Genomic DNA, 109,205 nt, shown 5'->3' with positions numbered 1-109,205 from the left:
GGAGTGATGGCCCACCAGGCTGGCCACCCAGGTCCCCCTCCTCCAGTAAATAGTTAGCCCCCCTCCTCCTCCTGTAAATAGTTTGTGGTTATATCATGAATAGGAGGCACTAAGCACACCTTTTTGTAGTGGATGATATAACCATTTATTTTCCCACCACCTGGAGTGCTGCGTGCTCAGTGGGGGTGGGGTGTGTGTGGGAAGTGGGAGACCATGTGTGGGAGGTGCAATGTGTGGTGCACAGGGTGGGGGGGGAGTGTGCAGTGGACCCCCTGGGGGTGGCTATGGCAGTGCTCACTGGAGAGCCTCTAGGATGTGGCCCCCTTCGTGGTGGGCCTGGCAGCTAGGGGCATTGGCCAGCTAGGGGTAGCCCATGCTGGACTCGGCTGCCCCCACTGCCCCAGATGAAGGCCTTCCTTTGCTCTCCACAATATTATGTAAAGTGCATCAGGTGCCCACCTCCTGGGGACATTGAGAACACCCACCTCCAGGCATGCCAGGAGGCAGCGTCACCACCCTTTCAACTGGCCAAAGGTTCACTCAACCACTTTGTGGGTGTGGTCGAGCTGGGTGTTAAACCACTCCTGGCTGGGGCTGGGGTGGCCCATATAGGGCTGCACAAGCCAGAGCTGGAGCAGATATGTGGCATCAGTCACCAGGCAGAGGGGCACCATGTATCTCCCATTGGGATCTACCTCTGGGGGAAGTAGCACTCTGCCTCTAGCCAGCGGCACAGGCCCGAGTTCTGGAACACCCACGGACCTCGGGTGCAGACAGCCAGCCCACATGGATGTCCTGGAACCGGCACCGGCTGGCCACCATGGCCTGCAGATAACAAAGTGGTACCCTTTTTGATTTATGTACTGTGGTCCAGGGTGCGGATGGGTATATAGGTCCCATTGAGGGCCCCCAAGCAATTTGGGAACCCAAGTGCCGTGAAGCCCATGATGGCAGTGTCCAGATCCCTGATGTGGACCACCCTTTGGAGGATCATGGCATTGAGGGCACACACCACCTGCGGGGGCGGGGAGCATACGCACCAGTGAGGGGGTGTGGGGTTTGCCAGGCCCCACCATGGCCTTACCGTGGGCCCACCATGGCACAGGCTCCCCCCACAGTGGGTGCATGCCCTGGCCTCCTTATCTCCATCACGACTGCCCCAACTGTGGCCTTGCCCACACTGAACTGGTGTCCCATGGATCGGTTGCTGTCTGTAGTGGCCAGCTTCTAGACAGTTATTGAGACCCTCTTCTCCACAGGGAGGGCGCGCTGCATCCAGGTGTCCTGGTGTGTCAGGGAAGGGGACAGCCACCGGCAGAGCTCCAGGAACATCTGCCACCACATCCGGAAATTCTGGAGCCACCGGTCGCTGCCCCACTCCCCCATGACCAGGAGCTTCCACCACTCTGAGCTGGTGGGGTAGCTCAAGAGCTGGCAGAGCACCATGGTCTGGGGCATCCCCGGCTGCCCCTGGGGGGGTTCCCCTAACAGGAGCTGCAGGGCGGCCACCGCTGCTGTGGCCAGCAGGGCAACCACTCCGCTGATGGCAGCCAGCAGAGTGTCTCAAGGAGCTGCTGTTCCATGGCTCTCCCTGCAGGCACTGCGTCTGTGGGGCTTGTGGCAGTGCCACAGGCCTTGTGCTGTGCAGGTCGAGGGTATTTGGGTGGGACTCTTGAAAGGAGCAGCTGGCTGCGGCCCCAGAAGGGCTTCTCCACCGTGTGACCCTGTCTGCGGCTTTTCCTGGTCCTTTCTTTTGAAAGAGGGCGTGGGTGAGTGTAGGCGATCTCTTTCAATGGCCTGGATGGCCCCTTTTGAAAGGAGGGTTAGCCCTTTAAACGGCACTCATCGACGGCGCCGGCCCCGGCCCGCGAGTGCACGCTCCCCTTCAAAAGGTGCCCTTTCGAAAAAGTGCTCTCGTGTAGACATAGCTTTTGTGTGTAGCCGACTTATTTCGAACTAAGATATTTCAAAATAGCTGTTTCAAAATATCTTATTTCAAAATAACTGAAATGTACATGTAGACTTAGTGAGCTGTCATAGGCACGTGAAATTACCTCAGATAGATCACCGTTAGCTGCACGTTCATAGCTGAGGCTAGAATTTGGCCTTGTGCATACAAAGATCCACCACTAAAAGGCAACCTCCTCTAAAGAGGAGCTCAGCAGCCATTTTGTTTTCATCCATCTTTGCATGAAGATGCCATGTGTGGAAGCAGAAGAGAACAGCTGTTCTAATGGCATTTCAGGTCTGACTTATGGGGAGAGAGGGAGTTCATGTCAATATTTCCATCTAGTTGTCAGATCGATAAAGTTTATTTGGTTCACAAAAGCAGCAAACTGCTGGATGCTTATCCTACTCAAAGTTGGGAGCCTTTGGTGATATCCCCCCTCATCACAGGCTCAAATCAGATAAAAAATACTTTTTTGCTCTATGCAATATGTGCAATTTCCCCAGTTAGGAGGCCTGATATGACTGGCAGTATCCCTGAGCACTGTACTGAAATGGGCAGTCAGAGCTGGATTTTTGACATTGACAGGTCCCTCCTTTGTGTGATCTACGAGGCCTTATCGCCCATAATTTTACCTGTCTTTGCTCCTGAGCTGCTGGAACATTTTTTGAAATATGACAAGCTGGCTTTTGAGAACTAAGATGCCAAATTAGAGAGGGGCTCAGGGCCAAAGCAGATGCAGTGGAAACACAGGGGATAGGATTTATTAGGGGCCCTTTTTTCACTGGCTTTTTTAAAAATATGTAGCCTTCCAAGACAGAGAATTCTGCACCATGTCACATGAACAGCAGTATCATGCAATCAGGCCAAGGCAGCTTTCATTGTGATTAAACCCTAGAGTGGGAATCGGGTGATCAGGTCTTTATCCTCATCTCTTTCACCACTGTTACTGTCATAGGCACTGGAACTTGGGGTGTAGGGGGTGCGTAGCAGTTTCCATTATATAGAGGGTCTTCAGTTTGGTTCTGTGGCTCTCACCACCCCCACTATATGAATTATATTAGCCTCTCTGCTTACTATGTAAGCTTGAGCAATTCACTTCCTGTGCTGGGCCTCAGTTTTGCCTCATAAGTTCAGAGGTCAGGTATTCAGACTGACTGACCCTGAAATATGTTTCAGCAAAGAGGAGGCATTGGATTTGGTTGGTATGTGATAGTAATACAACTCTGGTGGGCTTTGGGAGTAGATAAGAATGTTATTTTACTGTACTCAGGCTGTTCTCAATTTCATTGGCCAAACATTGAAAAAAGATCAGAAAAGGGCAACCAAAATTATTAGGGATTTGGAATGGCTGCCTGATGAGGAGAAATTAAAAAGGCTGGGGCTTTAAAGCTTAGTAAAGAGGAGACTAAGGGGTGATATGGTGTATGTCTATAAAATCATGACTAGTGTTGATAAACTCAACAAGGAAAAGTTATTTACTGGTTCCCATAACACAAGAATTGGGCGTCATCAAATGAAATTAATAGGTAGCAGGTTCTAAATGAGCAAAGTATTTCTTCACACAACACAGAGCCAGCTTATGGAACTCCTTGCCAGAAGTTATTGTGAAGTCCAGGACTTCAACAGGTTTCATAAAAGAGCTAGATCATTTCGCGGAGGATCAGCCTATCAATGGCTATTAGCCAGCATGGGTAGGAATGGTGTTCCTAGCCTCTGTTTGTCAGACGCTGGGAATGGGTGATGGGAGAGGGATCACTTGATTACCTCTTCTGTTCATTCCTCAGGGACACCTGGTATTGACCCTGGTTGGAAGACAGAATACAGGGTTAGATGGACCTTTGGTCTGACCCAGTATGGCCGTTCTTTTGTTCTCATTTGTCCATCACCATTCATAATCCTTCTTCATTTTCTCCCTGTCACTAGTAGCCTGGTTGGTTGGTCATTGGTGAGAACATGGGCTTCTATTCCCTCAGTTCTTGTAAATGATTACCCACAATCAGGTTGCAGAAGCAGAACTGATATAAGCTCAACAGGAATCATTTTCATTTCGGCATGATAAACCCCCCTTGTACTTAGACTGCTTGACGCTGAGCCATGCATAATCTTTACATTAATTGTACCATTACAGTTTAATTGCTGCAATTACTGTACACATCGCTTTCCCACAAACCATCGTCATTACATGGCCTTCCAGTTCAAGTAAACATGATCACTCTTGTTGCCAGCTCCCTGCCCAGCAGTGGCAATGGTTTCCCATTCCCCAGCCAGAAATGCACACCTGTCCCAGGAACAAATAGTGTATCATGTTATCCATTGCAGTGTACCCATGTAATGAAAGACTTCAGTGAGGTAGCAGGGTTTGGTTAAGCATAAGAACACAAGATGCTGGGCTTGATTCTGTGTTTTGTGTTGCTTTTTATGTTCATAGTGAATGCAAAGTGCCTGTGAAATGCTACCATTTGATCTGGTCATATTTCTGTCTTCCTTCGCTCTGATGTAAATGGCTATACAAGATATAGCAAGGCGGAGAACTGAGCTCCCAGATCTTATATTTTAAAACATGTACAGCCTTTTGTTCTTAAGGACTCCAAACAGCTACACAAAGGTGACCGAGAGACTATTACATCCAGCCATCAACTACCAGGTAATCATAACAGCACACAGCAATTGCGCATGGTGACTTAGTACAGTGGAGGGAGGAGTACAGGTGGTAGGTAGAATGTGATATACTTAAGAATTTGAGAGAGCAGCTGTAGGTGAACTACTCCTCGGAACAAGACCTTTTAATGATTGCTATTGGTCAGGAGTGTGGACTGGTGTTCTAGCCATTAAGATGATATGCTGAGGCTCTGGCTGAGTGGTGGCTTGGAAAGAAGATTTACACATATTAAGTCACTACTTCTGTTCCCGTGCCAGTGGTTCCCAAACTTTCCACTAGAGCGGGTCCCAATCTCCCCCTGCCAAGCCATTCGCAGGCCCCCATCAAAGTCAATTCTAGTCACTATGTACACTTCATTAAATGAAAGAGGAAACCTCAGTATAGATTTTTGGACAGCAATTAATAAGATTATTAGAAGATACTTAATTTAAAATAATTGATTGTAACTTTGCAATTTATTTAAAACTTATTTTCTGTGATCATTTTCATGCGTCTTTTTTTTTTCATGGAACCCCTGGAATACTCTTATGCACCCCCATGGGACTGTGGTCTCCAGGCTGAAAAACCACTATGCCATCTAGGTGATCTTTAGAAATCTGCTATCTGCAAACACACCTCTGAACCCACCACTGGGTCCATCCTAGTGGATCCACGTGGCTCTGACTGCAGTATCTGACTTTGATTTAGTGAGAGCCGATGGGATTGCAGTACGAGGGGCCAAGTTTAGTCCTGGTACAAGAATTCACAACTCTTTTGAGGTGCACCTTCTTACAGTGAGGCTGAACTTATCTCTGATGTTATGGCTGCAGGCCTCAAGACTTCCTGATTTGGCTTCAAGAGTTGAAATCTTCAAGCTCAGCATTGCAATGTGGTAAGCTTTTGCAATGAACTCAACTCTCTGTTAGATACTGTCAGCCCACCAAGCTATTGATCCTGCTGTCAGAACACCCAGTGAAAAATTTGGATCAAGACACACTGTTGACGGTGCAGCTAAGGATGAAACACTTCCTTTCTGCAGAGGAATGAGCTCAGTGTATTGAAGTAATCAACCTTCCGGTAAACTGGCTGGCTCTAAGATTTCATAACTTAAAACAACAGAAAGAAACCAATTTCTTTCCTCCAACCAGGTAATTTTCAGTTGTTTTTTCTTTTTTATGGATCAGCTAGTTTCCAGTTGCCTAAAACATTCAGCCTGAGTCTCTTTCTCTGCTAGCCCAATCAGCACACACCTATCCAATAACAGCACCATCAATAACCATGATTTAACTGCATAACATCCATCAGGCAACAAACCTTGTCATTTACTAGCAGCAGGAGATCATTATCCAGTGGCAATGTTCTTTATTCCACTGACATTATCTCTGGAGTAACTGTCAGAAACCCAGCTGGCTGGCTAGAGCTGATTTTGCCCTGGATACTAAAAATTATTTAAATTTTTTTTTAATCTTTTTTTTCCTAATTCTCAGTGTTAAGCTTTGTGCAGTGATGAAGTTGTGCGTGTGGGGCTGGTGATTTCCTTATGTTAGCAATTGCTCCATTGGGAGGTTTTATTGCTTTTGTTCCGATCATTTAAGTTTGCTTACCCAAACAAAAGTAATTCAGATGACATCACTGCTTATCAGTGGGCCAGTGGGAGCAGTGATAGGGTGGCATTACCAAGGCTCAGCTGCATGGGTCTAAACCAATCTATAGTGCTGGAAAGCTGCCGTGGGAGAGGCTCATTCTTTGCATGTTTGCTTTGAAGTGTTTAAGAAGCAAGCCAGCAATTATGAAACATGGGTTAGGGTCATTTAAGTCATCCAATGATGAACATTTATGCCACGTATTACTAGCTCTTTAAAAGGTGCTGTTCTGCGCCAGTGGACACCTGCTGAATAGATAATTGTAAAACAAACTCTATACTCCAGTTGACACCCTTTCTAATTACATCTCACCTTCATTAGGCTATTAAAGTGATAAATGCAGGTAATTACACCAATCCCAGTGAAAACGCTCTGTCTGTGACATGCAGTGACTGCAGCATGAGTTATTTGCTGAGGAGCTGGGCAGAGCTCCACTGGCACGGGGAGGATGTGCAGACACACACACAGAGCCAGAAAAGCTGAGCCCAGCTGATCAGAATGCAGATGACTGTAAATTTCATATCCAGTCTGAAACATTTCTGCTGGAATGGCTCAGTCCCCTGAGAGTGAGTGGCAGACTCTCTTCATTTTAATTAGGTCCGCATGGAAACAAGGGGATTTGGAGTGTGCTTGGGAGGCAGGTTTGGTTTGAAGCATAAAAAGAAATTCAGAAATTGCAGTTTACTTTTGAAGCATCCTGAGAGGCAGCTTAGAGGGGTAAAAGGGCATTTCTAGAGACACCTAAGAGATGGGTATTTAACACGGGGTGTGCCCACGAAGGGGCAGGGCATGTCATACTCTGTTTGCAGACTTGCTGGCTATTGGGTGTATCAGACCTGGGACATCTGTGTGACCATCTCCCTAGAGCAGATGTCCTGAAGTGTCTGTGAGTCCTAATACTGCTACTGCTAGTGAAGGTAGAGGCATTTTGCTTTTGAGATAGGCTTTACCACCTTCTAATATTAGTGGACATCGGATCAGTCTCTTGAAGCGGAAGGTCCTGAACTCCCTTGCAGTGCTGACTTTGAAATTCTCTGCCGCCAGGGGACTTCATAATTTTGTAGCATTGAAGGCTAGACAGAGCCAATAGATCGTATATTATAGTCCAACCCTCCAGTATGTCATACACACTCAATTTTCACCCAGCTACCAGTGCACCAAGCCCAATAACTTGTGTTCGACTCATGCATAATCTATTGTTAGTTTGCAATTAATGCGGCTTGGACAGCTGGAATCAGTGCCAGGCTGCCCAATGAATGACCTTTCATTGGGGCCATGTCAGTTTAGAACTCCAGCTTTCAATCTCTCTGCTTGTTTTTCACCTCAGAGTGAATTTCATTTCAAAATCTCAGCAAATTGTCCTTTTTTATTGCTGCATATCTGATTCCTCTGTTTTGCTTTTCTTTAAAAAACTACATGAATGAGTTAGTTTCTGCAACCAGTTACAAAACTCCTCCTAGAGAATGCCCTGCTGATAGCCTATAAACCCTAATATTACCACAGATAATGGAATCTCCATAGGGAACTTTGGGTTTGAAGTGGAAAGTCCTGAACTGGACTGAGCCATATTTGTGGTAACACAGTAACCAACCCCTCTCTCTAACATGGAGAATCTAGGAGCAAACCAGAATAATGGCTGAAATGGAAAGGTGTCTGAGAAAGAGCTACATCACCTGCTGATGGCTAGTATCCTCGTATTGCAAAGAACTGGGATCTTATCTGAAGATGCCATTTTGTCAAAGAAACAAGATCCAGGTGTAATAAAGATGAATGAAGACTTGACGTGGAACAATTTCACCTCTTGTTATCCTGGGTGACCTACCTGTGAACAGATTAAAATATTCTCAGATTATTAGGTACCTGGCATTATTTGCTGAATACAAGCAACTGCTATTTCCTGGTCTATAGGTATTTTCTTTTTTTAGTTCATGAGCTACTCACTGCAACTATGCAAAATGCAAAATTTCGGCAGTGGTGATTAGGTTGGCTGAATGAATTAGGGCACATGATGCATCTCCTTGATTGATGGAGTGCGGCTCTTTAAAGTTTGTGTAGTATTAAACAAACTTACAAGGCACTAAAACCCACATGGTTCAGGGTCTATCCCAACAATCTGGGATGAAGAAAAAATCCTCTATGAGCTGGTTGTTGCAAAATGTTTATATGGAGTTTCTTGGGCTTTTCTTGTTTCTGAAGCATTTGTTGTTAACTGTCTCAGAAAGGACCACCGATCTGACTTAGTGTGCTAAGTCTTAATGGGCTTCATCATCTCATACTTTTGATATGACAAGTTACAATTACATATTGACTCTCCAACTATTTTACAATGCTTGCTTACGATTTGCTGTGTCTGCAGACATCCATGCCAGGAAATTTATTTGTGAGCAGGGTCATGGAAAGCCACCACAAAAGCAGCCCGAAGACAGCCAAAGTGAATCCATTGCAAAAGGCATAGAAACTTCTTGAAGGAAGTACTCTCTTGACCCCTCAGTCTTCAGTGCTGGCTTTTGGGTCATGAGTGAAGTAAAGTCTTGGGAGGACTCCAAGTCCTGTTGTCTCTTGACAATTTACATTTGTTTGGCTTCTCTACTGTGGCACAAATTGACAATCAGAACCCTGGATTCATGCGAGGTTAGAATTTGGTGAAACCACAGACCCAATTTTGACACAGCTCACGTGGGCATAACTGCCTTTTGTCTGTGGAGAACAAGGAGTGACTAGATCGGTTGCAGGGGCCTTGCAGGGGTTTTTACATGACTCAATCCTGGGACACGTTAGTAGAGCAGTGTAAGCGAAGCAGTGGGGCCAACAGCCACCCTGGGCCTGGGGGAACGATGCGGGGGGGGCAGCTCTGTGCCCCCACAAGGGGTGGTGCTAGGCCAGAAAGGGCAGGGTGGGGCCTAGGCCAGCCAGACCTTAGTGCTGCTCAGACCATGGCGCTGGGCCCTCCTTGCCTCAGAGCCATGCAGAGTGGCAGAGAAGCACTACTGCAACATTTCAAAGGGGCCTGGAGTGCTGACCACGGCTGCTGTCGAAGTAGCTTCGGCTACACTTCTGGGCTCCTTTGAAACACCTAGTCCCTGTACAACTGCTCCCTCTGCCCCCCCAACCCCCACCAGTGGGCCTGAAACCAAAGTAGAAATAAGGCTAAAACCCAGGGTTTCAATTTGTGCTGGCGAGACTCGATGTGCAGTAAGTGCCACATGAACATGAAAATACAATCCTCTTCTGGGCACCAGAGGTCAGTTTCCATTACTTTCGAAATATGCCAGACGCAGTGTGTTCTTGACTCCCCGGGGGTCTGGTTTGTCGACTTGACGTGCCACGTATCAGGGAGCTCACAAGAGATAATAGCAGGCAGGTGAAGCGATGGCTAGAATTGAATCCCAGGGAAAGATTAAGGCTGTTGAGCAGTTGTACGTATTTGCTTTCAACAAATTTAGACCAGTCCTTGGCTTTGGTGAGTGGATTTATGGGGGTACAAAATACAGGGCCGAAGGAAAGGAGGGACAGGCCTAGGATGGAGGAGGGTGGCAAAAAAAGGTGGCTCTGTCTCAAAAAGTGGGTTGCATTGCAGGGGGTGGAGGCTTCTCTGTATTGGTTAGGAATGGAGGGAAGCTGGTGCTGCCAGACCAGCTGGGAGCACAACTGAGATGACAGGGTGAGAGGGAAGAATGGCTATCAGACGCAAAAGAGCATCGGGACAGCTACCTGCCTCCAGCACACAATGAATTAGTGTCAGAACTGACATATGCAGCTGAAAGACCAGACTCAGACACGAACAGCAGGATTATGCATGTACTAATGTGGCCCTTGCATCAGGCCTGTTGAGAAAAGATAGTAGGGCACAAAAAAAAAACAACTCTTTAGGACCCTTTGCCAAACTTCTCCATTACTATGCAACCACTGACTATCTGACTTGATTGGTGTCAGCCTGACCCTTCTTCTCTGCCTCCGTGATACAGTCACACAACATTCCATGCTGGCATATGTCAGTCTCTTTCAGATATCTGAGCCTTTGTGAGGAAAGACGCTTTATAAATGCGAGAGATTACTTTTAATGAGACAGGAATGTATGGACAAAGCTGGCCCTCTCTCAATAGGTGGCTCACCTTCCACAGAGTACTGTGCTTTCGAACACTTTGGTTTTCAGCTTTTTGGAAATGCATCTATTATCACTGCTCCACTTACACAGCCTTTTGGCAACAGAAGATGGAAAGGATGCTCTGGTTTCTCTGGCTATGCCTACACTAGAGGGTTTTGTTGACGATATGGCATTTTGTCAACAAAACCTGGGATTGTCCCGATTCCCAGGGAGTTCTGTCAACAGTAAATCAACAGAATGCAGCACTTTTGTCCATGGTCTTATCCCACTCCCCATGAGGAATAATGCCTCTGTCACCAGAGATCTGTCAACAGAAAGCTGGTCTAGACATTCTGGGTGGGGGGCAGGGCACTCCGCCAACAGACATGGCTTCCAAGACACCAGGCAGCCCTGTCTGCTGTGCTTTCAGCTGGCCATTTTGTAAAGACAGCGGCTGGACTTGACAGTTTGGCTGTGATCTGTCAACAGAAGTTATGTCGGAAGATATCTTCCAACAAAATCTTCTGGCAACAAATCGCTGTAATCAGCCATTCAGCAAGGTAGAGGGCTGTTCTGGAACAGTCACACATGAGGTTTTCTTCTCCAGGACAAAATCACTAGCTATCATGTATGGATATACTGGGGACCAGGAATAGGATATAAACTCTTTCATCTCTTGGAGTGAATCATTTGTAAAAAATATTGGACAATTTTCAGCAATTTCTGCCTGTGACATTTGCCTCATCTGCATTCTCACCTTTTTCTGTTGCTTGATAAGTTCAGAAAATGACTTTGTCAATAGCTCATTCATGCTTAGTTGAATGGCTTTTGCACTCTCTCAGAACCAGGTCACAATTGTGCTAGGTACCACACAAATACGTTGGGAGACAAGATTCTTGCTCCGAAGTGCTTGGAAAGACAGTCCTTCCCCTGGCTTCAACAGCCTTTGGATAAGATCTAAGATCATTCATCAGATATACATTCGGCAACCAAGGAGCTCTTCAGACTGAGCTTTTAGGTCACAGGGCATATTTAATGTTCATTGACTGGACAGGAATAACTCTGTCATGCTTCTGCAGCAAACTTTTACAATCTTGACAATTTTCAACTTAATATTGTCCAATATTTCTTTGCAGCTTTCTCTTTTTTGTGAGTAGTCCTAGCAGAAAATTCCTTTGTGGGAAGCAAATGCAAGAGAGATACAAGCCCAGTTCAAGTAAATTCAACAAAAGCTCAAATGAATATTAGCAAGAAACCTTTAGATTATATTCAACAGTCTCTGGGTGTTGGCTTGAATCTTGGGGCTTGTTTACACTTGCAATTTTTTTCACAAACAAAAAAGCCCTTGTGTGTTCACACTGCCATGCACAAAACGTCAAGATAAGACTCCCTTCAAAGCCCAGCTACTTGAACTGAAGCTTTTTGTTGACCCGCTCCCCTTTCAAGGTCGAAAAGGAATGCGTGTGAGCAAAGTACACCTATTATCTGCTTATGTGAAGGCACTTTTTGCAACGCTGTGGCTGTGAGCTGTGGCTGTAAATGAGAATGCTCCGTTTTTCAGTGCTGTGGCTCTGGGAATGCAATTTTTTCACTTTGGAGATTCATAGAACACTAGAACTGTAAGGAACCTCGAGAGGTCACTAAGTAAAGTCCTCTGACCTCACGGCAGGACCAAGCACCGTCTGGACCAGTGTTTCCGAACCTTTTCCAGACTGGGACCCATTTTGGCAATTCAGGAAGACTTGGCAACGTAAGGCAATTGAAAAATGGTAGGGGACAGGGAGGGAAGCAGTGACATAACTAACTAATTTTGCACCTGAGGCAAGAATATAAAATTGCACCTCCTCGCGTTTATCTATTCCTAGTATTTCATAGAAGAAGAGAAAATACATTAATAATAAAATACCACTACTTTTATTATAGTTAACTATTATTGTATTATAGTTGATCTGAGGTGTGGTGGAGGAAAGATTCTCATCCACAAGCTGCTCTCCCCCAATCTCCCAGCTTACACCCCACACGCAGTGGCTGGAGGGGCTGCGTGAGACACACTCAGGGGCTGGGGGGAGATAGAAACAAAAAAAAATGAAAACTGACAAATCAGCTACGTAGAACAGAAGAGGGAGCAAAAGGGGAGAAGGGAGGAGGGGTGTGAGGAAAATTTACTGAAAGAGTCTCTTAAGTGGTTTGCCTGGGATGGCTACGAATATCAAAGGTGGAGGAACTGTCTTTGTAATGTGTAATTGCTTCTCTATTGCTGGAGAGAGCTGCTGGAAGAGGCAGTCTTAAGGAGCCGCAAATGGCTTCTTTAGGAGCTGCTGGCGACCCTTAATAAATCTAATTACGACCCATAGGTTGGGAATCCCTGGTCTAGACAATCCTCTGATAGATGCCTATCTAACCATCTCTTAAATATCTTCAGTGGTGAAAATTCCACAGTCTCCCTAAGGTAGTTTATTCCAATGTTTAACCACCCTGACAGTTAGGAAGTTTTTCCTAATGTCCAACCTAAACCTCCCTTGCTGCAGTTTAAGCCCATTGCTCCCTGTCCTATCCTCAGAGGCCAAAGTGGACATTTTTTCTCCCTCTTCCTTCTAATCCTCTTTTAGGTACTTGAAAAACGCTATCATTTCCCTTCTCAGTCTTCTTTTTTCTAAACTAAACAAGCCCAGTTCTTTCAGTCTTCCTTGATAGCTCATGTTTTGTAGACCTTTAATGATTCTTACTGCTCTTGTCTGGACCTTCTCCAATTTCTCCACATCTGTCTTGAAATGCGGTGCCAAGAATTGGACACAATGCTCCAACTGAGGCCTAATGAGTGCTGAGTAAAGCAGGAGAATGACTTCCTGTTTCTTTCTCTCCGATGTCTCAAGTGTATCAATGAAAAGACAAGCTGTGTGGACACCTCCGTGCCCATGCCCACATGTCAAAAGTCAGTGCTTTTTTGGTGCTGGTATATGGTGGGAGCGCGAGAAACCGTTTGAGTCCTGGCTCCTCTTTTACAAAAAAAGCACTGGAAAAAGTCATTGACATCTGATTGTGGTGTGATGTGTCAAAAGAATGGGAAGGAGCCAGCATCATCACAAAATCATTACAGCTCCCATCTTTGTTGTTAGCTCTAGTAAAGAGATTAAGATGTGAATAAGCCATGGAGAATGAACTGTTTGCCTTTCCTTAGTCATACTTTCATACATATCCAAGAAGCTAGAGGTGAAACACACTGAGTGTTCCTGAGTTGTGGATGAAAATCAGGCCCCTACGCTCCCCATCTGCCAATCTGGCAGTTTGCACAAGTTTGACATTTAATAAAATAAACAAACAAAAAGGAATCCTGAAGAAACAAGTCTTGTTTTGTTTTCTAAAGGATGATCACTTGGTGTGGGGTTTTTCCCACTTCCTGTAACAACTGTGCTCATTAACACACCTCACAGAGATTTATTAAGCTAGTTTACTTTGTAAAGAAACAATTAAAGAGTAACAGCTCTGTGACCCATCTGTGCTTTTTCTATACGCAGTGGTTAAAACACAATACAATGTTTTAGTCATGGATCATTTTGACATGAAGTAGGTGTCTACTGCTTATATTAAAGTAGCTCCTAGAGGCCCCAGTCAGGGATCAAAATCTTATTGTGCTAGATACAGTGCACAAATAATAAACAGGCAACACTGTCTCAAGGAGATTACAGATGCAGGAGCTTTGATTAAACTATTTTCTACTTCTGTCTTTGTTTTTGCTCCCTCTCTCCTTGCAGGAAAGTGAAAATGCAGCTGGTCAGTATAAAACCACAGCTCCTGCTGCCTTTTGTGGGTGAGTTGTGATGTTCTCCGCTGCTCACAGTTAACAGGAAGAGTTAAGGGAGCAGAAAGCTCTTATCAGAGAGGCTGTAGGCAGTTCTTTGTTCCTGGAATCTGATCCATTACACACTGCAGTATTTCCTTCCCAATACCACTCCCTGTCACTCACACCAACGCGCTTCTGGTCAAACGCATTACAGTTTCATTCTTCAGCTAATGGCCGTGGAGGTTTGGTTTGACTACTCTAATGAAGATGGTAATTGGAATTCTGAGATAGGAGAGTAATTGCTTAGTCTTCATTTCAAGACAGTGAGGGAGAGCATCTTATTCTCCTTCGCGTATAGACATAGAAGTTTGCCTTGTGCAGTAGGCAAAGCCTCTTAGGCTCTGATTCCACTGTAACAGGCAAGGCATTACGTTACAGCTAGAGAGAGCCATAGGCTGTTGGTTAATAAAGTGTCCACCTATATCCTTGCTTCTCAGAGGTGCAGCCCGCCCCTTTTGATTGTCCACTCTGGGTGAATGCAAGCTCCTGTCTTAATTATAGTGTCATGTAAGCATCATTTTTACTTGACTTATTCCTACAGTGAATCTGCTTGCCTTTCTTGTGCTTACTGCCATAAGTCTTCCACTTTCCTCTTTCCAGCTTATCCGGGCTCACAGAAATGATATGCTGTGGGAAACACTGGGAACTTTCTCTTTTCCAATGGATGTGTTATGAGGGAAATGGCTGTTTTTTCACCAGCCTCTTGCTCCCTCTCAAAACCTGCTTGGCGTAGCATACCTCTCCTCAGTCAGGTTAACGTTCTGGAAAGAAGGACCCCGATAAATTTTTCAAGCCACCCATGTCAACTTTTTGGCTTCGTCATATTTTCCCCCCTCCCAAAATGTTAGTGCTGCAAACATGACAGGCTAGGGCAGGCACAATCATGTTGTCTGCCAGCTTATCTTTGCGATCACTCTATTTACCGCCCCACACAGCACCTCCAAATTCTACTTACTTATGTATAGGGCAACAACCTTTCTGTGTCTGTTGCTCAGTCTGGCCTGTCTTGGTGCACCTTACCACTTCCCACTCTCTCTCCTTGTCTTCAGATAAATACATTACAGCAGGGGTCAGCAACCTTTCTGAGACAGAGTGCAGAAATTTGACCTTCTGACCTCCCTGTACAGTCCCAGTGCCAGTGATACTTTTTAAAGTCACTAAGACTATGTCTGCTTGGCACCCTAAACTTGCAATTAGCTATGCAACTTGGGCTACACAAATTGTATAGCTTATTTCAAGTAGATTTCAAATAGGATGTTTCAGCAAGTCTAAAGAACGTCATGTGCCAAAATAAAGCCCTATTTCAAGGAATCCCTGTACCCCTCATGTGAAGAGGTGTAGAGGGATGCTGGAAGAGCGTGCATGTTATCTCAAAAACTATTTCAACACAATGGGCACACTGCATAGATTCGGGCAGCTATTTTGAGATACTGTTGTTTCCCAAAATAGCACCCATCATCCAGACTTAGCCTAATAGTCCTACTTACTACAACTTCATTAATACATTAAGATGCAGAGCTTTACTGTTTAGGTGGTGGTTGGTAGCATTAGCTGGTCTTCTGTTAATCTACAGGTGAAATGGCTTTGAGCAAGCTCCTAGCTGCCTGGAGGAGGAGGGACTGGGCTGAGCTCCCACCTTGTGTGCCAGTAACTCACATACCACTCTTGGCACCTGTGCCAGGGGTTGATGACTCCTGCATAACAGTGATAGAAGGGCTCTCTGAGATCATTCAGGCCAGTGATACTCAGGCTGAGGCTAGGGAGCCACAAGCAACTTTTTAATGTGGCTTCTGTAGCTCTCTGCAGCACATCATATTAAAAATGTGTGAATTAATTATTAAGCAGTCTGGAGGCTTTTATTATGTTATTAACCAATTGAAATTGGTAAAATAATAGTCATTTTGCTTTGAGAATTGTATTCCTGTTTGAACTAAGGCATATGCTTTAGAAAACCACCACTCATGATTTAAAAGCAGCCAGTGATTGAAAATCCACAACAGCTTCCTGACACATCAGCATTGACTTTCAGGTTTCCATTGTTTTGCTGGATGAACTTACTTGCAAAACCTTTTGTGGTAGATCATTAGCTCCACACCTCCCCTCTGAACACGGGAATGATTCAGTTTCTATACAGCCCTGTTCCCCATAAACATACTGTTTTTAGACTAGTTCATAAGTATAGCTGGTAATTTATAATCAGAAAATCCTGATTTATTGAAAGCAAAATTGTTCACAGAAGAATTGGTTTTGACAAATTTCCTATTTTGGAAAAAAATAAGAAAAGTTTCACAATAGCTAAAATGTTCCATTTGCCATTTTAAAAAGATTCAATTTTTTATTCAAGGCAACTTTTCATTTACATTTTTAACTTGTAGTGAAAAGTGGGAGGGGAGTCAATGTTTCAATTGATCCAATTAAAAATGGGGAAAATTTTATTTTGCAAAATTTACAAATATTTGATTTCAGGATGGGAAAATCATTTTGAAAACTCAGATTCTTGCAGGATGGGAGAGCCATTTCCTAGCCAGCTCTGTTTGTAAGCACCTCATGCAATGTCACAGTGACTGCTGTATGCTTGATTATGGAAGGATAAAAGTTGATTCAACATTTTCTCCAATGGAGAAATCAGTGATATCCTGTATAACCTGCAGTCACACTAGTAAGGAAGAATGTATTGACAGTCTAGGTTAAGGATAATGAGTCTCCTTAATCCATTGTAAGTAAAAGCAACCAGGAAAAAACAGAATTAGGCAAAATAGCTGTGAGGAGGGTCAACAATGTTGCGTAGGGGCTATATGCCATGTCGGTGCTGAAGTTCCATTCTCTCTGCAGGCATAGAACCCAAGCTGGTTGGTTCATCTCTCTTCTGAAGTATTTAATACCATAGATACAGTACCAATATTTCTAGTATCAAAGTAGTGATAGCAGACAGAGATACAGTGTTTTCAAAATTCACCATACAATATTAAGAGTCAAGGAAACCAGCATTAGAACTTGCCTGAAATTGCTCATGTGTGCAACCTGAGAAACTGTGTTGCATATGAAAAGCCACAAGAACAGAAACCCTCCACAATCATAAGAGAGTGAAGAACTGGCATTGCAGCAGGACTGAGCGATATAACAGCATGCACCAACAGGCTGGAAAATCAAAGTCAATACACTTCTTTTCACTGGCACAGCGCGGACATGAGTTGATTTATTTACCACTGCCATAGGGTCTCACACAGTGGACAGCTGGTTCCTTTGCGCTTTGTTTCCCAGAATTTACGGGTTGAGGAATAAGGCCTTGTGCACCCTGGGTTTTCAGCTACTGATCTAGCAGGAGCCAGAAGAAACCTGCACTGCAGTGGAGGAAATATTGTCTGTGCTAAGGTACAGCTAAGCCACATGCTGCTTTTGGTGGCACATAGAATAAGTACTGCACAGCCCCGTTTCTCCACTCGCACAGCTATAAACTACAGTGTAACCACTAAGGCCTGGTTTAGGCAAATAGAGTCAAGACATGTCAGAAAAGTGGGGCTATATCTGTGAGGACACAACCTTTCTATGCCCCCAAGCCATGCCTCCTCATCTACACTGCTGCCGCCCCACTGCTGAATCACTGATATATGCAGTGGCACGCCGCAGTGTGGATGCCACCTGTTTTTTGCTGCGGTGAAGAAGGAATGGGTACCCTGTGTGCTTCTGGCACTGGTGTGTAGTACAGGTGTAGCCCAGGAGTCTGCAGTGCTGCTTCTTCAACAATGGCCGACATCCCAGCACAGAAAGTGCCTTAATTTAGAGCACTGGAGATTTAGTTCCTGTCCCACAGGTCTTCCTGGTTTTAAGTCTCTGCAAGATAGGTTCGGTGCTGGCCATAAAAACACAGACAGGTGTGCGCTCTTTTAACTGAGCCTGGTGCGTGATATGCCATTATGAATAGAAAGGTGCCATAGAGAGTGGGCAACAAGGGACAATGGAGACATTTGGATGGGGAGGTGAAACAGACCTGGACAGATTCAGGAAGTTCTGAGGGGTGCCGAAACACTTGTCTCAACTAATAAAGTCCCTAGGCAAAGCCTTACTCGGTATTTGCTTGTGAAGAGTTTAACTTTTCCCTCCCTCTAGTGAAGTATCACAGATCCTGAGTCACATTGTGCTCCTACGTACATGGACGCTGGCACCTCTGTTAATGCTAGTAGTGTTGCCCAAATGCCACCCTGACAAGAATTTGTCCCTGGTGGTAACTGCTGTGTTCCGCTCCCCCCCCCGACGCCTCGTTTCAGTTAAGAGAGCAAGCCTGAAGGCAAAGCTATCCTCCAAGTCCTCTAGATTGAAAGTTCATATCTATAAACTGACTATAACCAGCTGTCGCTATTTACTCAAACTACCCCGGCTTGTTGGCAGGTATTCATACAACCAGGGTTTTCTGATTCACTGAGGTAAGTGGCCCATTAGCCTACCTGCCTGTGAGGGAGACGAATGGCTGTCCAGGTGGAGAAAGAGGATGGAGAGTGTGGGCTGACCACTTCTGAAAGAGGAATTTTAGTAGCAACGAAACTTACGTTCTACCAGAGTTAAGCTCTCTGCTGCTGAAGGGGCTCAGTTTGGGCTCTGCACAGCTTGTCTGTGAGTGGTTTGGGAGAAATCATTGTTGGATTCTAATTTGTCCCATGTAAACAATGCTTATCCAGTTGTTATAAATACTTGTCTCTGAAGCTATATTAACACTTCTAACTGTAGCCGGCCAGGCAAAAACCCTGTTGCCTTTTTCAAACACAGGCAGAGAACATTAGTGTTGAGCAAATAGCGACTTTGTTCTCCCCAGTAGTAACACCTGCAACAGTGAATGGGAGCAGAACTTGGTCCGACAGTCGTCCCATCAAAGTCGTTGGAGTAACTATAATCCTTGCTAGTGCAGCAGAACATTCTGCAGTTTAACAGGAGAACTCTGATCTGGGGATGCTCATGGAGCGGGTGTTAGCCGCTGGCCAGGTAATGTGCGGTGAGGTACCAACTATGCCCTTGTTACCATCCGAGTCGTTAACTGCTAGAGTGCAGGGCTCCGTTGCAGTGGGCAGTCTGGGCCAGACTGATGGATGACCCAGGGTCCTAAACACCCGAGTCTTTTACTGCTAGAGCAGGGAGCTCCTAGCACTCTCACCTATTGCCAGGCTGTGGTAACCAAACAGTTAAAGTTCTTTTTATTGTGCCGGCTGTGTTGCAATGACAGAGAGCAACAGCAGTCAGGCTTAGATCTTAACTAGTTACAGGTTTATTAAGCTACAGTTATAAGCGTGCGGTTACAAAAGGCTATTGTCTACTTCTTATATGCTAGCAGAGTACAGGTGTTAACAGGTTACATTACAATTCAATACCATGATGTCTTAATGCAACAGCATCTACCTATAGAGCTCTAATTCTTTAACTGTGCACACCAAAAGGAGACCGTAATATGGGTACATCTTACCCTCCTTAATATGGGTATATCTCACCCTCCTTGCGTCTCTCGATACCAGCGTAGCCAAGCCAGGATCGGTCACTCAATTCCGCGGAAAGACAAATACGAGGTTGGGCGTCCCCAGTTGCGGACCTCTGGAGGCAATCACCTGACCTGACCAGCAGGTGGTTGGTGGGAATGCACTCAGAGTCAGAGTGCTGCTGGGCCCATCTTTATACCCCTTGTGTCACGTATCATCTTTCTTATCTATGGTGCCAGATCGTACTGGTCTGTCTTTTGTGACGCCAGTTTTTACAAGGGCAATTCTTACTTAATTTGCACTTGTAAGACAGGAGATAAAGAATTTGGGAGTACAGGACATTCTTTTACAAGGGCGGAGATTTCTCTTCTGGGATGGCTGTGTGGGTGCATCAAATCCATTAATGCCAGCCAAGGGCAGTTCTCTGAGGCCCTTCATTAATGGTTAGCCTGCTAGCCCTCTATCTGTGTTTTCTGTTTCTCAGGGTCACAGTGAGCCAGCACATCTGGGCCCCTTTAGGAAGGCATCAAAGACTGTGCTGTTTAACTGCTGTTCAGTGCCCTGTGTGCTCTGAGGCACCTTAGAGGGGAGGCAAAAGCTGGTCTGTAGTGAGGAGATTTTGTCTGGCTACAGTGGGATAGCATGGTTACTAGGCTTGCTGCATTTGTGCTTTTACATAACTTGAGGCAGAACCCTGCCATGTTCCCACTGCCAGACCAGACCCTGGGCTTACACTACGTGATGGGTCAGTGGTGCTGTCCCAGTCAGTCTGCAGGAGTTTGAACATCCCTTTGGGAGTCTGTGACTAGTGCTAGTTAGAGGTTCTGTCTAATTTTTTTCCATCCGTGGGTGGAATAAATATTATTATGTGCACCAAGGCATGTGTGGATGTACACTGCCCATAGGAACACATGCTGTCTACCGTGGGCACTCTGCTAATCAGCTGAGCAGCACCTGAATCTCTCGCTCAGCTGCCAGAGAACTCTGGTGACCAAAAAGCCTTCTCAGAACCAAAGGATTGTTTGCTTTCATGGGAGGATCAAGGCACTGTGAGAAAACAAGATTAAAAATCACAATCTCCGTACAGGTCTTTCTGACCGAAAGCCTGGCTCAGCCATCCCTTGATGTTAACCTATCTCCTTCAGGTGCCCCAGCATTGCCTTTATCTAAGTGAGGTTTGCCCAAACAAACTCTCCCTCGCTTTATATTGATATACTCCCTTTGTTCTTCTGAATTCCTGCGCTGTGGTCCTTCTAGATGAAACCTGTTCTGCAGGCTGGATGGGAAATTGGATCAGAGTCAATTGTTTGCTAAGGGATGGCTCATCTGGAGCCATTCTTTTCTTTCCTTTCCAGCTTGTTTTTCCTTATGGCTCAATATAGGGTAAACAGGACCATTAAACATGCAGAAATTGTTACGTGGCTTCTGGCATCGACCTTTCATCAGGCTAAACAGAGCTGGTGCCAAGCCTGCTGTATTACTGCCCCGGCAGCCACGTAGATGAATCCATCCCCAGGTTGACTCACAGCTTCACCTCCACCAAGACAACCTGAAGACCTGTGTGTCCTACCTGTTTAGCTAGTTACAAGCTGGATCTAATCTTCAGGGGTGTGTACATACATTGAGGCTGTAGCTATCATGCCCTTTTTATGGGCTAGTCTCCCCTTTCTTGAAACAGGCTAAGCGTTTCTCTGTTTGGCCTGGAAACAGGACTCAACCCCATAGATCAGCTCAGGAGACTCATAGATTCCACTGGCTTGTAAAGAGTCAATGAGCTGGTAAAAACCAGGCTCTCTTACAAGCCACAACACCCCCACTCTGTCTCCAGAACAGCTCCTAGCACATGGGACACAGTCAGACCTTGGAAAGGTGCTTCATTCCACAGCAGGTCTCTTTTGTTCAAGGCAGTCTGCCCTCCAGTAGCCCAGAAGATGGACAGCCTTCGGGCGCGTTGGATCCCCCACTGACTGCACATGCCCCAGTATCACAAAAATTGCCTTCTAAGCCCTGGGAATGTAGCATTGTGGATGCAAAGGAAAATGAAACATGAGTCTATTTTGTATTTACATTTCTAGTTGTATTATTCTCAGGGGAAGCTGGGAGTAGCAGAAGAAGCCCTGATGAGACCTACCAGAAGCAGATGAAAGACTGCACTTCGCTGGCTCTCATTTGAATGGCTGTTTTTACAAGCAGGAAGGCTCAGAACTTTAAATCACTGCTCCGGGTAGTTCTTAGGCCTTAGGGAGGGCCCAGCACCATGGCCAAGGAAGTGCTGAGGAATGGCTGTCCTCAGCCCCCTGCCCTTTGCCTGAGCCCTTGTCCCCAACAAGCCTAATGCAGGCCAGTTAAAATGGATTACTCATGGCCAGCTTTGTGGTTCTGACCCACAGCGTGAGAACCATTGGAATAAAAGGTAAGCAGTAATGGGGCCAACAGCTACCAGGGGCTTGGGAACATGGTACATGGGAGGGTGTAGCTCAGGGCCTCTGGTGGAAGGGATGGAGCCAAAGGAAGTCAGCCCTTTGTATCGCCTGGAGCATGGTGCTGCCCTCTACCCACCAGCCGTCAGACCTGCACAGAGCAGCGGAGTGATGCTCCCACAGCCTTTCAAAGGAGCCTGGAGCTCCCAGCTGTCACTGTGGCTACCCCAGCTGCGGTGGCAGCTGGGAGCTCCAGTCCCTTCGAAATTACTGGCCTCTATGCAGTTGTCTCCATCCCTCCCTGGCGACCAATCAGCAGAGCTGGTCAGTTTCCTGTCTCTTGTGAGTGGCATGGAGCTGGGAGCCAGGCTGCAGCTCCCCACTGCTCACAGGCACGGGGAAATTGACCAGTGCAGCAGATCTGGTCAGTCTCCTGTCGCCTGTGGGAGCTGGTGCCTGGCTTCCACCTCCCCTCTGCTCACAGGAGACGGGCAGGGCTGGTCAGTTTCCTGACTCCCCTGAGTGGCGGGCAGCCGGGAGCCAGGCACCAGTTACCACCCTGAGTCGCATTAAATCAAGATACGCACACTCCAGCTGCATATATCTCGGGGTGCTACTGTATTGCCCAGCTCATTATAAGTGGGCAGAAATGGCATTTTCAGGTAAAAGTACAGGGCTTGTCATGCTTGATGTAGGCTGCTGGCCCATCAAATCCATCTTCGTCCCTAGCGGAACCCCCAAACCAGCCAACCATAAAATCTAAATGCAAGCTGAATGCAGGGGCGGGGCGGGGGGTGGGGTGGGAGATGTCCATGTGGTGTGTATTCCTATCTGGCCTTTGCAGTATTGACTGCACATCCTGAGCATATTTCCCAGCCCCTTTCCTTATAAAATAACACACCAGACATCTCTAGTACCATCCACCTAAGGATCTCAAGGTGCTTTACTAAGGTCCTTGAATTAATTCTCCTGACACTTCTTGGATGTAGGCATCTTACATGGGCAATCTAAGACCACAGAGAGGCTGAGGGACCCACCCACAGTGATTCAGCAGCAAAGCTGGGAGTCAAACCCAGAACTTTTAACCCTAACTACTAGATTGCTGAGCCAGTTCCTGAGGACCTTACTCCATATGTACATAGACTGTACTTAATAAAAACTTCTATCTGGCCAAATTCTGGGGTGCTCAGTACCTGTTAACATCAGTGGGAGTTGCAGGGTCTCACCAGCTCTCAGCTTTTGGCCCCACTGATGTCAATAGGAATAATATCTGAATGATGGTTGAGTAATTGATCCTTGTTTGTTTTTTTTTAAATAACCCAGAGACAATAGCTGACAAAATGGGAATGACAATGTGTTTGAACTTCTAAGATCTCAAAACGCTTTTCAGCTATTAATGAATTCATTCACACCACACCCCTCTGAGGTAGATTACTATAGCTTGAACCTCTCTTATCCAGCACCTTCAGGACCTGACCTGAGTTCGGTAAGAGAATTTTCTGAAAGAGGGAAAGTCATATTCTGCCAGCCCCCAGCCCCGCCAGCTGGATCCGCAATGACCGCAGGTACTGGCAGCCAGGTCCCAGCTTCTGGCTGCTCCTGGGTCCCAGCAGCCACCATCCGCCCGTACTTCCTGCTGCCCACAGATCCCAGCAGCCTGTGGCTGATTGCAGCTACCAGCCCCAGCTTCCTGTCCCAGCAGCCAGTGGCTGACAGCAGGCACAGGCTACTAGGACTTGGGTGTCAGCAGGGAATAGGGGCTGGCAGCTGACAGCAGGCACAGGCTGCCAGTACCCACGGGCTGCCAGATGAGGGAAGTTGCTGGATAAGAGAATTCCAGTTAAGTGAGGTAGATCCTGTAGTAGTAACACAATTTTGCAAAAGAAGAAACTGAATCACAGAGATGTTCAAGTGACTTGGCCAAGGTCACACAGCAAATCAATGGCAGAACAGAACTCAGGTGTCTTGATTCACAGTCTTTTAAGAAAAGTAGGTAGTCAGTCATGTCTGACGATGACGTCTTGAGCTTGCACAGGCTCATCAGTTGTGGACTCGCATGTGGCTGAGGAGTCCAAGCTTTGACCAGAATTGTCCTGGCTCTGTTGGTGCGGCTGCTGCTGTTGCTTTCTTTTTCTCACGAGCATCAATGAGGTGTACGCGTCGCTGCTCTTCAAGGTTGTCATACGCGTGTCGGACCAGAGCACGCCAGCCTGTTTAGTCTTCTGCATGCTGCTCTTGCTGATCTGGTTTTAAACCAGCATGACCAATGTTGGCCTTCATGCAGTCTTTATACCTCTTGCGAGGCCTAACTTGATTCCTTTTGCCCTGGGAGAGTTCACCATAGAGGAGTTGCTTAGGGATTCTTGACTCCTTCATTCGTATGACATGCCCTGTCCAGTGAAGCTGGCCTTTCAGAATCACGGCTTTGATGCTCGTGGTTCCTGCTCTGTTCAGGACTTCCAGGTTCATAACTCTGTCCTGCCATCGAATGTGCACTATTGACCTCAGGCTGCGTGTGTGGAAGTGCTCTAGCAGTTTTATATGTTTTCTGTACAAGGTCCAGGTTTCACAGCCATACAGGAGACTGGTCAGGACTACAGCCTCGTACACTTTCAGTTTAGCGGACTGTCGGATATAGTGCTGATACAACACTCGCACTGTCAGACGTCCTAGTACACGGTCTTGTACTTATCAGCCATTAGCCAAGTCATTTCATGGATTTCCTGTAAACATCACAGCTGCTTAATAGTCCAAATAATCCACTTACTCATTAACACAACTAAATCTTTGCTTCCTGGGTTTGAGAACTTTTAAGCCACTGTGAAAATGGACACATCAATGCAGCCCTTCGCAGGAAAGCTGACAGTCACAGAATGGTGTCATGCTTCAATAACTGAAATCCCCTGCCAGGCAGCTGATGGTGGTTTCTAATCAACTTTGCAATGAATATTTCTTAAATCACTGTTAATCCACCATTTAAGCAGAGATATTTGTTCCAGACAATGAATCACAGTACCCGGAGGGGAATATACCTGCCATTTCCCCAGAAAGCTGGTGATTAACAGAGCACACGTGTTGTCAGAGGAGCTGGCAGCCATGGTACTTATCGCATCAGAGTGCTTTGCTTGAAATGAAAGGAACTTTCCTCCCTGTTTTTGGTGCAATCGGCTTTTATTTATGTGGGACAAGGGCAAAACTGTTCTTCAAGGAAAACTGAGCCTCTTTTCTGCTCTCGGTTAAATTTTGTTAGTCTTACATAGACGTGCTGATCACTGAAATCACTGATCACTGGAAAGCAGGACTCAGATACAGAATTATTCTCCCCTCCCACACCCCGTTCACAAAGTAAGAAGTTGTCATGATGGAATTTTTAGAGGAACACCGGCCCTCTGTATAACCTACACCACTGTTTCTCAGTCAGGGGTCCAGGTACCCTTTGGGGTACGTTGATCAACTCATCTAGATATTCACCTAGTTCTACAACAGGCCACATAAAAAAACACCAGTAAAGTCAGTGCAATCTAAAAGCTCTTTCAGGAAATGGCTTTTTCTACTGCTTCATATGCCTTATGCTGAAATGTAAGTACTACATTTCCATTGCAATTCATGTATTTGCTAATAAGATGGTCGAAAGTCTGCAAGTTTGCAGTAGTAGTCTTCTGTCATATTTTTGCAGGGTTTTGTAAGTAGTTTTGAAGTGAGGTGTAACTTGGTGGTATGTGAAACAAATCTGACTCCTGAAAGCAGAACAGTAATCTGGAAAGGTTGAATAGCACTTGCTTGAAGACCTCAGATTGCCTTAGGACCATGTTTCCCAACCAGTGGTACACATACGCCCAGAGGTATGTGAGAAATGTCTGGGGGTACTTATAATTTTTTTTGTAAAAGGGGTACTTTATAAAAAAAGGTTGAGAAACACTGGCCTAGACCTGAACTAAATGTTGTTTGAAGAGGCTGAAATATTTGCTTGATGTACTTTTCCCCTCTGTCAGTGGTGCTGGGATAATGTGTGTGTGTGTGTGTGTGTGTGTGTGTGTGTGTGTGTGTGTGTGTGTGTGTGTGGAATGGACATGGGGGAGGCTGAGAACCATTTAACCAAGCTGTAAACCTTGTACATGATGGAAACCATTTCAAGCCACGGTCTGAGGCGGCCACCCCCACATCCCTTGTTCTTGCACCTACGCCTTCTCTTCCTCATTTTCTCACTGTTCTGTGCTTTGGGATCCTTGCCCACCCAGAATCAAGAGGAAGGGATTTCCAGGCCTACTTCTTCAGGTAGTTTTGGATTGGTTTGGGATCAGGATCTGAAATCTGGGGTGACTGTTTCCAGGTCAAACCACAAAGCTGAACATCCTGAGCAACTCATGAACATCACCTGTCACTACAAAGAAGCTCTTGCCAAAGTGATTAAACTTGTAGCCTTGTTATGAGAGGTGGAAATTACACTATGGCTGTGTATCAACGGGCAATTGCATGACAAAACTTTTGTTGTTCAAAGGAAGTAAACTCCTTCTGTCTTCCTCCCCCCAGAGGAAAAAAAAGACAAAGGTTTTCCTGTAGCAAGTACAGGCGAGAACAGTGAGTTGTTGCATAGTGTGTACGGGGAGGAGGTGATTGAAAGCCATTTAATCAAGCTGTAAACACTGTATGTGATGGAAAGTGCTTGAAGAAAGGGGGTACTGCAGCCACCTCAGCACTACTAGTTCACCACATGGTTGTTGTCAAAAGAGTCAACATCCTGCGGCTACAATGCCGTACCTTTAGCAACACAGCTGTGTCAGCACGGCTGTGTCACTAAAAGTTGTGTAGCATAGGCAAAGCTTTAGAGATGGGGTCAGGGCAAAGGTCTGCATTTAAAGCCCTTTGTCTTGAGTGTCTATATTTTTCTTTCTTTCTTCCAGCCTCTGCATAACTTCTTCGGAATGGTGCAATGGTTTGAAAGGCAGAATGTTTATTCCACTGAGAACTAGAGAGTCAGCTGCTGCAGCCAGGAAGCTCCTTCCCCGGAAAGCTGTTTGGATTTTTGCAGCACAATAAGGAGTCACTTCTTGTTAGGGCTTGATATATAAAGTCAAATCACATGTTGCTTTTGAAAATCTTGGCCTGCAATCTTAATCTTAACCTCAGGCTGTATTATATATAGCTACACATAACTAGATATATATTACAGAGAGAGAGAACACAAGAGACAGAGCCTTGGTTAAGATTAAAACAGCAAGCCAAGATTTTCATAAGTGACATGATTTGTCTGGCTCAGTTTTGGGGTGCCTATTTTAAGATGCCTTCAGGGAGCCTTATTTTCAGTGCTGAACATGTTTTGCCTTAAAGGGCCTGATTTTTAGATGTCTCAAGCTGGGTTCCCCAAAAATGGATGCAATTGCTGGGATCATTTTAAACAATGGCTTCAGGCAGTGTTCAAACGGGGCCCAGCCCCAGAAAGCCTTACTTCTTTGCCTAATCCTTTCTGCTCTAGCAGCACAATAGAAAGTGAATTGAACTCTTCCACTGAGCGAGACAATGTGGAATTTGACCAGTGGTTATGCAAAGGATTTAGATGCTATACATAAACAAATATTGGCCTGAAACACCTGCTTCTTATCTTACAGGTGGAAGAATGACACTTAACCTTAGATTTCACACTTTGTGGTTGGATAGTTCCTCCTCTCCTACTCCTGCAATAATGACTTATGCATTTCCTGCTGGAGCCAAGAGGACAACAAATTACATGAAAGCTTGCAGCAGTCAACAAACCCTGCTCTGTGGCAACAAAAACCACAGGAGACCAACAACTACCGAGTACAGGAGAGCCAATAGGCTTACTGTGGAGGTCATAGAAGGCATGTGTACTATAGCCCTGCTGCACCTGTACCAGGGACTGACATTCACCTTGGCAGTGTTTACTCAAGGTAGTAGAGTTCTCATATAAAGGAGCACGGGAACAAAACTGAAGCACACATCTATCACCTTGTCACAGGAGACATTACAGGTAAAACCTCACTTTTCTGTTCTACTTATTTAAAGATTAATCAGAACTACTGGTACTGGGAAAGCATCAAAGACCCATTGGAAGGGATCTGACATAGGGAGATGGGCTGGGATTCTAATTTAGTCCTTGAGCTATAGTGTTCTCTGGAGGATTTCCTTCTATGGCTCCAAAGTGAGAGGGAGTGAGTGGTGTTTTTAAGGAAGGAAGATGGGATTGCTTTCCTTTGAACAACGTCTCTGTGAAATGGTAAATTATCTGAAGCACTCAGAAGTGGAGATCCTAAACTCAGGATGACTGCACACAGCTAATATATGCTCTAGTGAAATGAGGCAGATAAAACGTAACCAGCGACATCCTATATTGTGTATGCAAAATGAAAGAAGCTTGACTGTGTCAGTAGTATATGAGAATTTCTCATGGACAGCTAAGAATTAGAAGGCCATGTTATATGTAAGGCAAGGTAACCTCTGCTTGACTTACAGTGTTGTTGAGGAGTTTCTCTCATGGCCAGCGGTGGTATTGGCTTTCACACAGAGCACCTGGGAGGCAATATAGTGCATCTATCCAGTGATTAATAAAGTAATGCTTTTGTACCTTACAGGAGCATTGCGAAGCTAATTCGTTCGTGAATTAACAAATAGTCCTGTGATACCTTGGAGACTAACACATTTATGTGGTCACGAGCTTTTGTCCACTTCGTAGGATGAAAACCCTGGAGTCTGTTTTTCCTCTCCATTTTTCATCTGGGGAAGTGAGTTTTGTCCATGACAGTTCATGACCAAATAAATGTATTAGCCTCTAAGGTGCCACAGGACTGCTTTTTATTTTTGCCACTACAGATAAACCCAGCTACCCCTCTGAGACTAATTCATTCATGTTTATAAAGGGATTTGAGATCCTTGTAGAACAGGGTGTAAAAAGGAAAAAAAAAAGGACTTTGCCTGCTATTGCATAATACAGTCTGTAGTTAAGGTTAAATTTGTAGATACACGGGGAAGAGGAGGGAGAAGTGGGCAGGAGCTGTTGATTTGCCAGCATTCTCACAACCTGCAAGGCTAAGTTCAGTTGTTTTTTTCCTAAGAGAGACAGACCCAATTGGGCTAACATCTGGTGGACGTGTTTTTAAAAGATGGATTAGGAAAACGTTCTGAAGGGCCATAAAAGAGGCTGAAGAGTTCAAACAGGAAGCAGAAACAGTGTGTTTCTTCTTGCTTGCTGGCTTGTTTCTACTTTGGACTCAGTGGAAAGCTGCAGCAAAAAGCTGTAATATTGCACCAAAAATGAGATTAGAACAACAAGAAGGTTGCAAAGCCAAGTACTCCGAAGGTAGGAAATGCCGGAATGGAGGGCAGCTTTAACTCCGTGTCCTTGCGCGTATGTGGTACGAGGCAGTCTTTAATGTTGGGATCACTAAGGCAGGAGTTCTGGTTTATCCCTCTGGCTAGGTTTTGTCTTTTCCTGCGATGAAGGGGTGGGGACAATCTACTGTGGTCCCCGAAGAATGATGTCTGGAAGGGCCACCCTTTGCCTCTTCCAAACACAGAAGCTGGTTTGATGCCCACAGTGAAATTCCTCCTTGGGCAGGGGTCCAGCACAGGGCACCGCTCAAGTCTCACACAAACCCAGAGTCACCCCTGCCCTGTGCCTTGTGTAGTCTTCACATTAGTGGACAGCGATTTTCAGAAGCTGCCAGATCAGAATGGTGTCATTTTGTACCCACTCTGTACGGGTGTAAATAACTCCACCCCTGCAAGGCAGTAGGCAATCAGGCTCTAATTAAAGTTAAGGGGAACTGCGCCACTGACGTCAGTGGGTGCACTTTTGAATCCTGCCAACTTAAGTGGAACTGAAATGGCTCCTGGGCCTGTCAGGTGAATTTCCGCCAGACAGAGCAATATCTTGCATGTCTGTGCAGATGCATATCCAAACATGATTCCTGCAAAGCTGAGGAAGTTGTTCTGCAGGAGGAGGTAGTTTAACTGTCTTATCTTCTTCAAGCCAGTTGCTAAATTATTCCCAGTGTGTTAAACAATGTAATTAAACACATACAGGCAGGCTAAAAACTCTTGTTCTCCATCAGAAGAGGGAGAGAGCATGCGTCAGCCCCAGCCTTCAAGCTCTGTTAGTTTTAATTTGAGTTGTGGAATTAGTAATCAGTTTGGCTGGAACACTGTTGCAGGAAATAGATCTTAGCATGCACAAAGCCCAGGTAGCGTTTCAAATGTATTTGTTAAAGAGAAACCATTCCCCGTCGTGTTATGGTACATTCTGTGGGATTTATTGCCACTGTGCTGAAAGATGCGAGCCAAAAAGGAATGTTCTCTTTTTATGTCAGCTAGGCCTATTTCTGAACTTCATCTGATATCTTCTACATGGAATTGCTTTATACCCTTAAGACAAGACAAGACAAGACATTCCATGTCTTTCCAAGTGATTGTTAAAAGTTCCAAGAACCCTGGTACAAGGCCCAAAGGGACTTTCAACATCCACAAGAAGAATAAGACTCTAAAACACACGGGGAAGCTATATTAGGCATTTCAGTGAATATGGATTGTTTTTTATATACCCATGTAAAATATTATTAACAAAACCAGAAGCCATGCTCTTACCTGAACAGCAGAGCTTCTGCTCTCTTTGGGCAGTGTTTGGAGGTGAATTAAACCAATAGAGATGAGCAAGACACAAGAAATAATTCTGCTCTACTCTGTACTGCTCAACTGGAGTAGTGTCCAGTTTTGGGTACCACATTTTAGGAAAGATGCAGAGCAATTGGAGGAGGTCCAGAGGACAGCAACTAAAATGATTGAAGAGCTGGAAAATATGACCTATGAGAGATTAAAAGAATTGGGTTTATTTACTTTGAAAAAGAGAAGGAAGAGAGGGGACAGGGTAGCAGCTGTCAAGTACCTAAAGGGTGTTCCAAGGAGGAGGGAGAAAATGTATTTTTAGCCTTTAATGAAGGACAAGAAGCAATGGTCTTAAACTGATGCAAGGGAGATTTAGATTGGATATAGAGAAAAAATTCCTAACTGCCAGGGTGGTGAAGTATTGGAATAAATTGCCTAGGGTCATTGTAGAATCTCCATCACTGGAGATATTTAAGAACAAACTGGATAAATATTTAACAAGGATGATAATGATGGTGCTTAGTCCTGCTGTGAGGGCAGAGGGCTGGACTTGATGACCTCTAGAGGTTCCTTCTAGTTCTATATTCTACAATCATTTGATAATAGAGGTCTCTTCATTTATCAAGGAAGGCATAACAAGCTCCAGTGCTTGGGAGCTGAAGCCAGACAAACCTGAATTACAAGTAAGACAGACTTTTAACAGTCAGGGTAATTAGCCATTGGAACAATTTACCAAGTGAGCTGGTGGCGGCTTTTCTGTCACCTGAAGTCCTTTGCATCAATACCGAAAGCCTTTCTAAAATATCTTGTGCAGCTCAAACAAAAGCAGCAGTCGTTGGGCAGGAGTGGGGAGGCCGTGCGGCCTGTGTTCCACAGGGTATCAGATCTGATAATCTCAGTGATCCCCTTTCACGTCACAGTCTATGAATCCTTCAGCCAGCATGAGCAGTGGGCTTCAACACAAAAGGTTGTGACTGAAGGTGCTGACATGGAAGTTGAGTGGTTTGTCCTGTCAGGGATAGTACTCAAAGGAACAGTCCATATTTTTGGAGAGGGGTGAACTGGTTCAGATAAAATGAGAACTATGCTGAGATTTAAATCTGCCTTGGAAATGTGTGGCTTGGAATAACTATACCCTTCAGAGCCTTTGAGTGTGTCTACACTCAGAACTAACTTCAAAGTTAATTTCGAAGTTAGGCACTACTTCGAAGTAGACTGCAGAGTCTACACACATTTTCCCTTGTTTCAAAGTTAACTTCAAAGTAAGGGAGCCCAACTTCAGAGTCCTTACTCCATTCCTAGGAATGGACAGTGCCCTACTTTGAAGTTTAACTGTGTGTAGACACTCAACTTCAAAGTCTGCAGTTGTACTTCGAAGTTATTTTTGTTGTGTAGACACGGCCTTTATGAAGTAAGGGGTTCTTAGTAGGCTTTATTTCTTGGCTTGAGCATTCTTGCAATAACAGAATACCCTGTGTGACAGTGTGTGTGTGAATGTGCCCATTTGCAGCTTTGGGAAGCATGCAAGACTGATACCAACAAGAAGCTTCATGCTCTGCTTTTGTGCAAAGTCAGGAACAAATTGCTCGGTAAAACTCTGGGTCTCCAGCAAACCTGGAGAACTTCTCCCCCTCCTCCTCTCATGGCCAGTCAGGAACAGGGCTGGAAAATTAAGCAGAAACCAGGGAGTATACTTGTCTGTCTGAGGTCCCATATTTGTGGATTCAGGGTGATAATACAGACTTTTCTTCTGACTTGGCCCCCCGCTCTTCTCTACCATTCCCGGCTATTGGTGATACATTTGTGAGCTGTTCTGCTGTGCTCTGTGGCAGTCCTAAGAGGTCCACAGGAAGGGTCACTTCTACTTGAATCTTCCTCAGCAGCAGTGCTCAGTGTTCTGTCAGCCAAGAAATAGACAGGGCTTCTGTGTAGCATCAGGACAAGTCATTTGCATGCATCTGGCATTCAACAGCAGCCAATGAGAAGTCTCACCCAGCACTGTCAGGAAGAGCCTTTCCCAGATGATAGATGCTTATTTTGTAGCAGAAAAAGGGATTTCTAGCTGATAGACCGAAATATCAGAACAGACCCAAATCTGGGCAGGGCAGTAGGTTTCCAAATCCAGATATGACTCTAAACTTCACAGCTAAAACCCTAACTCAACTTAATTCCCCATCAGAATCAATGGATCTATATCCCCCAGACTTGGGAAAGTGTGTATGAAATCTAGGGCTGGATTTTTTTCCTCCTTGTTATTTGAGATCCTGTGCTAAAGACACAGACATCCTGAGTCTTTCCACTAACATCAGTAGACTTTGAAGCAGACCCTGAGGCAGGGCAGTGGTGGGGAGAAGGGGAATTTCTCTCTCAGCTGGACAGTGCCACATGCATCTGAGTGCGGGCTAAGCAACCAAGCATTTAAAAGTAAACCAAAAGAACTCAAAAAATGAAAGTAAAACCATGCCATGCACAAAAGTCACCAACAGTGGAAAGTGGTTTTTGGGCCCATTACAAAGCAATGGTCTTTGGGCTACCATTGGGCTACCATTCACCTCATGTAACACCTTCCCAACAGCGATATGCCCTTCTCCACCTTGATGTCCAGAGCCCTACTTCCCACACCACAGGCTCTTTATACCACCTCTAACTCAGTAGTAATTCGGAGTTTCATGGATGCTTTGCTCTGGAAGACTGAGAACTAGATTGGAAGCAATGGAAGTGCTGGTTCAAGATAAAAACTAGGTGGGATTGTACTGCTTCCCTTTCCCCAGGCGTTTCTAGAGTGTGGAAGGGTTTTGTCATGACTACCTCTTCCAGATGCTGGAGTAACTGCTCCTCTCTGCGCATTCTCCCTCTCCCTGGAGAATGGTGTCCTGGTTTGCGTCCCACCAGCTGTGCGTTTGGAGGGCAGCATTTCAGATGTGGCCATTAATGGTGACTGACCCTCTTTTTCTTCTCCATGGGACACAGACATGCTGCCTGTCCCTGGAGACCGGTACCAGCAGCTACAGCAAGGCTGGCAAACCCAGGAGAGGACTGGAAGCCTTCAGAGCCCTCAGAAATTTAACAACCAGGACTTCACCCACCTGCGAGCTTACTGCCTGAGCCGAGGCCTGCTGTTCGTAGACGACACCTTCCCAGCCGATGTCAGTTCCATCGGTCCCAATCTGCTCTCAGAAGACAAGCTGAGCCGCATACAATGGAAACGACCAACCGTGAGTTCCCTCCTCATGGCTTCCAATAACAATGCTGGTTCCCTGGGTGAATGGCTGCTGGCTACATCCCTGTGTGGAGGGCTTTGTCCAGCTCTGCTGACCCAAGGGAAGCACTGGGAAGCATCATTTCTTATGTATGGACCCCGGCTCCCAGGCCTGTGGTGGTGGGGGAGGGCTGGTGTTTCATGTGCACTAGAGGGTGAGGCGGAGTGAAAGGTGCATGCTGCTTCATGGGCAGGGACAAAGCAGGATAATGAGCCAGTGAGCTTAGGGACTGAGACTGCAGCCAGCCCTTCTGAAGGGGCACTAAGGGATGTGTCCTGGCCTATGTCCCATCACCTGTCCAGTGGTCTGCCACAGCCTCGCCCTTAGTTTGAACCACTTCATTCCAAATACTTGTTCCAAGTGATCAGTCGGTGATCTGCCATCCTTTCAATTTCTACCCCAGCCTCTTCCCTGCCCTGAAGACCTCCCTGTGTTTTTCAGTTAGTAGAAGTCAAGATAAATCACTTAAGTAGAAGTTTTCATTTCTTTTGGGGTTTTTCTTGTATATTGGATCAGATCCTCAACTGATGTGGCCCCATCAACCTCAGCTGAACTGCTCTGGATTCTGTCAGTTGAGATCTGGCCCATTCTCTCCGCTGTCGAGCACATACTCAGATCGTGCTCCATCATTCCCTAAAATCTGGAGGGAAAGCCTTACAATCCATCCTAGTTCTGCAAAGTTGGGGAGGGTGAGGGCACATTCTGGTTCCACCTCTACCAACCTCATCGGGCCGACTGCAGGGCTTGGTGTCAGTCAGACCTTCCCACTTTTTTCCTAACCTAGATAGCTCTGCACTCAGCCTCCCTTCAAACAGTGATGCAAGTAAACAAAAGTTCTTACCGGTACAGGAATGATTCTATGATTCTACGATTCTAGGAACGGGGTGGGCAAACCAGGTAAAGGGACATCACATGACCTCCCCATGTGACTCCACACCACCCCCAGCCTGAGACTCCCCCACACTCTTTTCCCTCTCTTTCCCATCCCACATTCCTTGGGAGCTGGTGTGGAGATGTTAGGGGCAGTACGAGGAGTGCTGACAGTTCTGCTCCTTTCCCCACAGTCCCTCCCGGTCCCACCCCTCCACAGAGCCCCTGATTCTCTATATATGGGGCGGGGGGGCAAGGCTGGAAGTTCTCCTCCTTTCCTCACTGGGAGGGGCAACGGAGAAAGAAGCAGAATGCCCACAGCTCCTCCGGCTGCTGTAGCTCCACCAGTCCTGTACACAGAGACACAGCAACAGTGGAGGGGCAGGGTATGGCTGGGCAAGGAGTCTTTCTCCTGCACGCCATGCTGGCTAAAATACCTTGCTGGTACATCGTACCAGACCTGCCCAGCCCACTGGCCCCACTGCCTTCAGGCCTGCAGGTGGGTCATGGAGTTTCCAGTGAGGGGTCTGAAACGGGCAACATGTCTTTTTCTGGTGGCTAGAATCACAAACCACAGAAATGAAAAGAACCTGTTTCCCACTTCTGTCCCCATGCTAGTGTCTTGCTTAGCCCTTTGGTCCATTTTCTATTGGTTTGTCCAGACTACTGTTAAAAACCCCTGGGCATTGGGACATTACCTCTTCCTTCGGCAGGACTATGGTACAGTTGAACACATCATTCAGCCACTGAGTATAGCTGCACCCACATGCAGCAAATTTCCCCTCACTATATTTTCTCAATAGCTTTCGTTAGCTCTCCCTGAACATCTAAAGTCTGGTTAGAAATCTGACTCTGAATTAAAATAGCACCTTGGTCCTATTCATCTCTCCTCAGTCTGTGTCTTCTGAGTCATAGAGTGTCTGATTATTTAAGTGGCAGATAATTTTTACTTCTGTTGGTGATCCTGATCCAATGCAGCAGCTGAGGAGCGAGCTGCCTTCTATTTTACCCTGTTTCATCATCAAGAGAATTGCCAATTACATTCAGTGTCTGGAATCTTTATATCTCTGTTAATGTGCAAAGCAGAAAGGAAACAGCTTGATTTTCAGACACTGCTGTCAGGCAGCAGTGACAGTCAGAGGCAACTTGTTTTGACGTGTAAAATGAACCAATTTGATCCTAGAGTCCTTGAGGGGAATACATTGGGAGAACCAAGATGTCACTCGTGGGCAGTGGGTGAAGGCCAGGCTTGAGGAGGGAAGCCTCAGCCCTGTCCCTACCGTGCTCACCAGAGCCCAGCCCCTATTGCGGCTGCTGGCCCCAGTTCTGTACCCCCAGTTCCTTCCGTTATGGTGCTACTCCCTCACCCAAGGCGATCGCATCTCATCCCCACAGTGCTAGGCAGGCACACAGCCTCAAATGCCCCGCTTCCCACTCTCAGAGCATTGGGCGGCCATAGTTGTCCTGCAGCCCTGGGAGCAGCTGGGCAGCCCTGTGACTCTGGGCCCGGGCAGTTGCACTGCAGCATCAGCTTTCCCAGGTGGCGAGAGCACTGGTTGGTGGGGAAGCCACACTGCAGATGGAGCCCCAGCCTTCCAGCCACCCTGTATTTTTGGCCTTTGCCTGTATTACTCCTGCCCGTGGTGTTGCTTTTCTTGTTTGTATAGTACCAGCTGCACTTCAAGGCTACGTCTACACGTGCAGCCAACATCGAAATAGCTTATTTCGATGTTGCGACATCGAAATAGGCTATTTCGATGAATAACGTCTACACGTCCTCCAGGGCCGGCAACGTCGATGTTCAACTTCGACGTTGCTCAGCCCAACATCGAAATAGGCGCAGCGAGGGAACGTCTACACGTCAAAGTAGCATACATCGAAATAGGAATGCCAGGCACAGCTGCAGACAGGGTCACAGGGCGGACTCAACAGCCAGCCGCTCCCTTAAAGGACCCCTCCCAGACACAGTTGCACTAAACAACACAAGATCCACAGAGCTGACAACTGGTTGCAGACCCTGTGCCTGCAGCATAGATCCCCAGCTGCCGCAGAAGCAGCCAGAAGCCCTGGGCTAAGGGCTGCTGCCCACGGTGACCATAGAGCCCCGCAGGGGCTGGAGAGAGAGCATCTCTCAACCCCCCAGCTGATGGCCGCCATGGAGGACCCAGCAATTTCGACATTGCGGGACGCGGATCGTCTACATGGTCCCTACTTCGACGTTGAACGTCGAAGTAGGGCGCTATTCCTATCTCCTCATGAGGTTAGCGACTTCGACGTCTCGCTGCCTAACGTTGAAGTTAACTTCGAAATAGCGCCCGATGCGTGTAGACGCGACGGGTGCTATTTCGAAGTTGGTGCCGCTACTTCGAAGTAGCGTGCACGTGTAGACGCAGCTCAAGAGTGGCAGTGCGGATTAAGGCCCATGTTTTCAGACCCAGTTGCTGATTTTGTGCCCACAGAAAGGTGCGTGCTCTTATTTGCACCTTCACAATTGTACACACGCCTGTTCCACATGTGCAGTTTCAAGCATTGTTATTGTAGCTGAGGTGCTCATACTAAAATAGGCTGCAATCCTGTGGAAAAAAATGTCTGTGATTACAAGCTTACAAATGGCTTCATAATTACAGCTGGATAAAAAATTGTGGACAAATATATCGTTTACCAAAAAGCCGTTTCAGACAGAACCAAATTTTTAACCAATTTGTGCTGAATTCAGCAAATAGCAGTGGGTGAAAAAAAACTAAATAGATATAAATGCTAAAAAGTCGGACTATATAATTTGTAATAATTTTTTAAAATGAAACTGTTGGGTGGTTCTTTACTTTCAAGCCCTTTTTCATTTTTTTAAATTTGTCAAACTTGAATTGAAAAGAAATGGGTCCTTCTGACAAAATCATTTTGGGTCCATCAAAGCATTTTTTGTCAACTCTAAATTAATTTGGGGGGAGGCGTTCATTTTGTCAAGAACCTGCCCCTCCCAAATTACTTCACATTAACTCAAAACAATATTTTATTTTATTTTGTTCAGGCAGCAAAATGAATGTTCAGTTATTTGCACAGCTCTAATCACAACGCATATGCACAAAGGGGCTAAATAAGGATTGCACAGACAGCATTAATTCTGGCATTTTTCTGAGATGAGTGCTCGACTTTGCCCCCTTAAAAACATTCTTTCAATGTGTGTATAAAAGCACTATATTTCAGTAGTGCCAGCATGCTGCAACAGAGATCAGGATCCTACTGTTCTAGGCACTGCACAAATACTTTACTACAGTCCATCCTGATTCAGATGCATACACAGTCTGAGGCCAGACAACATGTGGGAAGGATAGAAGACTAGAATGAGAGTTAGGGGTTCTCTTCCTGGCTCTGCAACTGACCTGCTGGGTTTCCCTGAGCAAGACACTTCTTTTCTCCATGCTTCAGGTTCCCTTCCCTGAGACACCCTATCAGCTGACACATCCATTTTAAATTATCCTTTTTATCTAATGCCTATGAATCACCCAAGTTAATATTGACGGCCACCCATCTCTCTCTGCCACCCACCCAGCCTGGCCTGGCACACACACATGCTGCGCCCTATCCTATCTCACTGTAGGGCCACATTCTAATGCCCTAACTCTGCCCTTCTGTCCTGAACAGTGGAACAGCTCATGGAGTCACATCCTACTCGGCCTGAGCTAATCTGATGGTTGGAGATCTCTTTTGGGGCAGCGATCATCTGTAAGTGTGTTTGCATGCCTAGCACAGGCAGACTCTGACTCTGAATGTGTCAGTTGCAGAGCCAGGAAGAGAACCCCTGACTCTCAGTCTAGTCTTCTATCCACTGAAGCCTGCAGCCTCACTACTAGTGGGAAGCATGAAAAGCCCACTCAGTGTTCCCGTTTGCCTAAAATAACAGCTCCATTACATGGAAATAGCATTTCCCCCCTGAGATTGTTTCACATAAGTGGCGTCTTTGCCTATTTAAGCTGACTAAATCAGACTGAGACTTCAGACTGAATTAAATTCTGGAGTTGGGGAAGCCACTTGATAGACTAGCTTGCACTCAGAAGTTTTGCCTGAATAGCTGTACTGGCAAATCTTTCCTACTATAGATTAAGTCATACTGGGATACGTGTTTTGCAGGTGTAGCTTATTCCTCTAGCCTACGCTGCCTGCCATAAAGAAAAATAGGGCACAGCCAGAAAGTTCATGTAGGGGAACCTAGATCTAGAGCTGAATAAAAGTGAAGAGTAGGTGATATATTAAATGTCTCTGTACTAGTGGGTTGCACATCTCACTGACCTCTTTGCTTTTTAAGTAGGAGTATAATCTATTAAGTGAATGCCCACACCCAACACCAGTGCAGGATTTAAGACCTCTTCCAAGTGCTGGAGCTGTGCTCTGAGACAACCTTACAGATACGGTTGATATGTTATCATTGGACTTTGATTAATAACAATGCTATGCTTAGTTTATTGGTTTGCTTTTTTCTACCAAACAATTCTTCCCTGGCTACATGACTGCTCTCTAGGCTTATTCCAAGATAGCAATTCATAGTAGCCCTTTATTATTCTTTGTACTATTTTGTGTGCATGGCACTTCATAAACATAGAATAGACAAGGCTTCCTACTCCATGGAGTGTACAATCTCTGGGCCATTTACAGGGTGCAAATTCAGAGTAACTCTAAAAGCAATGAGCTGACTCTGGATTAACATCCTTGTAGCTAAGGGCAGAATTTGGCCCTCAGTCAATAGGTTCCTTTCCACTGACTCCAAGGGCTTTGGCTCAAGCCCTGAAACCAGCAGTGCAATGAACTACAACAGAGGTTGATGGGAAGTTGGGTGAGAAGTAGAAAGGAAAGAAGTAACAGTAAACAAAGGAAAGGTTTTACTGACTGTAGGGGAGTCTAAAATGCTCTGGAGGAGTTGAGGAATGCCTTTTTTCCACTATTCTTCCACAGGTCCTTTGGATGCATTTGCATAGGAGGCAGATCTGTGTTCCCCTCTTTTGCACTCCTGCTGACTCTTTGCATGGTGTTTGTGTCTGGAGTTATTTTCTTGTTAACTTCTGGCTTATTGTCCTAACAATGGGACTACAGCTGCCCATGAGGAGATACCAAGTTTAGCCTATAAAACCCTGGTGTGAGAAGCTGCTGTTCAGCAGGCCATGATTTTATCTGCATTGAGGACTTTGGGAGGCAAAGTAAAACTCGGGTGAAATGCAAAGATAAGGCGCAGAGGATGGACATTGCTGCTTAAAAGTACCACAAGAAATATCAGTGGAGTTACTGTAGAAGCGTGGATCCAAACATGCCTATAGCCCTATTTCAAATGCCAACCTACCACTCATCCAATTCACGTACCTTATTAGTTTTCTTTAAAAATCTGTCTGTAGCTTTGGTGTTTCTCATGCTGGTGGATTGTGATGTCTGTGTGGTTTGCTGGGAAATAACTGTCTGCCTTGCCCCGTTTTACACTAATCCCCCTAAAGCCATATTGATTAGCAAGTGGTAACGGCTTGAGTTCCTTTGTTGTTTTCCTGGTGGGCACACTGCTCAGCATCCAGTAACTTACCCTGCTGACATTTATGGCCTGATTGTCAAAGAACCTCAGCGCTCCCTGAGCTTCTGGTGTGCAGGGTCCCCTGGAAAATCTGCTCCCTTTAATTAGAGGCTTGAGCCAGTCAGTGAGAAGGTTGCCACCAACTTGCATGAAAACTGAATTCAACGTTTGGCGCCTGAATAGGAGCTGAGCCATTTTGAAAATCTGGGCCCTTAGACCTCAATAAAATAGATCAGCCAAAGACTGCAGTGGTTGCTCCTCATTTTGCCCACTGCCAACATGGAGAATAACATATCTGAAGAAAAAAGCAGTCCAATAGCACTTTAAAGACTAACAAATAATTTATTAGGTGGTGAGCTTTCGTGGGACAGACCCATTTCTTTCAGACCATAGCCATACCAGAACAGACTCAATATTTAAGGCACAGAGAACCAAAAATAGTAATATCGAGTCTGTTCTGGTATGACTATGGTCTGAAGAAATGGGTCTGTCCCATGAAAGCTCATCACCTAATAAATTATTTTGTTAGCCTTTAAAGTGCTACTGGACTGCTTTTTTGTTTTGATAGTATATAGACTAGCACGGCTATCTCTCTGTTACTGTATCTGAAGAAATAGGTCTTTCCCATAAAAGCTCATCACCTAATAAATAAGGTTAGTCTTTAAGGTGGTACAGGACGGCTTTCTTTGTTTTGGTGAAGATAGAATAACATGGCTTCCTCTCTTAGAACACTCACAACTGAGCACGTAACTTGGGCTGTTTTCACACTGGGTTAGTCTTTGTGTGGAGAGAATTACTGGTTGCCTCTAAGCAAGAAGCATCCCTAATGAGTCAGCTGAATTCTCACTCGAGAGCCAAATACTTTGCCATCTCAGAGGGCTGCACTGAAATCTGTTGCTAAGTCCAAAAGGTGAGTTGCAGTGTGAATTGCCATAATGTGCTAATAGCCTCTCTAGTCTTTTCATGGGGTTTCTGGCTCTGGTGTTAGTGTCAGGTCTGCTATTGTATTCTCCCACAATATTCAGTCCATTTCACTGGAGCAGTTTCCTACCCTTACTGAGATCTGTTTATTTATTTAACTTGCTGGTATGTGATGTACAAGCAATGATCTGTCACAAATCCACAGCTGCCAAGACTCCACTATTAGGACTATGCTGCCACTTCCCAGCTACTCATGGCAAAACTGGGGGAAGGAGGAATAATACAGTGATGAATTATTAACTAATGGTTATTTTTTATTCTGGTTCTTGGTCTTCCCATGGTGCGTTGGGGCCCCATTGTGCTAGGTGCTATAGAAACATGGGCTCAGAGTGACAGTTCCCTCTGTGAAAGGTTTACAATGCAAACGGACAAAGCTTGGGAGAGAGTTGGAGACACAAAGAAAAGAATTTGCCCAAGCTCATGCAGCAGGCCGGTAGCATAGCTGGAAATAGAGCCCTGGTTTTGTGGTGCCCAGACACACAAGTATGGGCAACCCAAGAGGACTAATTGACAGACTCGTGAATGGGAGGAGGACACCTGCATCATTCCGAGACCCTGCCAGGAGTCTCACTACTGGGGGATCCTTTACAGGAGCTTGAAGCATCAGTACTGGTGCCACGTACCGTTCATTGGCTGGTCAGGGCTGCACCGCACCATCTCCCCACAGAGGGATTTGGATGGGTGCGTTCAGTTCCTAAGAAAACATTTCAGGAAGTTAACTCTTCCCACCAGAGTTCAACTCGCTCAGCCCTGTGAGTCACATCAGATGTTAGGCTCATGTTTGTGCGGAAGGTTGTCAAGTTGAATGTGTAGGAGGGAACACCCAGCCCAGCTTAAAGAAGAGCTGCTAAAATTATTTTTCTAACCCCAGCTGTCAAATATTTTACACCTCTTATATTTTGTTGCTTGTGCAGGCATGTGCATTTGCTTCTGCATTTAGGATTAAATGCCGCTTCCGAACATAGTTACTCAACAGGCACATATAACAAGAGTCACATGTCTAGAAGACTCAGATATTTGAATGAGCATCTTCCTACCATAAATACTAAGGTCCCAGGGAATTATTTCTTTAATCCTAAAACAAATATACAGATGGGGAGTGGTACAGGCTCGCCATTAATTCCTGTCCTTGATTTGTTTCTCTTGTAAGCACAGCCTGGTTATGTCTCACGATGCAGTCCATGGTCAGCCTCCACGTCAGACTGCCCTCAGTTTTGTTTGCATTATTTTCCTGGACATCCTGGCATCTGTGTGTCTTCTGCTGGGTCCCCACTATCATAAACTTTTGAAGTGTAGCTAATCCTGGACCATGAGTTCGTATCCTGATTCTCCCTCTAAATCTATGGTAAAATGAGCTGCCTTTATACCTTCAGTCATTCAAAAACCTCTCTTTTCTTCAGTCTCTGGCCTTATTCTGTCTCTTTCATGTAAAGCAGCTGGTTCCAGCCCATACAGTAATACCGTTAATATGCTAGTTGGATAAATTTTCACTTTGATACCATATATAATATTTTTTCTCAGTCCATAATTTTGCCAGTTTCTGTGCAGCACTTGTAATTAAGGCACACCATCTTTTAACCTCATCCTTCATCGAGCTGTCAGCAACAATCAAGCTTTCTAGATGCACATAAGATTTTACTTGGTCTACAGCTTTCCCATGCCTTTTCTTCAATCTTTGATGGATTGCCCCTTTTCCAAGTTGTAACTACTTTGTCTTATTTGCATTTGCTGTATGTTCAAGTAGACTGCTACCTTGGAAAACTGAAATGCAAAGAGTATCCTCATAATTCAGAAGCTCTGACAGTGGTATGATACTGTTTGCCTAAGCTAATAATCTTAACCCTAGCCTATCCCATGTTATGTTCTGCAATCTGTCTAACATTCTTAGTGAAAATCAAGGGTCATTCCATGCCTCCTTGTCTTGCACTGAACTTTGAGTTTGGAATTAAACAGGATAAAAAAATTAGGCATGCAGGGCTGAATTCAGAGGCTTTTACTCTTTAATGATCCAGTCAGAGCTCTTAGTGAATTCAGAGAAGCTTTTGCATGAGTGAGACTAGAATAAAAAAAGCTCAGCAGTTTAGTCTGAAAAATCATGCACAACTCTGGATGCCTTGCCAGTGGTCTCAGCTTTCTGAAGCCCTCTCTGCAGACACATGTACCTGCCTCCCCTTTTCCCTTTACTGATCCCGAGTCCCCATACCTTTGGTTACTACATTGGAAGGTGTAAAGTTCTCCTCCTCTGCAGGGCTAGCACCCACTCCCTAACTCAAGGAAACAGCACGGCTTGTTGGAGCTGCTTACAGCCCAGCTGTCATGGTGAGGAAGGTGTTAAAAGAACCTCACAGACACTAAGGCCACAAGGGATCACCGTGATCATTCTAGTCTGACCTCCTGCATGTTGCAGGCCACAAAACTTTACCCACCCACTTAATGGACCCCAAACCACTGCTTGATGTACTGGAGTCCTCAAGTTATGATTTAAATAGTAAGTCTTCTCCTCTTCCAGCAGAAGGCAGAATGGCTGAGAATGTCAGGCCACAGAGACAGTAATTCTTCCACCCCTTGTGAGATGGCTTAGGGATGGAAAGCCTGAGTTTCTCCTTTTCATCTGCATGTTGCAGGTAGCAAGTGGAAAAGTCCAAGGCCCTTTTCTTACTCTACAGGGGGCCAAACAGTATCAGAGAGCTGATTTCTGACCAGGTGGGTTATAGGGTGACAATAAAAATAAATACCAGTACTTAACACCTATAAGCTGCGTCTACACGTGCACGCTACTTCGAAGTAGCGGCACCAACTTCGACGTTAGGCGGCGAGACGTCGAAGTCGCTAACCTCATGAGGAGATAGGAATAGCGCCCTACTTCGACGTTCAACGTCGAAGTAGGGACCGTGTAGACGATCCGCGTCCCGCAACGTCGAAATTGCTGGGTCCTCCATGGCGGCCATCAGCTGGGGGGTTGAGAGATGCTCTCTCTCCAGCCTCTGCGGGGCTCTATGGTCACCGTGGGCAGCAGCCCTTAGCCCAGGGCTTCTGGCTGCTTCTGCGGCAGCTGGGGATCTATGCTGCAGGCACAGGGTCTGCAACCAGTTGTCAGCTCTGTGGATCTTGTGTTGTTTAGTGCAACTGTGTCTGGGAGGGGCCCTTTAAGGGAGCGGCTGGCTGTTGAGTCCGCCCTGTGACCCTGTCTGCAGCTGTGCCTGGCATCCCTATTTCGATGTGTGCTACTTTGACGTGTAGACGTTCCCTCGCTGCGCCTATTTCGATGTTGGGCTGAGCAACGTCGAAGTTGAACATCGACGTTGCCGGCCCTGGAGGACGTGTAGACGTTATTCATCGAAATAGACTATTTCGATGTCGCAACATCGAAATAAGCTATTTCGATGTTGGCTGCACGTGTAGACGTAGCCATATAGTGCTTTCTCTTTTCAAAGCATGGTAGCAGCAAAGAGAAAGCACTATAGCAGCACTTCATAATTCACCTGGAGTAGATCTCAGAGGTGGGGTGTCTGAAGCTTTGGATGCCTGTACAAAGCAAATCTGTAGGGCTTCTGCAGTTCTCTGATCCCTGCTTATAAACAGTCATGAATTTCAAACACGCAAAATGCCACTTCAGTGAAGCAGCAAACAATGATTTTGCAGGTTATCAGTTGAAAGTGATATAAGAGACTGTACAGCTGTGAAGCATGCACTGCTGGTAAGTATTGGATATTCACACCAGTCTTCGCTTTCCTTCTTTTTCAGATGATAGAGAGAGATCCCCATTTAATCATGGATGGAGTTAGCAGATTTGATATTGTTCAAGGAGAAATCGGTAAGACCAAAGGTCTGTTTTGGGGAGGCTAACCTAAGTTGTGGACCGGGGTCCTTTCTTTTGCTGCCGTCTGAGAGTTTAGTATGGCTTACTGCGTATGCTCACACATTCACAGAGAACCCATCCCAGATATTAAATATGACTTTATTTTACCGCACCTCTGGGCCAAGGAGCTTTGGTGTCTAATTGATTCCCATCATTATTTATGTTTGCCTAACTATGGGGGCAGAAAGGTAGAGCCGGACCAAGGAGAAAATGACATTCCATGGGCCATATACAACCCTAGTGTAAAGAGGGTACAACTCTATGATGTGCCCACTTGTACCAGAGTTGAATTTGGCCTTATGACCCTGAAGTCCTTGTCTGATAACTCACAGCTTCTCTTTTCCACATGGTGCTCTTTTACAGTCTCTACTGACCAGTTTTCTGCTCCGTGCACCAGATCTTTATCCTGCTGTAGCTCCATCTCCTCCCACCCCGCAGCCCATGGTTGTGTCTCATTTTCAGCGTAACCTCTGGGTCCTCTTGAAGAAATAGCACGTCTTCCAACTGCTCATCCTGTACAGGCAACCACCAGACCCTGGGCTAGGCTGAACAGTTGGATGATGTGCTATTTCTTCAAGAGGATACCAACAAAGGGAAGGAGCTTCTGTGTGATGCCCAAGTGCCTCCACACAGCATCTTTGACTCCTCCTTCCTTCATGACAGTCAGATAGCATAGAGATGGATAAAGGATGGAAACATAAATGGATGGATGACAAGATGGGAGCCTGCTCCCTGAAGCAGTGTGTCTCTGACTCTTGGACAGCCTGCCCATGTTTTGTTTTTATCCAGACTGGTTCTACCAGTCCTTCTGCAATAACCCTCTTTTCTAAGGAAAATGGTGAGGAAGATACAGACTGGGGTGGAGATCTCAAACCTGGCTTTCCTGGCTGCAGGCCTCAGGGCTCCCCCACAGCACTGGGAAGCCCAGGCTGTTGCTCCAACCTTCTGCCATCCCCCCATGGGGCTGGAGCACACAAAACGACTCACCTGGACCCTCCAAGGCTCAAGTGTAAGAGGGGAATTTCTTCTCAGCTGGGGACCATGTCAGTGAATGTTCTCTTTTTTTGCTCCTCACTTGTATGCAGCCCCTGAGTGATTTGTGTGTGGACCAGTGGCCCCTGACCCAAAAAAGGTTTCCCACTCCTGATGTAGTCCCTGGCAAGGCAGAAGGATAATATGAAGCAATAATTGTAATTGCATCTGGTTTGTTACTTGTCTCCCTGAAGGTGATTGCTGGGTTCTGGCTGCCCTGGGATCTTTGACATTACAGAGGCAATTTCTGGAAAATGTTCTGCCAAAGGACCAAGGGTTCCAACACAATTATGCTGGGATTTTTCATTTCCGGGTAAGTACTATCCACCTGTCACCTGGATTGTCATTTAGGGCAGTAGTTCTCGATCTGTGGGGAAATACAGTGGCTAAGGGGTCCATGAAAGACTTACACTGAAAATAGACTGAATAGAATTCACCTATGTATATAGACAACAGCTGGCCAAAGTGGATAAATTCCTGGAGGTTAGGTCCATGAATGGCTATTAGCCAGGATGAGTGAGGAATGGTGTCCCTAGCCTCTGTTTGTCAGAGGCTGGAGATGGATGGGCAGGAGAGAGATCACTGTTTGGTTCACTCCCTCTGACACTGGCCAATCAGCAGCCTGGATACTGAGCTGGATGTACCTTTGGTCTGACCCAGTATGACCATTCTTATGTTCTTAATACGTGGAGTAGTGCTATTGTTCCACCTGCTTTGGGGGGAGAAGTTTCTGAACTACAATCACAGATCCAAGCATCCCTGAATTTTGGGGAGGTTCAAAAGATGATCACCTGGCACAGGAATTTGCAAACAGTCCCTGATTTTTCTCATGGGCCAAATCAACCCCCTCGAGGCTGACATTCACAAATGCCAGGCTATTTGAACTCGGTTCTGTATATTGTGGGTGCAGCCCAGTGTTCCCTGTAAGCTGTGCACTTCGGGGGCTGCTCAGAAATAATTCAAATGCTGCCCAGTGGATTAGCAGATAGCCCACCGAGATTTTTGTTTTCCAGTGGGGGTGGTGCACATTCTATGTATGCCTTACTGCATACAAAACTGATTCCACACACGGATGGAAAAAATGAGAGGGAACATTGCCTGCACCCGTTTTTGCAGAGTGCTGTTTTCATTCATCAGTGCAGGTCTGTGTTTCAGGCAAAAATTCTCCCTCTGTTTCCAATCTGACAGTTATGACTGACAGTAAATCTGGGTTCATTGTCTGTTTGAGCTTTTTATTTCTGCGTGCTGCAGTTTCACCTACCAGCTTCCGTCACAAGCCCTTTGACACTGCTAAGGTAGCTGTTTTTGATACTTTAAGAATGGCTCTGATACTAAGGGACAATTTTTGTGGAAGAAATTGAAATTTACTAATCTTGAAATACTCCGAATCCCTCACATAGCTACGTTACCTTTTTATGTGCACACTTACTCAATTCTGAGAGACTGGATGGGGCGAAGGGCAAGCATCATATGACCTGTCCCTGGAAGAGTTAAGATAAGAAGGAGATATTACACAGGAGGATCACAAAGTCCCAGAAACTAAAGATGGAAATGAATCATTAAATCATCTTATCTTTTGCCTGTTCCCAAAGAAAAACTATTCTCAGGTGTATTCTCTTTTACTTCGTCCAGTCGAAAGATGATGGTGCTAGCAAGGAACTTTCACAATTTCTCCTGAGAGACTATTCCCTGGTGTGATAGCTCTTTGTTCTATAATTCTCTTGTTATTCAGTCTCAATTTCCTTGTGTTACATTGCTCCTAGTAATACTAGGGGGTTCAATCTTGGCTTATCTTCAATATGCAGAGAGACACTAAACAGAATAAACCAGCTGACCATACATTATAATGAGATAAATTAGGATTTCTGTCCTGAAGTTTCTCTGGAAGATTATTTAAGAGAAAGCAACAGCTGCATTCAAGAATCTTCATCCCATGTGGGCTGTGGCCTCCTTTTGGAGGGGATATGGTAATGTGGAACTTTGGGATATGCTAAGGAGGCGCTGCCATGAATATGCAGCACCTCATAAGCATAATGGTGGCCATGCAAAATTCAAAACTGCCGGTTTCGAAATGCATGCTGCCCGTGTAGCCGGGGACCTTTTGACCACCTGGTTTTGGGAAGAAGGGGCTTTTGAAATCAGGAGTCTGTTTCAAAAGGCGCCCCCCCACCCCGGCTACACGGGCGGCGTGTGTTTCAAAACCAGCAGTTTCAAACCGTGTGCAGCTGCCATTATGCTAATGAGGTGCTGCATATTCATGACAGTGCATCATTAGCATACCCTGAAGTGCCACATTACCATAGCCCCTCCGAAAGGAGGAGCTAGTGTGGCCACAGCCATGGAGTTCACAAATAATATCTGTGCAGACGAAACTGCTGATCCTCAACACAAATGCGAAGAGTATGCTCTTGTATGGATGCAAGACCTGGCGTACTAAAAAGTCTTCAGATCACAAGCTACAGATATTCATAAATAGATACCTGAGGTACATCCTTCACTTCAAATGGCAAGACTTGGTCACAAATGAGGAGCTCTGGAACAGAGCAGGACAAGAACCACTTGACATTCAAATCAAGAAAAGAAAGTGGGGGTGGCGAGTCCACGCTCTCACAAAACCATCATCCGGCATAGTCGTTCAAGCTCTCACATGGAACCCACAAGGAAACCAGAAAAGAGGAAGACCTCAGACAAAGTGTGGAGATCTACTGAGATTGAAGGACAACAACTGGGGTGATACTGGGGTCAGCTAGAAGTTTTGTCCCGATACAGAGTGAAGTGGAAGAGGTTTGTAGATGACCTACGCTCCACTCGGCGTACAAAGGTTTAAGTCAAACCTTGATGCTCAAGCAGTACAATTGCATTCCAATATTTGAAAAAAATGTTTTCCCCATCTTCTCACCTGTAAATCAGGTCAGATCACTTTTCTTTTCTTGCAACAAGCAGCCAAGACAAAAATGGATTGAAAGTATCACTTCAGCAATACCTTTATATCATCTCCACAAAGGTATTTTAGTGGTGCCCACATTGCAGGTCTCAGAATTCAGTTCCAGGTGACATCACAAACAAGGCATCGCTTTTCATTAGTAGATGTAAAGACTGTCTTCCTATAGTATCCTTCATCTGTCGGGACCTCAAAGCACTTTACAGAGTAAGAGTTGTAGAAGACTTCCAGCAAAATGCTGAACCTGCCTCAACTCGAGTGCGGTCAATGGGAGTTAAGGAGGGGAGGGGGCTCATCATCTCATAAGGATTTGATTCTATGTCTCAAATTTTATCCATGTTGTGACTACATTGAAGTTAATGGAGTTACATCAAGGATGAATAGAGCCCATAGTATGTACTGGAATCCCTTCACCAGTCACAGAAACACAGCTAGCTTTGGGGTGGAACATGGCAGCCACTGGAACATTATCCTGTAGGTCAGAATAAGAAATAAAAAAATATTTTTTATTCAGCTGAAACCACTGGAAGAATTAAGGCAGACAGAATGCAACTGCCTGAGGTGGAAATCACCCATGGCACCAGGATTAATGTCCTTGCTCTTGTGAAAAGTTTGATGGAGGATTGAATGACATGTGGTCAGAACCTCAGTTTTGGGGATCCTCCAAGAAGTTCTGCCTAATGCCACAGTAGGTCACAACCCTGCCTACAATGGCAAGGGATTTTCTTCCTGGCTGCTCCTGGCTCCCAATCCTTGAAGCTTGCCACCGAGAGAGAGAGAGACACACACACACACACAAAAAGGACAACTACTTTTAAAATCAGGAAAATGTTTCCCGTTTACATGAATTGGCACAATAGTGGATAGAAGCTACCTCAGTGGGATCCTTCTCGATTCAGTTCATGGTCATTTCCACAGCTGTAACACCTAAACTTCTGAGATCTGCCTCCAAAATCTCAGAAATCCCACCAGGCCAAAAGTTGTATGTTAAGCTATGGTCACTGGGGTCTGGGTGGATTCAGAGAGCAGAGTGCCCCCTATTGAATGATGAGCATCTCTTCTAGCAACAGCCTGAGGTTTCCCTGGAGGACTCCCACCAAAGTGCTAGATCTTCTAAGCTTATGAGACTTGACAAGGTCACAATCCGAAAGGGTATGACAATCAGAAAATCAGCAACACTCCTTATAACCCAGAGAAAACTAATAGAAAGAGAAGGTAATTCAATAAGCGGATGCCCTCCTAAATTTTATAAATCCCCAAACAAGATGCAAAAGTCCTGTTGCGCTCTGAATTTCACTTTTGGCTTTCTGGACTCAAACTGTAGTGATCTCTGAGCACCAAATTGTGTATACTCTAGAAAGATGTTTGCCTGAGAGGTTTGGACATAAGGTGCTGCACAGAGGTGAGACTCAAATCCTTTGTACCTACAGACCTGCTGTGTACAGGCTGGCTCTTGCGATGAGCTCTCCCTTCCTTCTGGAAGAAAAGGGATCCTCCTTTTGGAAGCACAGTCACCAAACTGCTCTCTCATCTGTGTCTTTCTTCTGGGTAGATGTGCCTAAATCAAAGAGGGACTGAACCCAGGGCCTTTTGTCCAGCTGGACGTGCCTCAAATTTGGGTATTTCATAAGAAGTAGATCCTGCATTCAAATCAATTCTGGTTTTACTTTTGCTAAATCTAAACACTGCTCCTCATCTCTCCTCAATCTAAACTAAAGGCAAAATTTGGGCTGAGAGAGGCTAGGGAGAAAGATCAAACCTGCTTTCCATTTAGGACCCTGAGCTAGTATGCCTCTGAGGGTACTCACTGCAAAAGGCAATGCTACTTAACCAGAACAATGCATCCCTGTTATTTTTGCACACACTGCCATGGAAATATAGCCATGCTGGGACCAAGTGATCCCTGGAGTTACAGCTCAGAAACCTGTAGCATTACCACAAGTATGGATCTGGCCTGCTGTGATCAAAGTCCTGCTGCATCACATTCATTTGCTAATGACTCTAGCCACATTTCTGTTAGTTCATCCCCCACTATCACTCTCCAGCTGGACCTGTCAGCAGAGCACCTGTTCTGTTTAGCTGCTGAAGTGGCCGATTGCCTCCTTTTAATTTATCAAACTGATGGATCACAGCTCCAGCTGTGCTCTGCCTGCCCAGGACAACCCATGTCAAACTTTAGAAAGATCTAGCTCTAGAGAGGTTTGAGACACAAGAAAGAGAAGGAAAGGAACTAACCAGAGACCAGCTCTTGGTGAAGGGCATCTGTGGATGAGAGAGGTCCCCAGGAGAACCTTTATGTAGAGCTGAGTAGTGAGGCATGCTACTTTGGAAACTTAGTTTTCTGCCTTTTCAGAAATACCTGCCTCGTAAGTATACCTCATAATACTTATATAGTACTTACCTGTGACAATACTTATTCATCTAAATATACTTTTTGTCCCAAGTAATTCCAGAGCACTATGTGCCCAGAAATGCCATGCCACAGAAATGAAAGATAACACCTGTTTCGCAGTACACTGCAACCATACAAAATTGCTTAGGAGAGACAGCAACAAGGTTACTTACATTCATGGCTTAGATTAAGACTTGAGCTATTTCTGGAGAGACTGTCATTCAGCAGCTCTATTTACTCTGATGATAAGGTTTCTCTTTTCTTTTGTTTATCTAGTTCTGGCATTTTGGAGACTGGGTGGATGTGGTGATAGATGACCGGCTGCCTTTTCTCAATGGGAGATACCTATCTGTTCAACCTCGCAGCAGAAATGAATTCTGGCCATCTCTTCTAGAAAAAGCATATGCCAAGTAAATATACGTGCTGAATCGGTCTTTCCCACTATCATTGAGTCTTGTGCTTGTGTGGCTATTTGTTGTGTCAGTGGCTTTGCAGAAAGTCCCTTGTGTAGTGTTATCCAGGACCACAGTCTAGTATTCTGAGCACTGGATATACAATGAATCGTGGCTGCTCTGACTCACATAGGCTCAGGACTGTCAGTTTTAAACTGAAGAGCTAAAGTTCCCAGGTTCTCTTCTGGGATTTTTTTGGGAGAACCAGTTTGGTCCAGTGGATAGGACATTGGTGTGGGGGATGAAGAGACCTTCCTTCTATTACTGGGCCAGTTGCGTAGCTCTGGAGAAGTCCCTTCACCTCGGTTTTCCTGCACACGTTTTCTATCTAGACTGCAAGCTTTTTAGGGCATTAAGTGTTTGCACAGACAGCTTCACTTGAGACTTCTCACTGATACCTTAACGCTCATAGGCTACATCTACACTAGCCCCTTCCTTTCAGAAGGGGCATGGTAATGAGTGAGTTGGGAAGATGCTAATGAGGCATTCCATGAATATGCAGTGCCTCCTTAACATAATGGCAGCCGTGCATGATTCGAAAGTGCCGCTTTCGAATTGGTTGCTGCCTGTGTATATGGGGACCTTTCAAAAGGACCCCCCCCAGACTCCAAAAGCTGCTTCTTCCTATCTGGTTTTAGGAAGAAGGTGCTTTCGAAGTCCAGGGGATCCTTTCAAAAGGCTCCCATCTACATGGGTGATGAGCGATTCAAAAGTGGCACTTTAGAATCGTGTGAGGCTGCCATTATGCTAATGAGGTGCTGCATATTCATGGCAACATCTCTTTAGCACCTTCCCAACTCTCTCATTACCATGCCCTTTCTGAAAGAAGGTGGCTAGTGTAGACACGGCCATAGGGTATGTCTACACAGCATAATTATTTCGAAATAACAGATGTTATTTTGAAATAACTTTGCTGGCATCTACACAACACAACTACTATTTTGAAATAGTGGTTGGCTTACTTAGAAATAGGTAAACTTCATTCCATGAGGAATACCACCTATTTTGAAACAGCTGTGTCAAAATAGAGCTGTGTAGGCTCCATTCCCTGCCTATTTCAAAATAAACACTGCTTCCAGGGGCTCTAATCTGAAGTAGACTGTATTGTGTGTAGACATGTTATTTCAGAATAAGTTTTGCTTATTTTGGGGCTTCCCTGTAGTGTAGACATGTTGTTCTGGAATAGCTTATTTTGGAATAACAACTCTGGCATAAGCAATTTTGGAATAACTCTGTAGAGTAGAAATACCCTCGGAGGGCTCTTCACTTGCATATGGACAGCCAGCAGTGGTCTTGATCTGCTTCTGTGGGGTTGAAATGGTGCATACTGGCACTCTGCAGCTGGACGATTCCTTTCCTTCTGTGTGCATCACACACTAGGTACTTGTTTGTCCATGTACAAGCATTTGCTCGTACCTCCCTCCACTAGCTGATCCCAATGACTATACAGCCTCACGTATTCAGAAAGCCAGAGGAATTCCTCTTTAGCTCAGTTAGTAGAGGTTTCTACTTCTGGTGCCAAATGGACCAGATTCAGTCCAGAGGTTATCGTTGTGTCCCCCTGTGCATGTCAGCCATAGATTATGTGCCCTAGAGGCTGTGGCCGCACTTGGCCAAAACTTCGAAATGGCTATGCATTAGCATTAGCAAGCTTCCGGCCATGGCACTGTGAAAGCGCTGCTTTTTAACGCATGTGGCTCGGCGCGGCTACACGATGGTCCTTTTTGAAAGGACCCAGCACATTTTGAAATCCCCTTATTCCCCTCGGCTTAGAGGAATAAGGGGATTTTGAAATGTGCGGGGTCCTTTCAAAAAGGACTCCCGTGTAGCCACGCTGAGCCGCGCGCGTTTGAAAGAGGCGCTTTCGAAGTGCCACAGCTGGAAATGTGCTAATGCTAATGAGGCACTGAATATTCAATTCAGTGCCTCAAAAGTAATCTTCTAAATGGCATTAGCATCGCCGTTTCAAAGTTTTGGCCAAGTGCAGCCACAGCCATAGTGTATTTAATGTGTGCTCATTCAGTTAATATCCTCTCTGCATTGAATATCATAGGAACAAATACACTCCCTTTTATTTTTCACAGGTTGCGAAGCTCCTATCAGAACTTGCACTGGGGTTATCTTTCCGATGCATTAGTAGACTTGACAGGTGGCATCCAAGTGCAGTTCCTTTTGCAGCAACCTTCTTTTGATCTGCAGGAGATGGCCAAAGCAGCTGCCAAATCACAATGCCTGATGGGATGTACCACCGTTGGAGGGGTAAGCAGAAAACAGGCCTTCTTGCTGTTACTGTATTTATATTAGACACACTCTTCTGAGGAAACCAGGAATCTATATCATCCCTTTGCAACAGGTACTCTGACAGGAGACCTGTACTGTCCTTAATGGTAGAGAAGAAATTAAACAGTCATGAATATAAAGCATTTTTAAATTAAGGTTGCAAACCAGAGACAGATCCAGTAATTTTTATTTGTTCTCAGGCTGGCTGTGATGCCCTGCAGTACTAGAGGATTTGTCACTAAATCTTAGCCTGGACTTTAACATTGTGAAAGGGATGACTACTTGACAGGGGTGGTCAGAATGATGCTAGAAATCAAGGGCTGAACAGTTTGACCAGCAAGTGGATGCCAAAGCTCAAAGGAAGTTTTCTGGTTCAAAAGTGCCCATAACTATGTTTCTTGATCGCTCCTGATTGATGCCTCAAGTGCTGTAAGGGAACTGTTCTCCCTTGTGCCAGGATGAAAACTGGTCGTAGGAGTTCAGGACCCAAACCTGAGAGGATCAGTTTCTTGGGTAAGACGACCAGAAGGAGGTCTTTGGAGAAGACACCTGCTATGGCTGTTGCTGACTACTATTGTGTATTGGCTGCTAGTTTTGTTGGCAGAATGGAAGGTTCACGTTTGAATAAGGCATGCTCCTCACAAGCTGCAAACAGCTCTGAGATACCGGGAGAAGATATAATGCTGCTTTGTGGGCCACTGCCAGATGGTGGGGGTTATCTTAGAAGCGTTCATGCTGTCCACTACTACAGTGAGACATCCTTGGGCTTATGCAGATTGTGCAGCACACTGGCAAAATGTGTGTCATGCCTCCTCTAGCATTTGGTTCACTAAATGGTAGCTACCAACAGTTGCCACGCACTAACTGAATTAGTTGAACTTGATTTCAGCTGCCAGAGGCTGGTGCTTAGGTGGTAAATCCCTGCATTCAGTTCCTACCAATGGCCCCCTGAAGGTGGTTGTCCGCTGCAGGCATACGTGTGACCTGCTCCAGCACTGGAGTCTTCTGTCTTTTGGGTGCCCGTAACGAAGTTTTTGATAGTTCCTGATGAGACCTATTAGGGTCTTGAGCCCTGTAATGGAACTCAGGCACTTGAACAACACTAGAGCTGAACTGCTGGTGTAAGTGAAGTCGAATCCATTTTTCTGTTTTTCCCAAACTAACTAAACAGCAGTTTGGTGGGCAAACAAATGCAGGCCTGCAAGTCTCTCAGAGAGCTAATGGCTGTGCTTTCTCTCCTCAGCAGTCACCTGGTAACATAGAGTTGAAGAATGGACTTGTGAAAGGCCATGCCTATACTGTGACAGGGGCTACAGAGGTAAGAACTGGGACCTTTTTCCCACCTATCATTCCTTCTGCTGTACTCCACGGCTGTCTCTTGATTAGCATGCAGACTGCTGCACCAGCTGCTTTCTGAGATAGTGAGGTCAGAGGGGATCCTTACCCATCATCCAGTTTGACCACCTGTATAACAGAGGCAGTTGAATTTTACCTGTAAGTCCTCCACTGAGCCCCCAGTTTCCGCAGTCTAGGATTGTATGTGAAGTATAAGAAATATGGTCGGCTGTCCCTTTTCAAGCAATGTACTGAAGTGATGGGGAGCAGAGCCATCATTGACGCTCTCTGCTTCAATAGCCTGCAGCCAATGACACTGCCGAAGGCATTACTTACCAAAATGCAAGCCCATTAGCAAGCCTTCAACATCTTCAAGAGACAAAAACAAATTATGTGCATGGAGACCCTTGTATGTTCAGTCCATGAGTTATTTTAACTCTGGCCTATGAACTACTGATGGGATAGTAAACATAATCAAATTAAGAAAAGTTTTGGCCCCTTATATTATATATTGCTAAGTTCCCACTCAATCCAATGCTAGAGGAAGATCAGGAGGGTGAGAAGCACTGAGGGCCAGGTTTTAAAAGGTATTTAAAATATCTTTGGGAGTTATATCCCTGGGCATTTTTGAAAATCCTATGAGGTATCTATTTGCATCATTAGGCACTTATATACCTTGAAATACTTGCCCTAAGGGCTAGACACCAACCCAATGCAAGTGCACTCTGTCACAAGGTAAAAAATGATGACCAGGTTAGAACACAGGGAACCAGAGCTCAATGAATGATAGCATGGCTGTAGTTCCTTGCCATGAGTTGGAGAAGTCAGACCTAGGAGGTGAACATGTAGCTCAAAAGCTGATTGGCATGGTGAAGGTGGAATGAAGGCCATGCCTCCTCAGCCACGCAATTCCCTCACAGTGCATTGCCTTAAGGATGTTATAGTTTGGCCCCATATTCTACAGGATGACCTCCCTGGAGGACTCCATTTCCCTTAGTGCTACACTGATTTTTCCTCTGACCAAACTCTGTGGTGTGCCTTATGGGAGTTGCATACTTCTGAATGCACCATGGGAGATGCAATGTAGCCAGGGAGTCTGGTGCATAAGGGAACCTGGTGACATCAAGTTCCCAAAGTACAATGTTTAAGAGGCAATGTGCCATCATGGGAAAATATAGTTTAATACTGAACTGATGAAAATGAAACATTTTAGGGCAGCTCAAGAAAATGGAACCAAACATAGATTGTTTTGGGAAGGTTGAAATATCTTGTTTCAATCTGAAATGTCAAAATGATAGCTCTCACCCTCTGTGAATCAAAGTTTTTCTCACAATGTCTGTTCCAGGAAAATGTTTTGAAATTTTGACTTTTTGTCTAGACTTGGGACAAGAGGTTATAAAATCCCTAGTAAGGAAGAGGCTTCTAGCTTCAATGTGATTCTGTAATCAAGGGATGTTGCTTGTACTTCAATGACCCAAGAGCAGATTTACGTGGGCTTCTAACTGCAGCCTGAACTGAGGAGTTCAAAGCTGAATGAACAAAGGACTTTCCCTCTCTTTTTAGGCTTATCCTTTCCACACGTAATCTCCCCTGACCAAATATTTATTTGCCTTATTAAGGAAATGGACCAATCTGGCACAACAGCATAATCCAGGAAAGCACATGGTTTCCTCCAGCCAGCAACTTTTCTCTTGGAGTGAGGACAGAGTTCATACCAAGAAACTGTCTCCAATGTGGGCAATTTTTAAATCAAGATGGGATGGTTTTCCTAAAAGCTCTGCTCTAGGAATTATTCTGGGGAAGTTCTATGGCCTGTGTTATACAGGGGGTCAGAACAGATGATCAGAAGGGTCCTTCTGGCCTTGTAATCCATGAATCTGCCACTCACATGGCCAGTTTCAACAGCAAACAAATAAAAGAGAAGCCAGATGGTGATCTTGGCTAATTCCTGGGGCAGGTCGTTCAGCAGCGATCAAAGGGCTTCATTTACCGATACATGGATAGGGTATGTGATACAGTAGCCGTTATCCCAGGTTCTCAGAGCACTTAGCAAAGTTTTTTTTTTTTAAATAAAATATTGTCTTTTGGTGTGTGGGGGGAGCTAAATGTATTCAGGTTTGATCCCTTCAAATGAACACACTAAATTCTGTATGATTCATGTCCTGCTGCCTTTTAAATGCCAAAAGGCCAGCTGTGATAACTAGCTCCTAGCCCTTGTAACTCACTTAGCAATGACCCCTTGGGCTGATCTAGGAATGGGGTTCCTGGGCACCAAGGTGAGCCCCGAGCAGCTGCCCTCAGCTAAAGGTGGATTGCTGGGACTCCAAGCTCTGTGGGAAAGAGGCACAGATAAAGGTGAAGCTAGAGAAGCAGGAGAATATACAGGTGACAGTCACTTGGTGGAAGGACAGAGAGTGGGTGAGATTCTGAGATGGTGTAGCTCCACTGAAATATATGGAGCTGTGGAGATTTGCACCCAAGGAGGAGCTCTCCTGGAATGGCTATAGGATAGACATGGAGGTCAGGGAACTTTCTGCTGCCTCAGGTTCCCTTCTGTGCAGGAGGGAAAATAATACTTCCCTACTTGTACTACAAGTTCATTGACATCACTGGCTCAGAAATGGAAGTCGTACAGAATTAATGAAAGTAGAGGTTGAACCTCTCTCATCTAGTACCCTTGGGACCTGACTGGTGCCAAACCAGAGAATCTGATGAATCACAGGAGGTCAGTATTGTCTAGCAGCATTGCCAACACTTCCACTGCTTACTGGGCTCTTTGAAGACATTTAAGGGTGAATTAGAACAAAATAACAGCACAGATCACTGAGTGCCAGGCCTGTAAACAAACTTTATGGGACAGTAGGAAACTTGTAGGAAACAGATGTTGCCAGGCCAGAGAGTACTAGACTAGAGAGGTTAAACCTCTACTCTCCCATGCATATTACAGTCATGTGACTGTGTCAGCCCTGAGCTCAAGGTGCTAAGATAAAAACAAGTGCATAGTTCTCGGGTACCTCATTTCTACACACTGTAGTAAAGAGACATGGATTTTTAGCTGCACCCAAATGAGGTCAGGCATTAAATCAGTCCTCAAGAGTATGTAAAAAAGGAGGCATTTTTATTACACCATATCCTGATCCCAGAAGCCAGTGACTACATTTGGCTTTTTATTCTTTTCCTTTACAGATACCATACAGGAATGGCTCGGAAGATATAATCAGAGTGTGGAATCCTTGGGGCCATGGGGAATGGAAAGGTCCTTGGAGCGATCGGTACAGCTTTTAAGTTTGATCTCAGAGGTGAAACTTTTGTGGGCTGAATTGCAAGAATGCTTTTCCCAGGACTGACTACAACAGAGAAGGCAACTCTAAATTAAAGGGCTGTCCACCACCTTCCACTGGAGTCGAATTTGGGCTTGAAAACATAAACTCAGTATTATATTTACACTTATTCCTGGCTGGGTCTAGTTCAGACATCCCTCTTCCTCCCACCTAACAGTTTTCACAGTGGATAATTACAGGTAAAGCTCAGACTAGATGGCAACTGTTTTCACCTGAAACAAGTGCTGCAAGTTCCCTTGAGCAATTTCTGCTGTTTGATATTCCACAGGCATCTAGTATAGGGTGTAGCTTGCATGTTCCTGAACTTTCCAAGGATGTCAATGCAGAATGCTCCTGCTGCAGTTTTATCTGGACTGCTTCCCCTCTCCAGGACATGGAATCTGGAGGCAGAGTAGCCATTGGGGGAATGAGCATGACAGCACAGATCTATTGGACTAATGGCAGCTTAAGGCAGGTTTACAGTTACCTGGAGATTGGCACTGTGGCGATCGATCGCGTAGGTGTCAGTTTAGCTGGTCTAGTGAAGACCCACTAAATCAACCAACGAGCACCTTCGCCTCAATTTCAGTATTCCACCAGGATGAGAAGGGTGTAAGAGAAGTTGACAGGAGAGTTTCTCTCATTGAGCGCCCAGAGTGGAGCCCCCCTACAGCAGCTCAACTAAAGGTACATTAACTCCAGGTATGCTATTCATGTAGCTGGAGTTGCATACCTTAGGTCAGCATTGCCCCATAGTGTACACCTTCCCTTAGTCACTTGGTAGCTATCCACCAAAGCAAAGTTCTTATGGAGCCAAGGAGATTGTGGGTGGGGAGACTGGAGGAATGGAGCTTTCATTCACACAGTCCTTGTCTTAAATGGATCTTCTAGGACCAGCATGGGTCTCAAGGAACTAATGGGTTTTGTAGGTCAGACTTTCTGGGTGTTCTATTGTAGATTCACCCTCCTCTCCAAATGCAAGAGAATGATCAAGAGGAAATGCTGTAATAATGACTTTGTTGCACATAGGCTGAAATACACTTTGGCTGGTGTAAGCTGGTGTTCTCTTACCTAGAGAGTTGTACAAGTGCTACCACAGCATTGTGGTTTAATAATAACAATTCTACTTCCCTCTGGTGATGATAATATGACGTACTAATAGCTTCTCTGCTGAGAAAATAAGGCTGGTACTTAATGTCTGGATTGGCTGGTGGGACTGTAAGGGGTGATGCAGACTTGTTTTGAGGCTGGGATAATAACTATCTGCTCAGACAGCATTTCCCACTTTTTGGAAGGGTGAACTATAATCCTAGCTATAATTGAAATTTTGCTGGAGCGTGCTTAAAGGTAAACTGCATAAATCAATAAATTATTGATTCATGCTCTGTTTATTTATCTTATGCTCTGCAGAAAAATACAATTATCACTTAATTATAAAGCTGCTCTTTGCAATAGCACAACCAGCTGGCTAATGTGGTCTCTGTGTGGCAGGGGGTGTGTGAACTAATATCAATGGAAAGCTTCTTTAGTTCACTAAACATTCAGCTATCACAGGGTATGTGATACTGGGATGTATCCAGAACTTTCCACTTCCAGATGGCCATTCACATGCAGTAGTTACAAAGTGTTGGTATGGGTTAGCTGAAGGTTGGCCTGAGAGGAATGGGTAGTAGTCCCAGTCTGTTTCCTAGCAGACAGCTGTCCAAGTCACCAGAACCATCACTACCAATCCTGTGGTTTAAAAATTGGCCCAAGGACTGGTAAGGCCATGGAGATGGAAGTATCCTTCCACACCGTGTAGGTGTCCCCTACCTTATCGGGGTGAGGCAGGGGGCAAACATGCAGGTGGAAGTAGAGATGGTCAAGTAGCACATAGTTTTGTGCTTGTGAGGGGATTTTTCAAGCCAGTGGAAATTTTCACCAAAAATTTCCATTTTGGTAGCAATCTTTCAGATTTTTTTTTCAGTATTTTGGCAACGGAAAATTAATTCTTTTCAACAAAAGCCTAAAAAGTGCCTCAGAAAAAATGCACAGAATTTTTCAAAGGCAGTTGGGATGGACAGGGTGGAGGGGGGACTCAGCACTTCTCAATGGCTTCAGGTGAAAACACTCCTTGCGTTGCCCATGCAGCATACCACAGTGGGGCTGAATGTAGAGTACTGTTCAGGCCATCGACCCACCACTTTTCATGCACACTTCTGGACCAGATCCTGGACCTAGATGGGAATGCGATTGTGGGATGGAAAAGCCTGAGAACCGCTGAATGAAGGTCAAGGCAGACCTCTCATTGCTGCTTGCTGTTCTGTTGCCTTTCACAGCTCTCCCCAGTGGGATGGAGTTCCACCTGAATATAAGCGAAAGCTGTGTGAAGATAAGGATGATGGAGAATTTTGGTACTTTCATATTAATGCTTGGAGGTTCTGGGCTGTCCTTTTAGAACCCTGGGGCCTGTGGCTTGTTCACTTTGCTTAGGGGTCCACTCTTTCTCTACTCTGAGTCACAGTGTGAAGCGCTCTTGGGCTACACACCCTACAAATTTATTGCTACACAGAGTCCTGGGCTCTGCTTGCAGTCCAACAGACAGAGGGTGGGAAAGGGAACAGGCTTACGGTGGGGAAAGGGACTTGCTCAACATCACTCACCAGATGAGTGACAGACTCAGAGGTAGAACTGAGGTTTCCTAAGTCCCAGTGCTACAGGCTGCCCATCGTAAGGTAGGTGACCCATTAAACAAGAAATACAAAATCTGAAGGATTAAGTATCTGGGGGTTGGCTACAGAGAGGAGCAGGATACTGTAGAAAGGACTCCAGCCATAAGAGTTTGAGCTCTTCTGACTGGTCAAGGCTGGTAGCTTTTCATGTGTCCAGTCCAGCTCAGTTACAGCTTTGCCCCAATTTATCCCCATTTTACAGACTCTTTAGCCACCAGGAAATCTCCCTCATTGCAGACCTGTGTGGCCAGGCTCTGAGCGTAGCAGAACAGAGGAGCAGCATGGGTATAGACTGGTGTTAGAGAGAGAGAGGGTGCAGACTGGGATGTAATTTGGATGGGGATGGGATGGGGCTGCAGAATGAAGTATGGGGCCCGTGCTGGGAGACTGCAGAATGTAATGTGGACAGGGCCTGGAAGGCTGTATGGATGGGGACGGGCCTGGGGCACTGGAGAGCGGAGAGTGGTCCAGTCTCATCCTTTTTGGAGGCCAAACACTTCACAACCAAGGCTTATTTTTCTCACCTTGATGGACTCCGGTCCTGGAGCTGGATGCATGTAAGTGGATCCCATTGACCTTAATGGGATTCCACATATGCATAAACTTCTGCCGCCAAAGATCCAGTTGTAGGGTCAGGTCTTTAGGGAGTGTGAGTGTAGTCTGAGATGCTACATCTTCCACGAGGTATTGTCAAGAACAGCTGAACCCTGCAAAACTGCATTCTTTCCTTTGCAGCAGATCCACCTTCCGGCACAAGGAGTCAGAGGTCTACACTAGACCTTAAAGTCAATTGTAGATATGTAAATCCAGCTATGGCAATTGCATAGCTGGAATTGATGTATCTATAATTGACTTATCTGGCTGGCCTCACTGAGGGAGGTTGACGGGAGAAGCTCTCCCATCAACCTCACTTACTCATCACGAGAATGAGGAGTACGGGGTTGACTGTCCCACTAGGTGCATGAAATCAAACCCCAGAAGACTGAACTTGCCTGGGTCGATCTCGCCAGCAGTGAAGAGGTACCCTAAGAGTTAGTATCCAAGCAACTTCTTGGTTTTTTTTCAGGATATCACGTCAAGATTTTGTCAAGCAATTTTTCTCTCTGTGTATTTGCAATATCACCCCATCCTTTCTCGACTTTGGAGATCAGCGTGGTACATCATGGACCATGGCCACATATGTAAACCAGTGGGTTCGAGGACTCACGGCAGGTGGAAGAAACTATCGTAATGGTAATGAATATCCCAATCTGATCTCTAATCCTGTGCCTGTTATCTCCCCTCCCTATCGCAGCACACAAAAGTAACACACCACTCTGAGGACAGGATTGCAAAAGTATCACTTAAAAACGTCTGAGCTGCATGTTTTCCACCCTCTCACTTACCTGCAAATAAAACAGGTGGAACTAGCCCCTGAGTCAAAACTGGTGAGTCGTAATTTAAGGCCACTCTTAGAGCAAAACTCACTGGTCCATTATTTCTGGCCTGGCTGACCTGGGGCTAGGATGATGCTGCCGAGCCTGAGCTGGTGAGATCGCCAGCCTGTTTTGCACAGCAAAGACATAATATTACAGAGCACACACACACATGTGGAAAGAATTGACTAGAATCTCAAAGGTCTGTAGTAGCTGGACAGCACTGCTGCCTGGGCTCTGATGGTTTAGTTGTGCTTAGCTCGGAGAGGGAGAGGGTTCTGATTGCACATCTATTCGGTTTTGTTATGTTGGTCTATGGGAGCATCTTGTAATCAGTAAAGGGTTGCTCTTCTCTGCAGCACTGTTCCATTATTCAGCAATAGACAGGCTTCAGTCTCCTAGTAACACTGATTACAATTTGTCAGTGCATTGTGAAAAACAGAATGAGATCCTTTTCCCACAATGTGAGACTGAGAGGCTGAGCTGGGCTGGGTCCATGAACACACCAGAGACCACTTTCCATGGACATATATTTGCCATCCACCTTCCTGTATAGTTTGAGACTGAAAGTGCCCTAATGCAAAATAGTCACTCATGAGCAAATCATCTGCTCTGAAGCCCAAACCAACACAATCAGGTTGTGTTATTGTTGTGTTGTGTTTATTGATGCTTAAACCCTATTCCAACTTAAGGTTTATCTCTCTTCTCAGTCTTGTGTGTTCATCTTGACAATGGAAACGTCAGCCTAGCTCTCTTTCCTTGTGGTCATTACTTAATGGTAACCAAACACTTGGCTCCATTGTCTAATCAGTCTCCAAAAAGCCTTTCTCTTCAGAGTTGCTCTACTGCTACTGACATCCTCTATTTTTGATGGGGGGGCAATAGCTTTCTGGAAAAAAGGAAAAACCTGTCTGAACCACCTACTTTTTCCTGGTTGTACAGTTATGACCATGAAGCCATAATCCTCTTCTCTGTTTGAGTAGCCTTGTCCACATGGGTTTTAATAGCTACTGCCCTTAATTGGTTTGAGACTGGAGGAGATTGTCGTTAAGGGCTGGTTTGGGACTGAGGCAATCTGGGTTAATTTTCTGACCCTGCTTTGGCTTTGTTACGTGGACCACTGGCCAGTCGCTTAATATTTCTGTGCCTCAGCTCCCCAACTCTAAACCAGGGATAGTAATTCTTCTTTCTTCCCATACTTTGTCTATTTCAGTTGTAAGTTCCTTGGAACGGAGTTCATCTCTTAGTATGTGTATGTATAGTAGCAAACACAAAGGGCACCTGTTCTTAGCTGGGGCCTTTAGATGCTCTGGCTAACTATGCCCAATGATTTTACAGCAGGCACGTTTTCAAGGAACCCACAATACTTCATCCAGATGGAGGAGCCTGACCTGAAAAACTACAATGTGGTTGTGTCGCTGATGCAGAAACCTGCCAATAATATGCCATATGTGCAAAAATTGCTCATTGGATTTTTGATCTTCAGGGTAAGCCACATGCACTGGTATGGGAGAGGTGGTTTTCTGCCTCAGTATAAAGATTAAGGGCTCTGTCCGCAGACATGTGATCAGCTTCTATTAAGTGGTGCTGGTGCGAGTGTCGGTAAGGGAAGAGGAAGGGATGAGAAGTGGGGGATGAGAAGTGGGAGGGCAGGGGGAAAGGGGCATGATTTGACATTAGCTAATAGTGCCAAGGAGAATTTTGTCTAATTATGGGCGTTTGAATAGACAACAGAGCTTTTGCTCTGCTATATGCTTATTTTATATTTTAAACCAGCTCTTCTTCCTTTTTCTCTCAGGTTGAACCCAAGGTATGTGCATTTTCATTTCTTTCTCATTGAATGCTCAATAATTACCACACTGGGATGGAAAAGGGAGCACGGGGTGAAGGAAAATCATCAAACATTGACTTTTCAACCGAAGTTTTCATCAAAAAGTCAGAAAATTTTGCTCAACTCTAATTACTGTGTGTGTTTATATATTGTTTTAGCCATAGCTTGTGTATGTTCTCATGTACATATAGTCATATATTTGTATTGCATTTTCCATGACTGAAGTACTACCACAGACAACGTGAGTATTAACATTCAGATTTATGATGCATTGTTTTCTTTGTTTTCTGTGATATTTCTGGAAATGCTTGTTTTTCTCATACTACATTTTTTCAATGTTTCCTTCCCGTTGCTGCACTGGCAGGAGATCTCCTTGTCAGCAGCTATGATACAAGTCCAAGCTTTAACATGGGGATACTTTACTTTTGCAGAGCACTTTTGATTCCAGGAGCATAAAGTAGAGAAATGTGTATATTCACCCACATCCCTGAAATGCAGCCGTCTCTGGGAGGGAGAACAGTGCTCATGCTGTCCTTGTGTGGATACAGGGCATTTTGGCCAAGAACTTCTGGGTAAACCTCTGCTCTTCTAAAAAGTGTCAGGCAACCATTAACCAGATGCAGCAGAAAATACCTTGGCTTTGAGGTCTTATTTTAGGACCTTGTCAGAGTGGACCTAAACTATTATTTCTTAATTGGCTTCAGTCGAGGTATTACTGAATAGAGCAGCAAGAGCTAAAAGAGGATCAGGCCCAGTGTTCATAGCAAGGCATAATTTATCTGCCTGGATTGAGTGAAAGACTTAATTAATCCTACCAAAATTTGAATACAAGCATTGAAGGAATCTAGATATTTCAAACATGATACTTAGACCACTAAACCATCCCTTTGGGCTCCTAAGTCTGATCATGCCAAACATCTATGCAGTGCCGAAAACTTTCCTAATGTTCCTATCAGTGGATCAGACCCTCATCTGTGCATACTGCCAAAGGTCCATTGTTTTCAGTAGAGCTATGCCAATTTACAGCTGTGGAGGATCTGGATGCAGGGGTTTGCTCTAACCCTCCAATTAACCTTTAATCAGGAAGCCAATCAGTGCATTATTCCACTGTTACTCATAATTCATTTCTGGAACTCTATGTTCAGGTTTGATTTAAATCACAGGCTCAGTGAGTTTGGTGGGGTCACTATAACCTCCAGTGGACATTTGCTGTGGCTTAAATTTTATCAGAAGTCTGGCTCTAATAGGAACACTGGTACACTTCTTTTCAATGGGAAGCGCAATAATTGAAGAGAGGTTGCTATAGATTGTTAGCAAGGGACCGTATCAGAACTGTGCAAGGTTGTGTCTACACAGAAAGGTTTTATGAGGTCTCCTAAAACATAATCCCCCTTCTGAACACTCTTATAACAGAAGCGTGTCTACACTGGAAGTTTTGCTGCTATAACTATATTGGTTTAGATTCACTCCTTCGGTTATTCCAAATAAAATTCCCACATAAGCAAGGCCTAAGAAGTTTATCATAACAGCTGTTGGCATCACGTCTGGCTATAGTATGTGCTAGAGCTTACCAAGTTCACTCCCAGAACAAAGCAGCAATATCATTATTAATCTCTTGCTACGCTGTGGCTGTGTCTACACTAGCTCCCAACTTTGAATGGAGCATGGTAAGTAAGGTGTCCAGAGATTACTAGTGAAGTGCTGTGCTGCATATGCAGCACTTCATTAAGCTAATTCTCCCCTGCAGCAAGATCAAAGCGACAGACTTCGAAGTGTTGGCATGCGTGTAACAGTGGCTAATCCGCCGGTACTTTGAAGTGCCCAGGCTACTACTACCTCAACATTTTGAGAAGTAAAGGGACTTCGAAGTAGCCCAGGCCCCTCAAAGTACCAGCAGGTTAGCCGTGGCTATACACACACTGGCACTTCAACGTTTGTTGCTTCGCAGTTGCTGCGGGGGAGAATTAGCTGAATGAAGTTCGGCATGTGCACCACAGCACTTCGTTATTAATCTCCCGACACCCTACTTACCACGCTCCCTTTGAACTTGGGAGCTAGTGTAGACGCAGCCTGTGAGATGCGTCATGTCGCAGCCGTGAAGCAGAATGGATGTTGTGTTGGCAGAATAACAGAAGTGCTGCACAGTGCAGGGTGCATACAGACAGCCCTGGGGCACCACTGGATGGTTGTAAGGGAGGTTTAATGTTGTGTGGTGGAGTTGAGTAAATATTTCAGGTCTGAATCTGATGTCACATCAGTTTTTTTACCTTCAGCGGTGTAAATGGGAGCTACTTCCACTTTTCACCAGTTCAAAATAAGACCCAGTTGCCAAATGACACTTCCACTGGTTTTAGCTTATGTCAACTGCACATCTGTCCCCTAATGCCTTACGGTCCAGATACATCCTATGTCCCCTGTAATCCGGCTTGTCTGGTTGAGCACTCATTTCACAGCAAGCTGGTGTGTAAATTAACCCTGCACTAGCCTGCCTTGTACATCAGCATCCTGGTGATGCTCGCTGGACATTTTCTAGTGCACATTCACCTATGCCCATTTCAAAGGCGGGTAGATCAAAGTCCACTCGGGAACTTTTGGTGTGTGGTAGCAGGGTCCTGGTGGATTGTTAGTGCCCACAACCCGTGCTCTGTAGCTTTACACCCCAGCTTGTTTGCGCTACCTGCTTATCTAGATAAGCCCCTCCCCTAAGATAGCAGATTTATACTATTTTCTCCCAGAGGCATGACTCATGAATAACTGTATAACACTGTGTAACCATTCTAAATAGAATTTATACACTCCAGTGTATTTGAGGGAATTTGTTTAGTAAGGGTTTTTTATTACGCTGTCTTCATATGTCATCATGGCAACAGCTCTTACGTTATATTTATAGTTTCCTCTCAGCAAAAGTATTGGGCTAACCAGCGAAAGATCAGGGTACATTATTTTCTTATGAGAATTGATGCAAGGGTGGCACTGCTGCTAAAGATGCTGTCTTCTGGATGAAATGTGTAACCAGAGCTCAAAGCACTCATTTACATGACATATCCCCAGGAAATTTTCACAGCAATACGCCATTCTCTTGGCACCACTAAGTACACTCCACACTCCTAAAAATTCCCCCCACCTCTTTTCAATTCCTATACAGTTGTGCACAACTGCACTACACAGCTAACTGCCATGTTCCACCCCAGAGCTGATTGCACTACAGTGGTGAGTGAAATGATCAAAGGGGCTAAGGGAATAGGGGACTGCTGTGGTACAATTAACAATTTCCTTCAGTTCCAGGACCTGAGGGACAGATTGCCAGTTGCATTTTTCTCTCAGCATAAATCCAAAGTGCTGGAATATGGTTTCACCACGCCAACTCGAGATGTCACCCATTACTTTTGCTTGAGTCCAGGGACTTATGTTGTTGTTCCGGCCACGTCAGAAGAAGGCCAAGAGGCTGAATTCCTCCTAAGAATCTTCCTCAGGTGCCAAAACTACAATGAGTAAGAACACTCCATATTCTTTATATGTCCCTTATTTACAGCGTCCATGGTTTTAACAAACTCCAGAGTTGTCTGTGAACATCTAAGACCAGGGCAACCAATGTGGTGGGTTTTTTATGTCCTGGGGGAGCTTATTACAAAGTTAGCGGTCTCGGCAGCTATGCTAAGAATTCAAACTGGGCACGCAGATGTGTACACCAGAACTGACGTACAGTAAACCCTCGATTTTACAGACTTTAGGAACAACGGACAACCCCATTGTTCTCAAAGTCCGCTGGGGTCTGCAAAACATGCCCCTCCCCCCCCACCGCAAAAAAAAAGTTAAAGGACTTACTGCTGGTGCAGCCTGCAGGTCCAGCAGCTCCTCTGGTTAGTGGCAGGGTTGGGGTTTTTTAGGGGGTGGGAAAGGCTGGGGCTGGGGCTGGGGTTGGGGGAGCCTGGCGGGGTGAATGGGCCGGTAAACCCTCACATATAATGGACTTTCGGTAATAGCAGACAACCTTCTCCCGCATTAGTCCATTATATCGAGGGCTTGCTGTTGTTTAAAGGAGAAAGGGCCTGTGTAAGAGCATCTTGTCAGTCCTGGCTCCAGTACAGTATTACTCTATAGGGGACACTTTCTGTCCATTCTGCCGACAGAGAGGATGGGAGCTGGGGGGGCAGTGGCCCTGGGGCCCAGAGCATTTCAAAGGGGCCCAGAGCTCCAGCTGCCACAGTTGCAGCAGTGGCAAATGGAGCTCTGGGCCCCTTTGGAACACCATGGCAAGGCAGTGCTGCCACTCCATGCATGGCTCTGAGGGAGCATGGGGGCCCAGGGCAGACTGCCTAAGGTCCCCACTTTCCACACGTGGCTCACCCCTTTGGGGGTGGGGAGCTGAGTCCCCCCCTCCCCTCTTGGGCTTGCAGTGGCTGTTAGCTCCACTGTTGTCTGTCACACCAAGAGGCCCCAGTCAGGATCAGGTCCCCATTGCACTAGGTGCATGCAAAGAAGTTGCACCCAGCCCAAAGAGTTTACAATTCAAGTTTGCGATGTTTTTGCACATGGAGGCCAGGTGATGGCATAGATCCCTTGATTTCAATGGGACTCCAGAGAGAGGCCCAGGTCCATGGGTAAGATTGCAGGTTTGGGGACAGAGGGCGAAGGTTTAGCCAGCGTAATTGCAGATGTTCTAAAGTTTTCATACATATGGCTAGTCTTTATAAAACAAACTGCCACAGCATTCACCCTCAACAAAATCTCCTTAGGTAATACTGCACAATGGCAATGCCTTACTGTGTGCAATATACCCTATGGCAGGGTTCCCACAACTTGTACATAGGGTGGCCTACATCTGAATGACAAGATTGTTTTGTTTGCACAACTCATTTGTGGTTGCAAAACAACCCCAGCCATTGCTTCCTTGTGGGACAGAAACACAGTGGATGTTATCATTAGGCTAGAGGGATTTCAGGAGGACCATTCATGTGAGTAACTGCTCATCCCTGGAAGTAAAGGACTAATTTTCTGGGATGATGTGCATTGAGCTTCTTCCACTGTGCAGGGTCCTGACACTCTTGCTCATATTCAGCAGTAATGTCCTTCAAAAACAGCATCATTCAAATCATGGGAGTATAGCAGAAATAATACCTACCATTTATGTAGCACTTTCCATCAGTAGTTCTCAAAGTGCTTCACAATCTTTATCCTCACAAATCCCCAGGAAGGTAGGGCAGTGTTATAGTTCCCATGTTACACAGGGGGAATTAAGGCACAGGGAGGATAAGAGACTTGCTCACAGTCACACAGGAAATCTGTGGCAGAGCAGATCTCCTGATCTCCTGTGTCCTAGCTTAGAGCCCTAACCACTGGGTCACCTTTTCTCTATCTCAGTAGTATGTTAATACTCACTGACGGTAAGAGTAGTGGCTGGAAAAGAGGAGGACCAGCTAACATTTGAGCAGGTAGCTTGCCAGATCACCATAGGGGCCACTGGGACCCTAGTCTGGCACCTTACTCTGCCCTACAACAAGCATGGGGTTTCATAGGAAATGCTGCAAAGCCTGAGGTAATCTTGTTTCTTCATCTAAGGCAAAACAGGAATGTTAGAACACACAACTGTCTTTGCCTCAGTAACATGCTGTGGCAGTGAGGTCCACATGCTAATTTTATGTTGGCTATAATTGCGCGCTTTTAAATTTGCCTGGGAGTATCCTCCAGTATCTTCATGCTTATTAATGTTCCTCTTGCATCCACATGCCAGATTAAAATTAGATGGCCTTTTTCATAGTGTTCCAGCTTAGGCTAAGGCTATGTCTACACTATGAGATAAATCTGTATTTATGAAATTTGAATCTGTATCCCTGGGTTTTATAAATCCAATTTTGAGTATCCTCACCTCCCCACAAATCTGAGTTAGTACTGCCATTCTAAATCACCAAAGATCGACTGCTGCTGCAGCAAATGGTGGGAACCGATCTCACAGTTCTCTCAGCCTCATAGCATTCTGGGGTTTTTTCACTGGTGCAGCATGGGAAAAAATGCCCCGCAAGTGGTTGTAGGTATGTGATGTCATCTTCCCACATTGAATTGCCCTCATTTCCCCAGCAGACAGCCAGCCCCTAAAAACTTTGCTGCCAGGGGGTGGTTGGTGGTGAGGAGATTGGTCAGAAAGAAAATGAATTTGAATTCCTGATACCATTCAAATTTGTGGGCTTCCTGTTACCTTACTTCCTGCACACCCGGAGAGCATCGGAGATGCAATTGGGCAGAATGGACATATGTGGGGCATTGTGGGAAACGTGTGGGACTCCTCGGGGGGCCAATAAAACCAGGTAAAACAGAAGCTGTTTCCACACTATCATGAATCTGAACACTTACATTCAAACTTCCTATAGAAGTCGGGAGGGATAGCTCAGTGGTTTGAGCACTGACCTGCTAAACCCAGGGTTGTGAATTCAGTCTTTGAGAAGGCCATTTTGGGGTCTGGGGCAAATAGATTGAAAAGCATCGGTCAGGGAGGGTGCTTTTCCCTGCTGTGAGGGCAGGGGACTGGATGTCGATGACCTCTCAAGGTCCCTTCCAGCTCTATGACATAAGTATATGTTATTCCCACTTGGCTTGTTGGAGTAAGAATATCGGCTGTAGTGCCCCCTAAATTCAAAATAGTGGTAATTGATGTCTGAACAGTCACAATTTAAAACTGAGCTAAGTGCCTTAGATTTGAATTTATGCTGTAGTGTAGACATAGCCTAAGGTTGTCAGGAGCCTCCGCTAATGTAAGAGCGGACTGTTGAAATGGTGGCCTCCAGTGGTGAAAGCCCTGCTAAACGTACCCTGCTGTGGAGCATAGGTCATCTTCAGGTCTCCCCTACAGCAGTGTAAATCAAGCATGATTCCAGAGAAGTCAGGAGTCTTCAAATGGGTGTGAAACCAGTGTGAGTGGACAGTCAGGCTGAATGTGCTTACTGAAGCAGCAGGGGTGATTAGACAACATTCAAAAGCTTCATTCTGAACTAAAATACACACACACACAAAAGCTGATGTTTTATTATGTGATTCTTGTGTTTTCTAGTGAACTGAAAAGCAGGCTCAGTCCAGTGATGCCAAAGGTAGGAAAGTGTGAAACATTATTTAGATGCTGGAGGTGTGTGCATCAGTATTATAGGTCTTCGGGCATCAGGCACTCACTGATCTCTTTGCATCCCACCTCTCTTCTTACCCCATCTGGTTGTTGCCTTTTCTTCTGCTACCCACCTTGCATCAGTCTCTGGGTTCAACTCCGCCAGCTTCATACGGAGCTAGGAGAGAGAGCCCTTGCAGAGTAACTAACCAATCTATGACAGTTTCAGAATCAAGCCCTGGATCTTTACTTGGTATTTCAGGTGCATTTTTATCAAGTAAATTGCTGTCCGCAGTAGAGCAGGATTAAATGTTAGGGTCTCCTGAAACTACTGGTGATTTCTAATCAAATTCAATAATTTGTCTCGGACAAACATAGAAAGGGAAGATTGAAAAAGTTAAAATGTAGCTTTGCATTTTGAAATGATGATTCACTTTGCAATTTAAATAGAGTTACATTTTTGTTAAAGGTAAAACATTACCTGAAAATTAAATGTAACCTGTCATTGGACGAGGAACTTTTTATTTTGTTTTTTCATTTCAGTGAGAAAAAACAAAATATTCCCGCAACAATTTTTCATCTGGTTCGGTTTAGTTGGGCCACCAACTCAGTCACTGCACTCTAGACATTAGCACTTGCTCTCTCCTTTCCCCACAGTGCTTGATCCAAATAATATAAGACAGGAATTTGCAGCAAACTGATTGTCAGATTGGCCCAGATAATTACAACCCATTAAGCACAGTACAACTGCAGGTGCAGAACTCTGTCTTTGTGAACAACAACTTGCCCTGGTGCATTCTACAGTACAGTTCTCTCATATGTTGGAGTTTGGGTTGCACCTGGTTCTGCTCTCTCCCAGTAGTTTCAGAGAGGTAGCCATGTTAGTCTGTATCTTCAAGAACAACAAGAAGTCCTGTGGCACCTTATAGACTAACAGATATTTTGGAACATAAACTTTCGTGGGCAAAGACCCGCTTCATCAGATGCATTCAGACTTCTTGTTATTCTCCCAGTAGTATAAACCAGGAGTGAGTCCTTTGGAGCTAATGGTGTAAGTGAAAGACTCAAAGCCTTTTCTAGTCATTAATTTTACAGTCAGCTACTAAGCCCCATTATGAATAGAAAAACCTATTGTTTATTCTATGACCCAGTTAAACTAACAAATGTTCAATTTCCTTAAATAATGTCACCAACCAACAACCCGGATTTTGACCTATGTACCTATAGTACCCAATCGTGAAAATTTTACACAGACACTTATGAATCTCAGTGGAGTTATATTTCAGGATTAGGACCTAAAGTTTAGATTAATTCACTACTGTCTAGGCAATCTTCCTCTCAGGCAGCCCCCATCATGTCTCCCATTCTCTTCCTGAATTTCTCTACTGGCTTCCCTCTTTCTTCCACTTCCAAAGATCTCCACAACTCTGTCCCTGCTTGCGGGCCAGCTTTTCACATGGTCTCAGCAGCACCAACAGGCCTGTGGCCCTGGTGAAAGGTGGGAGTAGAGCCTAGCTCTACGCCCAGAAGGGGAAGGGCCAAGAGCAGAAGGGGCAGGGCTGATAATGGAAGAGGTGGGGCCCAAGAGCAGAAGGGGCAGGGCCAAAGGCGGTTAGCCCTCAGTGCCACTTATACCATGGCGCTGCTCCCCACTCCCCTGGGGAGCTGCGGGCACCCAGAGAAGCACTGCCATGGTGTTTCAAAGGGGCCTGGAGCTCCAGCCACCATTGTTGGCTAAGCATCAGTGGCAGCAGCTGCAGCTCTGGACACCTTTGAAAAGCCAGGCTTGGGGGCAATTGCCTCCCCTCCTGCTGTCAGCAGCCCCGCATGGTTTAAATGGTGCAGAGCCATTGGCTTCAATATGGCAACATCAATTTGCAGCAGGTGACAGACTGGCCCTGGTTTCCTCCCATTTCTTGTATCCCACCTAAAATTCTCTCCCTGACACCTCCACGTGCTTCTTTTTAGCTGCTTGCTGTTCCCTATGCTTAAGAGTATCGTCCCAGTGAAGAAAGGCCAAGCTCACCCCTCTTCCTCTGGCCCTTTCTGAATCTCTCTCTCTCTCCCCAAATCCATCATTCTACAACATTAGCACATCCACTCACCCCTCCTTGCCTAATCACTAGTGTATCTCTTCTTTACACAGCAGGGCCTTTGTGGCACACTTCATCGTGTGCACCTTGTTTGTGCTGCAGAGCTGCACACAGCTAGAGTTGCTTGGTGCTCAGTTTTCACTCAGAAGGCCAGGTTGAAAAGGGACCCCAGTGGCTCTGGCCCGGTCAGCAGCAGAGAGGGGCTAAGGACAGGCTTCCTGACTCTTCCGGCTCGGTGCAGCTCCCGGAAGCAGTGACATGTTTCCCCTCTGGCTCCTCCTCATGGGAGACTCTAGAGGTCTCTGCATGTTGTTCCCACCCCAAGTGCCAGCTCTGCAGCACCCATTAGCTGTGAAGTACGGCCAGTGGGAGCTGTGGGGGTGGTGCCTGCAGACAGAGAAGTACATAGAGTTGCCTGGCTGCACCTCCGCTTAGGAGCTAGACTGGGGACATGCTGCTGCTTACAGGAGCTGTTTGAGGTAAACACTGCCCAGAGCCTGCACCCTGATCTCCTCTCCTGCAACACCTGGCCCCATCCCTGACCCCCCTCCAAACCCCTCAGCCCCAGCCCAAAGCACCTGCCCCTTCCCCAAACCCCTCGTTGCCAGCCCCACCCCAGAGTCCACACCCCCAAACCCCAAACCCCTGCACCAGCCTTGATTCCCCTTCCATACCCTGAACCTCTCATTTCTAGCCACACCTCAGAACCCACACTCCAAGCTCGAAGCCCATATCTCCTCTTGCCACCACCCCCTACTTCAGGGTGGATCCATCTCACTTATGCCAAACCCCTCAGCTCCACCCCCAGGCTGGATTCCCCTCCTGTACCTCAACCCCTCATCCCTGTCCCCACCCCAGAGCCCACACCCACAGCCAGAGACCCCTCAGCCTCTCTCACATCCCCCCTCTCTCAACTCATTTTTGGCCCTACCCTGAAGCCCACACCTCAAGCTGGAGCTCTCACCTCCCACTCCCTCGCCGCACCACCCTGAGGCAGACCAGTAAGAACAGCCGAGTGAGTGAGGGTGAGGAGAGCACGCAATGGGGAGGGGAGCAAGCAGGCCAAGGTTGTTTTGGGTTTGTGCAAGTAGAAAGCTGCAACTCTGCCCACAGGTACAGCGCCAAGTGAATAATATGATTCTCTCTCTGGTGGCTTTTGTTGCTAATTTGCATGTGTGCGTATTTTGCTGTGATCCAGGACCAGGATGTACCCAAGCAGACTCAGAACAACTCCTTTGAAAACATCTTCCTCAGATATGCTAAGCAGGTACCCTGACTACAACCAGTTACTGGGAGAGAAAATAAAAATACAAAGCCAGGGGGAGCTGTGAAAGAAACGTTTCCCACCTTGCTATCAAGGGGTGTGGAAAACATGGCATTGGAAATGTGGGTTTATCACTTCTAAGTGGCTACCTTCAAACCAACATTGGTTTGGCTGCCAAAACTCCCAGAAAAATGTGAGAGACAGCTGGAATAGACCGGACAGGGGCTCGCTATATTAGAAGCTGCTTGTTTGGGCTTTATTTTAAACAAGCAATTAGCAATAATCCTTGGTTATTTTTTTCCCTCTGATCAGAACAGTTTCCAGCCTGCACTTGCTGTGTTTGGAAAGCAGACATCAGTCAGTGTTTGAGTAATTGATTCCCGCTCTCTCTGAGCCAAGCTGTGTGTGTTCACAGGAGATGCTCTTAATGGTTTAATAAACTGCTTTAAAAGAACTCCTTGACATAGTCAAGAGAAAAATTGCTGCCAAAAGTCTTTACACAATAGACCTCTCACAGTGAATAGTTATATCAATGCATAAAGGTGAAAGTGACACAGAAGTAGTGGAGAAGCCCTGGGCAGCTGGAGGGGCAGGGCAGGAAGATTTTACATGATTCAGGAGCCAGGCAGCTGAGGACGACAACACCAATGTAGGGCAGAGACATGGAGCCTGGTTCTCACTCGCACCAGTACAAAAAGGTGGCATAAATCCACCACAATGGCTCTTATGCCTCCTGGCCAGCAAAGGAAGGCTAGAGTGCTCCTGCATCAGCTTATCCCTGGGAACAACCTCTGGAGATTGCTTAGAGCTGGCATGAGATAAAGCAGACTTCAGACTGCTCCAGCTCATGTCAAGAACCTTTTCTGGTGCAGCGGTACACAACAGCTCTAGGCACTGGACAGCAGACCGGTGGCTAAGCGATGTTTATTTCCAGTCTTCAGACTTGCACCAAGCATAAGTCAGCCCATACAGAGGCACTGACCCTTTGGCTGCAGGCTTCACCTGCTCCTTTAGATTCCCCCCTCCCTCCAAAGCAAATACTCTGCTACCTATGAAAATAAACGTAGTAAGGCAGGCAGGAGGGTCATGCAGTTAAACCACAGCACAGGGAGTCAGGACCAGTGTTCCCTGTAAGCTGAGCATTTGGGCTGCCACCCAGGAGAGATTCGTGTGCTGCCCAACTGATTAGCAGAGTGCCCACAGCCACTCTCAGCAGGCAGCATGTGTTTCTAGGGGTGGCGCACGTCCACACATGAGGGGTAATATTACTGGAGAACACAAATTGCTGTTCTCAAAAGAAGCTCTGGTTCAAAAAGGTGGGCTGATTCTGAGCTCACACCGGATTTGCAGCTGTGTAGCCCTGCTGCCACTACTGCAGTTATTCCTGATTCGCAATGGTGTAGGCACACAGAGAATAAGGAAAGGTGGAGGGAAGGGAAATCTGGGGCTTATAAACTCACGCGCTTTGCTCTGCATTAGGGCTCAGACATGGATGCCTCACAGCTGCAAAGGCTCCTCAATGAAGTGTTCTTGAGAGGTAAAGCTCTTACTGATCCAGTTAATGGTGTTTTCCGATCCTATATCTAATGTGAATTAGATGGAACCATAGACCTAGCCCTGATAGTCCTAGGAAATGCTTAGTATGATAGGTAGACTTCTGACATATTGGGGAAAAAAAACTCCTCAGGGGTCCGTTTTATGCTCAATTTTATTACAAAATTAAAGAGGATGTAAGACCAGCTTGCTCCCACCCAGGTCAGCACTTAGCTTTTCCTGCACATTGCTGTCCGCATGCTCAGAGAACTGCGGCTGCACTTTGGCATGCCCGTGTCTCTCCATGCTCCCTACTGGGGCCAGCAGCACCTTTTGTTTTTCCAGTCCTGGATTCCCCACAGCTCTTCCTCCTGACCTGACGAGTGCCTGGCTGGTCTAAAGCACCACACAGCCCAGCTTAGGCCCCCACCCCTGTTCTGCAGCACATCTGCTTTATTATGGGATCCAGTCACAAGTCCTCATGCCACTCTCTAACCAGACCTGCAGAGCCCCCTTGACCCAAGTCCTTACCTCTCTCACAGGTCTGCTGTGTCAGCTGCAGGCTGATCTGCAATACTCCCTGGTGGAAATCTAGTCCTGGCCTTCACCAATGTCTCTACTGCTCAAGTATTGGGTGTAGTGTGACCCAGACCAGCAACAGTAAAGGAGAGGAATCCCCACATTTGTGTGAGACAGCTACCTTTGAGTCCCAGCTGTGTGACACCCCTCAGAAGGGGTCCATTTGAGAAGTTTGACACCCATGTACCTGGCTTCTGCAGTGCATCTCAGACCAAACTTGCAGCAGGCTCTGCTGGGTCACCGGGTTCTTAAGAGACATGTATCTCTAGAGGACTAGACTAAGGTCCATCTACCCGTCCTAACATTGGCTTGGATGGAGCCTTGCTAAGCCAGGGCACCTTTTTTCTTCTTTGTCAGCTTGCTTTTGTTTTTTCAATTCTTGTAGATCTAACAGCCAGCCAGGGCAGAGAATTCAGCTTCGATTCATGCAGAGGCATTTTAGCTCTAATGGATGTATCCTTTCAGCATAGGCAATAAACTTCCCCCACCCCGTGCAGCTCATCCTTTCCTTGAGTTATGGTTCAGCTGAGCTTCCTCCTTGTGACAGCCTGCAAATAAATATTGGCTGCAAGCGCATATAAATAATTTCCCCACAATATATGCAGGGCTTTGCCATGCACCTGCCTCTGTGGGAGAATCTACTGTAAGGAGTTCTCTGATAAAACCTGTGTGCCTTTAGTCCTTCCCTAGTTATTTTAAAATCTGTTCTATTATAATTACATGGTCCTCTTCTTCAGAGCTCTCCATGAATTGTGCCTAAGCAGCTTTGGCCCCACTCCTGGACCCACCACTCAGATTCCAGAGGATTAGGTTGGGATTCAGTAAGATCCACTGTACAGGTCAATCGAACACTACTTCTTCCCATCCTTTCTCTCTGCCTGCCCAGTCTTGGCTTGCCTGTGAATTGGAAACCAAGCCCATGGCTCTAAAAACAAGGAAGAGGCTTTCATTGCTGCTGTCCACTCAGGTCTGGCTGATGTCAGAGGAAAGGCAATGTGTCACTGGTGAATCACTGATGAATGCCTGGCAAACTATTAATCCTTTGGTGTGTAGCTCTTCTATTTAGATGGATGGCACAGTCTTCCAACTGTTGACAAGACAACGCTGGAAATGCATTGCTGGCTATTGTACAACAAGAGAGCTCCTTGATAACAACATAAATTCTCCCCGCTGCATGCTTTCATGCTGTCTTTTTGTTCTGGGCCTTGGAATAACTCTGAGACAGCGCCAGACCGTTATAGATTGCAGCAAATGAATAAAAATGACCAGCAGGCATTCTTTGCTTTCCAGCTTTCCCAGCAGTCTGAACGGCCGCTGAATGCAGGACACAGGAAGGCTGATGACGTGGCCACTTTCCCCATCCCCTCTTCTATTTTTTGTCAGGCGGGATTTCCACCCCCATTCCTTATGACGCTATCCACCTCCTATACAATGTGACCTGTGCTGGCCTTTGCAGACAGGAGCAGCTTTTTTCAGCCATGTTTGAGGGTAGCACCAAGCACCATTTCTCATTTCACTCTCAGGCGGCTCTGCTTTCATGGGGCTTTGGCAACTCTGGTGCTAAGAGACGCTGGGGCCAGAAGCAGTCAGGCCTGTGGAGAACGGCATGTTGTGGAGAAGGCCCTGACACAGAGGGCAGTGGGGGCAGTTACCCCAGGGCCTGGCAATGTAAAGGGCCCAGGGCTTGGGAACACCACTGCCACTACCACAGCAGTAGCTGCAGCTGGAGCCACAGGTGCATTAAATTGCTCCCAGAGCCCTGCGTGGCACAGTCTGGGAGGCCCTGAGGGAGGCGCGATGCAGTCTGCATGGTGCTGAAGGCTGGCTGCCCCTGGCCCTTCCCCTTCTGCTCAAGGCCCTGCCCAGCCACCTGAGTACCTCCATTCAGAGCTAGCCCACCATCAAGTCTATGCCCCCACCTCTACTGGTGCATAACATTAGAGCCAGGGCAGAGGTGCCTACTGGTGCTGCAATCAAGTTCAATAGCAGTGCAGACCAGGCGAGCAGAAGGTGGTCCAGACCACAGCATCTTTTGCTCTTCCCCAAGGTGGCTGTATTTCCAGGGGCCATGCATACATTGACATTGCCTCATGATCCCTCACTGTAAAAGGCACTATATAACTTTGTTGCTTAACGGCCCTCATTTATAGTTACCACTTAAAGTGACATTTGTTTTATGGATTTTTATAGCTTCTCACGCCCTAGCCTCTTGCCTGGAATACCCTATACTTCTTCACCTTCTCCTGACAGTCCAACCTTCATGGCAGCAGGTTACCTTTTCTGGGGCTCTTGTCATATGAGGGGGATGGGGTGGGGGGGGTCCTGCCTCTGCCTTTTGGAGAGGCAAGCTATGCCCTAAATAGCATCCTGCTGTTAGGAAACCTGCTAACATTTAAGCCTTAACAACACATGCAGCTCAGGTCTACTGGAAGACTGTCCCTGAAAGAATTTAAGCCCCTCTGGAAACTGCTTGTTAAATACGAGGTACGTGTGAACTGTCAGTAACCCAATTTCTCGGCTTGTGTTGAATTTTTAAATCAATGGGATGCAGACAGTATGAAATTAAAATACCACTTGGGACAGACCACAAAACAGGCTCTGAAGCTTAGCAGATAAAGCTGCTGCCTTGTAATTTAAAAGGAGGGAGGCCTACATCAAGATTTCTGAATGATCAAGGCAGCCTTATGATAGATCCTAAGGAATAGGTTAGAGAGGGTGTTCGGTCCCACTCCTAAACACACAGTAAACTCTTTCATATCTGGCGTTCTATCATCCAGAACTCTCAAATAACTGGCATGTTAACCATATGTAAATGTTAGTTACGTTTTTCTGTAGGTCCAGCATGGTGAAAGTAAATACAAATAAATACAGCAAATACAGTATAAGTTTACAGTGCACAATAATACATTTGTTGGTAAATAAAGTACTCTGCATGCATTTGTTCGTTTCTTAATATCTAAGCTTGTTTCGCTTTAGTGTTATGCATTACTAGGTGTACCTCTCTACCATCCAGAATATTTCAATATATAGCAACTTCCCCATCCTGGGGCTGCCAGATATGAAAGAGTTTACTGTATATACACAGGCATAGTCCCACAGTTTAGTGGGACTTTATCTGTGTAAGTGGCCTAAACAAGAAAGTGAGTATCCTTGAAGAGTACAAGCCCTTAGACTGGATCATCTATTTATGGTCCTATTATTGCCCAGAGGTCTCTGTGGAAGGTTAGGGTCATATTTCATGGCAGCCAGTTGTGTTGTGCTTGGTAATATAATTAATGGCAAGTCCGTTCTCCAAGGCCAATACGGGTTTTGGTTTTCTTCTCTACACAATGCAAACAACAGGGCTTCCTCCCTGCCCCTCTTTCCCACCCCCCCCCCAGCACCCGCCCGTAACTTCCCTTAAAAGACTCTCGGATAGAGTAAGAGATCCCAGAAGTTCTGGACTGGTTTGGGCTATCCTGAACAACTGTCCTCACTGCGTGGTATTGACAGCCTATAAACATTTGGAGGTGCTTAGTATCTCACAGGGCGGTTTTTGGCCGAGCTAAACATACTGGACCAGCTTGTTCTTTCCTGTATAAGTGGGCATAGCCCTACTCAAGTCAATGGAGCTGAGTACATAGCCTATTGTTTAATAAAACAGAGCCTACTGGTTTGAATCACCCCGCCCAGTGTCTTAGACTACTCTTTTACTTGAGTCTTTATTGGAGAGCTCTGTGTGTTGACAGAGTCATGGAGATACATGTTCTGGTCTGGACAAGTAGAAGAATGTAGGGATATACACGGGGTGATCATCTGCCTTGTGTTGTAGGTGCCAGGGAGATGCCCAGATTTACTTTAACAAAGGGGCCGATTGCCCTGTATTTGCAGAAGAGAGCAGCTGCTGCCCAATTCCCAGCTCCCCGCAGCATGGTTAAAATGGGATCCACACCGGCGTAGCTGCCACCATATTCCCGGTGCCCCAAGGCAGCTGGGGAGGTCCCCCCATGGGGCAGTAGTCCCATTTTGTGCACCCCAAGGTGTGGGGCAGCCAGGGAGATCCCCTGTGTTGTGGTAGCCCCGTTCCTGGTGCCCCAAGGTGTGGGGCAAGCAAGGAGATGCACTTGCTTGGCAGCCACAGCCGGGAAGCTGTCTCCTGCCAGCATGTCCCATAGGGAAATATGGTCACCTTATATACACAAAAGGCCACACCTATATAAACATTCAAATCTCTTTACCTTGCAGTTCCACCTCAATGCCTTAGTTGGCAGAGGGATCTCCCCAGGTGGTCACTGCTCATCTGTCTTCTTTCTCACCTCGTCTCTGTGCACTAGGCCAGGCCAATGCTCTGATGAGCATTAACGCCCATCTCTCACTGTTCCCATGAGTGAATGCCCTTAGTCCAGGAACAAAGATCTCCCAGCTGGTTTTCTGGAAAGTTGTCTTTTATTCTAGTCCCCCATCAGACACTGTCCTGAGTTTCCACCATGCTAATTTCTTATGGAGAAAGTGAAATGCACTGGCAAGGGGCCAACATGCTCAGTCATAGCACGCGTTTGGGCCACCGTATTGGCTTAAAAGTGAGAAGATTAATGCTATCAAAATTGTTTTCTAGGACATTTTCAGGAAGGAAGAGAGAGCTGGGTCTGGATTCCTTGGTGTCTCAGATTTGAGGAATGCAGTACAGAGAGCAGGTATGTCCAGCTGTGCTGTGAGGAGAGTGTTGGAGAGATGAGGGTGGGGAAGGAAGGAACAGAGAAGAGCCTAATGAGATCCTACTCCTGGCACAAGCTGCAAGTAACACATCTCAAACGGACAAAACAATTGCTATCCATTCCCCAAGCAACCATGCCAAAGAGAATGGTTCAGGAAGGGTTCGGGATGAACCCGTTTCCTCTACGAGTGGTCCTGCTGCACAGGAATTGATTAGAGCATTGTTCGGGTAGGTGGTCATGATGGATATTTGCCAAGTGGCAGGAAGGCCAATAAAGCTCGGGAAAAAGGCCAAAGAAAAATTGAATTTCCATCTCACTCCCAGAGGCCTCTTGATCTGAGATGAAGCACCTAGTAAGGGAAAGAAGCAAAAGAAGTTTGAACCACCACTGCCCTGTACCTGTGCTAGTTCACCCAGTCTCCCTCGAGGGCTGTGACAGATTTTGCATTGAAAGACCTTTTATTTAGTAACAGAGAGAAAGCCGTGCTTGTCTATATACTATCAAAACAAAAGAGCAGGCAAGTAGCACTTTAAAGACTAACAAAATAATTTATTTGGTGAGCTTTCGTGGGATAGACCCACTTCTTCAGACCATAGCCATACCAGAACAGACTCAGTATTTAAGGCACAGAGAACCAAAACCAATAATCAAGGTGGACAAATCAGAAAAAAAATTATCAAGGTGAGCAAATCAGAGAGTAGAGGGGCAGAAGGGGTGAGGGAAAGTCAGGAAATTGGATTAAGCCAAGTATGCAAAGGAGCCTCTATAGTGACCCAGAAAATTCCCATCCCTGTTCAAACCACGTGCTAATGTGTTGAATTTGAATATAAAAGGGAGTTCAGCAGCTTCTCTTTGAAGAGTGTTGTGACAATTCCTCTTCAGTAATACACAAACTCTTAAGTCATTAACAGAATGGCCCACTCCATTAAAATGTCTGCTAACAGGTTTGTGGATCAGGAGTGTTTTTATGTCTGTTTTGTGCCCATTAACTCTTTGTCTAAGAGAGTTTGAAGTCTGTCCAATATGGGTATGGTCTGAAGATGTGGGTCTGTCCTACGAAAGCTCACCAAATAAATTATTTTGTTAGGCTTTAAAGTGCTACTTGACTGCTTTTTTGTTTTGACCTTTTATTTAGTTTGCACTGCCCTCTGTTGGCTAGACTAGAGCTGCAGTTTTAAGTAAGCCATCCAGTTTCTGTTGCATGATTGAATTTATATGCGATAGGATAACCCAGAGGAAGCTCCTGCCCAACACATCTGGATTAGAGATGCTTCCATTTAGCTAAATGGCTACTTAAGTTACATTAGCCAGTATAATATAATTTTTCCCCTATGGGGAACTTCAGGCAAAACATAATCAACGGAAGCCACAAAGTTGGCTGATTTTTTTTTCCAAGAGGAAGGCATAACATGGTCTCTTGAGATTAATGCTGCGTCATTGGGATGTAGCAGGAGGCTCTGAGTGTAGGGATCTGTAATGTATTTCTAATGTACCAAATCATCTGTAGGGATGATATTGTAATAAAGGCACTATGGTATAAAACACGGAGGAAGATTGTACCCAGGCCAAATCTGGTTGGATAAAGGAGGATTGTTCCAAAAATGTAAATTCAGTGCAGTGTCCTGGCTAAGAGGTTTTTGAAGGGGAGACGTCCCCCCACCAGGCACACTCTACTGTGCCTCCTCCACCCCAAACAACCCAGGCGAGATTCTTTTTATCTCCAAGCGACTGCTTCTCTAGCCCTCTGCATAGGTTTTTCTTACAGGGGAATAATCAGACCCAGCAGTAGCTGATGAGGGCCTAATTAACTCCAAGAATGCTGCTAAATGTTAAGTATGTTAAGCTACAGAAATTTTGACTGGATTTTATTTGTGAGGCACCTCCAAGAGGGAGTTATTATCGCAAGGGGCGTTGGTAGGGATGGGTCACTTGGTAGGTATATAAACTGGGTGTACCTAACAGCTCCAGTTCCCTGCCATTTCAGAGGATGGCTGGATTTTGCTTTCTCCTGTTGCTATCACGTTCACTGCCCTTTCTGCCTCTTTGCTCATAGGCCTGGCTGTCAATGACGAGCTCCTCCATCTGATAGCTCTGAGGTACGGTGATTCCTCCATGAGAACTTGCTTGCCCGATTTTGTCTGCTGTATGATCCGGTTTGAAACCATGGCAAGTAAGTCATGTGCCTGGCTAGCTGGAGTTCTGGGAGGTTCTTGTAACATGAGCTTACACTGCAGCAGCCATTTATTGCCATATCCTTAGTACTACAGATGAAGGACAGAGCAGCTGAATGGCCCTGGTTGCCTGCCAATGTAGGGAATGAATTGTCCTTGCTGGAGGTACCAAGAACAGGAGACAGATGCTCATCCATTGGGAATGGTGTAGAAAGAATGAACCCGCTACAGTGCAGGAGTTGGGCTAGGTCAATGTCCTACTGCCTTTCGGGGACTTGACACCAGTTTACCAGACGTCGGGCCGCATTCAACCACAGGGGCAGCTGTCCTTTAATGGGAGATTCCATGCTGGGAGACAGCAACTGGCAGGACTGCGGTGGCTGCTACTCCCCGATGGAGACGTTGCCAGAAGAGAACAGCTTTTCCAAGCATGGCTCCATCAGAGCCCTGTTGGCAAACATGCCCAAGGCATTGTTTTCCTGGCTGATTTGACCCCGTCCCCTGTGCATGCTGCCCCAGCAGGCTCTGGGTCCTTAGTGGAGTGGAGGTGGGTGTGCAACATATAAGGCTTTGTCCTTCTCCCACCCGACTGGACTAACCATTGCTGGGAGCTTGAAACCTGGGTCATGCGGCCTTGTGAGGGGGAGGGGACCCCTGAAATATATTGGGCCTTAAGACTGATTGTCTTAGTCAGCATCTGCTACCTGTAATCAGTGATGTGCATTCTTGGGCTGGAGGGGGTTGGAGAAACTCAAGCTCTGTTAAGGGGAGGGGCACATACAACTGCATCGGAGGTAGGAAGGGATGGAGCACCCCTGACCAGGCTTGTCATTAAGGTTAGGAGAAGGAACCTTGAGCAGCCACTCACAAGTCTGAACTGCAACTACTAGAGACCTATTCTACTGGTGAATACAAGCAGTTCCCATTGACTCCAGTGGGAGTTATCTGAACTCTCTTGCAGGTCAGCTGGTATCCTGGGTCCTTATCCTCAGTTGTTTAGGTGCCTGTTGGAGTTCAGTGGAACATAGCCCTCTACATACCTTTGAAGATCCAAGCCCTGAGGACATGGATCCATGATTGGCCACCTAGTGACCCCTTATGATGCTTTCAGGCATTATTTCAAGGCTGGATAGCAGAGTCAACTCTAAATTTAGAATCTCCAGTTCTAACTCTTAATGAAAACGTGTATGAAGTGGAACAACAACTTTAGAAGCTCAATATTTCCAAAACGATTAACATCCTTCATTGTGGATAGAATTTCTTATGGTGACAAATGTATCCATTTTTGCATTTTTTTTTTAAATAAATGGTTTGATAAAAGCCTCCTGCACAGTAAGTGCTGGTATAAAGATCCTTAAATCCATTTAGAAAGGAATTGCTGAAAGTTCCACGGGTGTCTGTAACAAACACTTCAAAGGCACTTCAGTCTGTCAATTATCGTTTTTCAGAAAGCTTAATACAATACTTCTTTTTTCCCAAATATTGCAAATCAGCAGAGTATAACAGGGCCAAACTGGAATAAGAGACAGACTACCTTCATGAAGTGAAGCTGGAAGGGAAGATAAAATTTGTCCCATTAAATTATTACTCATATTCTCAAGGTAACCAGAGAGTTATGACCGAAACAAAAGCAGCGTCTACTTTCAACCATACTTAACTGGAGCTACAGAAGCCGCTAGTGATTCATTTCTGACTGAAGTAGATGACGTTAGTGCTGCACTTGATTCCTAGGAAGATGAGTAGGCCTGATCCACATTGCCGCAACCATGTCAAGGAACCAGTTTGAAGCATGTTTATACCCTTAACCTACCCTAGGTGTTGCGACCCAGTGCACTGAGTCACAGCACTGCTCATGTTTGACCCAGCTGCTCCTCTGTCATAATGACAAGAGGCGGGCTGGGCCGAACTGGAGTGAACACTGCCTCAGCTCTGGCAAGCACAGCCCCCGCCAGTCCCTCGGTGCCAGATAGGGCTGCCAAGCATCTAGTTTTTGACCTGAATGCCCAGTTGAAAAAAGGACCCGGGCAGCTCCAGTCGGCACCAATGACTGGGCCATTAACAGCTCTAGTTGGAAGTACAGCAGGGCCCAGGGCTAAGGCAGGTTCCCTACCAGTCCAGGCTCTTCATGGCACCTGAAAGTGGCTGTCAGCTCCCAGCAGTCCTGAGCTGCAGGGAGGCTGCGCGTGCTGCCTCTGCTCCCATTGGCAGGGAATCACTACAAATGGGAGCTGCAGGGGTGGTGCCTGTGGACGCCAGGGCAGTGAATGAGCTTTTGTGGCTATGCATGCACCCCAGCAGGAGCCTGGCTATAGCTTACTGAGAGCCATGGTAAATGCTTCTGGGAACCTGCTCCCCCAGCCCTCTCCTGCACCCCCAACCTCCTGCCCCTTCCTAGAGTCTCCTCCCACACCCAAACCCCTCAGCCCTGGCCCCATGACAGAGGCCTCAGTGTCTCCCAGCTTCATCCTTAGGCATACACAGCTGCATAGGGCACCACTACATTTAGTAGTCTTCTGTGCTGCATATACCTGGGGCCGCCACTGGCAGCACCAGCTCTGATGATCCCAATTCCCAGCCTCTGCTCTGCCTCCCAGCACCATTGGACTGAACTTCCCGGCTCCCTGCCCCTCTGCTTCAGTTCCCAGGCAGTCAAACCCAACCCCTCAGCCCTCCCCACCCCACTCCACCTCCCAGCCATGTTGGACCCAATCCCCCAGCTACCTGCTCTGCCTCCTGGCCATGTCAGCTCCAGTTCCCCAGCCCCGTCAGACCCAATCCCCTGGCCTGCTGCTCTGCCTCCAGCCCTGTCGACCCCAACCCCCAACCACAACACTCCATGCCCCGCACCTGCCAGCCTGGAGCTCCTCAGTCTGTCTGCTCCCCCAGTAGCATCCCTGCCCTCCTCCTGCCCATTCCTGTACAGCTCCTGCCCGCATGGCCCAGCACAAAGCCCTGCTCCATGGAATGCCCTTCCTCTCTTCCTCCCACCCCCTCGCAGGGGCTGGAGGGTGCAAGGGCTCGGCTGCATAGGGCACCAAAAATCTTAAAGGATGGCCCTGCCCCTTCCCAGGCCCCCACCCTCTGCCCCAGCCCTGTAAAAGTGAGGGAGGGTGGGGGATGGGGAAGGGATTGCAAAAGAAGGTGTACCAGGGGGGTGTTTGATTTTGTGCAATTAGAAAGTTGGTAACCCTAGCCAGGAGCCCTCACTCAGGTATGCAGCATGTACTTATTCAGTACTTTTTACATTCACATGTATTATATATGGTAAGGAAGAACTATTTAGAGATCCATATTCTTTTTGCACTAAACATATTTCCTAGGTCTCAACGGCTGCGTCTACACGTGCACGCTACTTCAAAGTAGCGGCAGTAACTTCGAAATAGCGCCCGTCACGTCTACACGTGTTGGGCGCTATTTCGAAGTTGAAATCGACGTTAGGCGGCGAGACGTCGAAGTCGCTAACCCCATGAGCGGATGGGAATAGCGCCCTACTTCGACGTTCAACATCGAAGTAGGGACGTGTAGACGATCCGCGTCCCGCAACATCGAAATAGCGGGGTCCTCCATGGCGGCCATCAGCTGGGGGGTTGAGAGATACTCTCTCTCCAGCCCTTGCGGGGCTCTGTGGTCACCGTGGGCAGCAGCCCTTAGCCCAGGGCTTCTGGCTGCTGCTGCTGCAGCTGGGGGTCTGTGCTGCATATACAGGGTCTGCAACTAGTTGTTGGCTCTGTGTATCTTGCACTGTTTAATGAAAGTGTGTCTGGGAGGGGCCCTTTAAGGGAGCGGCTTGCTGTTGAGTCCGCCCCGTGACCCTGTCTGCAGCTGTGCCTGGCTCCCTTATTTCGATGTGTGCTACTTTGCCGTGTAGACGTTCCCTCGTTGTGCCTATTTCGATGTTGGGCTGAGCAACGTCGATGTTGAACATCGACGTTGCCAGCCCTGGAGGACGTGTAGACGTTATTCATCGAAATAGCCTATTTCGATGTCGCAACATCGAAATAAGCTATTTCGAAGTTGGGTGCACGTGTAGACGTAGCCAACAGGTCAAAATTTACAGATGGATCTAAGGTCCAAAAGGGCTGACAGCTGGACTTGTTGACCTTTGTAGTTCTTTCCAACCCTATGTTTCTATGGTGCTGGATCTTCCAACCAGCTTTGAGCTTTGGGAGGGTCACAAGATATTTTGACTAGAGCTGGGTGGGAATCTGATAAGTTGTAGGAAATGCCAGGATTTCAAAGTTTGTTTTCATTCGGAGTCTAAACAAAGTGAAAATATCATAAGAAATGCACAAAATAATTTTTCAGGTCAAGTGAAATGTTCTGCTTCCACTTTAATATGAAACTTTCAATACGAAAAATTGACATTATATTTCAGCCTTATGGAAATGCTGCCCTTTTGATCTTTTTAAAACAAAATTTCACCAAAACAATATATTGTGATGAAACACTTAGATTTCGCTAAATTGGCATTTTCCAAAGTCAAACATTTGTTGAACAAGTTTTGACCACCTTTAGTTCTGACAACTATACAAACAGAGACAGACCTGAAGTTACTGGTTGATGATAGGTTTGCAGGACTTCATGATCACACGAGTTGTTTGCAGGAATACAGTGATCACCAGGTGTCAAAGAACAGATATGCTGGGGCTTTCTTCTCATCTCTTAGGGAGAAGTGTTGTGTATGTGTCATACCTAGGGTGATCAGATAGCAAATATGAAAAAATCAGCACCTCTGTAAATCTGGATCTCCATATCCCCAGGTGCCTGTGAATCTTTAGCATCAGCTAGTGTGGGAAATAGAATGCTGGACAAAGGTCCTGTCTTCACTATGGGCTGGCGCAAAGGGGCAGTGATTAATCCAGCAGGGATCAATTTATTGCATCTACTGCAGATCCATAAACTGACCTCTGAGTGCTCCCCTGTTGACTCTGGTACTCCACCAAAACAAGAAGAGTAAGCAGAGACAATGGGAGAGTGCCAGCTGTTGACTTGCCGTGTTGAAGGTACTGTAGTAAGCAGATCTAAATACGTGGCTATGTTATGCACATAGCTGAAGTTGCATAACTTCAGCTGACAGCTCATGGCAGCGTAAACAAGGCCTCAGCACAGCTGGGCTGTTCCAGAATGGAAACAACTTTGTTCTTACATGTTGCATGTTCCTCCTACCTCCTCCTATTGAAGTGAAATGGTCTCTGCTCTCCCCAGGTGTATTTCGTAATTTAGCAAAGGATGGAAAGATTTCCTTCACTGCAACAGAGGTGAGTAGAATTTGTGCCCTTTGCTGTCCTCATGGACTCTTGTTCTCCTCAGGTCTGTGAGGCATACCCCAAATTAAAGTACACAGGAGACTAAGTAGCAGATCCTATTCTTCCTGCGATAGAAACAACATAGCTCAAGCACTGAGGACTGTGTGTTTCTCTCAGTGCCCGTGTCATTGCAATATGTGAAGTGATTATGTGTAAATGTGGGGAAGCTCAAAGCATTATAGCCTCCCTCACTGTCAGTAAGCAACTGCCTCTCCACGTAAGTAATCTGGAGGCTCGATGCATTTATTGGGGTTACTGTTCCTCTTATAGGACTGCAGCAGGGTTGGAGGGTGTCTTTGCTTTGGAACGGAGGGCCAATGCAACCCAAGACTTTTCCCAAATATTTCCCTCAGGTTCCATAACTTCTGTCACCAGCAAGTAGCTGGACACTTGTCCATTATGAGGATCTGGCCCTATGAACAGACTATTTTCTGCTCTCACAGAGCACAATCTTTCCAGGGCCGTGTCTACACAAGCCCCAAACTTCGAAATGGCCACGCAAATGGCCATTTCGAAGTTTACTAATGAAGCGCTGAAATGCATATTCAGCGCTTCATTAGCATGCGGGCGGCAGCGGCACTTCAAAATTGAGCTCATGGGAATAAGGGGACTTCGAAGTAGGCGGGGTCCTTTCGAAAAGGAGCCCCGTCTGGACAAGACGCGCGGCGGCAAGCCGCGTCAATTTCGAAGTGCCGCTGCCGCCCGCATGCTAATGAGGTGCTGAATATGCATTTCAGTGCTTCATTAGTAAACTTCGAAATGGCCATTTGCGTGGCCATTTCGAAATTTGGGGCTCATGTAGACGTAGCCCAGGAGAGTTATGTGGTGTTTCCAGTGCCGACGAGGCATACCCTCTTTTCCCAACGTTCATCGGTCGTTGCAGAAGCATGACAGTGGCTGGGTTTAAAGAAAGAAACAGAAGACAAATGGGCACCTTTGCTCTTTAAAGCACAATAGTCTGCTGAAGTGGGCTGTAACCAGTTTACCTCCGCTTAGAAACATTGCCATATGCTACAGTAATAATCCAGAACATTCCATCTTCTCAGAGCCTTTGGGACTATTACTGTAGGAGGCTGTAACATTTTTCTTTATGCAGTTGCCCATATCTCATTTGGACTGTCCCCAAAAAGCCAATTGGCACCAATTTGGGTAGCTTAGTAGCACGGCTCTGAGTTAGTTACATCTTTCCTGCACAGTACAAATGACTAATAACTGCCTCGGCCGGGTTCATTGTGTGGTCCTCAAGATGATCACCTTAAAAGACTATCCATGCTCTGATTACTAATAATGCAGACTACCTCCCCTTCCGCTTACCCTCACCCCACAATCGTTGGCAATTATTGACATAGAAGAGTAACATTAGGAAACTCTTTAGTGCAATTTAGCAGCTGGAAACAAGGAGAATGTGCCAATATTATGTTACCAACCTCTTCCCCTTAGACCGTGTCATAGAAATTGTTGTGCTCCAGTATTTAAGTGCTAAGTTATTATGCATCTGCTCTTTAGATTTACTGTAAGTGTCTACCTATGTTTTTTTTCATTCTCCCAGTGGCTGATATTTAGCATGTACTGTTAAGAAGGCGATATGGCTCTACACTGCTGGTACGGAGTCACCTCGATCATGTGCTAACGCTGAGGAAAAAGTTCCTAAATGCCATGACACACCCGTGCTCCAATACACTGTCAGTGGGAGACAGTGGCTGTGACCATAGGCAGTAGGTAAACAGAGGCAGAACAGGAGACAGTCAGGGCTAATGTTAGAGCAAAGGGACTGGAAGAAGCGGAAGGCTCCTGAGTTCTTGTTGCAGCTTTGCCTCTGATCTGTTGTATGACCTGCAGCAAAGTCATTTGATTTTCTTATCAACCGAGCTGGAAATTTGAGTTAAAAAATACAACAGCAACCCTGAAGCTACATCTGATATGAGCCTTCCTGGGGGAATGGAATTACAATACACATAATCTGATGTTTCAAAGGAAGCTGTGATGGAATTCTTCCAGCCTCTCTCTTGTACTGGAGGCAGTTAAGATGCACACTGTGTACTTAAGTATCAGAGGGGTAGCCGTGTTAGTCTGGATCTGTAGAGCAACGAAGGGTCCTGTGGCACCTTATAGACTAACAGAAAAGTTTAGAGCATGAGCTTTCGTGAGTTAACTCGCTTCTTCAGATGCTGGAAAGCATCATGCTCTAAACTTTTCTGTTAGTCTATAAGGTGCCACAGGACCCTTCGTTGCTCTACTGTGTACTTAGAAGCAAACAGAAGAAAAAAAACCCAAAGGGTAAGTATGTGCAGGGACAGAACCCAGAGGACTCAGAACTATGGCTGAGATGGGCTTAGTTTGTGCTATAGTGTTCAGGGTGCAGGATTCATCCTGAGATTTCCTTGTGGAATTAGTGTGGTTTCTCCTACAGGCTTGGAACCTGAAGCTGCATTGTACTGAGCATCTCCTGGGAAGAGCCAAGAGCTTTTGGCTCACACTGCAGCCAGTGGGAATTTGGGGGTACCCAGCACCTTGCAGAAATAGACCCTTGGCTTGCACTATATGAAAGGCCATGCTCTCAAACAACCAGCTATGGGTTGCACAATGGGCCTAATCTTCTGCCCAGCATTCTCTATAAGTGGCCACATGGAAGGGAGGCTTGGAAGGTTCCAGAGCACAGCCAGCCCATGACCTCACCAGCGCCCCTCCGAGCATGGATGGAGGAGCTGGCTGTCAATACGTACTCAGCTCCTGCCTCTGCTAGCCCATGCCAGACCCTCTCCTTTCCCCTGCATAGGAGCAGGACATGATGCTCCTGCTGAAGAGCAGAACCACCCCACCTTTCTACAATCATCGAAGAGATGATTGGGGTTGCTCCAAATTTTTGCCGATACTCCTAGTTTTGCATGTGCCAGCCCTGCGTCTGCACGTCCCAGTGGGCACATCTATGCAAAATCAACTCCCCTGTGTAAGTGTGCAGTGTGCGTGTTAGAAAATCCAGCCTTGCTAAAAGTTTCCTGGCTGAGAAGCCAGCTGAGGCATTAGCCCTTTGCTGGAGCATGGTGTTCTGGGGCAATGAAGCTGCATTGCGATGACATTCACCTAGCAAGAGGATGGTATGTGTAGGACAGCTGCCGTATAAACCAGTGTTTCCCAATTTGTTTGGCCATGGAACCCTTTTAAACACAAAAGAATTTAGTGGAGCCCCAATAACAGTCTCATATATGGCGCTGAAAAAGCAGACCACCAATAAGTAAGGATAATAATAAACAAAAGCTAAACAAGGTCATGAGGTCAACATGTAGTTTAATTGACCACATTTCAAGCCAAAAAGCACATTTAATGCGTACAAAAATAAAGCTCAAAAACTCATATGTATCATACTGGCAGTTTTCAATGGGAAGAGTGGTTTTTCTTCTTTTCTCGGCAAATTCTTTTTATATTTGGTTTAATACTGGAAGGTTGGATAGGTGTGTTGGGCATGGCGTTCAATCGATTTCTGTATTTCATTTGTGTTGCTATGTTATTTGAAAACCCAGATTTGCACAAGTATGTGCTGGAGAAGGGTAATAACTGACAAATTGGACATCTTGATGAAGCTGAATATTCTTGACCTAAGCCACCCTAAAACGATCCACTCTCCCTGACAGTGAGTATAGGGATCTGTGGTGGAATATAAGAGACGATCGTACCAGCAGCGCTGAATAGTGACATCATCATCCCCACTCTGGCTAAGCTGGCATGACACAGGCAGACTTATCATGGAAAACACAAATTGGTTTTATTAAAATTTATAAATGCTTAAACATTCATTATGTTTTCAAAAATCATAAAATGTTGTTATAATGGAATTGTCTCGCGGCCCCTTATTTTCACGTCACGGAACGCCAGGGTTCCATGCAACACCATTTTGGAACCACTGGTAAAGACGGTGAGTTATTTGGCCCATGGTGCCCTAGCACCAGGAATATTCCTGGCCCGGGGCTGGGCTCCAGCAAAATTCACCACCTGCTTCCCTCTGTGCTCCCTAGCTCCTGTGTCCTTCTGGCCCTCCTGCTGCCCTGCATAGCCCCTCCCCAACTCCCTGCTGGAGCCTACACGCATGACCTGCCCCCACACTCTGCCCAAGGCCAGAGACAGCTTGTAACCCTCCCCTCCTCCTACACCCACATTCACTCCCAAAGCCTGCACCCAGACTCCCACCTCCACCCAAGCTCCCCCAAGCCTCGACCCTCCTGCACCCAGCTCCTTCCCATATCCTGCATCCCCCCGCTGCAGCCCACAGCCTGCACCCAGCACCCAAACTCCCTCCTTGAGCCCTCACCCCTCCCCAAGGTGAGGGGGAGGGAGTCTGAGTGGGGGAGGGGTGCAGGCTCTGGGTTTTCTGGGCACCACAGAAATGTTTGCAAACCTGCCCACCCCTGAGCGGGTACATTGTATCGCAGGGTATCCTCGTGTAATTATGGCACCAGTGTGATAGGAGGACTTTGCCCTGGGGGAAGTGAAGTTATTATTATCGGTTACAAATGATATGCCAAAGTTGCTCTTATCTGTTCACGAACCCTTCATCAGCTGATTCCCGTCTCCTGCAAATATCATTAGTTATTGTTTTCACCTAACAATCTGCTGAATGAATTTCAGCCAATGGGGTGTTCATGAACTGGTCGCTTTGGTGGCTTGCCATTGGCTGTAGCATGTGGCTGGTCACATGGGTCATGTGCACACACAGTTGTTCCTGATCCCCACTTAGCGTGAAATGCGTTAAGCCCCAGAGGCTAACGGCTATTGAACAAAGGCTGCGGGATGATGCACGACACCGTGCTGGCATTCAGGGACCTGTGGGGATATGGGAACCGCATCTCTGACCCCCGCTTGTCATCCAGAGGGTGCCACAGAACACAGCAAATGGAGCTGAGTGCTCTGACTGGTCCATGTTGTCATGAATGATTTGTTGGGTGATGGTTACACTGTGCGCCCCCATGGGCAGTTTGTATTGAACTAGATGTGAAGAGAACAGAGTTTAAAAGCAGGAGTTCCTACACCAACACTTGTTTAACTGCTGTCTGATTAACCAGCACCCTGGAATAAGAGGATAAGTCACAGCCAGGCAGCGCTGGTCAGTGGACACCAGGCAGGAGCAGAGCAGAGGAGCCTGTCGGCTGCACTCACGCAGCACAGAGGGCTGCAGGGCAGCACTCAACATTGTGTCCTCCTCTGCCCTCCATCCCCCCGTGCTGTGTGTGAGTGCAGCTGGCAGGCTCCTCTGCTCTCTCCGTGCTCCCACCCAGTGTCTGCTGAGCAGAGAAGCAGTCTCAGGGCTGGGGTTTGCGTACAGAGCGTGAGCAAACCCTGCCCCTCAGTGGGGCAGCGCCCTCAGCACCGCCATTGTGTGTGCATACGCCAGACTCCTCTGCACTCCCACCTAGTGTGAGAACTCGCTATTATCCAGAATACTTGACTATCCAGCAACCTCTTGGTCCCATGGAGTTCACTGTAGTTTTGGAAGCCTCAGAGTGCAATCACCAACTCTTGCTGGTGGCGACACTGACAATTTTTCCTGAAATATTTCATTTTAGGGAAAACAAATGAATATATTGAATTGTGTTTGAGCATTGGCCTGCTAAACCCAGGGTTGTGAGTTCAATTCTTCAAGGGGCCATTTGGGGATCTGTGGCAAAATTATACATATAAAGGGGATGGTGCTTGGTCCTGCTAAGAGAGCAGGGGACTGGACTTGACCTCCTGAGGTCCCTTCCAGTGCTATGAGCTGAGCATCTCCATATATCATTAGTATGTTTTGAATCATTCTGCAGACTATAAAAGTGATGTTCCGTTGTCTCTGTTCCTTACAAGACCTAAGTAGAACAGAAATACAAGTAAGGGGCTTTGCACATTCTTATCTTCTTTGTTTATTTTTGCTTGCTTTTTAAGACTGATTAGCTAGCAAGTCTGCTACTGTGAAAGGTGATACTAGCACACATAAAAGTATCACTTTTCGCACCAGCACATTTATTCAGCCCTGGCAAGCCTGGGGGCAAATTAAGCCCTGGATGCGGGGGCAGTGGGAGCTGGATTTGGGAGGAAATGGCTGGGGGAACTCCACAGTCAGAGCCTATGCCTGCCATCCGGGGGCTGAATCCCAACCTTACTGTGCCCAAGAAAATGAGGAACTCACTAGCTGCCTGCTGCCCCAGCATGTTTCCTTCCCAAGGGGGACACAGTCCCACCCCTGCTGGTGGCCCTAACGAGGCAACACTGCTTTACTCCTTCCTAGGATTATCATATTTGACCTTTCAAAGATGAGGACACCCCTGGGAGGGACTGTATCCGTGCTAGTATCTACCAACTAACGTTGTATTCATGTGCTGTACATAGTCTCTAACACATGAATACAGCATGAATTGGTAGATACTGATACAGATACATTCCCCCTCAGGGATGTCCTCTTTTTTAATAGGGTAACCCTACTCCTCCCCCTCCCCACACACTGCCCAGAAGGCTAAGGCCACAAGAAAAGCCTGCTGGTGGCTGCATTTGAGAAAATCTGGTTTAGAGAAACCCCCCGTTACTGGCTGAGGGAGAAGGGAATGGTGAGTGCATTGGCCTTGTAAACCCAGGGTAGTGAATTCAACCACTGAGGGGGCCTTCCAAGGGTCTGGGGCAGGTTAGATTTAAAAAAAAATTCTGCCAGGGATGGTAATAGGTCCTCCTGTGAGGGCAGGGGCTGGGACTCGATGAACTCATGAGGTCCCTTCCATCAGACATATCTATCTCCATGTTTCAATGGTACTTAAGTCCCACAGAACTCAAAAGGTGAATCTGAGTGCAGATTCTTGCACATGTATTTTCTCAGCAGGCTTTAAATTACCCCTAGCTGCCTTTGTCCTCTGCGAGCTCTTCCACCACATTCTGTACAGACTCTTTGTTTCTTAATGTGAAGCAGCCCAAGTGCCTTTCAGACAAGAACAAATGTGACTTTCAACAAGCCACACCATCCTGACTGATAAGCTGGGCTTTCTGTGACCAATAACACAGGGCTAATAGTATTCATGTTTCGGGACAAGGACTCTTCCTTGGGCAATCTGGACTTCCTCTGAAGATGAAGGGAAGGGAAGAGGCCTATGGAAGAAGACAGTAAAACCTTGGGGGAAAATATTTGCTCTCATTTCATCCCTGAATAAAGGATATTTGGGATTATTGTCTGCAAGCGATCTCCTATTCTTATGCATGATAGCATTCCTGATCTGCCTTGCAAGCTGCTGTCAAGCAGCCTTAAGTCCATGTGCACTTCTGTAAAGCAATTGTAAATAATAGCAGACTCAGGGCCAACAATTTTAAAGGAAGTTCATTGTTTAATTTAATGGGAAATGTTTTTGTTGAGGAAAATTTTTCTAGGCATTTATACTGTTTTCTATGTCCTACTTCTAAATGCCAGAACTGTGCTGTGACGAAATGCACACTAAAAACAGGACTTTAAAAAAAGGAGTTTCTTTAAATGTGTGTTTACATTGGTCAGAATAAGGAGGTATTTGTTGCCAAAACAAAAAGGCAGGTGGGAGATAGTCAACAACACTCATCCCCGCTTTCCGGGAAAAATTCGGTCAAAAATGTTAGCAAGCCCATGGCTTAGGACTTGAGACTGGAGGCTGCATTAGGAAACCGATGGTAGGAAACAGTCTTGCTTGTGTGTTGCATGAACCAATCATTTCTACAAAAGCAAATGAGCTGTTTTTTGTCATGGTCATTTCCCCAAGCATGGGTAGTATGACAATTCAATTTTTTTTTTAACCTATCATTTTACATTTGTACAATTACTTGTAACTGCTAATAACTTAGATGAAAGGCACTACTAATAACTTAAATCAAAACTCAGCAAGCTATGGAAAAGTCTACTTAAAGGTAATAAACATAGGATGTTTCATAACAAAACTGCCTTTAAGTACAGGAATGGGGATCTGGGATTTATCAACCAACTTCCATTAAGGCTACGCCTACACTTAGGAAAACTTAGAAATGGCCATGCTAATGGCCAAATTGAAGAATACTAATGAAGCGCTGAAATGAACATGATAGGAATCAACTGATAGGAATAAGGGGGTTTCAGTGTTTCCAGGGTTCTGTCATAAAAGGACCCCCGTATAGACGAGACATGTGTGAGTGAAATGTGGCACTTTCAAAGTGCCACGCCTGGCAGCATGCTAATGAGGTGCTGAATATTCATTTCAGCACCTCCTTACTATTCTTCCACTTGGCCATTAGCAGGGCCATTTTGAAGTTTTTCCTAAGCATAGACACAGCCTAAATGTGTCCTGTGCATATTTATAGACAGGTTTCAAAGGTACTTAGGCATCTATAGGTTAGGGGAGCCAACTGTCTAACCCAGGGGAGAGCAAGCTGTGGCTCACAGGCCAGATCTGGCCCACCAAGCCTTTTAATCCAGCTCACTGCCTGCCCGTACGACACGGAGAATGTCACCGTGGTCAGCTGTTCCCTGTAGTTCTCTGTGCTGTGGAGTGAGGAAAGCTTTGACTGCTGGACTGCCCCTGCAAAATCTCTGCTCCTATTGCCTGTAAACTAGCCAATGGGATCTGAAAGATTTTGCTGAGGGTGGAGAGAGTGCAGAACAGTTTCTCAGCTCCCATAGACCAGTTGCCAGCCAATAAGAACTGAGAATTTTGTAGGGGGTGGGAACTCTGCATGAATCCCTCTTCTCCAGTGCAGAGAGCCACATGGAACAGCCAGTTGATGGGGGCTGCTGGCAGACAGGGAATCCAGGCACCGCTTAGGTAAGTACCTCCCAGTCAGAGCCTGCCTCTGGCACCCCACTCACTCCTGCACCCCAGTTCTCCCCCAGACCCTGCACCTTCCCCCTACACTCAGCCTCCTGGTCAGAATCCTCTCCTGCATCCACATGCCTGCTCATACTCTGCAACTGGCTCCCATGCCTAGGTCACCACCCAAACCCTCTGCATCCTCCTTCCTTGCCTGCCTCAGGTCACAACTCCCTCTGAGACTCTGCACCCACTCCTACACCCCTCCCTTCAGCCACACTCCTCTCCTGTACCCATACCCCCTCATGGATCCTGCACCCTAATCCCCTGTCCCCCTCTTTCACCCAAACTCCATCTCAGACCCCCTCCCCTTAGCCTGCATGCCCATCCCCTACTCTGAGCTCTGGTCTGCACCCAACCTCTGGCCCAGACCCCACACCTCCTCCATAGCAAAGTGCAGCTCTTGACCACTTACCAAAATCTTGGAGTGCCCCCCTATTGAAAATTATTGCCCACCAGGGTCTAATCGCACAAACTCAAACACCCTTACCCTGTCCCATGCCTTTCCTGAGGCCACACTCCTTCCTCACCACTTCTCTGTGGTCCAACCCCCCACGCTCACTCGAGTCCCCTGCTCACCTGCATTTGCTGGCCCCCACCCTCACTCACTTTCATCAGGAAGGAGCAAGGGGTTGGGGTACCTGCTCTGGCCTGAGGCTGAGATGTTTAGAGCATGGGAGGAGGGATTGGGTTGCAGGAGGTGGATGTGGGCTCTGGGAGGGAGTTTGGGTGCAGCAAAGGTTGGGGCATGGGATTGGAAGGCAGGAGGGAGTGCAAGGTGGGGGGTCTGTAAGGGGGGCTGGGGCAAGGGAAAGGAGTTGAGGTGCAGGAGGGGGGGTGCGAGCTCTGGAAGGGGGCTCAGGGCTGGGGCAGGGAATTGGGGTGTGGAAGTGGGAGAGGGCTCCAGCAGGGCCGCAATGTACTTACTATATATACTATAAGGCACAAATATAATGTGAGTTGCAGATACCGACACAGATACACACCTGCTCTGGGGAGTCCTTTTTTATGAAAGTTCATGTATGCTAACCCTATACTTAGATACCCAGCTCTGACAGAGGGGCAGGGCTTAATACACATCTCCCAATGTCCTCTGGCATTAGCTAGCTTCTGTGGGGAGCCACCAAACGCTGGCTTGTGCTCTCACACCTCTCTCTCTCTCTCGTTCTTCTGTGCTCCATCACCACCACATACATTGTCTAGGTCGCCTAAGAGCCTAACAGCACTTCTGGAGCCCAGTGTTCTCCCTGAGATTTTCAAGGTGCCTAAGCATTATACACCGCAGTGCCCCAGTCTCCTTATGAAGCGAGGTCTTAAGGCCTGTTGAAACTGGCCTCTGCTGAGGGTACCCTTAGGTGTGACACTCCACGCCAGTTGTGCTGGTGGAGGAGTTGTAATACTTGGAAACAGGCGGTGTCAGTCTGTAGACATAGGTCACTGAATAGGCTCCCAGAGTATTGTGGGTCTGAGGCTGCATGCCAACATGGCTCAGGGGCAGAAGCTAATAACGCATTGTTGTCAGGCTGTGCATGGCAGCCTGGCTGCAGCTTGAAAAGAATTGGTATTCCACTTGATTTATACTTCCAACAAAGCCAATTAAGCAATAATTCAGGAGACATCCATCATTCTGACAGCTTTGTTGATTAACTATCCCCAAAGCAGAGTCAAAGGTGTTTAGTATCCTGAAAAAAATAGGTCAATAATGAGAAGAATAAGAGTTTGGCTGCAGTGCAGCAATGATTATATTTTTCAAGACCAAACAGAGGCATAATATTATTTTCACACGCTGGCTGCCATTAAGGTCAACATTTGTCAACAGCTACAATAGTTTCCCCAATTCCTTAGACTGGGATATTTCAGGCCCTGGTATGTGGTTATCTTCTATCCATTGCTGACTTTGTCATGTAGGTCATTCATTATATACACATCCTTGCTCAGTGTCCCCAGTTCCGATGATTTTTTTTTAAGCTCAAGCTGCATGATATCCGGGGAATTTCTGAACCACACTCCCCCTGCTCCTGGGTCCATGTAATGGTGTGGCACTCTCCCCTGTCATCTTCTAATCAAAGTTTCTAGCCTTCATGGTGCTGGAAGAAAAGTTTGAAAATGAGCTTTAAAGGATCCACCACCAAAATGCAAATACAAAATGCAAATTGTCTGTAAGATGTCAACATTGTACAGCCAGACAGCTGACAAAATTGTTGGGCCCCAGAACAACATGGAGGGTGCACTTCTGTGCTCCCAGACAGGATGGGACACCAAGCAGAAGCCTCCCTGCTCCAGCCCTTCAGCACGGTGGGGGCCATAGGCACTGGCTGCCATTGCCACGCTAGCCGTGGTGAGGAGCCCTGGACCCTTTTGAATCACTAGGCCCTGAGGCCTCTGTCTTTCCTGTTTTACAGCCATTCTCAGTTTTTAAAAAAATATTTGGGGCTGGTGAAACTGGATTCCATGGTGAGAGGCATAGATACCTACACACACTAGACAGCAATTTAGCACTGCAGCCTCTCAAGAGACTATCTGAGGTAATGCGACATTGTCAGGTTTCACCCACTAATCTGCAAGAGGTGTCTCCTCGGCTCAAGAAGCTGTTTCAGCAACATCTAACTTGGACCTCAAGGTCCTCCTCAGATCCTGTCTTGGAGCCATTTCTAGATGCTGGGCCAGTATGACTCATTGGCCGGGTCTACACTAGCACAAAACTTCAAAATGTCCATGCACATGGCCATTTTGAAGATTACTAATGAGGTGCTGAAATGCATATTCAGCGCCTCATTAGCATGCCGCCGGCCGCCGCACTTCAAAATTGCCATGTTTCACTCCTGCACAGCAATGTCGAAGCGCCGTGGCCAGTGGCATGCTAATGAGGTGCTGAATATGCATTTCAGCACCTCATTAGTAATCTTCGAAATGCATGGCCATTTTGAAGTTTTGTGCTAGTCTAGACATAGCCATTGTGGGTGAGCGAGCAGCAAGAAAGGGATTGCTGTCGCACTGATGCACCCTGTCCTGGCTTGTGGGAAGAGGGAGCTGGTCCTGAAAACCAATCACAACAATCTCTTACCCTGTGTCTACACATGCCCCTTCCTTTCGAAAGGGGTATGTTAATGAGTGGGTTTGAAATATGCTACTGAGGAGCTGCAATGAATATGCAGCACATCATTAGCTTAATGGCAGCCATGGCGATTCGAAAGTGCAGCTTTTTGCATCACGCGCACTGCCCATGGAGACAGGATCTTCCAAAAGGACCCCCCCCACCAGTTTTTGAAAGCCCTTCTTCCGATCACCAGATAGGAAGAAGGGCTTTTGACAATTTGTGGGGGGGGTCCTTTTGGCAGGTCCCGTCTCCATGGGCAGCGTGCGCGATCGAAAAGCCGCACTTTTGAATCGCCGTGGCTGCCATTATGCTAATGATGAGCTGCATATTCATTGAAGCACCTCATTAGCATCTTTTGAACCCGCTCATTAACATGCCCCTTCTGAAAGGAAAGGGCACATGTAGACCCAGCCTGAGTGACACAGGGAGGTGCCCCTAAAGGGACACTCCCTCCCTCTCAAACTGTGGGGAAGTCAGTGGTGCAAGAGTCACTCCTGAAAGTTAGGCCCATTAAGAATACACCTACATAGTCTAACTTTAATGCCAGCCTGCCCTCCTTTCACAGAGACATGAAAGCATGGAAGAAAATGTCACAACACTAGACAAAACTGCCTCAGTGACTGGACTGAGAATCATAAGGGAAAGACCAAGCCAATGAGCATCAACCAGTCCAACAACAGCACCAGCACACTGTGAGGGGATGACCTGGAAGATGTGGAGCAGTTCACTTGCTTGGGTAGTATTAAGGGCAGAGATGGAGGAACACACAAGGATATCAGTGCCAGAACAGGGAAAGCAACAGCTGCATTCAAGACACATCATCGCATATGGAGATCACAACTAACAGCTGTGAAGATGAAACTGTAGGTGTTCCATACAAATGTGAAGAGACCTGGCATACTAAAATGTCTTCAGGTCAGCCATAAATATATTAGCATATTGTGGGGCCAAGCGGGTGCCCATAGCAGTTCCTCTAATCTGGAGGTATAAACTGTCCCCAAATCAAAAATAATTGTGGGTGAGAACAAAGTTACAGAGGTCAGAAACCAGACTGGCTGTGGTGACATCAGGGATGGTATTCCTGATTGGTTGTGATCCGTCTTCATGTGGAATATTAGTGTACAGCGCCTCTGTTACTAAAATGTCTTCAAAGCACAAGCTACGGACCTTCATAAACAGATGCCTGAGGTACATCCTTCACATCAAATGGCAAGACTTGGTCACAAACGAGGAGCTTTGGAACAGAGCAGGACAAGAACCACTTGATGTTCAAATCAAGAGAAAGAAGTGGTGATGGCAAGGCCACACTTTCAGACCACTGTCATCCGGCATAGTCCCTCAAGCTCTCACATGGAACCCACAAGGAAAACACAAAAGAGAGAAACCTCAGAAACATGGATAAGATCTACTGAGATTGAAGGACAACTGGGGTCGGCTTGAAGTTTTGTCCTGAGACAAAGTGAAATGGAGGATCCACGTAGATGACTTATGCTCCACTCGGAGTGCAAGGTTCTAAGTCAAGCCTACCCAGGCACAAGGGACGGGACTACAATGACGGTTACTCCTGAGGCACTTAGGGCAGAGCAACGAAGAGGAAAAGGATGGTACTGAGCTTTTATGAGTAAATCTGACAGTACCCCCTGTCCAAACTGCCCTCACCTGTCACCGAAGCACTTTCCAGCCCCCTGCCATCTGCTGCTCCCTCCTTCACCTCATTGCTACCTGTTGCATTCACGGACAGCTGTGTTTCAAGTATTATTTCGATTATGTTTCCAGTGTAAACCCAATTACAATACAATGCTCTGTTGTTATGTATGGAGCGAGAGTGACACCTAAGGGCTGTTTAGACTAATCACAGCTGCTGTTTGATCCATGTACATCAGAAGTTATTTCCAAGCAGAAGCCTTTCAGGAAGTTGTTTAAAGATCAGGGAAAACCTATGAAATGTTGTGGCCTAAACAGTCTTATTTCAATCAGCTGCAGAAACACACCACTGTACATGCACAAGGACAAATTAAACGGTTGTAGAGAAAATACTCCCCGATCCAGAGACTCTGCAATATGTTCAGAAGGGCTAATTACTTAACAATGTTGTTCGCACCTTGGACAGCTAATGAGGTGTCTGCATTAGCAACAAACATGAGTAAACTCCGTTACCATCTTACATAAATCAATAGTAAAATATTTGACCAAGAACAAGGATATTTCAGAGAAGCCAAGTCAGACATCTTCCCAAGAAGGCAGATTTCAAGTGATGTCTTTATGATGCTTAGTTGGCAGAAATATACTTCCAATGGAAAAGTTATCCCCATGCTTTACATACAGTACTTTATATTCACTTCAATCTGTCCTCAGAGCTATAAAATAGAACACAGCTCCACCTGTGCAGCAAGCTGTCTACGGTAAGATCAAAAACTAATATCAGGCCAATCAATATCTTCTGGCAAGTCAAGGGAATAAGTGAAAGCAAGAGGTAAAGTGTCAGCCCTGACCTTTTCACAACTTATTCCTATTCTTGTCAAAGGGAATACTTCCAACACACTAATGAACTTCAGTCTCACTCGCTTGATCCCCACCACCAACACCAAAAGAAGAATTCTATGTGGACCTCCACCCCGATGGTCACAGTGACAGTCTAGATTTCTATATACAATGCTTCTTCAACCATGCCCCGATTGACATTATACACAAACAACAGCAAACAAAACACAATCTCAACTTAGCTGAATGCTATGCTGTCCAGAGACTCAAAAATAATTCAGACATTATAATCAGGCTGGCTGACCAAAGGGGTGCCGTTGTCATCATGAATAAGTTAGACTATGAACAGGAGGCACAGACAACTCTCCAACACCACATTTTACAGACCTCTCTCCTCTGATCCCACTTTGGAATTCCAAAAGAAACTATGCCATCTACTTAAGGAACCCCTGCCTCTACTTGGGATCAAATTCACCCAGACACACCATCTCTGCCCTGACCTAGATTATTCTATTTGCTTCCTAAAATCCATGAACCTGGAAACCCAGGATGCCCTATCATTTTAGGTATTGGCACCCTTACTAGCAGACAATCTAGCTATGTAGACTCCCTCCTCAAACCCTATGCCACCAGCACTCCTAGCTATCTCTGAGATACCGAAGACTTCCTGAGGAAATTACAAAACATTGGAGACCTTCCTGACAACTCCATCCTTGCCACCGTGGATCTAGAAACTCTCTACACTAATATTCCACATGAAGATGGCCTGCAAGTGATCAGGAATACCATCCCTGATGTTACCACAGCAAATTTGGTGTCTGATCTATGTAACTTTTTTCTCACCTACAGTTATTTCCGATTTGGGGGACAATTTATGCCCCCAGATTAGCGGCATGGCTGTGGGCACCTGCATGGCCCCACAGTATGCTAACATTTTTACAGTTGACTTACAGTAACGATTCCTCAGCTCTTGTCCCCTATTACCCCACCTTTACTTATGCTACATTGATGACATCTTTATCATTTGGACCCACAGTAAAGAGACTCTGGAAGAATTCCACACTGATTTTAACAACCTGCACCCTACCATCAATCTCAGCCTTGACTATTCCACATGAGAGCTATATGTCCTGGACACTACACTACAAATCGCTGATGGCCACATCGACACCACTCTCTACTGGAAACCCACCGACTGCTACACTTACCTACATGCCTCCAGCTTCCATCCAGCGCACACCACATGATCCATTGTTTACAGTCAAACCCTTAGATACAATCACATCTTCTCTGATCCTACTGACAGAGACAGAAAACACCAAGATCTCTGCCAAACATTCATAAAACTTAATTACCCACTGGGAGAAGTAAAACAAAAACAGATTGTCGGGGCCAAACAAATACCCGGAAAGCAGTTACTTCGAGATAGGCCCACGAAGGTCAATAATAGAACACCACTTGTCATTACTTATAGCTCCCAGCTCAAACCCCTGCAACACATCATTCAAAACCTACAACCTATTCTAGATCATGCTGCTACACTCCAGAAGGCCCTTGGTAACAGGCCTGTCCTCCCCTATAAACAACCTCCTAACCTAAGAAATATTCTCACTGGCAAACACAGGCTACACCACAGTAATACCAGTCCTGGAACTTTTCCTTGCAACAAACCCCATTGCCAACTTTGTCCACATATTTATTCTGGGGATACCACCACTGGACCTAACCATGTTAATTACAAGATCAGGGGCTCATGCTCATGTACCTCAACCAATATTATCTATGCCATCATGTGCCAGCAATGCCCCTCTACAGTGTACATTGGACAAACCAGGCAAACACTTTGACAAAGAATGAATGGACACAGAGCAGACATCAGGAATCTCAATACACATAAGTCCATCAGTGAGCATTTCAATGGAGTGGGCCATTCTGTTAAAGACCTGAGAATTTATTTCCTACAACAAAGCGACTTTTAAAACATTACATAGGGAGATTTGTGAACTGGGGGTTCATATTCAAATTCAACACATTAACACTTGGTATGAACAAAGTCAGCAATTATCTCATGCATTACAAGGACTTCTTCCCCTTCTTCGATGTTTGTAATTGTCTCAGGCAAGACACTTAACACCCCTCACCCTGCCCTTCAGGCCTATGTATTTGATTTGTCAGTTTTTCTTGCAATTTTTGGAACCTCTGTACTATATAACCGGGTCTGGGTTAGAAATTCTGTAGATCTAAAGAAGTGGGTCTGTCCCACAAAAGCCCATCACTTAATAAATTATTTTGTTAGTCTTTGAAGTGCTATATGACTGCTGTTTTGTTTTGTTAGAATACAGCCTAACACAGCTATCTCCATGTTACTCTTCACAACCTATTCATCAGCGAATCATCTGCCTACACTCCTGAGGCATTCAATGGGTTTGAGGTAAAATGCTTATCATGCAGCACTCACAGGACTATGTTACTGCTCATATAAAATGGCTTCCAAAGAGAAGTGTACTTCTAGATTAATACAATATTGACTTGCAAATTGATTTGGAAGAGTGACCAATGCTCAGATTCTCCTCAGTGTTGTTCAAGCTACATTGTGCTTCACCATCAGGTCAAAGTCACAAGGCTCTTCCAATCAGCTGGGAAACATTCCCATGGCACAAAGTCAACATAGTGCTCATATCTCACTCCAGACACCCTGCAGCCAGCACTGGGGATGTGTCCACCTAAAAAGGGTGCGGACCGGCCTTCCCTGTACTTCAGGGACCTCTGGTTGTCAGAATAGCTAATTGGGATCACTGGTTGCCAAGGTACATTAGCACCACTTACAAGAGGACATGAATGTCCAGGCCAATTTCAGGGGAAATGAAGACGTGATTGTGAACCATGATAGTGAGACACCAAATCTCTCTATTCCTGCAACCCCCATGCTTCCGCCGACCAGATCCCTCTGGGCACATGGGAAAGGGCATGATAATAGACAAAGGTAGAAAGGTCAGGTATCACTTCCCTTTCACTAAGTCACAGCCTCTTATCGTCAGCCAAACTCCACTCCCTGTCGCTATTCAGCTGGCCACTAGTAGCCCAGTTTCACATGCTTTTATACCCTGTAAATCTAGAGTAACTACTGAAGCTGGTGGAGTTGCTCTGCAATTACACCACTGTAATGGTGTGAAGATTCTGACCATGGGAGAATGAGTCTGTAGAACGTGCTTTTGATGTGATATAGAGTGGGCTGGATAGAGATGGAAAACTATTCCCACTTGTTTGGTTGTGTGCAAGAATTCAGTTAGGTGCCCAGATCCCGTTCCAACAGAAGAGAGAGTCCACAAAACCACAGCAGGCACCACTTGCCACCCCTTGCTGTTATGATAAGCAAAGAAGCCAACATCGGCTTAGAACTTGGAGAATTAATTCTGCCCCCCGCCCTCCATGCCAGGAGTGGTCCCTCAGAATGAAGTTGAGATCAAGGGGGGGTGAGGAATCTTCTATTGCATCCGCCAATTCTGTTTCACTTCTGTGATTAGAAGATGTTATTCTTCCTGGCTGGGAGAAAGAGATGATGCACCACAGGAAATTCACTTTAAAAATTAAAGCAAACATTATTTTGAATTCTGGAAAACAGCCGTCTTGGTCCAGAGGACAGAACCCTCCTTCTGTCACCAGATCCTCCACCAAGATCATCTCTCTCAAGGCATAAGAATGACTGACAGACATGCAGTGGGAGGGAGTCAGCGCTGCTGACTTCCCAGCCACATTACCGCACATAAGCTGCTGTCACGTTGTTGCCTGGGTTCATGGTTGACTGAAGGAAGTTTCTCTAATTAAAATACAAATGATGCCAAGTACCTCCTGGTGAATGAGAGGCTGCAAAAGTGGTGAGCCAGTCAATGCTGGATTAAGGCATTAGCGAAGCAAGCTACAGTTTGGCAGGCCTGCATGTCCCTAATGGGGGCAGAGAGGACAATTGTCCCGGGCCCAGTGCTCCAGCCACTACTACTGCTACTTTGGCAGTGGTGGGAGCACCATATCCCTTTCAAGGGCCTTGCAGTGCTACTGCGTCACTCCACAAAGCCAAGAGGGAGTCAGGGGTTGCGGGGGGGCAGCACCATGGGCCAGGTGGTGCTGAGGGCTGAAAGCCCTAAGCCTCACCCCTACCACCCTTGGCCCCACCCTTTCCTGGGCATGGAACTGGGCCTAACCTCCCACCTTGCCCCAGGGCCTGCAGCAACTGGCAGCTGTGCTGGGGCCAAACAATATGGAGGGCTTCTGAAAAATAAAAAAAACTAACTCCATTTTGCATTTTATCAAAAATCTGTTGATAAAGGCTATATGGAAAAAAGATGTTTTTAATAGATATTTTGTTCAAATAGGACAAAAACATACACCTCTGGCTATACAAATACTGGTACCCTTCCCTAATTGTTCATTACCAACAGGCGGGAGGTTAGGGTTAGGAAGAAAACATCAATTGCACTTGTAAAATTGGCATTTCTACACGTGTCTGCTCGCAGTCTCCTAAGGCAGCATTTTGCTGGCCAGCTGCTACGAGTAAATTCTGACTGTGCTGTCCTAACATTTAAATAAGTAATCTCTCTGCAGATAAAACAGGGGAGGAGGGAAAGAGTAAGAAGAAATGTGAAGTTGGAGACAGACTTGTGAAGCAACCCTGCCACACTTAATACTTGTATGTGACTCATCCTAGGAGTGACATCACACATTGTTTCCCCCATGGCTGGGAATTGCCAGAAGGATGTCATCTCTTGTTTACAGGCCAGCATGCTCAGTTGTAAGTGCCTTTGCTTCCGTTTTTATTTCTTTCCTTGAGTGTTGGGGTGTGCTTCTTTTGATCTGTACAATTGTGTATTTTAGTGCACATGCTGCTTTCTGCTTTATGCGCTATCCATGCTTCACGTGATTCAGTCTTAGGGACTTGGGTTGAGTGGCTCTTGAGGAAGATAAATTTTATAGGCTTCCATCTGTCAGTTTCGGGATCCTTCGCTGTATTTTCATAGGCATGGCAAAAGAAAAATCCCAGCAATTCCCTGGTTCTTAGCAAAAAATTAAATCAGAATAAACATTTGTAAATATGTGTTACATACAGTCTGAATAACCTTTGTGTTCCCCTAACTAAATTAATCAAATGGATTTTCTTTTATTTGGAATGAAGGGTAATTTTCCTTATTCATGGTGTAAAAAAGTATATACCCTCTC

The 109,205-nt window shown here is 46.1% G+C and overlaps 1 protein-coding gene across 1 annotated transcript; it reads left to right on the top strand.

Annotated features, from left to right (window-relative positions):
• The first annotated feature begins 25,843 nt into the window (after window positions 1–25,843).
• CAPN13 (calpain 13) lies at window positions 25,844–91,651 on the top strand. The gene is made up of 23 exons (XM_074988407.1): window positions 25,844–25,878; window positions 27,965–28,027; window positions 33,618–33,864; window positions 45,053–45,122; window positions 46,394–46,512; window positions 51,809–51,942; window positions 54,069–54,243; window positions 55,508–55,582; window positions 58,786–58,871; window positions 61,238–61,312; window positions 62,697–62,863; window positions 64,387–64,532; window positions 64,844–64,855; window positions 68,156–68,367; window positions 71,919–71,955; window positions 75,258–75,326; window positions 76,803–76,860; window positions 77,821–77,888; window positions 79,851–79,919; window positions 82,030–82,108; window positions 84,183–84,299; window positions 89,506–89,558; window positions 91,156–91,651. Exons 1-23 carry the CDS (start codon window positions 25,844–25,846, stop codon window positions 91,180–91,182), a joined length of 2,193 nt encoding a protein of 730 aa, XP_074844508.1. The 3' UTR covers window positions 91,183–91,651.
• Window positions 91,652–109,205: the final 17,554 nt, after the last annotated feature.

Source organism: Carettochelys insculpta, chromosome 3, assembly GCF_033958435.1.
Source record: "Carettochelys insculpta isolate YL-2023 chromosome 3, ASM3395843v1, whole genome shotgun sequence".
NCBI classification, from domain to species: Eukaryota; Metazoa; Chordata; order Testudines; family Carettochelyidae; genus Carettochelys; species Carettochelys insculpta.
Note: the sequence above shows the minus strand (reverse complement) of the source record. Positions and strands in the feature narration are given on the sequence as shown.

Coding starts and splice junctions, on each gene's coding strand:
- CAPN13 (XM_074988407.1), top strand. CDS start 25,844: ATGTTTCCCAACCAGTGGTACACATACGCCCAGAG. Junction 28,028..33,617: donor CAGGAGACATTACAGGTAAA/ACCTCACTTTTC, acceptor TCCATGGGACAC/AGACATGCTGCCTGTCCCTG. Junction 55,583..58,785: donor CTGTGACAGGGGCTACAGAG/GTAAGAACTGGG, acceptor TTTCCTTTACAG/ATACCATACAGGAATGGCTC.